We start from the raw sequence: 144,179 nt of genomic DNA on the forward strand, positions 1-144,179 counted from the left end.
ATTCCAAATAAAACAAAGTGTAAAGTCCACATTATGGGCGCTCTCATCAACAAGCAAATCAAGTTCACACTCCAGCTGGCTTCTTAGTGACACCCAACAGTTACTTAACTCTGAGTGCCTTAGTTTCCTGTTTTGTGAAACAAGGAAGTCAGCCTACTTATCTGTAGCTTCCTTCCAGCTTTAGAATACCACATAGGCCTCTAAAAAGTCATGGGAGATGAGACATGGGGTTGGACACAAGAAGTAGAAAAGGCCAGCTAATTTTATTTGTAGTCCCAGCCATCTGCTGCTATTAACGCTAACAAGCAGCTGTTTGCTCTTTAGTGATCAAGTCTCAAGACCCCATTTAAGAAATAAGTAAGTACTAATCTTGGTTTAACCACCAAGAGATACTCACATGTCCTTTTTCCTGAAATGAGACTGTTAATATCCACCCTTATCTCATTTAATTAAAAAAAAAATGTTTCTACTAAAATTAAGTGGCAAGAGTAGTGCAATTCAAGTTTTAGAACCCAAAATTTTTTTTCTCCTTAATTTTAACAATTTTTCCTTCCTTCTGTAATTGTCCCCAAATTACCCAAGTAGACGTAAAGAATTCGTAAATGGACAGTCAGTTGTCTGGAAAAATTAAAGAAAGGATTACTGTCTGAATTTAGATTTTAGCTTGCTTCAAAATGTTAAAAGAATTAAGTTGAAGCACCATCTAGTGGCTCTCCACTGTGTTTTGCTAAAGGTTGCTCCCAATTTCCCTCAATTTCAGATGACACTTAATTTATTGGGCATATATATGCATATATGTGCTTAGAAAAGAAAAAAAAATGTTTTTTATCTTTATGCAAGGGTGGATAAAGAGGTTGAGAGACAGTAGCTATAGCTTTTCACTCTTGCAGTCTGATATCGCATAGAAAACCATGGCAGTGAAGAAGCGTGAATTCAGATAAATCCCTTCCATGAATAATGGAGTCTTTTCATTTCAATAATGGCAGGAAAGGGATTAACACAATAAAGCCCCATAGATTTCAGTTCCTCTGTTTCTCCTGATCACATCTCTCTGAGTCCAAGACAGTGTCTTTATCTTCCCAATCCTGTAATGCAGACATCCTCACATGTCTAGGGATGGGCTATTAGATGATCTTTGCACATCTCCAGATTCCCAAGCCCTTTCCTATCAAACGCCCATAACATCCTTCAGGTTTACATAACCAGCAATTCTTCTGGAACTGTTATAGAGATGGCTCTCATACCTATCATTACTATCTTCTGAAGTTACATCTGTTGCATAATCTCTACGGGAAGAATGAAAATAGACCATGAAAAATGTGCGTGAATAGAGTATAACCTATTGCAAGACTGACCACAAACCTTGAAATTGGCAAACTAGGTATTTGCATTAACCAGGATTAAGTTCAACTGTGTATGGAGTAAAACTCAAAATAATAGTGGCATGAACAAAATAGCATATTTTCTCTCACACAAAAGAATTTCATGGTAGGTAGTCTAGGGTTGATAGGCAACTCCATGGTCATTAGGGCCCAGGATCTTTCTGTCTTTCTTTTCCACTCTCTTAGTGAGTGGCTTCCATCCTCAATGTCATCCATCCAATGTCAAGGCCCAAGTTGGCTGCTGGGCCTCCCATCATTATATCAGTGGTGTAGTCCAGGAGATAAGGGGGAAGAACAAAAGAGGATCTCTTCTTTCTTTCTAAAGAGCTTTCCAAAAAATATCACACAAGATTTATGTTTATACCTCATTTGTGAAAATTTTAATGGGTAGTCATACACAGTTGCAAGGGAAACTGAAAAATGTCTTTTATTTAAGTGTGTCTCCATACTAAATAAAATTGGAGTTATGTTATTAAACAATGTACCAGCGATACCACAATAATATCACAATAATGCTGTGCAACAATCACAAAACCTCTGTGACAACAATTGCTTAAATGTCTAGGATTATCTGAGGATCAGGTAGGCAGCTCTTCTGATTTTGAATGAGCTTCTCCCTTGCCTAAGAGATGATTAAATATCGGATTACCTAGACTGGCCTCAACTGAGGTGGGGAATGGGACTAGCATGAACCAGCTCTGCTCTACATGTTTCTCATACTCCAGCAGATTACCCCAGGCATGTTCTCATGGACTAGCAATAGAAACACACAGAACCTCTTGACACCTAGGCTCAACACCAGTACACTGACATTTCTGCCCTGATTTGATTGGCTTAAAGCAAATGATATGGGTCAGGGAAACATGCACTTTATGTTTCCAACTTTAAAGTCACTGACAAATTACATGGCTAGAGGGAGGGGCAAAGATTAAAAATCATGAATACAATCTTCACCAAAGAGAAAGGGAAGATGAGTATTGGATTAGGCAACTAGCAGTCTGTGCCACAGTGTTTTTGAGTCTGTGAAAGATTTATGGTACTAGACTTTTCCCCATTCTATGTCCTGTTGTAAATATGAGGGAATTATAATAAAAGCAAAGAGAGAAAAGAGCTAATATATGTTGTACGTGAAATTATTTACTTATCTATTTCTTGGCTCATGTTCGGTTACTAATAGAGTAGGTATTAATCTTAGCACTCATCCTATCCTCCACGGTAGACAGAGACTGGCCAAATGTACCCAAAACCTGACTTTATTTCTGCCAAGGCTGCTATGCTACATTTATCAACTTAGAAATTAGGGTGGCCACGTGACAAGTACTAGCCAATAGAATGTGAGCAGAAGTCATTACTACTCCAGGCCTGGTTCATAAAAACCTCCCACATGAATCCCCCATTCTCTCTCTCTTTCCCATTCACTGGATGAATGGAGGGTACTCTGACAAGGGCAGAACCATAGGATAAAATGTTAGCTTAGAGCAGAACCACTCCTGTTTCCTGCCCTAGAATCACCAGCCTGCCCCGGGATATGAAGTGAGTGAGAATTAAACCTTTGTGGTATGAATACACTGAGATTGAGAGGTTGTTTGTTTCAACAATCAGACTATCCTACTCATATATTATCTTCCAGATAGTAGTATGCATTCATTTTCTCTCTTCAAGCCTTGCTAAAAATAAAAGTAATAGCCTGAATCACCTGCCACCTTACAAAAGAAATTCTTCTATTAAATGAAAGGACACTTTTTACTATAAGATTACCATATATATCAGTGAAGATAGGGTTCCTGTTTACAGTGGCCCTAGCATAGGTTGGGGTTTCCCCAAGAACCCTTATTCTTCCACCATTAATCCATTCCAACCTGGATTGCTGACAAGAGAGAGAATTGAGACAATGGAGCTCCAAAAGGTGAGGTGATATTCAGCACTGTCTCCAGTGATTCTAACAACTCCTTATTTGGAACCAACTTATAATTTCTTCAAAAATAAAGGCGGTGCTAAAAATGACTCCTGGCCATTTATTCAATGATCAAGCCAAACATGCAATACATCTGTCCCACTACTTACTAGCAAGCAAGAAAAGGATGAGAGGTCAGCTACCGGTCGACTTGAAGGCAATGTTTGTAGTGGCTCCTGACATTGCAAAATTAGCATATTAAGAGGGCAGAGGAAAGGGGAAGCTAGGATGAAAGCACTAGCCAAAGAACGCAAGGGGTGTAGAAAAACAGCCCTGCATTGTTATTTGCCTTTTGCTGACTCATCTTCCTCTTAGGCTGAGAAGCAGGGCTATTTCTTGTTTGCAAGTAAGGACTCAGTAGGGCAAAGGGGAAAGTAGATGAGTCATCCTAGGCATTTGTGATGGCAGGCAGCAAGCTTTCACATGTGTGTAAATACACATATGCTAAGAGTTTGAAACAGAATTTGCCAACTATCACATGGATTCTCATAAACACAAAGATATCAAATAGTGACAAGAGTGGTTGAGTTTGACGTTGAAACCGAAGACTGATCATAGCTGGCTGCTTTTTTGTGATCTCATCAAATCTAAATCGACTTCCAGATTCTTCAATTTTCATGCTCTATGAAAGGAAAAAAACCATAAAATATATAATTAAGCATGGGGGGCCTGGATGGCTCAGTCAGTTAAGCCTCTGACTCTTGATTTCGGCTCAGATCACGCTCTCACATTTTGTGAGTTCAAGCCCTGCATTGGGCTCTGCGCTGACAGTGCGGAGCCTGCTTGAGATTCTCTCTCCTTCAATCTGACCCTCTCACACACGCTCTCTCTCTCTCTCTCTCTCTCTCTCTCAAAATAAATAAATAACCTTAAATAGAAAGTAAACATAGGGTCTGGGTGCCTGGGTAGCTCAGTCGGTTAAGGGTTCAACTTCAGCTCAGGTCATGATCTCGTGGTTCATGAGTTTGAGCCCTGCATCAGGACCTGTGCTGACAACTCAGAGCCTGGAGTCTGTTTCCGATTCTCTCTCTCTTTCTCTCTCTCTCTCTCTCTGTCACTCTCTTGCTCACACTCTGTCTCTCTCTCAAAAATAAATAAACATTAAAAATTTTTTTTAAGTAAAAATAAAATAAAAATATATAATTAAGTAGAAATGAATACAAGCCTTCAGAGGCATAGAAATGACAGAGTAAACACTTAAGAAACTCCAGTTGAACTTTATTTCCCTCCCAGAGAATTCTTGAAGGGTGGCCTGGGTCAGGTTATCTCTCAGTAGGCGGTGTAATGAATCAGAAGATTTTGTCCAGGGCTGCAGGCATCTCTTCCTGGGCTCTCAGGTGTTAACAAAGCTTGTACATCAAAGAAGGGGCTAAGGGAACAGACAGTATGCCAAAAAATATGTCCAGCTTTTCCCAGAACATTGTAGACTCAAAGTCTTACAATGATGTCATCTTTCTAATGAGTCTATATATTTTTTTAGTCTTTATTTCCTACCTGCAATCTTTTATTCTCTGGAAGTAGATGAATCCCACAATGACGAGGATAACCAGGAATAGAGAAAATTTCACATAGAGAACGATCAGTAAGGTTGATGGTGGAAATCCCAGGACTATGACACCTTTAAATACAGGCAACACAGGTGGGGTAAACAGTCATTTCAAGATTCCTCTAATGAACAAAATAGGGTCAATTGTTTAAAAGAGACTTCTAAAATATTCTTAAAAGTTCACAGACTGTCATAATCAAAAACATTTTCTAGACTACAATTCAAACGCTGCTAAGATATTCTTTCATGACAGAGTTTAGGAACTGTGTCTATATTTTATATACAGTCAACTTCCAATAAATATTTTCTGAATGAATAAATGTACAGTGAGTATTGTTAGTACTTTGCAATTTTATAAGAAAAAAGGAAATATACTTTCTAATTTCCTGTGTAAATGTTAGTCTTTGGGGTTATTAACGTTTTGAACACTATCTGATAATACTTTTCACACGGAGGAGAAATTTTGTCACTGAGTTGCTGGAACCCCTTTATTTAGTAGGATATTTTATGTCTTCCTACTTTCATTTATTTATCTATAAAATGGCCCCCAGAATTATGAATAAATTATAATTATGAATAAATTATAAATAAATGAAAAGATAAAATGAAACTAATTAGGACTATCATTCTGAAGTTTTTCTTCTGTGAAAATGGCAACCAAAGTAAATTATTCTGACTCTTGGCTCCAAAAGTGATGTCATCCTGTTAAATAACCTGCTCATATACTAAACTAGAAGAATGTCAGACAGTCTCCTTCTTTGGCACTTTCAGAGAAGAGGAAGACACAGTCTCAGCCCTCAAAAAGCTCACAATCCAATTAGAGAAGTCAGATCCATACAAATCAAAAGATCACTTATAAGAGGGCAAACAGTGCTAAGTGAGCATTACAGATCGTAAATCATCTAAGGAATAAGAAAACTGAATCAACTCCACCTGGGAGGTCAGAGCGAAGTGGAATTTGAACTGAGCCTTGCCAATAACAGGATTAAATAGGTTAAGAAAAGAAGGAAGAATTTGTAAAGGGAAAGAAATAATTTAAACAAAGACTTGAAGAATTCATTATCTTAATTCAAATGTAATGGAGCAGAGAGCGGGGTACATAGAGATGAAGTCTGGGATGGTCTGAACCTAATTCTGTAGTTATTTGTATGTGTCAGGCACTGTGCCAGACCCTGTGGATACAAAAATGAAGACTATGGTTCCTACTCTCTAGGAGTTTATGATGCACTGGGAATCAGAGAAGCGGACCATCAATTACAGGACTATGAAGTACTCAGAGGCATACATGGGGCATTACATGAGCACAGAGTAGGAACAGCTAACCAAACTGCAGGGCAAAAGAAAATTATCCCAGAGAAACCACATCAAACTAAGTTTTAAAACTTCAATAGAAATTGAACAAATGAAATGAAAGAAGAGAGTATGAGGAAAGAAGTGCATTGTGGAGAAGTAGCAATTGCATGTATGACGTACAATTGAGGGGCCCAAACAGCCCCACATGCATGGGTACAGACCAAAGATTAGCAAGACAGGAGGCTAAGGAGAGTGGGAGATCAAAGGGGTTTAGCTTTCCAAGAGACAAAGAGAGGCCACTGGGGCTAAAATGTTTTTCATTTCAGAAAAATCACTGTGGCAACACTGTAGGTGATAAATTGGAGGGAGGTAAGCTAGGGGTCAAAAGACCTGTTACAAGGATATTGTAATAATTCTGGTGAGGGATGATCATGTGCAAAGGAGAAAAAGAAAAAGGTCTAGATTTAAGAAAAAAATTTTAAGATAAAATCAGCATAACATAGTGACTGATTTTGAATATGGGAAATAAGGAAGAGCGATATTGTAGGATATCTTCAATTTTCTGGCTTGAGTCATTTATCAAGACAAACTATAAGTATGGAGCTTATGAAGGAGTACAGAAGAGGGATTCCTTTTCAGGGATATGCAAATTGAGGTGCCCTTGATGCACCATTTGAAGACATTCAATTGGAAATTGGTTTTGTTCATATAGCCAAGGAGTGAAATCCGGGCTAAATATATATATTTGACAGTCAAGAATCAGGTGGTAGTTGGAGCCACATGTATGGATGAGATCCTTCAAGGAATAGGGGTAAAGGTGAAAAGAGAATACAGTCAATGATGGAACTCTTAGAAATGCCTTCCTTCATGGAATGAGTAGATGGAAATCAATCTATTAAGAAAATTAAGAAGTTGACTAAAGAACCAAGTAATTATGGGAAGAAAATAGGTGAGAAGAGAGGAAAGGCCATATCAAATATCACAGAGAAGCTAATTAATAACTTAGAGTTAAAATTTTATATTTCGTTTGACATCTGAGAGATCTTTGGCTTTTTGTTAGAACATTTCCTGTGCAGAGAGATTCCAGGAGAGTTAAGGAGTAGATGTGAGGTAATTTAGAAGAGACAGTGAATATAGATGCCTCCTTTAAAAAATCTTGGATATGAGTGAAAGGCAAGAGCTAAGAGTTTGGGGAAGTCATAGCATCTACTTTTTTTTTTTAATGTTTATTTATTTTTGAGACAGAGAGACACAGAGCATGAACAGGGGAGGGTCAGAGAGAGAGGGAGACTCAGAATCTTAAGCAGGATCCAGGCTCCGAGCTGTCAGCACAGAGCCCGATGCGGGGCTCGAACTCACAGACCGCGAGATCATGACCTGAGCCGAAGTCAGACGCTCAACCGACTGAGCCACCCTGGGGCCCCCATAGCATCTACTTTTAAACCTGAGAGGAAAACAGGAAAGTTCATATAATCAGCCTTAAGGAAAGGATTTGTGGAACAAAAAAGACTGAACAAAAGAGAGCAAGGATAATTACTGAAGCAGAGTCTCTCAGGACTTGGAAGGGAAAAATGAGTGTAGAGTATAGGTTAAATATTTGCTCTATGGCAGAGAAAGTCAGACGGGACTGCAGATAAATGCATACACCTAGAGATAAGAAGTATTAAATAACAACCTAGAGTGGGTGGGATATTGAAAAAGGGAAATAAGGATGCCACAGCATGGATAGTGCATGAAAACATTATCCCAAGGGAAAAAAGCCAGCAATAAAAGGCACATATTATATGGCCCTGTTTATGTGAAATGTCCAAAATGGGAAAATCTATAGATATAGAAAGTAGGTTAGTGGTTGCCTACAGCTGGAGGATTTCTAGAATTAGAGAGTGACAGCCAAAGGATAGAGGTTTCTTTTTGGAGTGAGGAGTATGTTCTAAAATTGACTGTGGTGATGGATGCATAGCTGAATGCACTAGAGACCGCTGAATGGTACACTTTAAATGGGTCAATTGTATGGTACATAAATTAGGTCTCAATAAAACTATTGCAAAAATAATGAATAAGAGATGTTATGAGGAATAATTAAGAGTATGTGATGGCTTTTAATAGTATAATAATGAATACAATAGCTAATATGTATTGATATAATCAATCAGTGGCTAACACTTACTAATATAAACATAAGAGCTAACATTGTGTTAGTATGGTAAATACATTAGCTAAAATATATTGACTACCAACTATGTGATAGGCACCAGGTCAGGTAAATATATCATTGTTTTTAATCATCATGATAACTCTGTGAGGTGGGTTCTGTCATCCCATCTGCAGATGAAGAAAATATGAGATGTAACTAAACGAATTGGTGTGAACATCTTGCAATACACACAAATATCAAATCATTATGCTGTACACCTGAAATTAATTTACTGTGATATGTTAATTATATCTCCATTTTTTCAAAAGCCATGAGCAGAGAAATTAAATATTGTTTCAACTCACACAGCTGGTAAACAAGAAGCCATATTGTGCCAAAGGCTTTTCTTCTAACAACCAGGTTATACTTTCTGGAATAATATGAAGACATGGACCTTGTCTTTTCATCTTTATATGACAGCTTCAAACACATAAGAACATTCAATAAATATTTGGCAAATGAATTGATGTATAGGTTTCAGATGACAAGGAAGAGGAGGAAGGAAATCTTCTCTCTTACTCAGAGTAACAAAAAGTGGTGATTACAAGAAATAAAAAGAAGAAGGGATAATTATTGTTCTTATCTATCTACTAAATAAGTATTGTTAAATTATATAAAAGTTTTGCTATTTTATATGAATATTAATCACAAAGTAAAAGTCAACAGATACTAAGTTAAAAAAAATTTTATGGATTCCAGAACGAAAGATGTTTAGAGAATGTATTGATAAGAAGTTATTTAATTTATTCCTTCTATTTGACACAGAAATGGGAACTATTTCCCTGGCATACTAACACATTATTCAGTTACATTTTAGGGAATATCTTTAAATTAGGAACACAAGCTTTCTTACTTTCTTCTTGGTGACTCATAATCAATAGAGGAAAATGCTGAGCAACAAGTTCATTACTCTAAATAAAATAGGTGATTACCTTGATTCAATTCTATGGACAGACTCCTGTTGCCAGACAGATGGGACACAGAGCAGGACAACTTAGACACCCGGTGGTCCTCCCAGCGGCACGAACTCTGGACGGTCACTGTGTCATTGCCCAGTGGCTCTTCCACAGTGTGACAATCTCCCCCTGGGGTCCAGGAGATCTGCGCCGCTGGCTTCCCTGCAGCTGCCCTACACACGATAGTTCCATTCTCAAGTTGAAACAGGGTCACCTCGGGGGGCACTGCAGAGATGCAGGGGAAAATGCATCAGTTTTAACACGCGGATATGGAATAGAGAGAGACATCTGTTTCAGTCCAAATCTGGTTATCTGACATCCCACAATATACGATGCTCCTTACCTAACGCTGTCAGGTGATATCCATGATAGAAATGCCCATGAGTTGTGACCACTTCACACCTGTAATATCCATCATGAGTGATGGCCACTGGATCGATCTGAAGGGCGGGATTCCGATCAGGTCTGGGGTCCCAGGATATTGTCTCGTCACTACAGTTTATGGCCCTGGTCTCATTTGTATCTCTCCTGTAGGCTCTGGTGCAGGAAGGCTTGTCTCTGAGGATTATTTCCCATCTTATTGTTACCAGCACAGCTTTCTGGGTGATCGGAGGGCAAGAGAGCACAGCCTTTGTATCCACAGGTTTAGACAGGGAAGTGTTAGCTGAACACACACACAAAGTGAATGATGAAAGAAAAGGGTGATAAAGAAATCCATGTTAAATTTTCTACAACATATTCCATAAAGTATACTAGAACATGATTTTGCTAGGCACAAAATGTATATAACATTAAAAGTATTCCAAAGATAAACCCATTTTCTCCTATATTGTGTGTTTTTGGATAATCTATATTTATTATATGTGTTAGAAATATTTTAAGGCCTGGGGCCCCTGGTGGCTCAGTCAGCTGAGTGACTCTATTTCAGATCAGGTCAAGAGCTCACAGTTTGTGAGTTTGCACCCCACATCAGGCTCTGCACTGACAGCAGAGCCTGTTTGGGATTCTCTCTCCCTCTCTCTCTGCCCCTTCCCTGGTCTCTCTCTCTCCAAATAAATAAACGTAAAAAAAATTAAAGAAATTTTTAAGGGCTTAAATTTGATTCAGAAGTTTTGATATGTATGAAACAAACAAAAAACACAATATAAAATTAATGGACAAAATCATTATATCTAATATTTCAGCATAGAGACTATTAGATTTATCTAATAACTCAAGCTTCTTGGGATAAAAAGTGGAAAAGTTGACCCAAGAGAAAAATTTTCTCTCCTACATTTCAGTGAGAGACAATAAATCACTTAATATCAGAATGAAATGCCTATTCCCAAAGGTGGGAATTCAGACAAACATAAATATAAGAAGCATGTGGTACTTTCATTATAAATAGCATGGTATTCCGGTTGACTAAGCTGCACAGTTTTTGAGTTGTTTTTATTTGGAGAATCACACAGTCATAAAACCAACAAGATCTTCCATCCTTCTTCCCTTTGAATCACATGTATCCCACCAAACAGTTCGCCTGTGAACTTAGCTCACAGATTGTGTCTGACTTTCTCCCTAATTACGAGGAATAAATGGAGAAGTTCACTTCTTCTGTCCATCTTTTGAAGTAAAAATTAAGCCCTGCAACCTACAAGTATTCTGCAATATATAAGCTCTGGCTCTCCCACAAACCGACATAATGTGTCCATGGCTGGGAGGGGTTGGCTGAGAGCAGATTGGGGGCATCACTTGGGACGCACCAGTGACACAGGTGAGTGGCAGGGAGCTCATCACTCTCACATGAGCAAAACCAGCTGAGAGGGCAAAGCTGCTAACCAGATGCCACTTGTGAGTGCTAAACCCTGCAGTTGAAATCTCTCCTCTCCTCTTCTGGTGTCACTGGCTTCTTGCGTGACGGACTCACGCCCTTGCATTTCACAAACAAATCACAATCCCGTAACTATGTGAAGCAAGGGGGGGGGGGATTTGAAAGCAGATCTAAGAGTGCAGTTAAATACATGATTTAAGTGGCAACCCGCATGCACAGGGACAATGCACCTTCGCCAAGGTTATAAATAAGCACGAAGGTGACTGCTTGGAGAGCAGCTAGAGGTGGGTGTGGGTGAACATTCAGATGCTCAAGGGCAGGATGCTGAAGATGAAACCAAAAAGGGAAAAAAGGCTGAAGAACACGTTGTGAATTTTCTTTTGTGTTCTCAGGGGTTTGCACTTCTGCTTGTGAACAGTCTAAGGTTTTAATATTTTGCCTGCTATTTATTCTCAAGATGAGTCTCTTCTTTAAAAGGAAATTTACTAGCTAACTAAATAATCATATGCATTTTTAACAGGGGCGCCGTCTCCAGAGAAGTGGCTCCCAGGGTGAACATCCCAAGCACCATGGACAATCTCTGTTCTTTCACCTTCCTCTGCTCTAGGACCCTCCAGCAATCCCCCTTCACCTGTGATGGGACTTCTGTGATTCCTGTCAGTCACCCTTTCTTAATCCTTCTCTTTCTCTATTCACACCTGTTGTGATAATTTACTGGTGACCAGTCACTCCTCCGCACTCAGTGTGGTTGGCACCTGTCTAACAAATATAATCTCCTCACAGCCCTGTGATCAACTACCGTGATTTCACCTCCTGGTCACAGAGGGATAGCAGGTGGATTCTCCTTTTGGCTCCAGAACCAGCAGTCACCTTCCAGCTTCTCTGCATCCTGTGTCTATGACTCTCCTCCAGGCTCCTCCAGCCCTTCTGCACACAGACCAATTCCTCTGAGATTTGGGGCGTTTCCCTTCTGTCCTCACTGCCAGATCTTAGATTATGACCCCATCACCACACATCCGGATTCCTGCAGAAGTCTCCTGACGTCTGTGTCTGTCTCAAATCTCTCCCCTCTTCGGTTCACAGCTGACCTTGCAGCAGGTCCAGGATTCTGGGATACGAGTGTGATCCCCTCCATCTAACACCCCTCAGAGACCTCTCCCTGCCCAAAGACAGCACTTACATGTCCTTGCATTGCCTTTGAAAGCCCTGTTTTGCAGATGGACTCACCTTTGCCATCTTCTCACCCCTCAGCCGCCCCCACACTTCGCAAAGAAAACACCAAGCACCGCTGCATATCTGGGTCTTTCCTCACATCGTTCCTGCAGACTGGGGTGGCCTACAGACCACTCTTTGTCCACAAAAACGCTCCTCTTCCCCTAGGAGCCATTTCACACGCTGCACCTGCCGTGAAGCCTTCTCAGAGCCTTGCTGCTTCGCCTTCTCCTCTACACTCCCAGCACACTTGATGTGAGTGCTCATCTCCTCTGTCAAATGCCATCTGTGCTGACATCTGGGCTCCCCCGCGAAATGAGCCCCTTAGGGCGCTCTGGTGCTCTAGCTACTCTTGTTTGTCCCCGTGTTCCCCACATGGCCTAGCACAGTGCCTGACAAGGAGAGCTCCATAATCCTCAGGTGGAATGTGCACTGCCTGGGGGGAGGAGGCCCGGGGTCATTCAGGGTCCCTCACACCTCGGCACTCAGACCACCATACTCTTCAACCAGGCTCAGGACGGCCCCTTGACCAGCCCATCAACCGTGTTTCTAAGGAAGTTCAACACTTTTTCCCTTTAGTTCTGGCCTCTAGAAAAAAATTAAAAACATATTACCTTCCATAGGGAGTATGAAACTACTCTGTTGTCTGTCCATAAGTGAACTGTTTGTTGAAGCTAGAAAAGGTTGAGAGAAAAGTACATGAAAGCAATTTTAGAGACTTAAATGGAGTGCAAGCCACTGTTTACCCACATCTTACATATAACATGACAGAAAATTTGTTAACTGTAACCTAATTCCACAAAAAAGTTTTACAAAGAAGAAATTAGAAGTTATCCCATCATTATGTGTAAAAAATAAACCAAATCTCCACTGACAACTCCAAGTTCTCCCTCAAGGAAATAAATTTCCCATTTTATTTTTACCATAAATGGTATCTCTTTCCTTCTTTCCCTCTTGCCTTCCTTCCTTCCCATCATTCCTTCTTTCCTTCCTTTTTTGTTGCCTTAAGTGAAGTGTGACAAGTATTGACGGCAACTAATAGGACTGATAAGAATAAGAAATAAGAAATAGGAATAAGAAAACTGCAATGAGTGCCCCCCCCCCATCCCTAGCTAAAGGAACTGTCTGGGGATTAAGAGAGGCCACCATGATCGACCAAGGTTAGTTCAGTATATGAGAGATTTCTTTCGTGGGCATTTTGGCCTCTACAGCCCTGAGAACTTCTCCTATTTTAAAGATACAGACTGTTGTCTATGGAAAGTTCAAAGAATTTAGTCGTGATTGATACCTTTAAAGGGTTTTCTTGTATCCTTTGGATTTTACTTCATATGCCCCGTAGACATTGTTACTTTTAGTGGTAAAGTACATAATGTTCATGCTACAAACTGTTATCTTTTTACCATTTCACCGGCTTCTCATTTTAGCCATCTCATGTGGGAATATTAGCAAGTTAGTTCTTAGCAGATATAACTAAATCCATGTCTGGATCGTATGGGATTCTGTTAGAAGAGCCTGGTCTTGCATTAAGTGATGTTTTCATAACTGATTTGAGAGAAGTTTTCAAGCATTGTGTTGAATGATCTCCCAGTAGGCTGGAGTGTGAAAGAGACCTCTGCTGGGGCGCCTGGGTGGCTCAGTCAGTTGAGCATCTGACTCTCCGTTTCAGCTCAGGTCATGATCTCACGGTTCATGAGTTTGAGCCCCACAGCTGGCTCTGCACTGACAGTGTGGAGGCTGCTTGGTATTCTCTTTCTCCCTCTCTCTCTGTCCCTCCTTGCATCTCTCTCTCTGCCTCTTTCTCTCAAAATAAATAAAAAACTTAAAGTAAATTAAAAAAAAAAACAAGAAAAAAAAAAGACCTTCTGGTTAATAAAGGTATTCCAGTGAGTGGAGGTGCATGGAGAAATCTGCCTCTAGAATCAGATACCAAATTCTCCTACAATTGAGCAAAATATGCCTCCTTCCAAAGAATGCCCTAGGAAGAAATACCAGTCAATTACCCCTGAACTTCTCATACCAAAGATAAAACCCACAAGTTCTAAGGTACTCTTAAGTGTGCAAAATAATTATTTTCAGAAGAGGGAAAAAATACTTGTTTTCACAAATATTCCTGATTATTTTTATGATGTCAGAAATACTTTTTAAGTTTCATTAATTGTTGATATATGAATCCTTTAGTTTTATTATCTCGACTGGCAGCTAGTTGCCATAGAAGGCTGATTTCATATCAAGTATCACATCTTCACTGAAAATAGAAACCATTCTTACGCAGTCTTCCTTGAAGCTCTGTATACATCAAAGTAGCAAAATAAATGTGTCAAACTTCTGATCAGTGAATAGTCCTGTGATTTCTTTCTTTAATTTCTTTATCTGAAACCAAATTTTTCCTGGAAGTTCAGAAAGGTTATAGTTTTCAGGGCACCCGGGTGGCTCAGTTGGTTAAGTGTCCAACTTCGGCTCAGGTCATGATCTCACAGTTCATGAGTTCGAGCCCCACATCAGGCTCTATGCTGACAGCTCAGAACCTGGAACTTGCTTCTGATGATGCGTCTGCCTCTCTCTCTGCCCCTCCCCCTCCTCATGCTCTGTCTCTCTATCTCTCAAAAATAAATATACATTAAAAAAGATTATAAATTCACATTGTTAATGTCAGAAGTCCAATTTAACTCTTTCACAATGTGGTGTGTGTGTGTGTGTGTGTGTGTGAAGAGAGAGAGAGAGAGAGATGTGAATTGTGTTCTTTTAAATATATCTATAGTACAAAAGTAACTTAATTACTCATTATGTTAGTCCCTTCAGGCTGCCTTAACATATAATAACCAACGTGGTCACATAATACAATAGAAATGTTCCCCCTTATATTTCTGGAAGCCAGAAGTCTGATTCAAGGGGTCAGCAGAGCTGTGCTTCTTCCAACAGCTCTAGGGAAGAATCCTTTCTTGCTTCTTCCAGCTTTCGGTGGCTGCTAGCAATCCTTGGTGTTTGTTGGCTTGTAGATGTTATCATTTCAATCTCTGCCTCCCTCTTCACACTGCCTTCTTCCTGTGTCTTTTCTCTTCCCTTCTGAGGACTCTATTTTTTTTTTTAATTTTTTTTTTCAACGTTTATTTATTTTTTGGGACAGAGAGAGACAGAGCATGAACGGGGGAGGGGCAGAGAGAGAGGGAGACACAGAATCAGAAACAGGCTCCAGGCTCTGAGCCATCAGCCCAGAGCCTGACGCGGGGCTCGAACTCACGGACCGCGAGATCGTGACCTGGCTGAAGTCGGACGCTTAACCGACTGCGCCACCCAGGCGCCCCCCTTCTGAGGACTCTTGTCATGGCTTTAGGGCCCAACTCTCATCCAGGGTGATCTCATCTCAAGAGCTTTAGCTTAATAACATCTTCAAAGACCCTTTTTCCAAATACGGCCACACTCACAGGTGCTAACTGGATATTTCTTTGGGGGAAGAGGGACGCCATTCAACCTACCATTTTGGGGAGGAGGCACCATCTATGCATTGTCCCCAACCCTTAGATTTATAGTTTATAAAATTATTTTTCTTATTTTACTCTGTAGTTGACCTGAAACTGAATTTTTCTAGAGAGTGAGTAATTGAATTAAATTATAAAGTATATTTATAAGTCCAGGAATGCATTTTGGAAAGGCTGGAATTATTTTTCGATGAAGGAAGATATATAAAAAAATAAAATTTTAAAGTAAAAATAAGAAACTAACTGTAATGGCAACTTTGGGAGACAGTAGACCCGGGTGAGGAACACAGAAAATAAATTACTAATATCTACTAAGGCCTAATTTTTTAAATCCATGTTTGAAACATAATAACTTATGTTTTAAAAATTAAATGAAAAAATTTTTGATAAGCCATTGGTCCGCTTAGGGATCACATTCTTGACTAATAAAGCATATTCTGTATTAAAGAAGCACAGAAATAATTTTAGAATGAAAAATTTAGGAGCACTCTTAAATAATAAAATAAATATTTATTTAGACAATTTTAGACAATACAGTCGATAAATACCTATAAGACAATTCAAGATCCTAAAACATGAAAATTTTGCCGGCATCAAGCCCATGCCTAGTAGAATTGTCATTAAAAGATCCATTACCTGCACTGTCATTGTCCTTGCTCATTTTTGGCCTTAATCCATTGCTTGGTGTAACCAGAGTTCTCATTTCTGCATTTATGCATTCTGAAAGGACAAGATGGGGTGATCAGCGGAATACACATTAGTATTTCTGACTTCCACCTAAAATCACACTTTTTTTCACGTTCTTCAGGCCATGTTTGGATTGCAGTTACCAATAAAAACATAAATTATGACAGGCAAGCAAGTCTCAGAACGATTTGCTCCAGGATGAATTTTTGACCTGAACTTCCTACCTGTTTGGCATACCCCTACCTTAGATCCAGAGTGTCTGCACCCTCCTGTCTTTACATTCAAGTCAAAGTATTTTTTTTTATTTTGTTTAATGTTTATTTTACTTTCTGAGAGAGACAGGGAGGGAACAGGGGAGGGGCAGAGAGAGAGGGAGACACAAAATCCGAAGCAGGCTCCAGGCTCTGAGCTGTCAGCACAGAGCCTGATGTGGGGCTCGAACTCATGAACCATGAGATCATGATCTGAGCCGAAGTCAGATGCTCAACCGACTCAACCACCCAGGCACCCTTCCTTGATTTTTTTTTAAAGTATTGCATTACTAGTGTCTTCACACTTGAAGAAGCTATCACCTCCCCCAGTCTTTACTGACTGGCTTCTTCAGAAAAAGATATCCACCTGTCAACCAAGCTAGAGATTCTGGGATGTCTCTCAGACCTTTCCTAAGAAAGCACCTTCTCCATTCCCCAGGCTCATTCTTGAGGTGGAAGTCTTAGGATTCTGTATCTTCTCTCCATTCCACAAAACCAGACAGAATTCTGAAACCCTCTTATTTATTTACAAGAGTGAAGGGGCCTGAGGTGTTTTGGGGTGTGGGCCTCCTTCCAATCCAGCAGAATCAAGTGACTGCTGATATCCATGCACACTATTTACAGAGGTTCCCATCATCTGTGGGAAAGTATGGTGCAGGCCACAGAGAGGGTGATAGAATTCTGTAATGCCAAGACAAGTTGCTAGCACTTAGTAGTCAGGGACAATATAGATAATCATAAACAGTATCACGGCCATAATGACAACCAAGAGGCTCTGACCTGAAGAATTTGTGGCAAAAGCTAAATAAATCTTAATGTCCTTAGGGGTAAAATAAAAGGGAAGCCAAAGACAGTATGGTTTGGCCTATATGACCAGATCAAGGATAAATGAGTGTCTTACATCAGTGTTGCGTCCTACAACAAAAAAATAGAGTTGTTTAAATAACAAACACTTTATATCACAGTTCTAGAAGGTGGAAGTCTAAGATAAAGCACTAGCAGGCATGGTGTCCAGTGAAAACCCACTTCCTGACTTGTAGATAGCTGTCTTCTCACTGTATTCACACACGTAGTGGCAGAGAGAGAGAAAAAGAAAAAGCAGGGTCTCTTGGGTCTCTTCTTATAAAGGTACTAATCTGAGAGCTCCATCCTCATGACAAAGTTACTTCCCAAAGCCTCCATCTCCAAATGGCATCCCATTGGAGATTGGGTTTTGACATAGGAGTTTTGGAGGACACATTCAGTCCATAGCAGTGAGTAAAGACTCAGGTTATTTGCCATAATGGAAAATCATGGTACTTCACCAGGTTTTTGTATTCAAACCAGTTTTCAGACTCAAAGCCACACAATTATGAGCTCACATTTCAAAATTACAAAATGCAGGAAGAATCAAGGAACCATAAAGTCAGATAATATTATTTTCATTAGCTGCCATCTGTTATTCCTAGAGAGAATAAGATTCAGAATCTCATATATTAGAATTATGAAACATAGGGTATAAAAATAAATGTGTTGAGGATGTTTAAAGAAATAAAAAGAAAATTAAAAAAAAAAAGAAGAAATATGTGCTTCCCCTATACCTGACTCCCCAGAAAGTAAGTAGGCAGATTAGGAGAATACAACAGAATTCAATTTACTCATTGATTCTCTACTTACTCAACCTGGAAAACTATGGTGAAAAATACAAATGTACAGAATACAAAAAAGGGAGAATATCAGAAAGTCCTAAATGACATCTTCTTCTAATATAAGACAGTTTTGTCATGTTAAAAATCAATTCTTTAGTGTAGTCACTTTCATGCATTATTTTAGCTAGATCTCTTGGATAACTTACTGAAGCTTCAACATTAGCATTTGCTTCTTCAGCTTGCACTTTTTTTTTTTTAATAATTTATTGCCAAGTTAGCTCATATACTGTGTAGTCTTCTTGGCTTCAGGAGTAGATTCCAGTGATTCATCACTTACATACAACACCCATTGCTCATCCCAACAAATGCCCTCCTCAGTGCCCATCACCCATTTTCCCCGCCCCCTCAACCCCCAATCCCCATCAACTCTCAGTTTGTTCTCTATATTTCAGAGTCTGTTATGTTTTGCCTCCCTCTCTGTTTGTAACTTATTTTGCCTTCCCTTCCCCTGTGGTCTTCTGTTAAGTTTTTCAAATTCCACATATGAGTGAAAACATATATTTCTGTTTTTGTGACTGACTTACTTCACTCGGCATAATACCTTCCAGTTCCATGCGCGTTGCCGCAAATGGCATGATTTCATTCTTTTTCATTGCAAAGTAGTATTCCATTGAATATATAAACCACATCTTCTTTATCCATTCATCAGTTGATGGACATTTGGGCTCTTTCCATAATTTGACTATTGTTCATAGTGCTGCTATAAACATTGGGGTACACGGGCACCTACAAATCAGCACTTCTGTAACCTTTGGATAAATTTCTAGTAGTGCTATTACTAGGTCATAGGGTAATTCTATTTTTAATTACTGAGGAAAATTTCTCCACACTGTTGACCAGGGTGTCTGCTCCAATTTTAATTTCCATCAACATTGCAAAAGGGTTCCGCTTTCTCCACATCCTCACCAACATCCATTGTTTCCTCAGTTACTAATTTTAGTCACGCCTACTGGTGTGAGGTGGTATCTCAATGTGGTTTTGATTTGTATTTCCCTAGTGATAAGTGATGTTGAGCATCTTTTCATGTGTCTGTTGGCCACTGGATGTCTTCTTTGGAAAAGTATCTATTCATGTCTTCTGCCTGTTTAAGAGATTATTTGTTTTTTAGGTGTGGAGTTTGATAAGTTCTTTATAGATTTTGGATCCTAACCCTTTACCCAATATGTCATTTGCAAATATCTTCTCCCATTCTGTTGGTTGCCTTTTAGTTTTGTTGATTGCTTACTTTGCTGTGCAGAACTATTTTTATCTTGATAAGATCCCAGTAGTTCATTTTTGCTTATATTTCCCTTGCCTTCAGAGACACGTCAAGTAAGAAGTTGCTGTGGCCGAGGTCAAAGAGGTTTTTGCCTGCTTTCTCCTCTAGGATTTTGATGGCTCCCTGTCTTACATTTAGGTCTTTCATCCATTTTGAGTTTATTTTTGTGTATAGTGTAAGGAAGTAGTCCAGTTTCATTCTTCTGCATGTTGCTGTCCAGTTTTCCCAGCACCATTTGCTAAAGAGACTTTTTTTCCATTGGATACTCTTTTCTGCTTTGTCAAAGATTAGTTTGTCATACATTTGTGGGTCTATTTCTGGGTTCTCTATTCTATTCCACTGGACTATGTGTCTGTTTTTGTGCCAATACCATACTGTTTTGATGATTACAGCTTTGGGGTACAGGCTAAAGTCCAGGCCTGTGATGTCTCCAGCTTTGGTTTTCTTTTTCAATATTACTTTCACTATTCAGGGTCGGTTATAGTTCCAAATAAATTTTAGGATTGTTTTTTATAGCTCTGTGAAGAATGCTGGTGCTATTTTAATTGAGATTGCTTTGAATGTGTAGACTGCATTGGGTAGTATTGGGTAGTATCAACATTTTAATAATATTTGTTCTTCCAATCAATGAGTATGGAAGATTTTTCCATTTCTTTGTGTCTTCTTCAGTTTTGTTCATAAGCTTTCTATAGTTTTCAGCATACAGATAATTTACCTTTTAGGCTAGATTTATTTCTATGTATTTTATAGTTCCTGGTGCAGCTGTAAATGGGATCGATTCCTTGATACCTTTTTCTGTTGCTTTATTATTGGTGTATAGAAATGCAACTGATGTCTGTGCACTGATTTTATATCCTGTGACTGCTGATATCATGTATCAGTTCTAGCAGTTCTATCATGTATCAGTTCAGGTTTTCCATGTAGACTATCATATTATCTGCAAAAGTGAAGGTTTGACTTCTTTGCCAATTTGGATGACTTTTATTTCATTTTGTTGTCTGGTTGCTGAGGCTAAGACTTCCAACACTATGTTAAACAACAGTGGTGAGAGTGGACATTTCTGTTGTGTTCCTGATCTCAGGGGGAGAGCTCTTAGTTTTTCCCCATTGAGGCTGATATTACCTGTGGGCCTTTCATATATGGGTTTTATGATGGTAAGGTATGTTCCTTCTCTCCTGACTCTCTTGAGGGCTTTTATAAAGAAAGGATGCTGTACTTTGTCAAATGCTTTTTCTGCATCTATTGACAGGATCATATGGTTCTTATCTTTTCTTCTATTAATATGATGTATCATGTTGATTGATTTGTGAATAATGAACCAGCCCTGCAGCCCAGGAATGAATCCCACTTGATCATGGTGAATAATTCTTTTAATATACTGCTGAACTCAACTTGCTAGTGTCTTGTTGAGAATTTTTGCATTCTGTTCATCAGGGATATTGGCATGTAATTCTCCTTTTTAGTGGGGTCTTTGTCTGATTTGGAAATCAAGGTAATGCTGGCTTCATCAAATCAGTCTGGAATCTTTCCTTCCATTTATATTTTTTGGAACAGCTTGAGAATAAATATTAACTCTGCTTTAAGTGGCTTCTATAATTCCCCTGGGAAGCCATCTGACCCAGGACTCATTTGTTGGGAGAGTTTTGATAACGGATTCAACTTTTTCTGGTTATGGGTCTGTTCAAATTTTCTATTTCTTCCTGTTCGAGTTTTGGTAGTGTGTGGGTCCATTTCTTCCAGGTTTTGCAGTTTGTTCTCATATAACTTTTCATAGTATTCACTAATTTTTTTATTTCTGTGGTTTTGGTTTTGATCTCTCCTCTTTCGTTTGAGATTTTATCTATTTGGGTTTTCTCTCTCTCTCTCTCTCTCTTTGAGAAGTCTGGCTAGGGGTTTATCAATTTTGTTTATTCTTTCAAAAAACCAGCTCTTAGATTCATTGAACTTTCTACTGTATTTTTGGATTCTATATTGTTTATTTCTGCTCTAATCTTTATCATTTCTCTTCTTCTGCTGGTTTTGAGCTTTCTTTGCTGCAGTATTTCTAGTTCCTTTAGGTGTGAGGATAGGTTCTGTATTTGAAACCTTTCTTGCTTCTTGAGATAGACCTGGATTGCAATGTATTTTCCTCTTAGGACTGCATTTGCTGCATCCCAAAGGGTTTGGACTGTTGTGTTTTCATTTTCATTTGCTTCCATATATTTTTAAATTCCTTCTTTAATTTCTTGGTTGACCCATTCATTCTTTAGTAGAATGTTGTTTACCCTCCATGTGTTTGGAGGCTTTCCATTTTTTTTCTTTTAGATGATTTCAAGTTTCATAGCGTTGTGATCTGAATATATACATGGTATGATATAAATCCTTTTATATTTGTTAAGGGCTGTTTTGTGACCCAATATGTGATCTATTTTGAAGAATGTTCCGTGTGCACTTGAGAAGAATATGTATTCTGTTCCTTTTGGATGAAAAATTCTGAATATATCTGTTATGTCCATCTGGTCCAATGTTTCATTCAGAGCCATTGTTTCCTTACTGATTTTCTGCCTAGATGATCTCTCTATTGTTGTAAGTGGAGTGTTACAGTCCCCTACAATCACATTATTGTTATCTATACATTTATATATGTTTGTGATTAACTGATTTATATATTGCATTCTTCCATGTTTGGGAATGAACATTTATAATTGTTAGCTCTTCTTGATGGATAGGATCCCATAATTATGATATAATGCCCTTCTTCATCTCTTGGTACAGTCTGTTTTAAAATCTAGTTTGTCTGATATAAATATGGCTACTCTGGCTTTCTCTTGACACCCAGTAGCATGATAAATGGTTCTCCAACCCCTCACTTTCAATCTGCAGGTGCTCTCAGGTCTAAAATGAGTCTGTTGTAGGAAGAATATAAATGGGCCTTGTTTTTTATCCATTCTGATACCCATTGTCTTTTGATTGGGGCATTTAATCCATTTACATTTGGAGTGATTATTGAAAGATATGGATTTAGTCTCATTGTGTTATATTGAGGACTCATGCTTGTGGTTATGTCTCTGGTCCTTTGTAGACTTTGTTGCTTTCCACTCACAGAGTCCTCCGTACAATCTCCTGCAAGGCTGATTTTGTGGTCATAAACTCCTTTAGTTTTTATTTGTCTGGGAAAGACTTTATCTATCCGTCTATTCTGAATGACAGCCTTGCTGGATGAAGGATTCTTGGTTGCATATTTTTCCTATTTAGCATATTGAATATTTCCTGCCACTCCCTTCTGGCCTGCCAAGTTTCAGTGCATAAATCCGTTATTACCCTTTTGTATCTACCCTTCTAGGTTAAGGCCCATTTGTCCCTAGATGCTTTCAGAACTCTCTCTTTATCTTTCTATTTTGCCAGTTTTACTATGGTATGTCATGATGTTGACGTGTTTTGGTTGATTTTGAACGGAGTTATCTGTGACTCCTGGAGTTGGATGTTTGCATCCTTCCCCAGATTAGGGAAGTTCTCAGCCATAATTTGTTCAAATAAACCTTCTTCCCCTCTCTCTGTCTTCTTCTTCTGGAATTCTTATGCAACAGATATTGTTTCATCTCATTAAATCACTTAGGTCTCTAATTCTCCCCTCGTAATCAAGTAATGTCCTTTCTCTCCTTTTCTCAGATTCATTTTTTTCCATAATTTTATCTTCCATTTCACCTATTCTCTCCTCTCCTTCTCCCATCCTTGCTATCACTGTATCTAGTTTATTTTGCATCTCATTTACAACATTTCTTAATTCATCATAACTATTTCTCAGTCCCTGATCTCTGCAGCAGTAGATTCTCTGGTGTCTTCTATGCTTTTTCAAGCCCAGCTCTTAGTCTTATGACTATTATTCTAAATTATTGTTTGGATATATTGTTTATATCTGTTTTGAGCAATTCTCTGGCTGTCATTTCTTCCTGGAATTTCCTTTGAGGAGATTTCTTCCATTTCATCACTTTGGCTGGTTTCTGTCTTTTACATGCTTTTATAGTTTGTTATGTGTCCTACACCTGCAAGCAGTACTATATTAGAAAGAGGCCATACACTGTCCCAAATCTGACACTTCAGGAAGTGTTTTTGGAGTGTGTTGTGTGTACTCTGTTATTGCATCTTTGCTTGCTTTATCTCACTGCTCATAGTAGTGGATTAGACCTTCCACCAGATGTGCTTTGATTTGTTCATTGAAGTAACCCTGGAAAAAAGGAAAAATGGCAGGGGGGAGACTTATCCCATACAAAGAGAGAAATGAGGTGGGAGGCAGATAAAACACCAGGCAGAGAATCAAACTTAAGGTTTAATAAGGCTTAATCCAGAGAGAAAGAGAGAGGAAAATAACGAAGGAGATACAGAATAAGTATAAAAAGAATAGAGTGAAAATGCCTGATTAAACAAGCAACCAGAACAAAGAAAGGGAAACATAGTAAGTATAGTATATAGTACAGTATAGTAAGTAGAGTATAGTAAATACATATATATATATACATATACATATATACATATACATATACATATAGTAAGAATAGACTAAAAATCAAATCAGGAACTATGAGCCTGATCCCAAAGAAAAGAGGAAAAGAAAAAGGGGGGGGGGCACATAGAAGGAGAAAGAAGGGAAAAGAGAAGTAAAGAAAAGAGAAAAAAATAATAAAAGAAAAAAACAACTTTTAAAAGCCAGACTAACATACAAAACCACGGGACAGTTGTCTGTTGGTGCCTGGGACCGGTGGCTGTGCTGGTCTGGAGGACAGTCCCTCTGGTTCACTCAGTGTCAGTTCCATCCCAGTAGATAGCAGTTACCAGGCATGGAGGGGCGGGATTTGATGTAGACAGATCCCACCTCCACTTAGGCCTGCTGTCTTGTTCTTTGGTGCCCCACCCAGTTGGCATTGGAGAGAAAATGGTGACACCCCAATCTCTCCTCCCCAGACAGGTGTCTCGAACCATACTGTTCAGGCACCCCTCACAGAGCGGCTCTGGTGGCCTGTTCTGCTTCACAATCTCCTGGACCTCCTAGGCATTCCTCTGGGATCCAAAATCCAAGGTTGTAAAGGGTCCTGCACCACATGGATCCAGCTCTGCCGATAAAAGGCCTTTGGCTGGCATCTGAAGGGGTGGCAATAAGCCCTCTTCCCACAGTACTCCAAGGAAGGGAGTCTTCTCTCCCAGTGCACCCCCAAGATAGTCACCAAGCCTGGGGCTGGCTCCCCCCGCAGCAGGTGCATGCACACAGCAGGCTTCAGTCCAGAGAAAGTCGTGCAACCATGAAAACCCCAATAGTTACTCCTAAGGCTGTTTGCAAACTAGAAACTGGCTCTCTCTGTATTTTTTGTTCCTCATCCGTGGTCCGGAGAGGTTTTTCCCTTGTCTAAATACAATCCTACAGTTCTATAGCGTCTCTTCACTTCCTTTTGTCTCTGCATAGAAGGGCTGTCCTCCCCTCCATGCCTACACTGACAGTTTAACTCTCCCAATTTGCAAATACATACCTCTGTCACACCAAGCTGTCTCTTTCCACTTGTGGAAATCCTTCTGCCACTCCACAGATTGATTTCCTGGGTATTCCAAGTGTTCTGACCGCAATACTGCTGTGTTTGAGGGAGGAGGGAAATTCTGATCCCCCTACTTTTCCTCCATCTTGACTCCTCCCCCTCACTTTGCATTTTTACTATGAAGACAGTTTTTTCCTTAAACCTCATGAACCAACCTCTGCTAGCTTCCAACTTTTCTTTCACAGCTTCCTCACCTCCTTCAGCCTCCATAGAATCAAGGAGCGTTAGGGCCTTGCTCTGCACTAGGCTTTGACTTCAGGAAATGTTGTAGCTGTGTGGGTCTTCTTTCCAGATCACTGAAACTTTCTCCTTCTCAGCAATAAGGCTGTTTCACTTCCTTATCATTAGTGTGTTCACTAGAGTAGCACTTTCGTTTCCTTCAGGAACTTTTCCTTCACATTCATAACCTGGCTAACTGCTGGCACAAGAGGCCTAGCTTTTGACCTGTCTCAGCTTTCAACATGCCTTCCTGGCTAAGCTTATGAATCATTTCTAAGTTTTGATTTCAAGTGAGAAATATGCAACTCCTCCTTTCACTTGAGTACTTAGCGGCCATTGGGAGGTGATTAATTGGCTTAAATTCAATATTGTTGTGTCTCAGGGAAAAGGGAGGTCTGAAGAGAGGGAGATGGAGATGGGGAAATAGCCAGTGAGAGGTAGAGCCAGACCACACACACACACACACACACACACACACACACGTGTTCCACTTACATTCACCATCTCATGTGGACATAGTGACACCGCAAAACAATTGAGTAGTAACATCAGAGATCACTGATCACAGATCACCACAACAAATATAATGTAATCACAAAGCTTCAACTATTTCAAGAAATACCAAAATGTGACACAGAGACGCAAAGTGAGCAGATGCTGTTGGAAAAATGGTGCTGATAGAGTTACTTGATGCACACTTGCCACAAACCTTCAATTAGTAGAAAGCACAATATATGCAAAGTACCATAAAGTGACACACAATGAAACAAGATATGCTTGTATACCCAGTAAGAGCTTCAAAATACAGGAGGCAAAATTGACAAAATTAAATCAAAAACACTATAACAGAAATGAGGAAGGCCTTGATGACCTTATTAATAGACTGGATATAGCTGAAGAAAGATTATCTAAGCTAGAGAATATATCAATAGAAACCTCCAAAACTGAAAAACAAAGAAAACAAACACTTAAAAAAAACAGAACAGGGTATCAAAGGACTGTGGGACAACTCCCAAAATGTGTAAAACACGTGTAATGGAAAAATCAGGAGGGGAGGATGACAGAAAAGAACAGAGGAAATTTTTGAAACAATGACTGAGAATTTCCCCAAGTTCACTCCATACCAAACCAAAGATCTAGGAAACTTGGAAAGCACCAAGCAGGAAAAATGCCAAAGAAAAAACCCTAGACCTGGCATATCATATGAAAACTATAGAAAAATCAAAGATAAAAAGTTCTGAAAAAGGCCAGAGAAATAAAACACCTTAAAGAGAAACAAAGATGAGAATTATATACAACTTCTCCTAAGAAGCCATGCAAGGGAAAAAAAAGAACGAAGTAAAATATTTAAAATGTTAATAGAATAACAACCCACCACCCTAGAACTATGTATCCTACAAAGTTACCCTTCACAAGTGAAGGATACATAAAAGACTTTCTCAAACAAACAAAAATTGAGGGAAATTGTTTTCAGGGGAACTGCCTTGTAAGAAATGTTAAAAGTTCTTCAGGGAGAAGGAAATATGAAAGTCAGAAAATAACTTTACTCAGAATTGCCAACTCTTGGAAGTAACCAAGATGCCCTTCAGTAGGTAAATGGCTGAATAAATGGGGATACATGCAGACAACGGAATATTGTTCAGTGCTAAAAAGAATGACCTATAGAGCCATGAAAAGACAAAGAGGACACTGAAATACCTATTGCTAAGTCAAAAAAAAAGCCTATGAAAAGGCTACATACCATATAATTCCAACTATAAAATATTCAGAAAAAGGCAGAAACTGTGGAGACTCTAAAAAGATGAGCAATTGCCATGGTTTAGAGGGGAGGGAGGATAAATACAGGGGACACAGAGGACTTTTAGGGCAGTGAAACTACTCTGTATGATACTATAGTAATGGATACATGCCATTGTACCTTTGTTCAAACTTACAGAATGCACAAGACTGAGAATGAACCCTATGTAAACTATGGCCTTGGGGTGATTATTATGTGTCAGGGTAGGTTCATCACTTGTAACAAATGTAACACTCTGGAGGGGATGTTGATAATGAAATAGAAGCTGTGCCTAGGTGAGGTTAGGAGGTGAGGTATATGGGAAATCTCTGCCCCTTCCTCTCAATTTTGCTGTAAACTTAAAACTGCACTGAAAAAAATTAAGTCTTAAAACACAAAAAGCAAAACAAAACAAAACCTTTTTATAATAAGTGGATATTTAATTTTATCAAATACATATTGCAATCTTACGGTTTTTTCCCCTCAAATATGTAATGGAGTCAATTACATGAACAGGTTTAATCACTCTTTTCAATTACATCTTTTTGTCGCCATCTGTTTCCTGCCACATCTAAATATTTCTCTAGTGCTTTCACGAGTCAAATCTGCTATTCACTGTCTTCTGAGTTCTTCCCCAATTTTTCTACCTTCTTCTATCTTTCTACCTTCTTCTCAATTTCTTTCAACTTTTTATGGCCCTCGTCTCCCATCTTTCTTTCTCTTAAGAACTGGTTCTCCTCTCCCTTTACCAGACATATATGGAAATGTGGAAGCCAGTGTTGCTCAGAATGTTTTAGAATTTCTTTGGGATGATTATAAGGAAAGACAGGATGGATTCAAGGTTTTGTTTCCACCTGCCTAAGTCTGCTCTAATTTTAGCTCCTCCACTCATTCGCTCTACTGTTCATGCTTTGGGATAACATTCCATTTGTTCTGGTGTGAGCATGAAATCATTGACTTTGAATAATTACCTATCATTTCTATGTTCTTACGTTCTCTGATCCTTGTTTTCTGAATCAAATTTTACCTATATATACTTGTTGCCTCTATTTTAAAATTTAAAAACCCCAAATAGAAATTTAGGGTTTCTTTCTTAGCCTGTGAGCTAAAAATATTAGAAATATCAAAGGAAAAACAATAGTCATACATCAATACACATAAGGTCTAAGATACAAGAATTCCAAGAGACAAGAAAAATATAAACCAAAATACTGGAGGAAACACTACCTTTTTCCTTGTCACACAAGTTCAGTTTCACTCCATTCCAGGGCCCCCTTATTGCCCTGGACTCAGCCAGACAACTAGTCAGTGCACCATTGACATAAGAAAATCAGAAGGTTTGCTGGATAATAAACAAATTTATCACTGCTGCTAGGACAAATTATAAAACATTTTATGAATGGATCAAGGGCCTCCTTGTCACCACTGAAAATATCTTTACTTTTTTCTGAAAAATCATACTTACCAGACACTATAACATTGATGGAGATCAGTACACTCAAAGCTGACATTCTCCCCAGAGTATGTCTTTGGAGCGGTTAGCCACGGACTAGCCACGGATGGGAAATGTTGCTGAGTTTTGTTCAGTGATAAAAAAAAAAAAAAAAAAAGCCAATACCTACAATTCATTGGTTCTCCCACAGTACTGAAGTGACGAAATAAATTATGTAGCAATTCATTTAGAAAGTAGCATTTTGGGAAACATAAATTACTCAGGGTAAAATGCACAAATCTTTAGTGGATAGCTTCATGAATTTTTACATGTGTATGCACCCAGATAGTCACCTCCAAAACCAAGGTAAGACCATTTCCACTCTTCAAGAAGTTTCCTTCCTGCTCCTTCTCTGTTGATATCCCTTCCCCAGAAAGAAACACTCCTCTGACTTCTATCACCATTTTGCTAGTTTTTGAACTCCATATAAATGAAATTCTTTACATAGTTCAGTTTTGTAACACCGTGAAGAGGTTTTTTGGTTTGATCATGCCATATTTTATTCATCCATTTTGTTGTGTACTTGGATTTTCCATTTCAGGAATAACATAAATAAAGCTTCTATGAACATTTGTGTTTTGTACATATCTTTTGGTTTACTTAGACATTTAATATCTTGGGTATATACCAACATATTAAAATTGATGGCCATAGGATAGACATAATGTGTGGCTTTAATAAAGACTTTCTATTATGAGTTGAATTGTGTCCTATCAAAATTCATATGTTGAAATTCTAACCCTCAGTTCCTCAGATGTGACCTTATTTTGATCAGGGTCATTGCAGATGTAATTAGTTATGATGAGACCGCACTGGAATAGTTTGGGCTGTAGTCCAATAACTGGTGTCATATAAAAAGAGGGAGATGGGACACAGATACACACACATGGAGAATGCCATGTAGAGATAAAGGCAGAGATCAAGGCACACCCCCCACAAGCCGATGAACTCCCAAGATTTCCAGCACACCACCAGAAGCTAGGAGAGAAGCAAGGAATAGATTATTTTTTCTTGCTTTATAGCTTCAAGATTCTTTTGATGGTAGGACACAACACAAAGACATTTTAATAAATGAGAAGCATATCTGTTTGTTACTTATCTTTCCAAAAATGAGAAAGTTGCCATGGAGGGCCACATAGGCCTTGCCCTAACTCACAGGCTAAAACCAAGCTGAAATTATAGAATGAAGTGGATATATGGCAGGTGAGATCAGGTTAGGTTTGAAGGGCTCCAAGACAGGCTAACTTGAATAATTTCCCAGGCTCATGGGCATAGTTGTCTATGAGCCTGTTCCTAGTTGTCTGATACTTGGCCCTGGGGCCTGGAATGTGAAAGCCTGGGATAAGAAAAGTAATGGGGTATGGATTTAATCAGTTGCTCAAGAGGGGAACTGACCATCCTCTAGACAAAACCTCAAAAATGGACCAGGACAGCATTTTTTGAAAATTAAGAACTATAATAAAATTGACTCATTGATCTTCACATCAGTTTTCAGTTTGATCACTTGGGGTATTTGAATACATAAGTTGCTCTAAACAGAATACAAGCCATTCTATTAGGAGAGGAAAACAAGTATAGTCCTTGTAGGCCAGTTCATAGCCAAGGTCACCATTATATGGCATTAGCCTTGATAATATATGTGGAATTTTCAGGATCTCTAACAATACCCTGGTTGAGTTGTAAATTATGTTAAAATCATGAGTTGTACATGTTCATTCATTCATTCATTCATTCATTTATAATATAATTTATTGTCAAATTGGTTTACAAAAACACCCAGTGCTCATCCCAACAAGTGCCCTCCTCACTGACCATCACCCATTTTCTCTCTCCCCCACCCCTCCCCCCATCCACCCTCAATTTGTTCTCTGTATTTAAGAGTCTCTTGTGGTTTGCCTCCCTCCCTCTCTGTTTGTAACTATTTTTTCCCCTTCTCCTCCCCCATGGTCTTCTGTTAAGTTTCTTAAGATCCACATATGAGTGAAAACATATGTCCTTCCCTGACTGACTTATTTCACTCAGCATGATACCTTCCAGTTCCAACCACGTTGCTGCAAATGGCATGATTTCATTCCTTCTCGTTGCCAAGTAGTATTCCATTGTATATATAAACCACATCTTCTTTATTCATTTATCGGTTGATGATGTTTAGGCTTTTTCTATAATTTGGCTATTGTTGAAAGTGCTGCTATAAACATTGGGGTACATGTGCCCCTATGCATTAGCACTCCTGTATCCCTTAGATAAATTCCTAGTAGTACTATTGCTGGGTCGCAGGGTAGTTCTATTTTTAATTGTTTGAGGAACCTGCTCACTGTTTTCTAGGGGACTGAACCTGTTTGCATTCCCACCAACAGTGCAAGAGTGTTCCCGTTTCTTCACATCCTTGCCAGCACCTGTAATTTCTTGATTTGTTTGTTGTAGCCACTCTAACTCAGTTACTAATTTTAGCCACTCCTACTGATGTGAGGTGGTATCTCAGTGTGGTTTTGATTTGTATTTCCCTGATAAGTGACGTTGAGCATCTTTTCATGTGTCTGTTGGCCATCTGGATGTCTTCTTTGGAAAAGTATGTATTCATATCTTCTGCCCATTTGTTCACTGGATTATTTGTTTTTCGGGTGTTGAGTTTGGTAAGTTCTTTATAGATTTTGGATACTAACCCTTTATCTGATATGTCATTTGCAAATATCTTTTCCCATTTCATCAGTTGCCTTTTAGTTTTGTTGATTGTTTCCTTTGCAGGGTAGAAGCTTTTAATCTTGATGAGGTCCCAATTGTTCATTTTGCTTTTAGTTCCCTTGCCTTTGTAGATGTATTGAGCAAGAAATTGCAGCAGCTGAGGTCAAAAACGTTGTTGCCTGCCTTCTCCTCTAAGGTTTTTATGGTTTCCTGTCTCACATTTAGGTTTTTCATCCATTTTGAGTTTACTTTTGTATATGGTGTAAGAAAGTGGTCCAGTTTCAATCTTCTGCATGTTGCTGTGCAGTTCTCCTAGCAGCTTTGCTAAAGAGACTGTCTTTTTTCCATTGGATGCTCTTTCCTGCTTTGTCAAAGATTAGTTGGCCATACATTTGTGGGTCCAATTCTGGGTTCTCTATTGTATTCGATTGGTCTTTGTGTCTGTTTTGTGCCAGTACCATACTGTCTTGATGATTACAGCTTTGTAGTAGAGGCTAAAGTCTGGGATTGTGATGCCTCCTGCTTTGGTTTTCTTCTTCAATATTACTTTGGCTATTCGGGGTCTTTTGTGGTTCCATACAAATTTTAGGATTGTTTGTTCAATTGCATTGAATGTGCAGATTGCTTTGGGTAATATTGATATTTTAACAATATTTATTCTTCCAATCCATGAGCATGGAATGTTTTTCCATTTTTTGTGTCTTCTTCAATTTCCTTCGTAAGCTTTCTATAATTTTCAACATACAGATCTTTACATCTTTTATTAGGTTTATTCCTAGGTATTGTATGATTCTTGGTGCAATTGTAAATGGGATCAGTTTCTTTAATTATCTTTCTGTTGCTTCATTATTGGTGTATAAAAAAGCAACAGATGTGTGTACACTGATTTTGTACCCAGTTCTAGCAGTCTTTTGATGAAGTCTTTCGGGTTTTTCATGTAGAGTATCATGTTGTCTGCAAAAAGTGAAAGTTTGACTTTTTCCTTGCCGATTTTGATGCCTTTTATTTCATTTTGTTGTCTGATTCCTTATGCTTATGATTAATTGTTTTACATATTTTGGTGCTTCTGAATTTGTTGCGTAGACATGAACATTTATAATTGTTAGATCTTCTTGATGGATAGACCCCATAATTATGATATAACGTCCTTCTTCATCTCTTGCTGCAGACTTTAGTTTAAAATCTAGTTTGTCTGATATAAGCATGGCTACTCCAGCTTTCTTTTGACTTCCAGTAGCATGATAGATACTTCTCCATCCCCTCACTTTCAATCTGAAGGTGTCCTCAGGTCTAAAATGTGTCTCTTGTAGACAGCAAATAGATGGATCTTATTTTTTTTTATCCATTGTGATATCCTACGTCTTTTGATTGGAGCATTTAGTCCATTTACATTCAGTGTTAGTATTGAAAGATATGGGTTTAGAGTCATTATGTTATCTGTAGGTGTCATGCTTGTAGTGATGTCTCTGGTATTTTGTGGTTTTTGCCACATTTCACTCACAGAGTCCCCCTTAGGATCTCTTGTAGGGCTGGTTTAGTGGTGGTGAATTCCTTCAGTTTTTGTTTGGGAAAACCTTTATCTCTCCTTCTATTCTGAATGACAAGTTTGCTGGATAAAGGATTCTCGGCTGCATAATTTTTCTGTTCATCACATTGGAATTTCATGCCACTCCTTTCTGGCCTGCCAAGTTTCAGTAGATAGGTCTGCTACTACCCTTATGTACCCTTAACCCTAGGTTAAGTCCCGTTTATACCTAGCTGCTTTCAAAATTCTCTCTTTATCTTTGTATTTTGTCAGTTTTGCTGTAGTATGTCATGTAGAAGATGGATTCAAGTTATCTCTGAAGGGAGTTCTCTGTGCCTCCTGGATTTCAATGTCTGTTTCCTTCCCCAGATCAGGGAAGCTCTCAGCTATGATTTGTTCAAGTACAGCTTTGGCCCCTTTCTCTGTCTCTTCTTCTTCTGGAACTCCTATGATATGGATAGTATTCAATTCCATTGAATCACTTAGGTCTCTAATTCTCCCTTCATGACCCAGAATTTTTTTATCTCTCTTTTTCTCAGCTTCCTCTTTTTCCATAATTTTGTCTTCTATTTCACCCATTCCTCCTTCTTCCTCTTCAATTCTTGCTGTCACTGCCTGCAGTTTATTTTGCACCTCATTTACAACATTTTTAATTCATCATGACTATTTTTTAGTTCCTTGATCTCTGCAACAATAGATTCTCTGCTGTCTCCTTTGCTTTATTCAAGCCCAGCAATTAATCTTATGACTATTATTCTAAATTCTTGTTCAGTTATATTGTTTATATCTGTTTTGAGCAATTATTTAGCTGTCATTTCTTCCTGGAATTTCTTTTGAGGAGAATTCTTCCATTTCATCATTTTGCTAGTTTTCTGTCCCTTATAATTTAAATAGCTCATTATGTGCCCTGCTCCTGCGAGCACTACTATATTGAAAAGGGGTCATATACTGTCTAGGGCCTGGCCCTTCAGGAGGTGTTTTTTGGAGAGTGTTACTTGCTCTCTGTTGTGACTTTGGTTACTTTATCTCCCTATTCATAGTGATGTTTTGGACCCTCCACCAGGTGTGCTTTGATATGTTCCTTGAAGTAGTCTTGGAAAGGAAAACAAACATACAAACAAAAAACAAACAGAAAACAAAAACACACAAGCAAACAAACTCTCAGACAATAAGAATTGTCTGAGAATTAAACCAGGCAATGCAACAGCCTTGGTCTGGAGGAGAGCTGTCTGGTTCATCAGTGTCAATCCCGCTCCCATAGATACACAGTTACAAGGTGAAGAGGGGCGTGGTTTGCTATAGGCATGTCCCACCTCCACTGTGAGCCCTTGATCCGTTCCCTGAAGCCACCCCACCTATGGCTCATCAGGTTGTCCCAGTGGGTCCCTGGAAGCCACTCTGCCTCTTTTCCTTCAAGAGTCTTGGGGTTCAAAGTCCTTTGGCCTCAAGATGGCTTTGTTTGAGAGAGGAGGGAACTTCAGATCTCCCTACTTCTTCACCATGTTAGCCCCTCCCTCCACCATCCCCCCACCCCACTTCTGAGGAACTGTGGCTTTGACCTGCTCAGATTCTCTGGGGGAGGGTCTCACTGAGCAATGGCCAGTATGGCCCATCCCTAGGAACGTTCATGAGACTGTGCTGCTGCTTGTGTGAAGAGACTGTGGCTGGGTGCCAGCCTACTCCAGAAAAAGTTCACACAATCTTGTAAAAGCAGTGTTTTAGGGTTTATGGAAAGTCACAACACACATCCAGCACCAGGCTTCACCCTTAACATCCTTGTTCCAACACCAGAGAATGTGGTTGTTCTCTGGGGTCCATTGGAGCCTTTGCTTGTCGGGTGGCCACACAGCCTCTACTAAATGTCCTCCCCACAGTGGAACCACCATTCCCTGTGTGGCCATGGACCCCTTGGACCTCCCTCTCTGCTCCTGGGAATTCATCCTTCCCACCAGAACACCGCCAGGTATCAAGCTGCAGAGCCTCAGACTCTGTGCTCCCCCTGTTTATGAGTCTTGATGGAATTTAAAACCTCTTTTTTCTCCTTTCTCCCTTTTTTTGTTCAGTCCCTGTGGCTGTTTCTACTTTATCTCCAGCTGATTATGGGGGGGGGGTGCTTTTTCCATACTCTCCCCCTGTCTCCTTCCTCTTTCCTCAAGCAAAAACAGCTCCCTGCCCTCTGTGGCTTCTCTCTCCCCAACTTCATCTCTCTGCACTGTGTATCTGCCGAGTTCTGTGGTTCAGGTTGTGCAGGTTGTTGTACTAATCCTCAGAGCAGTTTTCTAGGTGTGCAAGATGGTTTAGTGTTGCTCTGGCTGCATTTCAGCAACGAGAGACGCAAAAAAAACTTCCATGCTGTTCCGCCATCTTGGCCCTTGCTCCCTGAGTTATACATTTTATGATAATATTTTGGTGAGTTACTTGGTTCAAGGTGGCAAGTCCAGCAGATACATTGCTGGAGGATATGAACTATATATAGTTCTGTAAGGAGCATGTAATGATTAGTGACATTTGTAACCAAGAGGAAGGGCAAGCTCTAACCAAGAGGAGATGCAATGTGGGAGGCTGTGATGACAAACTAGAGGTGGGAAGCAGGAGAAGGCACCAGGGAGTGGCTGCCTCTCCCCCCACCGCTGGGGGGGAGGGGGTGCAGGGTGGTGGGAATGGACCCGTATAAGGCAGTTGTTTCCTGGGGAAAGAAACAACATCCATTAACTTTTTAGAATGACACAGATGGTAATAACCTCTCCCAGATTTTCCTTAGACATGGGAGTGTAAGGATGAACATTTTGCCAGAGAACAGATTGTATATTAGGATTATGAACTAAACAAATGGGGAGGGGCAGGTTTTTGTGTCAGAAACTTGTGGGCTATTTATGGCCATCAGTCCAAAGATTCCAGGAGGTATGAAAAGAGGCAGCTAAAGACCGTACAGTGAATGAGTCTCTGAGACTACTCTTGGGAGGGCCTTTTGATTTTAATTCAGATTATGGTAGAACCTTTTGTTGGGGCTGGATGTCACTTAACATGACCTCATTTATAGGTAGCAGCTTCAGGGAGATTAAGTAAAATTAGTAAATGAGGAATATCTTGCCTCCAGAACCCAAAAGGTATTAAAAGACATTGGATTTATATGTCCTTACTGATTATGTTAAACAAAACTCCTTGGATGAGAATGTTATTAATGTCATGTCGTACTTGTGTTCATGAAGGAAGGTGGATACAGTTAAAATTCTGCCTGAATAAGTACCTAGTAGTGCAATTGCTGGGTCGTAGAATAGCTCTATTTTTTTTTTTAATTTTTTTTTCAACATTTATTTATTTTTGGGACAGAGAGAGACAGAGCGTGAACAGGGGAGGGGCAGAGAGAGAGGGAGACACAGAATCGGAAACAGGCTCCAGGCTCTGAGCCATCAGCCCAGAGCCCGACACGGGGCTCGAACTCACAGACCGCAAGATCGTGACCTGGCTGAAGTCGGACGCTTAACCGACTGCGCCACCCAGGCGCCCCAGAATAGCTCTATTTTTAATTTTTTGAGGAACCTCCACCCTGTTTTCCAGACTGGCTGTACTAAGTCAGTCAGAGAAAGACAAATATCATATGATTTCACTCATATGTGGACTTAAGAAACAAAACAAATGAACATAGGGGAAGAGAAGGAAAAAGGAGAGGGAGGTAAACTGTAAGAGACTCTTAAATACAGAAAACAAACTGAGGGTAACCAGAGGGGTGGGAGATGGGGGCTAAATGGATGATGGGCATTAAGGGCACTTGTTGAGATGACCATTGGGTGTTTTATGTAAGTGATGAATCACTCAGCTCTACTCCTGAAACCGATACTACACCATATGTTAACTAACTTGAATTTAAGTAAATAAATTATTTAAAGAGTCCTGCCTGCAAAACTTGTGTGTAATGGCAGAGCTGCTGAGGTACTCCATGGGCAGTCCAGTAAAGGTATATTGTGTTCCTTTGGAGCTGATGACAAACTGAGAAGCTGTTGAAATAAACACTGAATAAAACATATTAGATGACGTTACTATTTTTAATAATGTTCGATACTGAACATTGCTGTATTGAACACTGAACATTGCTGTAAGGGGGGCAGCAATGTCATTAAGATTGGAATAATCTAGCATGAGGCACCATTCATTCTTTGTGGATTTAAGAACAGGCCAAACTGAGCTGTCAAACGGGGAGTCAGTGGGAATAATGACCTTTTTATTGATTAGGTCCTATAGAATGTTTCAATCATTAAGGGACCTGTTTTAACTTACACTGAGCCATATTAACTATTTTACCTGAAGCTCAGGGTTCTGATTTTATCAATTTTATGAAATCATGTGTATATTTATGTATTTATTCATTTAATTTTAGTTGATTACTTATTGTGTCAGACAGAGTGTGTATGCCTACTATTTTAGTCTTTTCAGGCTACTACAACAAAACACTGCAGACGAGGTGACTTATAAACAGTAGAAATTTATTTCTCACAGTTCTGGGGGCTGGGAGGTTCAAGCACAAGGCACCAGCAAATCTGGTATCTGCTGAGAAGCTGATTTCTAGTTCATAGACCAATTTTTCACTGTGTCCTCACATGGTAGAAAGGATGAGCTAGCTCTCTGCGGTCTCTCCGGACGTTCCTCCCACTCATGAAGGCTATGTCCTTATGACCTAATTAGCTCCCAAAGTCCCTGCCTCCAAATGCCATCACATCAGAAAAATAGGTTTCAATACAAAAATCGGGGTGAGGGAGACACAAATATGCAGTCTATAGCAGACTGAAAACACAACTTATGGCTGCACCCTGGAAAGTGTGGCCCGTGTTTCCTATTGGTCCCATTGCCCTTAGGTGACAGTATCCAGGAAGTGGAGTCTAGCCATTTAGGACTGTTGTTTGTTTTTTCTTAATCTTCCAACACCAAGAAAATCTGGCTAAGGAAACACATGGAAACCATCAGCAGACACAGTAGCAAGCTGCAAGTTAAAGCACACACTTACCAACAGGCAACACTTCCTTCCCAAGCTGTTCTCCTGGTGGTTTGGAATAAATTAGTAAGGCAAAAGCAGACCCCCAAGAAGCTATGCAAGAGTAAGCAGTTGTGGCCATGCAATCTTGCCCACAGTGCCAATGTTTTACAAGATCAAAGATTTTTTTTTGATGATGGGACACAACACAATGACACTCAGATGAAAGGCAAACTGTCTATGATAATTCCAAATGAAAGACACCTGCCATGCTTGGCCATGCAGGGACGAACCAGGTTCAGGGTGACAGTGAGAACTGTAGGGAGAAGCTTACGTAAGGCAGAGTTTACTAGGTTTCCTGATTTCCCATGCATTGGCTAATTTGAATGATTTCATGGGATCCAGGGCACAAGTGCTATCTCTAGTTGTCTGGTGTTGGGTCCTGGGGCAATCAGGGTAGGTACATGTTGACCCAGAGTAGGAGCCACCATAAGGAAGTGGTTGAGACGTGACCTTAAGTGCTCAACAAGGGGAACTAACTGCCTCTAGCCAGGGCCTCAAAAATGAACAAAAACAGCACTGGGAAAACTATCTCAAATAGCGCTTAGAAAAAACCCGTGATCTGACACCGTGATCTTGGAATTCTAGCCTTCAGAGCTGTGACATGATCATTTCTGATGTTTCAGCCACTTTGTGGTAATTGATTGAGGCAGCCCTAGAAAACTAATACTCTTCCAAACTAATAGTGCCATTTTTCATTCCTACCATTGCAGATGGCCAGTTGCACATGTCCTTAGCACATCTCCCAAGACAGCTTGTCACATCTTACATCTCAACTGAGATTGACCCCATTTCAAGTAGTCACCAGCCCTTGTGGCTGACAAATAAGATATTGAATATGATATTCTAGAGCATTATTTGTTTTTATGGTCCTTATGATGCTCAAAACTTTTCTGGAGAACATTATTTCTTAAAAGAACAAATATATTTAATCCTTTCACAGAATGTGAGAATATTGTCAAAAATTATTCTGAACTATTCCTCAACATACAATTTTAAATGGTAGAGATACAGTTTATTTTTTTTTTAATTTTTTTTAATGTTTATTTATTTTTGGGACAGAGAGAGACAGAGCATGAACGGGGGGGGGGGGGGGCAGAGAGAGAGGGAGACACAGAATCGGAAGCAGGCTCCAGGCTCCGAGCCATCAGCCCAGAGCCCGACGCGGGGCTCAAACTCATGGACCGCGAGATCGTGACCTGAGCAGAAGTCGGACGCTCAACCGACTGAGCCACCCAGGCGCCCCAAGAGATACAGTTTATAATACAGCCATCAAAATATACATAAACTTTGAATTCTTCTGGAATTGTTTACTCAAATTTTGCAGTAGAATTTAAATGCATGATTTGGGTAACAACATAGGAATAAGAAGAAGAAGAGGAAAAAGGGAAGAAAGGGAAGAAGGAAAAGAAGGGGGAGGGGAGGAGGAGGAAGAGGAAAATAAGGAGAAGGGGAAGAAGGGGAAGAGGAAGGAGAACAAGAACAAGAACAAAAACAAAAAACGAAAAAAGAAAATTCCATTCTCTGTAAGTTTCCTTAAAGTTTCTTTTTTTTTTTCTCTTCCATGTGACAGGGAACTAAAGCACAGAAAAAGCACTTAACAAAATTCAACAACCAGTTGTATAAGTCCACTCTGGATGCTGTGGCGAAATATCACAAACTTAGTGACTTCAGAGAAATTTATTATCTCACAGCTCTGGAAGATAGATGTCTAAAATCAAGGTACCAGCAAGGTTCTGGGAAGTTTTCTCTTTCTAAGAGACAGCTTCTTTCTTGTATTGTTTTCAGATGGCTTTCTTCTGCCTAGGTGCTTGCATGAGAGACACCTCTGGTGTCTCTTCTTTCTTGAAAACTAATAGTTACATTAGATTAGGGCCCCACCCTGATGACCTCATTAAAGGCCCTACATCCTAATACCCTCACACTGGGCATTAGGGCTTCAACATATCTATTACCATAACACATATTGATGATAAAACCTCTCAAAGAAAAAGGAATAAAGGAAACTTCCCCATTTTGATGAAGAGCATCTATAAAAACCTACAGCTCACATATTAATTAATTGTGGAAAATTGAATGTTTTCCACCTAAAAGAGAGAATGAGGCAAGGATGCCTGCTCTTATAATTCTTATTCAATATAATTTTGAAAGTTCTAGCCAGTGTAATAAAGCAGTAAAACTAAATACAGGGCATACAGATGAGAAAAGAAAAAGAAATCTGTTCCTATTTGAAGATGACGTGATGGAACTGTTTTATATCTTGATCAATGTCAAAATCCTAGTTGTTTTTGTACTATAGCTTGCAAAATGCTACTACTGGAGGAAACTGGGTTAAAGGCACATAGGATTCCTCTAGATTATTTCTTACAACTACTTGTGAATCTACAATCATCTCAAAATAAAAATTGAATTAAAAAAATAAAAATTAAAAGAAAATTCCATTCTCTCTTTCATAATTATGCCTAAATAATTTCCCCTCGGGTGTTACAAGTAACTAAAACAAACTTTTTTTTATTGTGGCAATTAGGCATAACTCAAATTTTACCATTTTATCCATTTGAAAGTGTACAATTCAGTGCTATTTAGTAATTCCCAATTTAAAGAAATCATCACCACTACAAAGTTCCAGAGGATTTTCATCACCCTAAAAAGAAACTCTGCTGTCATGAATATTCACCCCACACACCCTGGCAATCATTAATCTGCTTTCTGTCTCAATGGATTTGCCTATTCTAGATATTTCAGATAAATGGCATCATACGATATTTGGTATTTTATGTCTGGCTTCTTTCATGTAGCATAGTATTTTAAAGGTTTATCCATGTTGTGGCATGTATCAGTACTTCTTTTCTTTCCATAACTTAATAACATTCCCTTGTATGGATATACCACCTTTGTGTATACATCCAACAACTGATGAGGTTTGGATTGATTCCTACTTGGACTATTGTGAACAGTGCTCCTATGAACATTAGCATACAAGTTTTTGTTTGAACACCTGTTTTCAACTCTCTTGGCTATGTACGTACAAGTGGAATTGCTAAACCATGTGTAATTCTATGTTTCAGTTATTACACACTCACCAAATTGTTGTTCATCATAGTAACACCATGGAGCTTTTCTACCAACAATACATGAGAATTCCAATTCCTCCAATCCTTGCCTACACTTGTTATTTTCAGAATGATTAGCCATCCTATTTGGTGTGAAGAGATCTCACTGTAGTTTTCATTTGCCTTTCCCTAGTAATGAATAACACTGACGATGTTATCATGTGTTATTAGCCAACTATCACTGACTATTTGTAAATGTTCCTTGGAAAAAAGCCTATTAAAGGTCTTCACCCAGTGTTTAATTAGGTTGTTTGATTTGAGCAGTAAAAAATTTTTTATATATTCTGGAATACTTAAATCTTATCAGATTTATTATTTGCAATTATTTTTTCACATTCTATGGGCTGTTTTTCATTCTTGATATGTATTCTGATACATAAAACTTTGTAGACAAGAACTGTTAATTTCGATAAACTGTAATTTCTCTATGTTTTCTTCGGATCCTTGGACTTTTGATGCCATATCTAAAAATCATTGCCAAATCTAGAGTTAATACCTTACACTTCTTAGATTTTGATCATTTTAGCAATCATACTTAAGACTTTGATACAATTGGGGTTAGTTTTTTAATATGGTGTCAGATAAAGATCAAATTTCATTCTTTGCAGGTGATGGTCCAAAGCATAAACTTTGGAGTGAAATCTCAAAAGAACAGAAATGTAGTGTATAATTTCTAGTACAATAAAAATGGAACTTTTAAAGCTCTGTAACATCTAAAAAGATGGGGGGGTGGAATATAAGCACAGAAAAATCAGGATAAAGATAAATACAGTATTATAAACATACAAATAAATAAAGAAGAAATAAATAAGAAGAAATAAATAAATAATTATAAATATAAATAAAGACCACATAAGAGGAAAATGATGATGGTATTAAAAAAGGAAAGTCAAGAATTAGAGATGGTTTCATGAGGAAGGAAAGACCAATTCAGTTTCTCTAAAGATTATAGTCTAAATGAGGCAAACATTCTGTGTTTTGTAAGATATAGTTCTTAAAATGAAAATATGGTTTAGGGTATGTATAAAGAGTACATGGCCGATAATTAACAAAATAAGTACACCTGAATATTAGCATTATAAAATTAGAATTTTCACTTTCTAATTAAAATACTAATATGAGGCAAATTAAAAATATAGCTATATTTTGACTTTACGGCTTAAATTTTTGCAAATATTCTTTTTAATGTTATCTTACCTCCTCAACAACTAAAGTTGCTTCTTTTTTTTTAACTAGCATTTTCTGCAAAACATAAAAATAAGCTGGAGTGAATGAAAGAAACATCAGTATTTAGTTAAAAATGGGAAAACAAAATAGTATACTATTGACAAGTGTGGTTCATTTTTTATAGAATCCATAGTAAATCAGAACTGAACTACCAGAAATAAGAATGATGCTTGCGGTTAATACACATAGACAAGATAATTCCAGATTTTGGAAAAGGAAGTGGAATTATGAAACAGAAGCCTAATATATGTTACACATGTAACACAAAATAAATTATCGTACTTCTTTCCGGGTATAGAAATTTAGCATACACAATCTCTCCCAAGATCCTGTCCTAAGTGGCATAATTCACTGTGCTTGCATGCCTAAGTAACCAAGCAAGTCCCTCTTGTCATTTGGAGTAGTCTAAATCTAACACATTTAGGATGTGCTTCTTGATTATGGGAAGTTGATGTTAGCATATTAATTTCATCTGTCGGTTCCCATTTTATGACTCCTTCTGGCCCAATAAAGGTGAGGGAGAAAAAAACAGTCAATACCTGCAAATTTTCAAAAGGCAAATGGATCCCACAATGACCAAGATAATAAAAACAGAGAAGGTGATATACACAATATTTAAGTTTAGTGGTGACTGGTCTGTAAATATAGACACAAAAAACATATGGTTTAACTATAGTCCATCTGGACAGTGGAATATTATTTAGCACTAATAAGAATTGAGCTGGCAAGCCATGAAAAGACACAGAAGAAATTAAATGGATATTACTAAGTGAAAGAAGCCAGTCTAAAAATGCTACATTATTTTTTCTTAGTGTTTATTTATTTTTGTGAGAGAGATTGAAGAGAGACAGAACTTGAGCAGGGGAGAGGCAGAGAGAGACAGAGATACAGTATCTGAAGCAGGTTCCAGGCTCCGAGCTGTCAGTACAGAGCCCGACATGGGGCTCAAATTCATGAGTCGTGAGATCATGACCTGAGGCAAATTCAGACACTTAACTAACTGAGCCACCCAGGCGTCCAAGAATGCCAAGTTCTATCTGATTCCAAGTACATGACATTCTGCAAAAGGCAAAACTATGGGGACAGTGAAAAGATCAGGGGTTGTTAGAGGTTAGGGTGGAGGGAGGGAGGAGTAGGTGAAGCCTGGAGGACTTTCAGGACAATGAAACTACTCTGTGTGAAACTACAATGGGGGATCCCTGCCATCTGCACAGTTACCAAAACTCACAGAATGTACACCTAGAGTAACCCTTAATTAAACTATGTACTTTGAGTGATAATGTTGTATTACCATTGGCTCATCGACTATCCCAGGTGTACCTGGGTGGCATAAGTGATGGAGGCAGGGGAGGAGGGGGTGCCTGTAGTAGGGCAGGAGTTGTTGGGAACTCTGGAATTTCTACTCATTTTGCTGTAAACCTAAACTGCTCTAAAAACTAAAGTTTATTGAAAATAAGTATAGATATATACATAAAAGTATAAAATCATGTATCTGTGTGTGTGTGTATATACATACATATATATATGTGTGTGTGTGTGTGTGTGTGTGTGTGTGTGTGTGGTTTAAGGATATCTCATAGCTCATGAAATTCACTTCTGTGACTTTATTTTAAACATTTCTTGGGGCACCTGGGTGGCTCAGTCGGTTAAGCATCCGACTTCAGCTCAGGTCATGATCTCACAGTTAGTGAGTTCGAGCCCCGCATCGGGCTCTGTGGTGACAGCTCAGAGCCTGGGAGCTGCTTTGGATTCCGTCTCTCTCTCTCTCTCTCTCTCTCTTCCCCTTCCCTGCTTGCACTCTTTCTCTCTCTCTCAAAAATAAATATGAAAAAATTTAAAAAGTATATATATATATATATATATATATATATATACTTTATCCTTCTCCTAAAACCATAAGAATTAATTTAAAAGTACACTACTCAAGCCAGCTTACTGCTTGTATAGAAGTGTACACTTAAATTATTAAATCATGTTTATTATAATTATTAAAAAGTAAACATAATTTAAAATATGGCTTCTTAAACCAAATTCTGCATTAGTCTTCTGGACATACTCATAATGGTGGAGAAGGACATAAAAGAGAAGCTGGGGAGATTATCCTTGAGTGAAATTCTCCATACACTCCTTTTTCATTCTTCCATAGCTTCTCTGATATAATGAAAACCTCATACAAAAGCTGAAATTACTAACAGAATTCTGCTCTATGGACAGATTCCTGTTGCCAGTCAGATGATACACAGAGCAGGACACATTAGATACCCAGTGGTCTTCCCAGCGGCACGAACTCTGGACGGTCACTGTGTCATTGCCCAGTGGCTCTTCCACAGTGTGACAATCTCCCCCTGGGGTCCAGGAGATCTGCGCCGCTGGCTTCCCTGCAGCTGCCCTACACACGATAGTTCCATTCTCAAGTTGAAACAGGGTCACCTCGGGGGGCACTGCAGAGATGCAGGGGAAAATGCGTCAGTCTTAACACACGGATATGGAATAGAGAGAGACATCTGTTTCAGTCCAAATCTGGCTATCTGACATCCCACAATACACGATGCTCATTACCTAACACTGTCAGGTGATATCCCATGAGTTGTGCCCACTCACACCTGTAATATCCATCATGAGTGATGGCCACTGGATCGATCTGAAGGACGGGATTCTGATCCGGTCTGGAGTCCCAGGATATTGTCTCATGACTACAGTTTATGGCCCTGGTCTCATTTGTATGTCTCCTGTAGGCTCTGGTGCAGGAAGGCTTGTCTCTGAGGATTATTTCCCATGTGGTTACCAGCACAGTTGTCAAGCTGATGCGAGGGCAAGAGAGGATGCCTTTGTATCCACAGACAGGGTACAGACAGGGAAGGGTGAGCTGAACACCTGCACAAAGAGAATAATGAAAGTACTTCATGTGTTTATTTTTCATAACATACTACGTAAAATTTTACTATAACAGGACTTTACTGGTGATCTTATTCCAGAAATATAAGGCTTACATAAAAAATTAAACATGCACAAAATGCATATAACATGTTAAAACTAATCTAAAGATGAACCCATTTTTCTCCTTTATACTGCGGTCTTAGATAAACTATACCTATTATCATTGTGAGAAATATTTAAGCATTTGTGCATTGATTCGCAGGTTTTGATATGTAAGAAACAAGAAAACACAGTATAAATTAATGGACAAAATCATCTAAATCTAATGTTTTGGTCAGAGAGACTATTAGATTTATCTTATAACTCATGCTTCTTAGTATAGAAAGTAGAAAGAAAAATTGGTGAGTTGATTTTCTCCTCCTATTAAGGAGAAAGAATAAGTCAGAATATCAGAACTGATAAGAAAGAATATCAGAACTAAATGCCTATCCTTACGGGTGGCACTTCAGACAAAAATAAATATAAAAAGCATAAAATGGCATTCATGTTGACCAGACTGAACGTTTTTTTAATGCTTATTTATTTTGAGAGAGATAATGAGTGGGGGAGGGGCAGAGAGAGGGAGACAGAGAATTCCAAGCAGGCTCCCTGCTGACAGCTCAGAGCCCAACACAGGGCTCCATCCCACAAACCATGAATGAGATCATGACCTGAGCCAAAACCAAGAGTCGGATGCTTAAATGACTGAGCCCCCCGGGCACCCCACCACCACCCAGGGTGGGCATTTTTAAAGCTTTTTTTTTTTTTGGAGAATCACAATCAGTAAAATCAACAGATCTTCCTTCCTGCCTTCCTATTGAGTCACACGTACACTGCCAAACAGTTCAACTGTGAACTCTGCTCACAGATTGCGTCTCTATATTCGAATTACAAGAATTACATAAATTCACTCCTTTTGTTCAACTTTAAAGTCAAAATTAAGCCCTGCGACATACAACATAATGGGTCCCTGACTGGGAGGGGTTTTCTGAGAGAGGATTAAGGAAGTCAGGATCCATGCACCTGTAACCCAGCTGACTGGCAAGGAGCTCATCGCTTTACATTGAGCAGAACTAGCGTGATGGGGCAAAATTGTTTTGTGCATGGAGCTTGTGGGTGCTAAACTCTCGTTTGAGATCCCTCCTCTCCTTTTTTGGTGTATCCTGCCTCTTCTGTGATGATGGACTCATGCCCTCGCATTTCACAGACCAATCAAGATCCCATAACTACAGGAAGCAAGGAGGATACTTCCTTACTTACTCCTTTTTGAGAGAGAGGCTGAGGGAGAGGGAGTGAGGGAAACTTACATAGGCTCCGAGACCAGCATGGAACCCAGATGGGGCTTGATCTCACGACCATAAGATCATGACCTGAGCCTAAATCAAGAGTCAGATGCTTAACTGACTGAGCCATCCATGTGCCCCATTGGGGTGGCAGGCAGATTTTACAGCAGATCTGAGAGGGGAGTGAAATCCATGAAGCATCTGCACAGGGAAAATGCACCTTGGCCAAGGTTGGAGGCAAGCAAGAAGTTAGCTGATTAGGAACAGCTAGAGGGGGGATGTGGGTGAACATCCCTGTGCCTCAAAACAAGATGCTGAAGATGAAACCACAAAGGGAAGAGGCTGGTGAATGTTCTTTTGCGTTCTCAGGGGTTTGCACTTCTGCTTCTGAACAGTCTAAGGTTTTAATATTTTGCCTGCTATTGAGCCTTAAGGCCTGATTCTATTCTTTTAAAAGAAATTACTAGCTAATCAAATCATCAGATGCATTTTAATAGGGGTGCCATCTCCAGAGAAGTGGCTCCCAGGGTGAGGATCCCAAGCACCATGGACAATCTCTGTTCTTTCACCTTCCTCTGCTCTAGGACCCTCCAGCAATCCCCCTTCACCTGTGATGGGACTTCTGTGATTCCTGTCAGTCACCCTTTCTTAATCCTTCTCTTTCTCTATTCACACCTGTTGTGATAATTTACTGGTGACCAGTCACTCCTCTGCACTCAGTGGGGTTGGCACCTGTCTAACAAATATAATCTCCTCACAGCCCTGTGATCAACTACCGTGATTTCACCTCCTGGTCACAGAGGGATAGCAGGTGGATCCTCCTATTGGCTCCAGAACCAGCAGTCACCTTCCAGCTTCTCTGCATCCTGTGTCTATGACTCTCCTCCAGGCTCCTCCAGCCCTTCTGCACACAGACCAATTCCTCTGAGATTTGGGGCTTTTCCTTTCTGTCCTTGCTGCCAGATCTTAGATTACGACCCCATCACCACACACCCGGATTCCTGAAGAAGTCTCCTGACATCTGTGTCCGTCTCAAATCTCTCCCCTCTTCGGTTCACACCTGACCTTGCAGCAGGTCCAGGATTCTGGGACACAGGTGTGATCCCCTCCATCTAACACCCCTCAAAGACCTCTCCCTGCCCGAAGACAGCACTTACATGTCCTTGCATTGCCTTTGAAAGCCCTGTTTTGCAGATGGACTCACCTTTGTCATCTTCTCACCCCTCAGCCGCCCCCACACTTCGCAAAGAAAACACCAAGCACCGCTGCATATCTGGGTCTTTCCTCACATCGTTCCTGCAGACTGGGGTGGCCTACAGACCACTCTTTGTCCACGAAAATGCTCCTCTTCCCCTAAGAGCCATTTCACACGCTGCACCTGCCATGAAGCCTTCTCAGAGCCTTGCTGCTTCGCCTTCTCCTCTACACTCCCAGCACACTTGATGTGAGTGCTCATCTCCTCTGTCAAATGCCATCTGTGCTGACATCTGGGCTCCCCCACGAAATGAGCCCCTTAGGGCGCTCTGGTGCTCTAGCTACTCTTGTTTGTCCCCGTGTTCCCCACATGGCCTAGCACAGTGCCTGACAGGGAGAGCTCCATAATCCTCAGGTGGAATGTGCACTGCCTGGGGGGAGGAGGCCCGGGGTCATTCAGGGTCCCTCACACCTCAGCACTCAGACCACCATACTCTTCAACCGGGCTCAGGCCGGCCCCCTGACCAGCCCATCAACCCTGTTTCTAAGGAAGTTCAACACTTTTTCCCTTTAGTACTGGCCTGTAGGAAAAAATTAAAAAACATATTACCTTCCACAGGAAGTATGAAACGTCTCTGCTTTCCATCCATGAATGTACTATTTGTTGAAGGTAGAAGATATTCAGAGAAAAGTAAATGAAATGAACCTCAGGGACTGAAATTGAGTGTCAGCCACTGTTTATTCATACATCTTACATACAACACGATAGAAAATCAGTTGTCACTAAATTCCACAAAAAGCTTTACAAAACAGAAATTAGAAGTGATTTCATCATTATGTGGAAAAAACAGGTTAACATTTAAAATTACATTGTACGGGATAGAAGGAACATACTTAAAGATCATAAAAGCCATTTATGAAAAGCCCACAGCTAACATCATCCTCAACGGGGAAAAACTGAGAGCTTTTTCCCTGAGATCAGGAACACGACAGGGATGCCCACTCTCACCGCTGCTGTTTAACATAGTGCTGCAAGTTCTAGCATCAGCAATCAGACAACAAAAGGAAATCAAAGGCATCAAAATTGGCAAAGACGAAGTCAAGCTTTCGCTTTTTGCAGATGACATGATATTATACATGGAAAATCCAATAGACTCCACCAAAAGTCTGCTAGAACTGATACAGGAATTCAGCAAAGTTGCAGGATACAAAATCAATGTACAGAAATCAGTTGCATTCTTATACACTAACAATGAAGCAACAGAAAGACAAATAAAGAAACTTATCCCATTCACAATTGCACCAAGAAGCATAAAATACCTAGGAATAAATCTAACCAAAGATGTAAAGGATCTGTATGCTGAAAACTATAGAAAGCTTATGATGGTAATTGAAGAAGATTTAAAGAAATGGAAAGACATTCCCTGCTCGTGGATTGGAAAAATAAATATTGTCAAAATGTCAATACTACCCAAAGCTATCTACACATTCAATGCAATCCCAATCAAAATTGCACCCGCATTCTTCTCGAAACTAGAACAAGCAATCCTAAAATTCATATGGAACCACAAAAGGCCCCGAATAGCCAAAGGAATTTTGAAGAAGAAGACCAAAGCAGGAGGCATCACAATCCCAGACTTTAGCCTCTACTACAAAGCTGTCATCATCAAGACAGCATGGTATTGGCACAAAAACAGACACATAGACCAATGGAATAGAATAGAAACCCCAGAACTAGACCCACAAATGTATGGCCAACTCATCTTTGACAAAGCAGGAAAGAACATCCAATGGAAAAAAGACAGCCTCTTTAACAAATGGTGCTGGGAGAACTGGACAGCAACATGCAGAAGGTTGAAACTAGACCACTTTCTCACACCATTCACAAAAATAAACTCAAAATGGATAAAGGACCTAAATGTGAGACAGGAAACCATCAAAACCTTAGAGGAGAAAGCAGGAAAAGACCTCTCTGACCTCAGCCGTAGCAATCTCTTACTCGACACATCCCCAAAGGCAAGGGAATTAAAAGCAAAAGTGAATTACTGGGACCTTATGAAGATAAAAAGCTTCTGCACAGTAAAGGAAACAACCAACAAAACTAAAAGGCAACCAACGGAATGGGAAAAGATATTCACAAATGACATATCGGACAAAGGGCTAGTATCCAAAATCTATAAAGAGCTCACCAAACTCCACACCCAAAAAACAAATAACCCAGTGAAGAAATGGGCAGAAAACATGAATAGACACTTCTCTAAAGAAGACATCTGGATGGCCAACAGGCACATGAAAAGATGTTCAGCGTCGCTCCTTATCAGGGAAATACAAATCAAAACCACACTCAGGTATCACCTCATGCCAGTCAGAGTGGCCAAAATGAACAAATCAGGAGACTATAGATGCTGGAGAGGATGTGGAGAAACGGGAACCCTCTTGCACTGTTGGTGGGAATGCAAATTGGTGCAGCCTCTCTGGAAAGCAGTGTGGAGGTTCCTCAGAAAATTAAAAATAGACCTACCCTATGACCCAGCAATAGCACTGCTAGGAATTTACCCAAGGGATACAGGAGTACTGATGCATAGGGCCACTTGTACCCCAATGTTCATAGCAGCACTCTCAACAATAGCCAAATTATGGAAAGAGCCTAAATGTCCATCAACTGATGAATGGATAAAGCAATTGTGGTTTATATACACAATGGAATATTACGTGGCAATGAGAAAAAATGAAATAGGGCCTTTTGTAGCAACGTGGATGGAACTGGAGAGTGTGATGCTAAGTGAAATAAGCCATACAGAGAAAGACAGATACCATATGGTTTCACTCTTATGTGGATCCTGAGAAACTTAACAGGAACCCATGGGGGAGGGGAAGGAGAAAAAAAAAAAGAGGTTAGAGTGGGAGAGAGCCAAAGCATAAGAGACTGTTAAAAACTGAGAACAAACTGAGGGTTGATGGGGGGTGGGAGGGAAGAGAGGGTGGGGGATGGGTATTGAGGAGGGCACCTTTTGGGATGAGCACTGGGTGTTGTATGGAAACCAATTTGTCAATAATTTTCATATAAAAAAATAAAATAAATAAAATATTTGTATCGAGAATAAAAAATAAATAAATAAATAAAATTACATTGTAGGCTTTTAATCAATAATTTCCCATTTTTGAGACACCTTGCTCTGTACTTGACAATAATTTTCTCCAGGGTAACCCTGCCTCCACTCCTCTCCTAGCCACAGTGGATTGTTCCATCATGGGTACCTCACATGATGGGGACTGAGTATAGTGTTTTCTCCAGATCCACCTCCTGATTAAAGTTGTTTGATCCACTGGTGGGCACCTCACCCAGCTGCGCAAATGAGAGTACTTTCACGAGAATTTTGGAACCAGATTGAGAATAGTCCATTTTTCTTTTCCTCCCCTTTTCTTACAGTGATCGCTAAATTTATGTGTCCATTTTATGTGTTCTCGATGTTTCTGTGAAAGTATTTTTTAAAATTTTTTTAATGTTTATTTATATTTGAGAGAGGGAGAGAGACAGAATGTGAGTGGGGGAGGAGCAGAGAGTGAGGGAGACACAGAATCTGAATCAGGTTCCAGGCTCTGAGCTGTCAGCACAGAGACTAATGTGGGGCTGGAACTCACAAAGCCGTGAGATCATGACCTTAGCCGAAGTCAGACACTTAACTGACTGAGCCACCTAGGCGCCCCAAAAGTATTTTTTTATAGATAAGATTAACATTAATATGAGTAGACTTTCAGTAAAGCAAATTACCTTCCATAATGTCAGGAGGCCATGTTCAAACAGTTGAAGGCCTTCTTTTAATAAAAGACTGACCTCTGGGAAAGGGAAGTTCTATAGCAGACTGCCTTCAGACTCACTACTCCTCTTCCCTGGGTCTCCAGCTGCTGGCCCAGCCTGCTGATTCTGGACTTGCCAAGCCTCTACACTCTTGTGAGCCAATTCTTTAAAATAAATCTCTCTCTTTTCCCTCCCTCTCTCCCTCCTTCCGTCTCTCCCTTCACTCTCTGTTATTCTGTTTCCCTGAGGACTGATGACTATCCTGGAAAGAATGAAGCAGAAGCAGAGAGAGAGAGAGAGAGAGAGAGACTCCTCACCTAGCTAAAGTTTCTAATTCCATCCTTCCTGAGACCCACATGCATTCCTTCCATTGGACTTCCTGACAATCAAAGACTTTTCTGATAACCAAAGTAGTCCTAATCTACTTCAAATCTGGGTTCTGAAAAGATCTGTATTGAAGTAAAACACAACAATTTTTTTTTCTAAATTATGATTTATCCTGGGAATATTCTGTGTGTGCTTGAGAAGACTGTATTCTGCTATTGTTGGAAAGAATGTTCTGTACATATCTGTTGGGCCATTTAGCCTACAGTGTTGTTCAAGTCCACTGTTTCCTTATTGGTCTTATGTTGGAATGATCTTTTCATTTTCCAATGAAAAGGTACAGTTACAGTTCCCTGAAAATGCTGTATTGTTTTCTATTTCTTCTTCAGGTCTGTCAATATCTGCTCTATATATTTAGATGCTCTGATGTTGGATGAATAAATATTTACATGTGTTTGGCGCCTGGGTTGCTCAATTGGTTAAGCATCCAACTTCAGCTCAGGTCACTCTCTCACGGCTAATGAGTTCCATCCCTGAGTCAGACTCTGTGCTAACAGCTCAGAGCCTGGAGTCTACTCTGGATTCTGTGTCTCTCTCTCTCTCTCTACCCCTCTCCTGCTAATGCTGTCTCTCAAAAATAAATAAACATTAAAAAAAAATTTTTAAATATTTTCAAATGTTAAATCCTCTTGATGAATTGGCTTTTTACCATTAGAGACTGAAATGCTCTGTCTTTAGTTACATTTTTTAACTTAAAGTCTATTTTCTCTAATATTAAATATAGCTATCCTTACTTTCTTTTGGTTTTTATTCCCTGGAACAGCTTTTTCCATTCATTCACTTTCAGCCTACATGTATCCTTGACTAAAGTCAGTCTCGTAGTAGCATATTGTTGAATCTTGGTTTTTTTTTTTTTTTATCTATTTGCCCAATATATACCATGTGATTGGAGAATTCAGTCCATTTAATTTTTTTAAATGTTCATGTATTTTTGAAAGAGAGAGACAGAGTACAAGCAGGGGAGGGGCAGAGAGAAGGGGACAGAGGACCCAAACAAGCCCCCAGTATGGGTTTTGAACTCCCAAACCACGAGATCATGACATAAGCTGAAGTCAGATGCTCAACCAACTAAGCCACCCAGGTGCCCCTAGTCCATTTACATTAAGACAACTGATAAGAAAGTAGGTACTTTACTATTGCTATTGTGTTCATTGTTTTCTGTTTTGAAGTTCCTTTATTCCTTTCTTCCTGTCTTACTGACTTCCTTTGTGATTTGATAATTTTTTTGTAGCAGTAGGATTTGATTTCTTATTCTATGTCTTCTGTGTATCTACTAAATGGTTTTCTTTGTAGTAACTATGAGTCATACGCCCAACACCTTATAGTTATTTCAAGCTGATTACAGTATAAATTCATTGCATACAATACTCGATATTTTTACATCTCCTCCCTCATTTTATGTTACTGATGTCACAATTTACATATTTAACTTGTGTACTGACAGATTTTTATAGCTATAATTATTTTTAATATTTTTTTGGCATTGGTACCAGCGTTAAAAGTAATTCACACACCATCATTACGGTATTACACTATTCTGAATTTAATTATATATTGGCCTTTACAGTATGTTTAATGTCCATATGTCACCATGTTGCTAGTTAACACCCTCTCTTTTCCATTTATTTATTTATTGATTTATTTATTTCTCTTACATGTATTGATTTTGAGAGAGAGCATGAGCACGTGTGCGGCAGAGTTAGAGGGAGAGAAAGAATCCCAACCTGGCTCCTCACTGTCACCACAGAGTCCAATCTGGGCTCGACCCCGCGACCAAGAGATCATGACCTGAGACAAACTCAAGGGTCGTACACCTAACCGACTGAGCCACCCAAGTGCCATACCATCCTGTTATTTCAATTTGAAGAGCTCCCTTTAGAATATCTTGTGAGCAGGTTTAGAACTGATGAAGTTTGTCAGTTTCTGGTTTTTTCTAGGAAAGTCTTTACCTCACCTTTATTTCGGTTTTCCAAGTGAAGGATTTCCGTGGCTGGATTTTTCTTTCAGCACTTTGAAGGTATCATCCCACTCTCTGGGTCTGCAAGGTCTGTGCTGAGAAATCTGGGCATCCTTTATATACGACCACTCACTTTTCCTCTGCTGCTTTCAAAAGTTTCTCTTTTCTATTTGATTGTAATGTGTCTTAGTGCAGATTTCTTTAGTCAGTCAAGTTCTGTGGTCTTCGTGGATCTGGATGTTCATTCCCCACAGATTTAGGAGATTGCCTCTCATTATTACTTTGCATAAGCTTTCTGCCCCTTTCTTTTATGCTTATCTGGGGCTCCAGTAATGCCTATATTACTTGGGTTGTTGGTGTTTCATAACATCCCGAGACTTTCTTCCCTCACTTCCATTCTTTCTATTGGTTTGCTTTTTATCTCTGACTAGATGATTTCAAATTATGTCTTTGTGTTCACTAATCATTTCTTCTGCTTGATGACTCTGCTGTTGGAACTCTTGATTGAATTTTTCAGTGTAGTCTCTGCATAAAATTTGCCGTTGTGTCCTTTACATGATTTGTACCTCTTTTTTTGAACACTCCCTTTGCTCATAGATTGTTTTCTAGATTTTATTTAGGGGTCAAACTGTGTTCTCCTGTAGCTCACTGAGCTTCCTTAAGTAGACTATTTTTGAATTCTTTGTCAGGCATGCAGAGCTCCATTGCTTTGAGATCAGCCACTGGGGCTTGATATTGTTCTTTTAGTGATGTCATGTTTCCTTGAATGTTTTGGAAGCTTTGCATCGCTCGTGTCTTCACACTTGAAGGAGCTGTCACCACCACCCACCCCTCCCACCCACCCCCCACCAGTCTTTACTGCCTGGTTTCTTCAGAAAAAGATATTCACCTGTCAGCCCAGCTGGAGATTCTGGGAGGTCTCTCAGACCTTTCCTAAGGAGGTACCTTCTCCATTCCCGAGGTTCCTTTTGAGGTGGAAGTCTTAGCATTCTGTGTCTTCTCTCCATCTCACAAAAGCAGACAGAATTCTGAAACCCTCCTTTTTATTTACACGAGGGACATTCCCTGAAGTGCTCAGGGTTGTGGGCCTTCTCCCAAATCACCAGACTGCTGATATCCATGCACACTATCTAGGGAGGTTCCCATCATCTGTGGGAAAGTGTGGGGCTGGCCACAGAGAGGGTGATAGGATTCTGCAATACCAAGACAAGGTGACAGCACTTAATAGTCAGGGGCAAAGTACATAATCATAAACAGTAGCAAGGCCAGAATGACAACCAAGAGGCTCTGACCTGAAAGATCTGTGGCAAAAGCCAGATAAATCTTAGTGTTCTTAAGGGTAAGAGAGAAGGGCAGCCAAAGACGGTATGGTTTGCCTTATATGGCCAGATCAAGGATAAATGGGTGTCTTACAACAGTTTTGCTTCCTGCAACAAAAATACCAAAGAGTGGCGTAATAACAAACACTTTATCTCACAGTTCTAGAAGCTGGAAGTCTAAGATCAAAGTACTAGCAGACATGATGTCCAATGAAAGCCCACTCCCTGGCTTGTAGACAGCTGTCTTCTCACTGTATTCTCACATGGAGTGGCAGAGGGAGAGAGAAAGAGAAAAAGCAGGCTCTCTTGGGTCTCTTCTTATAAAGGTACTAATCTGAGAGCTCTATCCTCATGACAAAGTTTCCTCCGAAAGGCTCCCTCTCCAAAGGACATCCCATTGGAGATTGGGTTTTGACATAAGAGTTTTGGAGGACACATTCAGTCCATAGCATTGAGTAAAGACCCAGATTATTTGCTATAATGGAAAATCATTGTCCTTCGCCAGGTTTTTATATTCAAACCAATTCTCATACTCAAAGCCACACAATTTTGGGCTCACATTCCAAGATTACAAAACATAGGAAAAAACAAGCCACCATAAATTCAGAAAATATTCTCTTTATTGGCTGCCCTCTGTTATTCCTAGAGAGAAGACTAAGATTCAGAACTTCAGATAGTAGAATTATGAAGCATAAGAATTATGAAGGCATAAAATAAATGTGGTGAGGATGTTTAAAGAAATAAAAGGAGAATAAAACACAAACAAGAAATATATGCTTCCCCCACACCCCACTCCTCCAAAACTAACTAGGCAGATTAGGATAATACAAAAGAGTTCAATTTACTCATTGATTCACTGCTAATTAAAACTGGAAAACTATAGCAAAAAATAAACATACAGGATACGAGAAAGGGAGAATTTCAGAAAGTCCTAAAGGGCATTTTCCAATATAAGACAGTTTCGTTGTGTTAAAAATCTGTTCTTCAGCTTAGTCACTTTATGTATTACCTTAGCTAGATCTTCCAGATAACTCACTGCAGCATCTACATCCGCATTTGTTGCCTCACTGTGCACTTTTGTTATGGAGAGAGTTTCTTTTCTTTTTTTTTTTTTTAATTTTTTTTTTTCAACGTTTATTTATTTTTGGGACAGGGAGAGACAGAGCATGAACGGGGGAGGGGCAGAGAGAGAGGGAGACACAGAATCGGAAACAGGCTCCAGGCTCTGAGCTGTCAGCACAGAGCCCGATGCGGGGCTCGAACTCCCGGACCGCGAGATCGTGACCTGGCTGAAGTCGGACGCTTAACCGACTGCGCCACCCAGGCGCCCCGAGAGTTTCTTTTCTTAAACCTCTTGAACCACCCTCTGCCAGCTTTCAACTTTTCTTCTGCAGCTTCCTCAAATCCCTCAGCCTCCATAGAATCAAGGAGAGTTAGGGCCTTGCTCTTCATTAGGCTTTGGCTTCAGGAAAGGCTGTAGCTCTTTGGTCTTCTTTCCAGATCACTGAAACTTTCCCCTTATCAGCAATAATTTCACTTCCTTATTTTTAGTGTGTTCAGGAGAGTAACACTTTTGTTTCCTTCAGGAATTTTTCCCTCACGCTCACAACTTGGCTAACTGCTGGCACAAGAGGCCTAGCTTTTGACCTGTCTCAGTTTTCAACATGACTTCCTTGCTAAGTTTAAGAATCATTTCTACCGGGCGCCTGGGTGGCGCAGTCGGTTGAGCGTCCGACTTCAGCCAGGTCACGATCTCGCGGTCCGTGAGTTCGAGCCCCGCGTCGGGCTCTGGGCTGATGGCTCAGAGCCTGGAGCGCCTGGAGCCTGTTTCCGATTCTGCGTCTCCCTCTCTCTCTGCCCCTCCCCCATTCATGCTCTGTCTGTCCCAAAAATAAATAAACGTTGAAAAAAAAAATTAAAAAAAAAAAAAAGAACCATTTCTAAGTTTTGATTTCAAGTGAGAAATATGCAACTCCTCCTTTCACTTGAACACTTAGAGGTCACTGGGAGGTTATTAATTAGCCTAATATCAATATTGTTGTGTCTCAGGGAAGAGGAAGGACTGATGGGAGGAAGACAGAGATGGGGGAAGAGCCAAAACACACACACACACACACACACACACACACACATCACTTACATCCACCATCTCATATGGACATGGTTAGTGACACCACAAAACAATTACATAATAACATCAGAGATCACTGATCACAGATCACCACAACAAATATAATGTAATCACAAAGCTTCAAATATTTCAAGAATTACCAAAATATGACACAGAGACGCAAAGTGAGCAAATGCTGTTGGAAAAATGGTGCTGATAGATGTACTCAATGCATGTTTGGCATACCTTCAACTTGTAAAAACCATGATACCTTCAAGGTACAATAAAGTAAAACAATGGTACAATGAAACAAGATATGCCTCTATACCTAGTAACAGCTTCAAAATATATGAGGCAAAATTGGCAAAATTAAATCAAAAACATTAACAGAAATGAAGAATGGCTTTGATGACCTTATTAATAGTCTGGATATGGCTAAGGAAGGAATCTCTAAGCTAGAGAATATATCAATATAAACCTCCAAAACTGAAAAACAAAGAGAATAAACACTTTAAAAAAAACACAGGATATCCACAGAATGTGAGACAACTACCAAAACATGTAAAACGTGTGTAATGGAAAAATCAGAAGAAAGAAGAATGAGAGAAAGGAATAGAGGAAATTTCTGAAACAAGGACTGAGAATTTCTCCAAGTTACTATCAGATACCAAACCAAAGTTCCAGGAAGTTTGGCAACACCAATCAGGAAAAATTCTGAGGAAAATAACCTAGACTTGGCATATCATATTCAAACTATAGAAAATCAAAGATAAAAAATTCTGAGAAAAGTCAAAGAAACAAAACACCTTACAGAAAAATAAAGATGAGAATTATATCCAACTTCTCCTTAGAAACCATGCAAAGAATGAATGAAGTAAAATACTCAAAATGTTAATAGAAAAAAAAAACACACCACCCTAGAATTCTGTATCCTACAAAATTACCCCTCAAAAGTGAAAGAGAAATAAAAGACTTTCTCAAACAAAAGTTGTAGGAAGTTGTTTCCAGTGGACCTGGCATATAAGAAATGTTAAAGAGTCCTTCAAGGAGAAGGAAATAATATAAGTCAGAAATTCAGAACTACATAAATGAAGAAAGACATTTGGAGAATGAATAAGTGAATGTAAAATAAAATGATGTATTCTTTGAATATATATTTATATGTTTTACATAGTATGTAAATCTTTAATATATAAATATATAAAATAATTTATATATGTTTAATTGGATAGAGTATATTTATATAGAAGTGAAATGAGTGACAGTAATTCACAAGGAATGGCCAAAATCTACACCACTAATAATACCGAATGCTGGCAAGGATAGGAAGCAACATGGACTCCCTGATTGCTGGTGGGAATGCAAAATGCTACAGCAACTTTGGAATATAGTTTGACAAGTTCTGAAAAAACTGAACATACTCTTACAAAACGATCCAGCAAAAGCACTCCTTGGTATTTACCCAGTTAGGTTGAAAATTATGTCTCACAAAGTCCCCCACACAGATGTTAATAACAACTTTATTCTTAGTTGCCAACACTTGGAAACAACCAAGATGCCCTTCAGTAGGTAAATGGCTTTAATAAATTAGGATTATGCAGACGACAGAATATTGTTCAGGGCTAAAAAGAATGACCTACAGAGCCATGAAAAGACAAAGAGGAAACTGAAATACCTATTACTAAGTGAAAAAAAGCCTATGAAAAGGCTACATACCATGTAATTCCAACTATAAAATATTCAGAAAAAGGCAGAAACCGTGGAGACACTAAAAAGATGAGCAGTTGCCATGGTTTAGAGGGGAGGGAGGATAAATACAGGGAACACAGAGGACTTTTAGGGCAGTGAAACTACTCTGTATGATACTATAGTAATGGATACAGGCCATTGTACTTTTGTTCAAACCCATAGAATGCCCAAGACCGAGAAATGAACCCTATGTAAACTATGGCCTTGGGGTGATGATTATGTGTCAGGGTAGGTTCATCACTTGTAACAAATGTAACACTCCGGAGGGGATGTTGATAATGAAATAGAAGCTGTGCCTAGGTGGGGTTAGGAGGTGAGGTATATGGGAAATCTCTGCCCCTTCCTCTCAATTTTGCTGTAAACATAAAATTGCACTGAAAAAAATTAAGTCTTAAAATACAAACAGCAAAAAACAAACAAACAAACAAACAAACAAACACCTTTTTATACTAAATGGATGTTTAATTTTATCAAATACATATTGCAATCTTACAGTTTTTCCCCTTCAAATATGTAATGGAGTCAATTACATGAATAGGTTAATCACTCTTTTCAATTACATCTTTTTGTTGCCATCTGTTTCCTGCCACATCTAAATATTTCTCAAGTGCTTTCATGAGTCAAATCTGCTATTCACTGTGTTTTGAATTCTTCCCAAATGTTCCTCCCTCCGTCCCAATTTCTTTCATCTTTTCCTGGCCTTAGGTTCCCATCTTTCTATCTCTTAAGAGCTGGTTTTCTTCAGTGTGGAGTTATGTTTACAGAGTGTATTTGTAAGTCCTGAAGGGTGAATGAGGTAATTGCTGAAACATCAGCTATGTTCTGGTCTCAAGGCTGTGGAATGAGATAGCACTATGAGAACAGAGTCCCATGATCCCCTAAAGGATACTTTAGATACAACACCTGCTGTACCTCCCTGACATTCCTTGAAACCATAAGCACTCCCTCATGCCTTCATGTAGCCACCAGATATGTGTCTGGCTAATGTCTAAAGACCCTTTGTGCTCTCGTTCCTTGCTTTGATACTCTTTGATACTTCTATCTAAATGAAAACTGTGTGCAATCTGCTGCGGCTGCTGCTGTTCTTGCTGGCAGAGAGAGCACTGCACGTACGCTCAACCTAAGTATCTGAGAATTTTTTCTTCAGAGTGCAGCAACAAGTAGCGCCTGAAAGGGACCAAGAGAATCTACTGGCTCCAGGCTGTGTACCTCACCTCTCAAGCCCAAAAACAGGAAAGGATATCTGCGCATTCAGGTAGGAACGACTGGCACTTGATGTCCACGAGGAGACTAGAAAAACATGCCTAATCTTTTCTGTTCCAATCAGGCGTGCAGAATCCCTTGTCTTCAGGTTTCTTTTGCTCTCACTGTTCCTCCTTCCTAATACACTCCGGTTACTCTAGCTGTATGTGTGGCTTCTCCCTCATTCATTTCCTGAGTTAATGACTATGATGATTAGGACCAACTGTCTCTGGTCAGTCTACCTCGGGAAGGAGACTTAAGGAATATTCCAAAGCAGCTGTCGAAATTCCTTTTGTTTCAGGGAAATTCAGTCTTCTCTGACCGACAAGGACTGCCCATTTCCACTTGTTGGTGGGAAAAAAAAAAAAAAAAAAAATCTGCCGTCTCTTCATCTGTCCAAACTGACAGGCTTTAAAACTGGGAGACCTCCTTCTCTGTCCTCTGGGCTTTTATCCACCACCAGCCTTCCTGGCTGCACCTCACCTCTTCTCCTTTCCCCTCCCCCTCCTCCCATTTCTGTACCACTTTCGGTGCAGGCAGTGTTTTCCATGTCCCTGGCTCAGCTCCTCCTCCTCCCCTCACTGTCAAGGAGCAAAGAGCACCCCCTTAGACTTACATGGCCCAATTCAGATTTCCTCACTGATACCCTAGGTAGAAATTGACAATGGTGAACAGATTGCTTAACTTTTAAATGGACCCAGACAAAATATATTTGGTATTTAAAATAATTTTAAGTTTATTGGTTTAATCAAGATAAACATGTCTTTAAAGTTATCAACATCAAATATAAAACTTTTCTAACTAAGTTTACTAAAGGTCAAATAAGCTCACGTTATGTCTGTTGCAATTTGTTAACAAAAAGACAACTCAAAATAATGGCTACTTCTGTCTCAAAAGTTTTCATGGGTAATTGTTAAGATAGCTTTCAAGTTTTGGTAACCTAAAACTTTAAAGTTTTGTCTGGATAATAAATTAAAATTAAAATAATTGGACATTTAGGCCATTTCCAAATCACATGGAATGCTAAAGAATTGCTTACTAAAAACAGGCTTGTGCTTTTGGCTTCTTATTACAAAAAAACTAAGGATATTTAAATCTGTCAAAAAAACCATACTTCATGCTTAATTAATTCATAAATTTGCCACCTTAAATTTTCTGATATAACAGGGGTGCCTGGGTGGCTCAGTCGTTTAAGCATCCTATTTTGTCTCAGGTCATGATCACATGGCTCATGGGTTTGAGCCCCCTTTGGGCTCTGTGCTGACAGCTCAGAGCCTGGAGCCTGCTTTGGATTCTGTGTCTCTCTCTCTCTCTGCCCCTCTCCTGCTCACTCTCTCTCTCTCTCTCTCCAAAAATAAATAAACATTAAAAAATTCTGATATAGCAGACAGTTCACAGTTAATTACTACTTAATTTTCACTGGAGACTAAAGTTTTTAAGATTTAAAATTCTGCTAACTATAATTAAAACTGATGAAAATAAAAAAAAGTAACTCTATGTACAAAAGTAGGAGATATATAAAAAAAAGATATGAAGAATGGGAATACATTTTTGGTAAAGGTAAAAAAAAATAATAATTTTGTCCTAAATGAGACTGGTTGTTTGGAAAAAAATGGCTTGGGACAAAATCTAAATGCAAAGGAAAGTTATAAAAGGTTCACAAAGGGAAATCTTTGAAAAAAAATTTTATGTGTGGTTAGGACAGAGTAAGGTTAAAATAAATAGATTGTTAAAATACACCGATAAAAGATTAAAATTCTACTTTTCTCTCTATTCAAAAAACAGTTTTCTTGGATTATGGACCTGCTCTTGAGGGAAAAAAAAAATTGTAAACATAGGTCTTTTGTCTCTTTTGTCTGTCAAAAAAAACAAAGAAAGAAAGAAAGAAGCCAAAGCTTTATGTTTTGTCCTTATCAATCAGGTCTTTGATTACTTAGTCAAAACTTCTCAATGTTAAAAAAGACGGGTTTTGCTAATAACTATATAAACCTACATATTTGCCTTTAAAATCTCTTATTGCCACCTTGATTAAATAAATAATTATAATTTATAATAATTTAAGGGGCACCTGGGTGGCTCAGTTGGTTGGACAGCTGACTTCGGCTCAGGTCATAATCTCACAGCTCGTGATTTCAAGCCCCACGTCAGGCTCTGTGCTGACAGCTCGGAGCCTGGAGCCTGCTTCAGATTCTGTGTCTCCCTCTCTCTCTGCCCCTAACCCACTCTCATTATGTCTCCCTCTCTCTCAAAAATAAATAAACATTTTTTAAAATATTAAAATTTATAATAATTTTAATATAATATATAATATATTTAATATAATATATAACTCGATTTAATTTTATATAATAATATTATATATATAACACATAATATAATATAATTTAGGATATGCTTCATAACTGTCTATAATTTTAACAAACTTCCCAAAATTTAAATTGTAAATAAAATATTTTTGAACAATTGGGCCTTTTTATTTAATATGTTACTTAAAAAACCCTGTCAAACAAATAGTAATAGGTTGTATTACTTAGGTAAATACTATGACTGCTCAAACATATATATAAAATTCATAAAATATTTAGATATTTTAATACAAAGTCATCACTTAATATTCTGATTATCAAAATGTTATATGTTACAAAAATAACTAAATTTCCTTGTCAATTACATCATAATAAACTCTCATATCACATTATTAACCATGTCCATTTTTAAATCTCTTGTCAGTTATAATTATTGTTCTGATGCTCTTACAAAATATGTTTCATCTTCAAAAAAATTTATAAAAAAACTTTTAAGACAAATACAGGTATTTGGCATCTTTAAAATCATAAAAAAATAAATAAAATTTACAAAATAAAAAAACTACATTTAAACTAAACAAAAATAATAACATTAATAACATTTATAAATAAACAAAATAAGATTATAATTTTTATAACTCTTGTTAAAAATATTGCTTGTTCTCTAGTGTTTGCTCTTCCAAATTAAAAAAAATTATCTTAAGATATCTATGATATTATAAAAGTATAACAAAATATTCATTTATATACAAATTAAAACATTTAACTTGTCTCTTTACTTAAACCTTCTAAAATTCAAAAACTCTCAATAAATGTTCTTTCTTTCCTGACAAGTACAATTGTTTACATAAATCCAATAAGAATCTGTTTTCCTCATAATGAAACACCATTAAAAATACTCATTATTTTACCAAGGCTTTAACTAAAATATCATATTTAAAAATGATATGCAGAAACTCAAATATAACCAAAAAATTTAAAAAAACAAAAGTTAACTTTATAAAACATAAAGCCAATAAAGCCCCTTAAAAATCTTAGCTTAATACCTTACTTAAAAATTTGCAACAACCTTACCAGGTAACTAAACAATGTCACTTCTCATTCCTTTTATCACCAAAACACACACTCTCTATCCAAACAATTTTCTATTTCTCTCTCTCAGACAAAAAATGTCATTCGTTCCTGCCCAAAATATCAACGATTCTCTCCTACCTACTTGCCCCATGGAGTAAGTCCTCGGGACCTGACAGCCAATCAATTTTGGCAAGTGAATTTTACACACATACCATCTTTTGGTAAAACTCAATGGGTACATGTGTCTTATAGACACTTTTTCAAAATATATATGGGCTTCTGCCCAAAGAGAAAAACACACCTCACATGTTATTTCTCGTTTATTAAAATGTTTTGCAATGATGGATATACCTAAAAAGATCAAAACTAATAATACCCCAGCTTACACCTCACAACAATTACAACTCTTCTTACAACAATAAAATAAATACCACTCCACTAAAATTCCTTATAACCCACAAAATCAAGCCATCCTAAAACTTGCAAATGGCCTCCTAAAATTATTTTTATTAAAACAAAAAGGGGAAAATACCACCCCTAGGGACAAATTAATGAAAGCCCTATTCCCATTAAATCATTTACAATTAGGCAGAAATTTTCTCTCTGCAATGCTCATTTTCAAATGGAACAGGAACTCCCAAAACCCAAAGTATGGTATAGATGGGCCAACCTGGAAAGGTCCAATACAATTGTTAACCTGGGAGAGAGGTTGTGCTGCTGGGCCCTCTCCTCAGGGCCCTTTGTGGGTACCTACTCGGTTAATAAAACCACGAGGGACTCAGGAATCCAATACTAAACTTCAAACTGATGACAATGACCCCTCCCAGCGGGATGTCAAATCCAAAGAAGAGGAAAATTGATCATTCAGCCAACTGAGACATCTCTTGAGGGATGTTAAAAAATTAACCTCACAGCCTAAAGAGGTTCTAATCAACACGGGCATGCCTGTGATCCCTGAAAATACGTTCCTATCAGTCATCTCTGGCCTAATTGCCAACTCAGCTAAAGGAATACTCCTGCTAATGTGTCTGAATTCTTTACCTGTTGCTTCTACTCACCCACACTCTACTTTTACCTGCTGGGCTCATCTTCTTAGCCCTCCTATGTTTGATTTAGTCTCTTGGGAAGATCCTGAAATTCCTATCTCATCTAATGAGTCCTCTATTACCGTAGGATACTGGGTTCCCATTAACGCTGATGTTTCATCTAACTATCCAGCCCATAGGCTCCCAATAAATTGGGCTTTTTCTCACTTGGGCATCCCTCTATGTTTATTTTAGAATCCTAACACTCAAAATACTAACCAAAGTCGCTGTGTCCCTCTTCACAAACAATGGTATATGAACAGCATACTTAAAACACCAGAAGATGAATCTCAGGTAAGTACTATCAAATATCAGCATTTTGTTCTCACGATAGGAATAGAAGGAAACCTAACTGATGGAAAACAACAACCAAAACCTCTAATGCCAGTATGTACAAGACCCTGGCTAGAGATGGGGTCCTATGATGGCTTCTCATGGGACCTCTGCCGTTCTCGTAATTTTACCCAAATATCCCTATTGAACAATACAATCCTTAAAGACTGGGGACCCCATGAACTGATGGTGATAAAAAGTAGTAAAACTTGGGAAGGACATACCTGAAATTGGTCACTTCCTTTCCATTATGATACCTCTAAACCCATATGGAATCCTGGATTTGTGAGTCTGATACTTAGATACTCCACTAATGCCTATACCTCTATTAAAACTTTTTCTTGGAGGGTTGGCCTACCATTTATTCAAATAAAATTTAGACATGGTCCCATGACACTTATACACAGCAAATTTAACTGGTCCTATACCAGTAAAATCAATACTACTCTTTTTTTTTTTTTTCAACGTTTATTTATTTTTTGGGACAGAGAGAGACAGAGCATGAACGGGGGAGGGGCAGAGAGAGAGGGAGACACAGAATCGGAAACAGGCTCCAGGCTCTGAGCCATCAGCCCAGAGCCTGACGCGGGGCTCGAACTCACGGACCGCGAGATCGTGACCGGGCTGAAGTCGGACGCTTAACCGACTGCGCCACCCAGGCGCCCCAATACTACTCTTATATGTACCATAAGGCCATATGTTTTCTTACTTGCATCTATAGGTCCAAATCTTAATGAGACACACACTATTTTCATAGGAAACAAAACATGGGCAACCCCCTGTTGCTCTACTACAAACACATCACATTTACATACAACTTTTGTCTATACAGCCAAACGAAAGGCACAGCTCAGGTTGCCAGTCTAATTAAATCAGCCCTGGCAAGGGGGTCCCCATTGCAACAGCTTGTCCCTGCATTAAAAGAAAGAATGAGAAGCCAAAAGGTTTCTAGGCATTTTCTTGGCGGCTATTTTACCCATTACAGCACTTGCAGCAACAGCAGCTACAGTAGCCACCTCCTTAGCTATCTCCTTACAGACCACACCAAATAAATCAATATATGCAAAATACTACTTTAGATTTAGAAAATCAAGTAAGAATTGATCAACAAATCCTTGCCCAACCTCAGGCATTAGCAGCCTAGGTGTCCAGCCAGGAGAACATCAACAGGCATTATGAACCCAATCACAACTTGTATGTGACTCAGGTTTCACAACCTACTGTATCACTCCCACTTACTACAATGAGTCCTGGGATCAAATGCATAGACCTCTTGATCAGGCATTCGACTCACCCTTGAACTTCTCCATTAAAAACTTAAAAATCAGATTGCAAAACAGTTACAAGAGCTTCAATGAAAAAAGCCAATATGCCACAATTAACAGTCTCAATAATATTTCTCTTTTTTAAAAATTATTTTAATGTTCATTTATTTTTGTCAGAGAGAGAGAGAGAGAGACAGAGCATGAGTGGGGGAGGGGCAGAGAGAGAGGGAGACACAGAATCCGAAGCAGGCTCCAGGCTCTGAACTGTCAGCACAGAGCCCAACGCGGGACTCAAACTCACAGACCACGAGATCATGACCTGAGCCAAAGTCAAACGCTCAACTGACTGAGCCACCCAGGCACCCCTCTCAATGGTATTTCTAACTGCATCAACCCAAAAAACTGGTTCTCCTCGTTCAATCTACACTCCTGGTTTAACACTATTATAATATTGCTAATCATCTTGGTTCTCATTGCAGTCATCAACATGATGGTGTCTCTTTGCTCCCGTAACAAGTCACCCAAGGTATTCTTCACCAATACCCAGATGCTCACCGCTTCTGTGACAACGCCTTTTCCTGCTAATAAAAAGATAGAAGGGGGTAGATGGTGAGTTATTTTTAGAGAGTGTATTTGTAAGTCCTGAAGGGTGAATGAGGTAATTGCTGAAACATCAGCTATGTTCTGGTCTCAAGGCTGTCGAATGAGATAGCACTATGAGGACAGAGTCCCCTGATCCCCTGAAAGATACTTTAGATACAACACCTGCTGTACCTCCCTGACATTCCTTGAAACCACAAGCACTCCCTTCATGCCTTCGTGTAGCCACCAGATGTATGTCTGGCTAATGTCTAAAGACCCTTTGTGCTCTCTTTCCTTGCTTTGATATTCTTTGATACTTCTATCTAAATAAAAACTGTGTGCAGTCTGCTGTGGCTGCTGCTGTTCTCGCTGGCAGAGACAACCTTGTATGTCTGCTCACTCTAAGTGTCTGAGAACTTTTTCTTCAGTGTGTGTCTACCTTCACCCTTAACTAGACATATATGGAAATATGGAAGCCAGTGTTGCTCAGAATGTTTTGGAACTTCTTTGGGAGGATTGCAAGGAAAGACAGGGTGGATTCAAAAGTTTGCTTCCATCTGCTTAAGCCTGCCCTGATTTTAGCTACTTCCCTCATTTGTTCTACCTGTTCACACTTTGGGATAAGATTCCATTTCTTCTGAGGTGAGCTTGAAATCATTGACTTCAAATAGATAATGATTACTATATTCTTATGTTCTCTGATGCTCATTTTCTGAAACAAAATTTTCCCATATACTTTTCGCCTCTATTTTAAAATTTAAAAACCCCAAATAGAAAGTTAGGGTTTCCTTCTTAGCCTGTGAGCTAGAAATATTAGAAATATCAAAGGAGCAACAATAATCACACATTAATAAACATAGGGATCAAAAAATAAGAATTCAAGGAGACAATAAAGGTACAGACCAAAACACTGAAGGATTTGTCCTGTCACACAAGCTTAGTTTCACTCCATTCCAGGGCCCCCTGTGTTACCCTGGACTCGGCTGGACAACTAATCAGTGCACTATTGACATAGGGTAGATCAGAAGGTTTGCTGGATAATAAACAAATTTATCACTGCCACAAGGCAAAGCATTTTATGAGTGGATAAAGAGCGTCCTTATCACTTCTGAAAATATCTTTACTTTTTGCTAAAAATGTCACAGCATCAGACTTACCAGATACCACGGTATTGACAGAGATCAGTACCCTCAAAGCTGATATCCTCCCCAGAGTATGCATTTGGAGTGGTCAGCCACGGAGGAGCCACTGACAGGAAATATTGCTGAGTTTTGTTGAGTGATACAGAAAAAAAACCAACGCCTACAATTCATTGGTTCTTGCAGAGTGCTGAAGTGACAACATAAATTTTGTAGCAACTCATTTAGAAAGTAGTATTTGGGGAAGCATAAATTACACCTGGTAAAATGCACAAATCTTTAGTGGACAGCTTGATGAATTTTTACATGTGTATACACTCAGATGATCGCCTACAAAACCAAGGTAAGACCATTTCACTATTAAGAAGTTTCCTTCCTGTTCCTTCTCTGTCAATATCCCTTCCCCAGAAAGAAACACAATTCTGACTTCTATCACCACTTTGCCAGTTTTTGAACTCCATATAAATGAAATTCCACCATGTGAGGAATTCAACTCTACCTGCCATACATAAGCTTCTCAATACGGTTGTCACTGTCACCCTGAACCTGATTCTTCCCCAGGTGGCCAAGTATGACAGCCATCTTTCATTTCAAATTGTCACAGACAGTCTGCCTTTCCTCTCATCTATCTGAGTGTCATTGTGTTGTGTCCCACCATCAAAAAAAACCTTTCAATCTTATAAAACATTGGCACTTTGGGCAAGATTGCATGGCCACAACTGCTTACTCTTGCATAGCTTCTTGGGGGTCTGCTCTTGCCTTACTAATTTATTCCAAACCACCAGGAGAACAGCTTGGGAAGGAAGTGTTGCCTGTTGGTAAGCTTGTGCTTTAACTTGCAGCTTGTTGCTGTGTCTGCTGGTAGTTTCCATGTGTCTCCTTACCCAAATCTTCTTGGTGTTGGAAGATTAAGAAATAAAGAACGTTATTTCATAATAATAAAAGAGTAAGTTCATAAAGAAGACATAACATTCCTAAAAGTTTGTGCCCTTTATAACTGACCTTCAAAACTATACCTCCTCAACAATAGAAGTTGACAGAAAATCAACAAGTACATAGAAGATTTAAACACTATCAATCAACTCGAACTCATTAACGTTTGTTGAGCACTCCAAAAACAACAGAATATGCACTATTTTCAAGTACGTATGAAATATTTATGAAGTTAGTCCTCTACTAGAGTCACATATCATGTCTCAATACATTTAAAATATCTCAACTCATACACAATATGTTCTCTGACCACAGAGAGGTGAAATTAGAAATAAATTATGGAAATATATCTGGAAAATCCTCAAATATTTGGAAACTGAATAGCACTTTTCTAAATAATCCACAGGTCAAGAAGCAATCTAAAAAAGTTTATTAAGTATTTTGAACTAAATGGAAATGAAAAGCTTCACAAAAGAAAATTCTAAGCACATACAACCCCCTTAAACCAAGCATTTCAAAAAATATTCCCAATTATACACAAGTTTTTCTAAAATAATGAAAACAGAGGGATTACATCCTATCTTAGTCAGCTCAGGATACAATTACAAAATACCATAGATTGGATGGCTTAAGCAAGAGACATTTATTTCTCACAGTTGTAGAGGCTGGGAGGTCCAACATCAAGATGTTGGCCAATTTGGTTCTTGGTAAGATTGCCTCTTTCCTGACTTGTAGACAGCTACCTTTTCACTGTGTCCTTAGTGGTAGGGAGAGAGTTCTCTCTCTTCCTTTTTTTTTTTTAATAAGAACACTATTCATATCATGGAACCCTCAGAATCTCATCTAAACTTAATTACCACTCCAAACCCTGACCTCCTGATGCATCACATTGGGAGTTGAACTGAATTTCGAAAGGACACAAACATCAGTCCATAACCCTGTGCCAACTCATTCAATACCATTAGCATGACCCTGATACCCCATAAAGCAAGGGAAAATATTACTAGAGAACTACAGATCAGTATCTCTCACGAACATAGATGCAAAAATTCTAAGGAAAATTGTAGTAAATAGAATCTAACAATATATATTAAGGATGATACATTATGTCCAAGTGGGTTTTAATCAAGAATGCCAGCTGAATTTAATATTCAGAAAAAAATATTACCATGTCAAAAGCTAAAAAAGAAGAAAATTCTGATCATCTCAATTGGCACACAAAATATTTTTACAAAATCAAACATCTATTCCTATGTAAAACTCTGAGACCCTGATGAACATGAATACAAAAATTCTCAACAAAATACAAGCCAACTGGATCCAAGAATACATTAAAATAATTATTCACCACGATCAAGTGGGATTTATACCCGGGATGCAGGGCTGGTTCAATATCCACAAATCAATGTGCTACATCATGTTAATAAAAGAAAGAACCATATGATCCTCTCAATAGATGCAGAGAAAGCATTTGACAAAATACAGCATTCTTTCTTGAAAAAACCCTCAAAAAGAGTTATAAGGATTATACCTCAAGATCATAAAAGCCATATACGAAAGACCCACCACTAATACCTCACCCTCAATGGGGAGAAACTGAAAGCTTACCCCCTAAGGCCAGGAACACAACAAGATGTCCACTCTCACCACTGTGATTCAACATAGTGTTGGAAGTCTTAGCCTCAGCAATCAGACAATGGAAAGAAATAAAAGGCATCCAAATTGGCAAGGAGGAAGTCAAATCCACTCTTTGCAGATGATATGATACTCTAGGTATAAAACCCAAAAGATTTCACCAAAAAACTGCCAGAATTGATCCATGAATTCAGCAAAACCTCAGGATATAAAATTAATGCATAGATCAGTTGCATTTATGTACACTAATAATAAAGCAGCAGAAAGAGAAATCAAGGAATCGATTCCATTTACAATTGCACCAAAACCCATAAAATACCTAGGAATGAACCTAACCAAGAAAGCAAAATATCTACACACGGAAAACTATAGAAAATTTATGATGGAAATTGAATGACACAAAGAAATGGAAAAACATTCCATGCTCATGGTTAGGAAGAATAAATATTGTTAGAATGTTGGGGCACCTGGGTGGCGCAGTCGGTTAAGCGTCCGACTTCAGCCAGGTCACGATTTCACGGTCCATGAGTTCGAGCCCCGCATCGGGCTCTGGGCTGACGGCTCAGAGCCTGGAGCCTGTTTCCGATTCTGTGTCTCCCTCTCTCTCTGCCCCTCCCCCGTTCATGCTCTGTCTCACGCTGTCCCCAAAATAAATAAACGTTGAAAAAAAATATTAAAAAAAAAATATTGTTAGAATGTTGATACTACCCAAAGCAATCTACATATTCAATGCAATCCCTATCAAAATAACACCAGCATTTTTCACAGAGCTACAATGCATTTTTCATGTAGCTAGAACTTCTAATGCTAGAAGATGCATTACAATGCTGTAATCATCAAGACAGTATGGTACTGGCACAAAAACAGACACTTAGATCAATGGAACAGAATAGGAAACCCAGAAATGGACCCACAAACGTATGGCCAACTAATCTTTGGCAAAGCAGGAAAGAATATCCAATGGAATAAAGACAGTCTCTTCAGCAAATGGTGTTAGGAAAACTGGACAGCAACATGCAGAAGCATGAACCTGGACCACTTCCTTACACCATACACAAAAATAAGCTCAAAATGGATGAAATACCTAAACATAAGACAGGAAGCTATCAAAATCCTAGAGGAGAAAGCAGGCAAAAAGCTCTTTGACCTCAGCCACAACAACTTCTTACTCAACATGTCTCTGGAGGCAAGGGAAACAAAAGCAAAAATGAAGTATTGGGACCTCATCAAAATAAAAAAGCTTCTGGGGTGCCTGGGTGGCGCAGTCGGTTAAGCGTCTGACTTCAGCCAGGTCACGATCTCACGGTCCGTGAGTTCGAGCCCCGCGTCAGGCTCTGGGCTGATGGCTGGGAGCCTGGAGCCTGTTTCCGATTCTGTGTCTCCCTCTCTCTCTGCCCCTCCCCCGTTCATGCTCTGTCTCTCTCTGTCCCAAAAATAAATAAAAACATGGAAAAAAATTAAAAAATAAAATAAAATTTAAAAAAATTAAAAAAAATAAAAAAGCTTCTGCATAGCAAAGGAAACAATCAGCAAAACTAAAAGCAACTGACAGAATGAGAAGACATTTGCAAATGACATATCAGATAAAGGCTTAGGATCCAAAATCTATAAAGAACTTATCAAACTCAACACCCAAAACCCAAATAATCCAGTGAAGAAATGGGTAAAAGACACGAATAGACATTTTCCCACAGAAGGCATCCAGATGGCTAACAGACACATAAAAAAATGCTCAACATCACTCATCATCATGGAAATACAAAGCAAAACCATAATGAGATACCACCTCACACCTGTCAGAATGGCTAAAATCAACAATGCAGGAAACAACAGATGATGGCAAATCAGACGCGGAGAACGAGGAACACTTTTGCACTGATGGTAGGATAGAAACTGGTGCAGCCATTTGGGAAAACAGTGTGGAGATTCCTCAAAAAACTAAAATTAGAACTACCTTCGACCCAGAAATTGCACTACTAGGTATTTATCCAAAGGATACAGGAGTGCTGTTTCAAAGGGGCACATGCACCCCAATGATTATAGCAGCGCTATTGACAATAGCCAAAGTGTGGACAGAGCCCAAATGTCCATCGGTGGATGAATGGATAAAGAAGATGTGGTATATATGTACAATGGAGTATTACTTGGCAATCAAAAAGAATGAAATCTTGCCATTTGCAACTACGTGGATGGAACTAGAGGGTATTATGCTAAGCGAAATTAGTCAGTCGGAGAAAGACAAATATCATATGACTTCACTCATGTGGAATTTAAGGTACAAAACAGATGAACATAAGGGAAGGAAGGCAAAAATAATATTAAAACAGGAAGAGGGACAAAACATAAGAGACTCTTAAATACAGAGAACAAACTGAGGGTTGTCGGAGGGGTTTGGGGTTGGGGGGGGGCGTGCGCTAAATGGACAAGGGGCATTAAGGAGGACACTTGTTGGGATGAGCACTGGGTGTTATATGTAGGTGATGAATCACTGGATTCTACTGAAATCATTATTGCACAATATGCTAACTAACTTGGATGTACATTTAAAAAAATAAAATAAAATAAAATAAAACTCTGAGAAAGTAGGGATAGAAGAAACATTCTTCTACCCAATAAAGAGCACCTATAAAACAAACAGAACCCAGCAGCCAACATTGTATTCATGGTGAAAGTCAGCTTGCTTTCCCCTAAGACTAGAAGTAATACCAGGATGTCCACTTTCATTACTTCTAATGAGCCTTTCACTAAAGGGTTTAGCCAGTGCAATAAGTAAGCATGATCTTGGGTTATAATAAGAAATATATTTTGATTGCTTGCACAGAACTCCTAAAATCCTTGTAATTTCCTGAGTGATAGAGATGAGAGGAGTGCCTTTTGTTATTCATAACAAGTCCCTTTCTTTAAAAATTTTGTTTTAATTTATTTATTTTTGAAGAGAGAGACAGAAAGACCTAGCAGGGGAGGGGCAGAGAGTGAGAGAGAGAGAATCCTGAGCAGACTCTGCACTGTCAGCATGGAGCCCGATTTGGGGCTTAAACTCACTAACCGTGAGCTGAAACCGAGAGTTGGATGCTTAGCTGACTGAGCCACCCAGATGCCTCCATAACAAGCCCCTTTCAACCATACCTGAGTTTATACTAATGAGGTGAACTTGACATGCCTCTGGATAGCTTCAGGATGGTGGCTGGTTTCAGGGGAAGCAACCACATCTCTAAGGGTTGGCAACTTCAGGCCTATCGCATGACCTCCAGAGCCAAAGATTTAATCATCATGCCTACGTAATGGAAACTATATGAAAATCCTAAACAAAAGGGTTCAGAAGGCTTCTGCTTTGGTGAATGCATCCAAAACTCTGTGGGGACAACAGAGCCCCTATGCTTGAGAGCTTTTCAGATCTGACCTATATACATCTTCATCTGGCTGTTTCTTTGTATCTTTTTAAATATTTTTTTATAATAAACCAGTGTTTATTGCCATTATAGCAAATTATCAAACCTGGGGGAAGGGGTCTCATGGGAGCTCTCAATTTGTAGCCAAGTTGGACAGTAATGTGAGTAACCTGGAGACCCACCACTTGCAACTGGCATCTGAAGTAGAGGGCTGTCTTTTGGCACTGAGCCTGTATCTGTGGGGTCTGTGCTAATTCTGGATAATTAGTGTCAAAATTGAATGAAATCGTACATCATGCAGTTGGTGTGTACAGACAATTGGAGAATTGCTCGGTGTCGAAACTTTTGATGTCAGAAATTTCATTGTGAAAATTTCGATGTCAGAAATTTCATGAGTAGATAAACAGTTATTATTCAATAAGTGAAAATAAATAAAAGTCATACAGATTGGAAAGGAAGAAAGGAAGATGTCTTAATTTACATACATCATGATCATCTCTATTGTAAATCTGACAGAATCTTCAAAAAAACTATTCAAACCACTAAGTATAATTATCTAGGTTGCAGAATATAAGGTCAATATACAAAACTCAGTTGTATTTTAATATAATATCAAGGAACAATTAGAAATTGAAATTTGAAAAATAATACCCTTGGCGCGCTTGGGTGGCTCAGTCTGTTGAGCATCTGACTTCAGCTCAGGTCATGATCTCACGGTTCCTGAGTTTGAGCCCTGTAACAGGCGCCCTGCTGTCAGTGTGAAACCCTCTTCAGGTCCTCTGCCCCCCTCTCTCCCTGCCCCACCTCTGCTCATGTTCTCTCTCTCAAAAATAAACATAAAAAATAACAATATCCTTTACAGTAGCATCCAAAAGTATGAAATGTAGTATTTAGGGACAAGCCTCGGCAAGATGTGTAAAGCTATACACTGAAATGTATAAAATATTGCAGAGAGAAATAAAAGTAGGCCTAAATAAATGAGAGATCTAAGACGCTTATGGATTGGAAGACTCATTATCACTAAGATATTAATTCTCCTCAAACTGATATATACTTCAACATAATCTGGTTAAAATCCAAAAAGTGTTCTTTGCAGAAATTGACAAAGTCTAAAATGTATATGGAAATGCAAAGTACCTAGGATAGCCAAAACCACTTTGCAAAAGAACAGTCATAGAGCTAATGCTAACGGATTTCAAGACTTATAAAGCTACAAACAGTGTGATATTGGCACAACAATAGACACAAGATTCAATAAACAGCATAGAGAGTCCATAAATAGACTCTTACACATGAGTGCAAATGATTTTCAACAAAGACAAAAGGTAATTTAGTGGTTTTGGGATATGCACATGAATATCAGTGTGCAAAAAAGAAAAAAAAAAGAACCTAGGTCTATATCTCCACCAAATACAAAATTCCATCAAAAGAGGTTATAAATATAAATGTATAACCTAATTCTAGAAATGTTCTATAACAAAACACTAGGAAATCTTTGTTTTAGAAAAAAAAATTCTTAGGGGCCTCTGGGTGCTGGGTGGCTCAATCAGTTGAGCATCTGACTTTGGCTCGGGTCATGATCTCTCTCTCCATGAGTTCAAGGCTCTGTGCTGACAGCTCAGACCCTGGAGCCTGCTCCGGATTCTGTGTCTCCCACACTCTCTGCCCCTTCCCCACTCATGCTCTTTCTCTCTCACTCTCAAAAACAAATAAATATTAAAAAATAATAAAAGGAAAAAATTCTTAGATGCAACCAAAAGCATAGTCAAGCAAAGGAATAAGTCGATAAATTATTCATCAAATAAAAAAAGTCGTCTCTTAAAAACAAACAAACAAACAACAACTACCAAAAACCATCTCTTCAAAAGACAGTGAATGTTGTAAAGAGAATGAAAGGACTTGTATTCAGAAAATAGAAAGAATTCTGAATAAAGAATGAAGAAACAAACTACTGAATTTTTTTAAATGAGAAAAGCATTTCAGCACTTACCAAAGAAAATATATGAGTGATAAATAAATTTATGATAAGACAGCCATCATTAGTCTTAGAGAGATATACATTAAAACCATGATGAGAGATTAATATAACATTGTATGTCTTTGATAACTTTGATAATAAAACTTTAATAAAACCATTAGAGAGAAATACACATCTACTGTGATGTCTAAAAAATCTGATCATACCTGGGTGCTGAGTGGCTCAGTTGGTTAAGCATCTGACTCTTGATTTTTAGCTCAGGTCTTGATCTCACTGTTTGTGAATTTGAGCCCCATTCTGGGCTCCATGCTGGCAGTGCAGAGCCTGCTTGGGATTCTCTCTCCCTCTCTCTCTGCCCTCCCATAAACTTAAGAAAAGAAAATACTGACCATACCATGAATTGACAAAAATAGGGAAAAACTGGAAATTTGGACATTGGTGGGAGGAAAGTAAAATAGTATGACCACTTAGCAAAAAGTTTGGCAAAATTACTTTAAGTTAAAAATCCACACGCCGTATTATACAGCTAAACCTTTGACAGCTTTTTACTGAGGAAAATAGAAGCACATGTCCACAAAAATACTTGCATAGGAATGTTTGCAGCTTTATTTGCAATAGCCTAAAACTGGAAACAACCCAGGTGTCCATCAATAGGTAAATGGATAAACAGACTGTGGTATATTCACAAAATGAAATACTATTTAGCAATAAAAATAATGAACTTTAATGTGTGACCTTATATTAAATCATTATGTTCAGGAAAGGAAACCAGATTCCCCCCCCCCCCCAAAAAGGAGTACATATTGTATGATCACCTTTATATAAAAATCTAGAAAATGTAAATTGATATATAATGACAGAAAGCAGATCAGTGGCTCCTTGAAGGAGAACGAGAGTTTGAGGGTAGGATTACAAAGAAAAACAAGAAAATGTGGGGTGATGGATAAGTTAATTATCTTTTTAACAATTATTTATTTATTTATTTATATTCATTTATTGTTGAAAGAGAGACAGAACGCGATCAGGGAGGGGCAGAGAGAGAGAGAGGGACACAGAATCCGAAGGCTCCAGGCTCTGAGCTGTCATCACAGAGCCAGACACGGGGCTTGAACCCACCAACTGTGAGATCATGACCTGAGCCAAAGTTGGATGCTCAGCCCACTGAGCCATGCAGGTGCCCCAAGTTCATTATCTTGACTGTGCTGATGGCTCACAAATGTAAAACTATGTCAAAATGTAACAAATTGTACCCTTGAAATATGCACAAAATGTAACAAATAGTTATATCAATTAAACTACAATAAAACTGTCTTGGGGTGCCTGGGTGGCTCAGTCGGTTGAGCATCCGGCTTCAGCTCAGGTCATGATCTCATGGTTTGTGAGTTCGAGCCCCGTGTCGGGCTCTGTGCTGACATCTCGGAGCCTGGAGCCTGTTTCGGATTCTGTGTCTCCCTCTCTCTCTGCTCCTCCCCTGCTCGTGCTCTGTCTTTCTCTCTCTCAAAAATAAATAAATAAACATTCAAAAAAAAATAAAAAAACAAACAAACCTGTCTTTAGGTGTTTGGAAATAAAACATAACCACTAATAGATGTAGATTACAATGGCTATCTTTTAAACTACTAAGGGAAAAGAAAGAAAAGAGGAAAAATATTAGCCAATCCAGCAAGGCAGACCAAGAGAAAAAAATAAAACAAGGCAGGGGGAAAAACATACTAAATAAGACATATAAGATTGTAGAAATACGACCAAATATGTAAGTAACTACAACAAATATGTGTGGTTTAAATTCTTGTCTTGAAAGTTAAAATTTTCAAAGAGTTAATAAAAAGCAGCCATATCTGCTTTATTAAAAAGCTGTAGCTCTTTGTAACAGGTATACCTAAAATAAAATGTCACAGAGAAGTTGAAGATACAGAGTCAATGGCATACCAGGCAAATACGAACCAGTGAAAGCTGGAAAAGATGGACTGGGCAGCCAGGGAGGTAAGTGGTTCACATTTTCCATCAATAGAGAACTCACCATTCAAACACAAGGAATGCAATGAGCTGATGGTCTCTAGCGGTTAATGGCTTCAGGATCCATTTCAGCTTTTTTTTTTTAATGTTTTAATTTATTTTTGAGAAAGAGAGAGACAGCGTATGAGTGGGGGAGGGTCAGATAGAGAGGGAGACATAGAATCCAAAGCAGGCTCCAGCCTCTGAGCCATCAGCACAGAGCCTGATGCAGGTCTGGAACTCGTGAACTAGGAGATGATGACCTGAGCTGAAGTCCGATGCTCAACTGACTGAGCCACCCAGGCGCTCCTCCATTTCAACTTTTGAGTTGAGGCCATATTCTTCCCAGACAATGACTATGCATGAAGGCACATTAGGGTTTGGCCATTCCTGCTCTTTTAAGATACTTCATACAAGTCGTCTTTGCTCCAGGGCTTCTTATGGGTTTGGCGAACAATTTGGCAGTTCTGTATGTGATCTGAGGCCCTTGTATCCTGCTCCCTCTCCTTTTCCTTTCACAGGTTTGATTCAGATCAGCAGCAGGGGCTGAAGGCTTTGCCTCCCCTCTCCTACTTCCTGCCCCTTTCATCTTTCACAGGTATAAGCCCTCTCTCCCAATTAACCTTTACTGCTCCTAACTCCATCTCAGCCTCTGCTTCCTGGAGAGCCTGTTTTAGTTTCCATGTTTTTCTGATTCAGCGGATCTAAACTGCATTTGGGTGATCTATATAATTTTGTATTTCCTCACATGATTCTGATGTTCAACCACATTTAGCACCCCTGTAGTGGAAGATTTTAATACATTTATTTCCTGTGCCACATAATTTAGCACTTATAAACTATCTTGAAGTCTTTTAAGTGCCATTTACATGGCTGTTTTGACATTAGCAAGTTAAGATATAAATACAATTTTGCTTTGCTTTGTTTTGAACCCATTTAACTGTGAGTCTCCTCCCAAGCAAGGATGGATGGAGAATTAAGAATGTCAAGGACAGGGTCATGGTGTCTGTTGTGTGCATTACTCGATAAACTTATGTGGAGAAACTTAATGGATTGTTTTTTTGTTTTAGCAAATGGTGTGAAAATGGTTTGGTGAAAATCATGTGCCAAATGTCATTACATTAGTTTTACCTCCAAAATGAATGAAAAATATTTTAAAGATAAAGCCTAGTGTAGCCAAAATGGCTGGAGGGAGAACAGTGACAGAAGAACTGTCTTAAGTGTTTCAAATGGCATAATTGAAAAATGAATGGATTTCGTTTTAATTTCTACCATGATGAAAAAAGTTTATCCATTTATTCTGAGAGAGAAAGAGAAAGAGAGAGTGTAGGTACACATGTAGGGGGAAGGACAGAGGGAAGGGGAGAGAGAATCCCAAGCAGGATCTGCGGTGACAGTGCATGAGGCTTGATCCCACAAACCGTGAGATCATGATCTGAGCAAAAGTCAAGAGTTGGATGCTTAATCGACCGAGCCAACCAGGAGCCCCTACCATGGTGAAAATGTTTAATGTTTTTCCTGCCATGGAGAAGCAGACTTATTTTTTTCATAAATTTTCAAAATTAAAATTTTTTTGAAAATATTATAAACAATGTACACATGATTAATACTGTATTCCACCTAAATAATAGGGCAAGGTCATGTCATCCATTAGCTATCCTCTTATCACATGCACCATATTTTATGGATACCCAAATTCTTCATAATGCATATTTAGCTGCTTATGTAGTCAATGAAAATCTGTTACTTGCTCAATACCTTACAATAAAATGTACACCATAAAAATACACATTTTCAATTTATCACATCTGCAAAAATGTTAGGTATTAGTTACCAATATCTCTATAGCCATAGAATGCATTCAGAATACTAATTGCTCACGTGTGTTCCCTCTCTCATTCCTGCTCTTTCCCACAAAAATGACAAAAACATAAATCCAGTTTTGTTAAATAGTGTGATTCTTATTATACTCTGACATCATATTTATTAACTGGTTGATTAAAAACAAAAAGTGGCAATCTTGCAGATATAAAAGTAATGGTATAGGAAAAGACAGAATCAAATACAGTTGAAAGGAATGTAAGTTGATACAACTTGACATATCATATATTATTGTACAAATATACTCAAGCAAATGCAAAGAGATATATCTATGTGGTATTGTTTATAATAGCAAAACAAACAAAATTTAAATCATCTAAATGTCCATAGTTAGGTCTATGGTTAACTAAATTTTCACATAACCATAAAATGGAATTTTTGTAACCATTCAAATGAATGCAATAGCTCTGCCTGTGTTGTTTTAAAAGATCTCAAAGACTGATTATATTTTCCATTCTAGAATTCTAAGAAAATCAAAAGAGTAGCTTTACTGTTTCTTTATTCATTTGTTCTGGTGCTAGATTCAAGTAACTTATGAAGTATGGAGACACAGCCCATCAACTTCGTTTTGTAACACCTGAGACCTCCTCACTCTGCTCACAGTGTCATAGATTGCTCTTCTCTGTGTAGCTGGCATAGGATTGCATTTCATCCTAAGAAAGAACTCAAAGTCAAAATCCATTCACAAAAGCCAGAAGCCACTAATTACCTACGTTTTCCTAACTGGTGTCCACAGCTTTAGTTTCTACCTATAGTGCTTGTATTTGCATCTCTAGGCTTACATGGACATAAGAGAAAGACTCTTTTCTATTATTTTATCAAAAAAATTGTTGATTATGTAGGTCTCTGTCAAATGAAAAAGATTGTGTGAAAGTGGAAATGGAGAAGAAATGAAGTAATATGAAAGGTATTTCAAAGGAGAGGGTCAAAGACTTGGTAAGCTACTAGTTATGCGATTTGGAGCAGGATAAGATTTAAGCCCAGGTAAGAGGAAAATGATGATAGTATTGAGAAAGGGAAGTCAAGGATTAGAGATGGTTTCATAGGGAAGGAAAAACCAAATCATTTTCTCCAAAGATTATAGTCTAAATGAGGCAAACGTTCTGTGTTTTGTAACATACAGTTCTTGAAATGAAAATATGGTTTAGGGTACATATAAATAGTACATGGTAGATAATTAACAAAATAAGTATGCCTGACTATGAGCATTATAAAATTAGAATTTTTACTTTCCAATTAAAATACTAATATAATGCAAATTAAAAATTATGTAGCTATATTTTGACTTTATGGCTTAAAAGTTTGCAAATATTCTTTTTAATGTTATCTTACCTCCTCAACAACTGAAGTAACTTCTGTTTAATTAGTATTTTCTTCAAAATATAAAAATACGCTGGAGTGAATGAAGGAAACATCATTATTTAGTTAAAAATGGGAAAACAAAAAAATATACTATTGACAAGTGTGATTCATGTTTGATAGAATACATAAAATCAGACCTGAACTACCAGAAATAAGAATGATGCTTTTGGTTAATACATGTAGACAAGATAATTTCAGATTTTGGAAAAGGAAGTGGAATTATGAAACAGAAGCCTAATATATGGAAAATATGTGACATAAAATGAATTACTATTTACTGGTTTAGAAATTTAGTATACACTATCTCTCCCAAGATCCTGTCTTAAATAGACTAATTCACTGTGCTTGCACGCCTAAGTGACCAAGCAAAATCCCTCCTGTCATTTAGAGTAGTCCAAATCTAAGACATTTAGGACATGCTTTTTGATTATGGGAAGTTGATGTTAGCATATTAATTTCACCTGTCAGTTCTCTATTTCTGACCCCTTCTGGTTTAATAAAGCTGTGGAAGAAAAAACATTAGTCAATACCTGCAGGCATCGATTTTCAAAAGGCAAATGGATCCCACAATGACCAAAGTAATCAAAATAAAGAAGGTGATACATACAACAAATTCTTGTGGTAACTGGTCTCCTGTAAATATAGACACAAAAAAATACATGGTTTAACTGTGGTGCATCCGGACAAGGGAATATTATTTAGCACTACCAAGAAATGAACTGCCAAGACATGAAAAGACACAGAAGAAATTAAATGCATCTTACTAAGTGAAAGAAGCCAGTCTGAGAATACTACGTTCTGTATGATTCCATGTACGTGACACTCTGGAAAAGGCAAAACTATGGAGACAGTGAAAAGATCAGGGGGTGTTAGGGGTTAGGGTGAAGGGAGGGAGGAATAGGTGAAGCCTGGAGGACTTTTAGGACAGTGAAACTACTCTGTGTGAAACTACAATGGGGGATCCCTGCCATGTGCATAGTTGCTAAAACTCACAGAAGGTACACCTAGGGTGACCCTTAATTAAACTATGTACTTTGAGTGATAATGTTGTGTTAACGTTGGCTCATCGACTATTCCAAATGTACCCGGGTGGCATAAGTGATGGAGGCAGGGGAGGAGGGTGTGAATGTAGGGGGGCAGAGGTTATATGGGAACTCTGTGATTTCCACTCAATTTTGCTGTGAACCTAAAACTTCTCTAAAAACTAAAGTTTATTGAAAATAAATATATACTCATAAAATTATAATATATATGTATAAATATACACACACATACACACACACACATGTGTGTGTGTATATATATATATAATGTTTCAAGGATGTCTCATAGTTCATGAAATTCAATTCTGTGATTTTATTGTAAACATTTCTGAGCCATTAAGAGTCCAAATAATGGTTATAATAAAGTTGCTTTATCTGTTCTGATCCTAAGGTTTCTGGCAAGACATCATCCTAAGTCAGGATTTTGTGGCTTTAAGGATTCATGACTGATGAATTCATACAGGACAGATATGGAAAGTAGATTTCTTGGCAAGAGTAATAGCAGGGTGTTTCTCGTCTCCACAATTCAGAAATAAATGGGGAGTTGGAATGGAGGTAGTTGGAAAAATAACCTAATTCTGAGGTCACTGTTCTTCCAGGGCCTTGAAACTGACTGAAGGCATGGAGGCAAATTTCCATCATGTATTAAACGCTGTCAGCCATATAAAACTCAGTCTGACAACAGAAGAAGTCACCAAAGGAATTGCCAGCTCTGAGAGGCAGTGATTTTAAGACCTGGCTCCTGCTGTTCCCTGAATGGGTCCCCCAGCAGAGGGAGGTGAGAGGAGACTAAGCAGCCTGCCGTCCAGTCCCTCTGCCTTCCTTCAACAGTTTGTTTTGACACATTGCATGTCTCTGTATTTTATTTGAAAATAAACATCTCTTTGCAGTTAAAATCAACAACACCATTTTGAAACCCCCTCTTGAAAACTAACGCACCGTCTTTCATTAGAAGTGTAACCTCAGAGGCTGAAGATCCGCCCTCCAAGTGAGACAGGAAGGAGACCCTGCACTGGCTGGGAGTGGACCAGACAGTCCTTCAACCCTGAGGTTCTATAGGTAGGACAGCATATGGTATCACCAGGTGGTCAAATTTCATACACAACCAGGGCACAGTTACTCTTCTCAGGAAATGCTGCTAAAATCCTTTTTTAAATCACTTTACGAATGGATATTGGAAAGTGGTGGCTTAAAGACATGGGTTCTTCTCTTCTTCCTTCTTAAAACTGACTAAAATATCAGTAGGTAATTTTTTTTAAGTATAGACTCGCCAAGACAAAGAGAACATGGAGGAAGACAAGCAGATGAAATATTTCAACTTGTTTTAAGGTGAAAAATGAACAGAAGAAGGCAAGTCCTTTACGGTGGAATAACAGAAGGATCTTAGTGCCCACAGAACATCTAGAAGACTCCAGAACAGGAAGGGCTAAATGTATAAGAAGGGGTACGTGGGGGGTGAAGTGTGAGCTAACAGTTGGAAGCTTCTTTGAAGGTCTGTATTGAGAAGAGGTAGGCTGCCCAGTCCACTCGCACCCTGTGCACCTTCCGCAACCAGCAGGGAACAGGAAGTGTGACCCAGAAAAAAGTGAACTGGAGAGAATCCAGAGTCAAGGATCCAGACAGTGGAGGGTGAAGATGAAGTGCCAGACTAAAGAGAGATGCTAAAGAAAAGGCTGAGTTCTGAACAGTCTCTCTTTCTCTCTCTGTCTCTGTCTCTGTCTCTGTCTCTCTCTCTCTCTCTCTCTCACACACACACACACACACGCACACAACTTCCTTCTATTTCCCTGCTTCCATAACACTAACAGTCAGCCTTATACCACTAAGACAATAGACTGGAGACTTATTTTCTGCAGAACACGAACAGACTCGGAGATAAGACCTTCAGGTAATTAAAGAATCCGTCATTAGAAAAGAGAAGTTCATTTTCCCTCTTTCTGCCTATTGATGCCAACTGGTTGGCAGGACCACCCACAGACAGCATAGCTTCCAATCAGCTCAGTTTTGAATGTTCACTCTGAAATGATTGGAGAACCAAGGATTACCAGAGTAAAGAAAAGCTTCATACCTAAAACAAAGACATTAAAACTAGCAAATGTCAGGAAGGCAGAAGAAACTCAATTAAACAGACATGGAATCAAGCAGAGGACGGACCGAGGGAAGGAAAGTGTCCAGGACAATATCTCTGCAGCAGGTCGACTGACCCAGCAGGCCAGATTGGAACAAGAGTGTGTAAAAACTCAAGAAGGGATGTCTTCAAAAAAAAAAAAAAAAAAGGAACAGTTGGATTATCTACACATTTGACCATGTGAAAATAGCATTAAGAGGAGTTTCCTAATTTTGTCAGTGAGTTTAGTGACAATTAAGAAGTACCTAGAGTAAATTTTAAATTGATCATTGAGGTTATTATACTATAGCTAAGAAATCATAGAAGAACCTGGAAAATGAAATCCTACCAAAAAAAATTGTGAAGAAAACTTATGAGTGACTGGATCCTTCTTAAAAAGCATAAATATTCACTTAAAAATACACTTTATTCTTCTCCTAAAACCATAAGTATTATTTTCATAGTACATTCACTACTCAAGGCAAGTTATTACTTGCACAGAACAGAAATAATTACATTTAATAATTTAAATTATTAAATTATTTTTATTATAATTATTAAAAAGTAAACATCAGTTAAAATATGGCTTCTTAAACCAAATTCTGCATTAGTCTTCTGGACATAATTCTGAATGGTGGAGAAGAAGGACATAAAAGAGGGGCTGGAGAAATTATCCTTGAGTGAAATTGACCATACACTCCTTTTTCATTCTTCCATAGCTTCTCTGAAGGAATGAAATCATCATACAAAAGCTGGAATTACTAACCTGAATTCCTCTCAATGGACAGACTCCTGTTGCCAGTCTGATGGGACACAGAGCAGGACACATTAGATACCCGGTGGTCCTCCCAGCGGCACGAACTCTGGACGGTCACTGTGTCATTGCCCAGTGGCTCTTCCACAGTGTGACAATCTCCCCCTGGGGTCCAGGAGATCTGCGCCGCTGGCTTCCCTGCAGCTGCCCTACACACGATAGTTCCATTCTCAAGTTGAAACAGGGTCACCTCGGGGGGCACTGCAGAGATGCAGGGGAAAATGCGTCAGTCTTAACACACAGATATGGAACAGAGAGAGACATCTGTTTCAGTCCAAATCTGGTTATCTGACATCCCACAATATACGATGCTCCTTACCTAACACTGTCAGGTGATATCCATGATAGAAATGCCCATGAGTTGTGACCACTTCACACCTGTAATATCCATCATGAGTGATGGCCACTGGATCGATCTGAAGGGCGGGATTCCGATCAGGTCTGGGGTCCCAGGATATTGTCTCGTCACTACAGTTTATGGCCCTGGTCTCATTTGTATCTCTCCTGTAGGCTCTGGTGCAGGAAGGCTTGTCTCTGAGGATTATTTCCCATCTTATTGTTACCAGCACAGCTTTCTGGGTGATCGGAGGGCAAGAGAGCACAGCCTTTGTATCCACAGGCTTAGACAGGGAAGTGTTAGCTGAACACACACACAAAGCAAATGATGAAGAAAAAGTTGAAAAAGAAATCCATGTTAAATTTTCTATGACATAATATTTAAAGTATACTAGAACATGACTTTGCTGGTAACCTTATTCCAAAAATATTAGGCTTACATAAAAAATTAAACATGTGCAAAACGCATACAACACATTAAAACAAATCCAAAGATGAACCCATTTTTCTCCTTTATACTGTGGTCTTAGATAAACTATACCTATTTTCAGTGTGAGTAATATTTTAAGCATTTGTACATTGATTCACAGGCTTTGATATGTAAGAAACAAACAAGAAAACACAATATGAATTAACAGACAAAATCATGTAAATCTAATCTTTTTGTCATAGAGACTATTAGATTTATCTTGTAACTCATGCTTACTAGGATAGAAACTAGAAAAACTGATGATTTGGTTTTCTCCACCTAGAATTTTTTAAAAAAATTTTTTAATGTTTATTTTTGAGAGAGAGTGTGAGTGGGGGGAGGGGCAGGGAGAAAATATGAAGCAGACTACAAGCTCTGAGCTGTCAGCACAGAGCCTGATGCAGGGCTTGAACTCACGAACCACAAGATCATGACCTGACCTGAAGTCAGATGCTTAACCAAGTGAGCCACCCACCCAGCCCTCTCCTCCTAAGTATTAATGAGAGAATAAGTCTGTAATATCAGAACTAAATGCTTACCCCTAAGAGTGGCAATTTGGACAAACATACTCATTAAAAACATAAGATGGGATTCATGTTGACCCATCTGGACATTTTCAAAGCTAATTTTATTTTTGGAGAATCACAATCAGTAAAATCAACAGATCTTCCTTCCTTCCTTCCTTCCTTCCTATTGAGTCACACGTACACTGCCAAACAGTTCAACTGTGAACTCTGCTCACAGATTGCGTCTCTATATTCGAATTACAAGAATTACATAAATTCACTCCTTTTGTCCAACTTTAAAGTCAAAATTAAGCCCTGCGACATACAACATAATGGGTCCCTGACTGGGAGAGTTTGCTAAGAGAGGATTAAGGAAGTCAGGGTCCATGCACCTGTAACCCAGCTGACTGGCAAGGAGCTCATCCCTTTACATTGAGCAGAACTAGCGTGATGGGGCAAAATTGTTTTGTGCATGGAGCTTGTGGGTGCTAAACTCTCGTTTGAGATCCCTCCTCTCCTTTTTTGGTGTACCCTGCCTCTTCTGTGATGATGGACTCATGCCCTCGCATTTCACAAACCAATCAAGATCCCATAACTACAGGAAGCAAGAGAGGATATTTACTTACTTACATATTTTATTTATGTATTTATTTATTTATTTACTTACTTACTTATTTACTTATTTACTTATTTATTTTTGAGAGAGTGGCTGAGGGAAAGAAAGGGAGAGAAACTTAAGTAGGCTCCACACCCAGCCCAGCATGGAACCCAGACGGGGCTTGACTCACGACCATAAAATCATGACCTGAGCCTAAATCAAGAGTCAGATGCATAACTGACTGAGCCACCCATGTACCTCAATGGGGGGTGGTGGGCAGATTTTAAAGCAGAGCTGAGAGGGCAGTGAAACCCATGATCCATTCACCACTACAAGTGGCACCCTGTGTACACAGTGAAAATGAACCTTGGCCAAGGTTGGAGACAAGCAAAAAGTTAGCTGCTTAGAGAACAGCTAGAGGGGGTGTGGGTGAACATCCATGTGCCCAAAAACAAGATACTGAAGATGAAATCAAATAGGGAAGAGGGTGGTGAAGAACACGCTGTGAATGTTCTTTTGTGTTCTCAGGGGTTTGCACTTCTGCTTGTGAACAGTCTAAGGTTTTAATATTTTGCCTGCTATTTATTCTCAAGATGAGTCTCTTCTTTAAAAGGAAATTTACTAGCTAACTAAATAATCATATGCATTTTTAACAGGGGCGCCGTCTCCAGAGAAGTGGCTCCCAGGGTGAACATCCCAAGCACCATGGACAATCTCTGTTCTTTCACCTTCCTCTGCTCTAGGACCCTCCAGCAATCCCCCTTCACCTGTGATGGGACTTCTGTGATTCCTGTTAGTCACACTTTCTTTGCCCTCCTCTTTCTCTATTCACACCTGTTGCGATAATTTGCCAGTGACCAGTCACTCCCCCAAACTCAGTGGGGTTGGCACCTGTCTAACAAATATGATCTCACAGCCCTGTGATCAGCTACCGTCATTTCACCTCCTGCGTCACAGGGGGATAGCGGGTGGATTCTCCTATTGGCTCCAGATCCAGCAGTCACCTTCCAGCTTCTCTGCATCCTGTGTCTATGACTCTCCTCCAGGCTCCTCCAGCCCTTCTGCACACAGACCAATCCCTATGAGATTTGGGGCTTTTCCTTTCTGTCCTCACTGCCAGATCTTAGATTACAACCCCATCACCACACACCCGGATTCCTGCAGAAGTCTCCTGACATCTGTGTCCGTCTCAAATCTCTTCCCTCTTCGGTTCACACCTGACCTTGCAGCAGGTCCAGGATTCTGGGACACGGGTGTGATCCCCTCCATCTAACACCCCTCAGAGACCTCTCCCTGCCCAAAGACAGCACTTACATGTCCTTGTGTTGCCTTTGAAAGCCCTGTTTTGCAGATGGACTCACCTTTGCCATCTTCTCACCCCTCAGCCGCCCACACACTTCGCAAAGAAAACACCAAGCACCGCTGCATATCTGGGTCTTTCCTCACATCGTTCCTGCAGACTGGGGTGACCTACAGACCACTCTTTGTCCACGAAAACGCTCCTCTTCCCCTAGGAGCCATTTCACACGCTGCACCTGCCGTGAAGCCTTCTCAGAGCCTTGCTGCTTCGCCTTCTCCTCTACACTCCCAGCACACTTGATGTGAGTGCTCATCTCCTCTGTCAAATGCCATCTGTGCTGACATCTGGGCTCCCCCGCGAAATGAGCCCCTTAGGGCGCTCTGGTGCTCTAGCTACTCTTGTTTGTCCCCGTGTTCCCCACATGGCCTAGCACAGTGCCTGACAGGGAGAGCTCCATAATCCTCGGACGGAATGTGCACTGCCTGGGGGGAGGAGGCCCGGGGTCATTCAGGGTCCCTCACACCTCAGCACTCAGACCACCATACTCTTCAACCGGGCTCAGGCCGGCCCCCTGACCAGCCCATCAACCTTGTTTCTAAGGAAGTTCAACACTTTTTCCCTTTAGTACTGGCCTGTAGGAAAAAATTAAAAAACATATTACCTTCCACAGGAAGTATGAAACTACTCTGTTGTCTGTCCATAAGTGAACTGTTTGTTGAAGCTAGAAAAGGTTGAGAGAAAAGTACATGAAAGCAATTTTAGAGACTTAAATGGAGTGCAAGCCACTGTTTATCCACATCTTACATACACTATGATAGACAATCAGTTATTTGTAATTAAATGCCACAAAAAGATTTACAAAACAGGAACTAGAAGTTATTCCGTCATTATGTTGAAAACCATGTTAACATTTAAAAATTATGCCATAAGCTCTTCATCAATGATTTCCCATTTATGAGACACCTTGCTCTGTACTTGACAATAATTTTCTCCAGGGTAACCCTGCCTCCACTCCTCTCCTAGCCACAGTGGATTGTTCCATCATGTGTACCTCACATGAAGGGGACTGAGTATAGTGTTTTCTCCAGATCCACCCCCTGATTAAAGTTGTTCAATACACTGGTGGGCACCTCACCCAGCTGCACAAATGAGAGTACTTTCACGAGAATTTTGGAACCAGATTGAGAATAGTCCATTCTTCTTTTCCTCCCCTTTTCTTACAGCGATCGCTAAATTTATGTGTCTACTTGGTGAGGCCATGGTTCCTAGATATATTTAGTTAAACACAATTCTCGATGTTTCTGTGAAGGTATTTTTTTAGATAAGATTCTAACATTTAAATGGATAGGCTTTCAGTAAAGGAAATTACCTTCCATAATGTGCGTGGGCCTTGTCCAAAGAGTTGAAGGTCTTATTTTAAAAAAGACTGACCTGCTGGGAAAGGGAAATTCTATAGCAGTCTGCTTTCAGACTCAAACTGCTCCTCTTCCTGGCTGTCCAGCCGCTTGCCCAGCCTGCTGATTCTGGACTTGCCAAGCCTCTACAATCATGTGAACCAATTCATTAAAAAGTGTCTCTCTTTCCCCTCCCTTCCTCTCTCCTTCTGTCTTTCCTTTCTCTCGCCATTATTCTGTTTCCCTGAGGACTGCTGACTAATGCATCTATCCTGGGAAGAAGGAAGCAGAAGAGAGAGAGAGAGAGAGAAAGAAACTAGCTAAAGTTTCTAATTCCATCCTTCCTGAGACCCGCATGCATTCTTTCCCTTAGATTTTCTGACAATCAAAGACTTTTCTGACAATCAGATTAGTCCTAATCTACTTCAAATCTGGGTTCTGAAAAGATCTGTACGAAGTAAAACACAACAATTTTTTTAAATTATGATTTATCCTGTGGAATATTCTGTGTGTGCTCGAGAAGAATGTATTCTGCTATTGTTGGAAAGAATGTTCTATACATGTCTGTTAGGCCATTTGGCCTACAGTGTTGTTCAAGTCCATTGTTTCCTTATTGGTTTTATTTGGAATCATCTGTTCATTTCTCAGTGTGGGTTGTTACAGTTCCCTGTAAATGCTGCATTGTTTTCTATTTCTTCTTCAGGTCTGTTAATACCTGCTCTATATATTTAGTGCTCTGATGTTGGATGCATAAATATTTACAAATGTTAAATTCTTTTGATGAAATGACTTCTTTACCTTTAGAGAGTGAAGATCTCTGTCTTTGTTTACAGTTTTTGACTTAAAGTCTCTTTTCTCTAATATTAAATATAGCTATCCTTACCTTCTTTTGGTTTTTATATCCCTGGAACACCTTTTTCCATCCATTCACTTTCAGCCTGCGTATATTCTTGGCTAAAGTCAGTCTCTTGTAGGTGGCATATTGTTGAATCTTGGTTTCTTATCCATTTGCCCGCTATATACCATGTCATTGGAGAATTGAGTCCATTTAATTTTTTAAATGTTTATTTTTGAAAGAGAGAGAGAGAGAGAGGGAGAACAAGCAGGGGAGGGGCAGAGAGAGGAGGACAGAGGATCCAAACAGGCTCCCAATATGGGGTTCCAACTCCCAAACCACAATATCATGGCCTGAGCTAAAGTCAGATGCTCAACCAACTAAGCCACCCAGGTGCCCCTATATTTCTATTAAGACAACTGATAGGAGAATATGTACATACTATTGCTATTGTGTTCATTGTTTTCTGACTGTTTTGAAGTTCCGTTATTCCTTTCTTCCTCTCTTGCTGGCTTCCTTTGTGATTTGATGATTTTTTTTTGCAGTATGATTTGATTTCTTTTTCTATATCTTTTTGTATCTACAAAATGTTTTTCTTTGCGGTAGCTATGAGGCATATGTACAACACCTTATACTTACTTTAAGCTGATTACAGTGTAATTTTATTGCATACAATACTCAATATTTTTACATCTCCTCCCTCATTTTATTTTACCGATGTCACAATTTACATAGTTTTAACTTGTGTATTCACTAACAGATTATTATAGCTATAATTATTTTTAGAAGTTTTTTTAAGCATGTGTACTAGTGTTAAAAGTAATTCACACACCACCACTGTGGGATTACATTATTCTGAATTTAATTATATATTGGCCTTTACCAATGTGTTTTACACTACATATGTCACCATGTTGCTGGTTAGCACCCTCTCGTTTCATTTTATTTATTTATTTATTTTCACTTTATTTGTTTTTGGGAGAGTTCGATTGGGGTGGTGCAGAGTGAGAGGAATAGAGAGAGAATCCCAACCTGGCTCCACACTGTCACCACAGAGTCCAATCTGGGTTCGACCCCACGACCAAGAGATCATGACCCGAGACAAACGCAAGGGTCATACACCTAACCGACTGAGCCACCTAAGTGGCCCAGCGTCCTCTTATTTCAATTTGAAGGGCTCCCTTTAGAATTTCTTGTAAGCTAGGTTTAGTACTGATGAAGTCTGTCAGCTTCTTGTTTTTTTCTAGGAAAGTCTTTACCTCACCTTTATTTCTGGTGTGCCAAGTGAAGGATTTCCATGGCTGGATTTTCTTTCAGCACTTTGAAGGCATCATCCCACTCTCTGGGTCTGCAAGGTCTGTGCTGAGAAATCTGGGCATCCTTTATATACGACCACTCACTTTTGCTCTGCTGCTTTCAAAAGTTTCTCTTTTCTATTTGATTGTAATGTGTCTTAGTGCAGATTTCTTTACAGTCAATCAAGTTCTGTGGTCTTCATGGATCTGGATGTTCATTCCCCACAGATTTAGGAGATTGCCTCTCATTATTACTTTGCATAAGCTTTCTGCCCCTTTCTTTTATGCTTATCTGGAGCTCCAGTAATGCCTATATTACTTGGGTTGTTGGTGTTTCATAACATCCTGAGACTTTCTTCCCTCACTTCCATTCTTTCTGTTGATTTGCTTTTTATCTCTGACTAGATGATTTCAAATTATGTCTTTGTGTTCACTAATTATTTCTTCTGCTTGATGACTCTGCTGTTGGAACTCTTGATTGAATTTTTCAGTGTAGTCTTTGCATAAAATTTGCTGTTGTGTCCTTTACATGATTTCTACCTCTTTTTTTGAACACTCCCTTTGCTCATAGATTGTTTTCTAGATTTTATTTAGGGGTCAAACTGTGTTCACCTGTAGCTCACTGAGCTTCCTTAAGTAGACTATTTTTGAATTCTTTGTCAGGCATGCAGAGCTCCATTGCTTTGAGATCAGCCACTAGGGCTTGATATTGTTCTTTTAGTGATGTCATGTTTCCTTGAATGTTTTGGAAGCTTTGCATCGCTCGTGTCTTCACACTTGAAGGAGCTGTCACCACCACCCACCCCTCCCACCCACCCCCCACCAGTCTTTACTGCCTGGTTTCTTCAGAAAAAGATATTCACCTGTCAGCCCAGCTGGAGATTCTGGGAGGTCTCTCAGACCTTTCCTAAGGAGGTACCTTCTCCATTCCCGAGGTTCCTTTTGAGGTGGAAGTCTTAGCATTCTGTGTCTTGTCTCCATCCCACAAAAGCAGACAGAATTCTGAAACCCTCCTTTTTATTTACACGAGGGACATTCCCTGAAGTGTTCAGGGTTGTGGGCCTTCTCCCAAATCACCAGACTGCTGATATCCATGCACACTATCTAGGGAGGTTCCCATCATCTGTGGGAAAGTGTGGGGCTGGCCACAGAGAGGGTGATAGGATTCTGCAATACCAAGACAAGGTGACAGCACTTAATAGGCAGGGGCAAAGTACATAATCATAAACAGTAGCGAGGCCAGAATGACAACCAAGAGGCTCTGACCTGAAAGATCTGGGGCAAAAGCCAGATAAATCTTAGTGTTCTTAAGGGTAAGAGAGAAGGGCAGCCAAAGACGGTATGGTTTGCCTTATATGGCCAGATCAAGGATAAATGGGTGTCTTACATCAGTTTTGCTTCCTGCAACAAAAATACCAAAGAGTGGCATAATAACAAACACTTTATCTCACAGTTCTAGAAGCTGGAAGTCTAAGATCAAAGTACTAGCAGACATGATGTCCAATGAAAGCCCACTCCCTGGCTTGTAGACAGCTGTCTTCTCACTGTATTCTCACATGGAGTGGCAGAGGGAGAGAGAAAGAGAAAAAGCAGGCTCTCTTGGGTCTCTTCTTATAAAGGTACTAATCTGAGAGCTCTATCCTCATGACAAAGTTTCCTCCGAAACGCTCCCTCTCCAAAGGACATCCCATTGGAGATTGGGTTTTGACATAAGAGTTTTGGAGGACACATTCAGTCCAGAGCAGTGAGTAAGAACTGGGGTCAGCTGTGATAATGGAAAATCATGGTCCTTCACCAGGTTTCTATATTCAAACCAGTTTTCAGACTCAAAGCCACACAATTTTGAGCTGACATTTCAAAATTACAAAACACAGGAAGAAACAAGGAACCATAAAGTAAAATAATATTATTTTTATTAGCTGCCATCTGTTATTCCTAGAGAGAAGAATAAGATTCAGAACTTCAGATAGTAGAATTATGAAACACCAGGCATAAAATAAATGTGGTGAGGATGTTTAAAGAAATAAAAGGAGAATTAAAACACAAACAAGAAATATATGCTTCCCCCACACCCCACTCCTCCAAAAATAACTAGGCAGATTAGGATAATACAAAAGAGTTCAATTTACTCATTGATTCACTGCTTATTGAAACTGGAAAACTATAGCAAAAAAACAAATATACAGGATACGAGAAAGAGAGAATTTCAGAAAGTCATGACATCTTATAATATAAGACCATTTTGTCTCTTTAAAAATCTGTTCTCTAGTGTAGTCACTTTTTTTTTTAACACTTATTCATTTTTGAGAGACAGAGCACAAACAGGGGTGGGCAGACAGAGAGGGAGACACAGAATCTGAAGCAGGCTCCGGGCTCTGAGCTGTCAGCACATGCCCAACACGGGGCTCGAACTCACAAACCATGAGATCATGATCTGAGCCAACATCGGATGCTTAACCCACTGAGCAACTCAGGTGCCCCTAGTGTAGTCACCTTCATGCATTATCTCAGCTACATCTTCCGGATAACTTGCTGCAGCTTCTACAACAGCACCTGCTGCTTCATCTTGCTCTTTTGTGTTATGGAGACAGTTTCTTTCCTTAAACCTCATGAACCAACCTCTGCTAGCTTCCAACTTTTCTTTCACAGCTTCCTCACCTCCTTCAGTCTCCATAGAATCAAGGAGAGTTAGGGCCTTTCTCTGCATTAGGCTTTGGCTTCAGGAAATGTTGTAGCTGTGTGGGTCTTCTTTCAAGATCACTGAAACTCTCTCCTTATCAGCAATAAGGTTGTTTCACTTCCTTATCATTGGTGCGTTCATGAGAATAGCACTTTCATTTCCTTCAGGAACTTTTCCTTCACATTCATAACCTGGCTAACTGCTGGCACAAGAGGCCTAGCTTTTGACCTGTCTCAGCTTTCAACATGCCTTCCTCGCTAAGCTTATGAATTATTTCTAAGTTTTGATTTCAAGTGAGAAATATGCAACTCCTCCTTTCACTTGAGTACTTAGAGGTCATTGGGAGGTTATTAATTAGCCTAATATCAATATTGTTGTGTCTTATGGAGACCTATCAATATTGTTGTGTGAGGGAGGCTAGATGAGAGGGAGACAGAGATGGGGGAAGAGCCAAAACACACACACACACACACACACACACACACACACACACATCACTTACATCCACCATCTCATATGGACATGGTTAGTGACACCACAAAACAATTACATAATAACATCAGAGATCACTGATCACAGATCACCACAACAAATATAATGTAATCACAAAGCTTCAAATATTTCAAGAATTACCAAAATGTGACACAGAGACGCAAAGTGAGCAAATGCTGTTGGAAAAATGGTGCTGATAGATGTACTCAATGCATGTTTGGCATACCTTCAACTTGTAAAAACCATGATACCTTCAAGGTACAATAAAGTAAAACAATGGTACAATGAAACAAGATATGCCTCTATACCTAGTAACAGCTTCAAAATACATGAGGCAAAATTGGCAAAATTAAATCAAAAACATTAACAGAAATGAAGAATGGCTTTGATGACCTTATTAATAGTCTGGATATGGCTAAGGAAGGAATCTCTAAGCTAGAGAATATATCAATAGAAACCTCCGAAACTGAAAAAAGAGAGCATAAACAATTAAAAAAAAAACACAACAGGTATCCAAGGACTGTGGGACAACTACCAAAATGTGTAAAACATGTGTAATGGAAAAATCAGAAGAAAGAAGAATGAGAGAAAAAGAACAGAGGAAATTTTTGAAACAATGACTTAGAGTTTCTCCAAGTTACTATAAGATACCGAACAAAGTTCCAGGAAGCTTGGAAAATACAAAGCAAGAAAAAAATCTGAGGGAAATAAACTTGACCTGGCATATCATATTCAAACTATACAAAATCAAAGATTAAAAAAATCTGAGAAAACTCCAGAGAAATAAAACACCTAATAGAAAAATAAAGATAAGAATTGTATCCAACTTCTAAGAAACCATGCAAAGAGAGAATGAAATAAAATATTAAAAATGTTAATAAAAAAAACCCACTACCCTAGAATTCTGTATCCTACAAAGTTACCCTTCAAAAGTGAAAGAGAAATAAAAGACTTTCTCAAACAAACAAAAATTGGGGGAAGTTGCTTCCAGTAGACTTGCCTTGTAAGAAATGTTGAGTCCTTCAAGGAGAAGGAAATAATATAAGTCAGAAATTCAGAACTACATAAATGAAGAAAGACAATTGGAGAATGAATAAGAGAATGTAAAATAAAAGCTTTCTTTTTTTTTTTTCTTAATTGATCCAACAGACAACATTTTATTCAAAATAATAAGAGGGGCGCCTGGGTGGCGCAGTCGGTTAAGCGTCCGACTTCAGCCAGGTCACGATCTTGCAGTCCGTGAGTTCGAGCCCCGCGTCGGGCTCTGGGCTGATGGCTGGGAGCCTGGAGCCTGTTTCCGATTCTGTGTCTCCCTCTCTCTCTGCCCCTCCCCCGTTCATGCTCTGTCTCTCTCTGTCCCAAAAATAAAAATGAAAAAACGTTGAAAAAAAAGAAAAGAAAAAAAAAGAAAAAGAAAAAAAATTCAAAATAATAAGAGCAATAATGTATTCTTTGAATATATATTTATGTTGTATATAGTATATAGATATTTAATATGCAACTATATAAATATATTTATATATGTTTAATTGGATAGAGTATATTTATATAGAAGTGAAATGAGTGACAGTAAGTACACAAGGAATGGACAAAATCTACACCACCAATAATACCAAATGCTGGCAAGGACAGGAAGCAACATGGACTCCCTGATTGCTGGTGGGAATGCAAAATGCTACAGCAACTTTGGAATACAGTTTGACAAGTTCTGAAAAAACTGAACACACTCTTACAAAACGATCCAGCAAAAGCACTCCTTGGTATTTACCCAGTTAGTTTGAAAATTATGTCTCCACAAAGTCCCCCACACAGATGTTAATAACAACTTTATTCTTAGTTGCCAACACTTGGAAACAACCAAGATGCCCTTCAGTAGGTAAATGGCTTTAATAAATTAGGATTATGCAGACGACAGAATATTGTTCAGGGCTAAAAAGAATGACCTACAGAGCCATGAAAAGACAAAGAGGAAACTGAAATACCTATTACTAAGTGAAAAAAAGCCTATGAAAAGGCTACATACCATATAATTCCAACTATAAAATATTCAGAAAAAGGCAGAAACTGTGGAGGCACTAAAAGGATGAGCAGTTTCCATGGTTTAGAGGGGAGGGAGGATAAATACAGGGAACACAGATGACTTTTAGGGCAGTGAAACTACTCTGTATGATACTATAGTAATGGATACATGCCATTGTACCTTTGTTCAAACTTACAGAATGCACAAGACTGAGAATGAACCCTATGTAAACTATGGCCTTGGGGTGATGATTATGTGTCAGGGTAGGTTCATCACTTGTAACAGATGTAACACTCTGGAGGGGATGTTGATAATGAAATAGAAGCTGTGCCTAGGTGGGGTTAGGAGGTGAGGTATATGGGAAATCTCTGCCCCTTCCTCTCAATTTTGCTGTAAACATAAAATTGCACTGAAAAAAAATTAAGTCTTAAAATACAAACAGCAAAAAACAAACAAACAAACACCTTTTTATACTAAATGGATGTTTAATTTTATCAAATACATGTTTCAATTTTACGGTTTTTCCCCTCCAAATATGTAATGGAGTCAATTACATGAACAGGTTTAATTACTCTTTTCAATTACATCTTTTTGTTGCCATCTGTTTCCTGCCACATGTAAGTATTTCTCTAGTGATTTTTCATGAGTCAAATCTGCTATTCACTGTCTTCTGAGTTCTTCCCAAATGTTCCTCCCTCCCTCCCAATTTCTTTCATCTTTCCTGGCCCTAGATTCCCATCTTTCTTTCTCTAAAGAACTGGTTTTCCTCACACTTAACTGGACATATAAGGAAATGTGGAAGCCAGTGTTGCTCAGAATGTTTTGGAACTTCTTTCAGATGATTGGAAGGAAAGACAGGATGGATTCAAAAGTTTGTTTCCACCTGCACTGAGTCTGCTCTAATTTTAGCTCCTCCACTTATTTGTTCTACTGTTCATGCTTTGGGCTAACATTCCATTTGTTCTGGTGTGAGGTTGAAATCAGAGACTTTGAATAGATAATCATTACTATATTCTTATGTTCTCTGATCCTTGTCTTCTGAAACAAATTTTCCCCATATACTTTTTGCCTCTATTTTAAAATTTAAAAACCCCAAATAGAAAGTTAGGGTTTCCTTCTTAGCCTGTGAGCTGGAAATACTAGAAATATCAAAGGAGAAACAATAATCACACAAACAAACATAAGGTCCAAAAAACGAGAATTCAGAGACAATAAAAGTGCACACCGAAACACTGGAGGAAACACTACATTTTATCTAGTCACACAAGTTCAGTTTCACTCCATTTCAGGGGCCTCCACATTACTCTGGACTCAGCCGGACAACTAGTCAGTGCACCACTGACATAGGGTAGATCAGAAGGTTTCCTGGATAATAAACAAATTTATCACTGCCACTAGGACAAATTACAAACCATTTTATGAGTGGATAAAGGGCCTCCTTGTCACTACTGAAAATATCTTTACTTTTTGCAAAAAAATGTCACAGCATAAGACTTACCAGACACCATGATATTGATGGAGATCAGTACCCTCAAAGCTGACATTCTCCCCAGAGTATGCATTTGGAGCGGTTAGCCACGGACTAGCCACGAACGGGAAATGTTGCTGAGTTTTGTTGAGTGATAAAGAAAAAAACCCAACACCTATAATTCATTGGTTCTTGCAAAGTACTGAAGTGACAAAATTAATTATGTAGCAATTCATTTAGAAAGTAGCATTTTGGGAAGCATAAATTACACATGGTAAAATGCACAAATCTTTAGTGGACAGCTTCATGAATTTTTACGTGTATGCACCTAGATAGTCACCTCCAAAACCAAGGTAAGACCATTTCCACTCTTCAAGAAGTTTCCTTCCTGTTCCTTCTCTGTCAATATCCCTTCCCGAGAGAGAAACTCTACTCTGACTTCTATCACCATTTTGCCAGTTTTTGAACTCCATAAAAATGAAATTTTTTCCATGGTTCATTTTTATAATGCCACGTAGTTGTTCTTTGGTCTGACCATGCCATAATTTATTCATCTATTTTGCTGTGTACTTGGATTTTCCATTTCAAGAATAATACAATTAAAGCTTCTGTGAATATTTGTGTTTTGTACATATCTTTTGCTTTTCTTAGGCCTTTATTTTGATGGCCACAGATAGGATAGAGATAATGTGTGGATTAATGAAGCCTTCCTATTATGTTGAATTGTGTTCTGTTGAAATTCTAACCCTCATTTCCTCAAATGTGACCTTATTTTGATCAGGGTCATTGCAGATCTAATTAGTTACGATGAGGCCACAGGATTAGGTTAAACCCTAATCCAATGACTGGTGTCGTTACAAAAAGGGGGAAATTGGACACATACACACATGGAGAATGCCATGTAGAAATGAAGGCAGAGATCAAGGCACACCCTCCACAAGCCAATGAACTCCAAAGATTTCCAGCACACCACCAGAAGCTAAGAGAGAAGCAAGGAACACATTCTTTCTTCTTGCTCTAGAAGATTTCAAGATTCATTTGATGGTGAGACACAACACAAAAAACATTTGAATAGATGAGAAGCAGAACTCTTTCTTACTTACAGCTCCAAAAAAGAGAAGACTGCCACAGAGGACCACACAGGGCCCTCATAGACAGTGTAACGCCGAGCTAGAGCTGTAGAATGCAGCAAATGCATGGCAAGTGGGGTGGAGTTAGGTTTGAAGGACTCCCAGAAAGGCTAACTTGAATACTTTTCCAGGTTCCTGTGCATAACTGTATATGGGCCTGTTCCTAGTTGTCTGGTACTTAGTCCTGGGGCCTGAAGTGGGAAAGCCCAGATAAGGGAAATTGGGGTGGGAAATGATTTAATCAGTTGCTCAAGAAGGGGAACTGACTCCTCTAGACAGAGCCTTAAAAATGGGTCTAGACAATATTTTTTTAATTAAGAACTGTATTAAAATTGACCCATTGATCTCTACGTCAGTTTTAATCTTGATTATTTGGGGTATTTGAGTACATAAGTTGCCCTAAACAGTTGCCTTTTATTGGGGATGAGTGTTAATGTAAGGTCATTTGTTTTTAGCAGCATCAGGGAGATTAAGTAAAATTAGTAAATGAGAATCTGTTGCCTCCAGAACCCAAAAGGGATTAAAAGTTGTTGGACTTGTATGTCCTTAGTGAGTATGGTAAACAAAACTCCTTGGATGAAAATGTTATTAATGTAATATCGTACTTGTGTGTGTGGGGAAAGGTGGATGCAGTTAAAATCCTGCCTGCAAAGCATGAGTGTGACAGCAGGGCTGCTGAGATCATCCAAGGGCAGTCCAGTAGAGGTGTATTGTGCCCCTTTAGAGATGACGGCAAACTCAAAGACTGCTGAAATACGCACTGAATAAAACGTATCAGATGTCATTACTAATTTTAATAATGTTGTATTTGGGGCATGTGGGTTTTAATGGATGCAGCACTGGCACTAAGGTTGCAATAAGCTACCCTGAGGCACCATTTATTCTTTGCATGTTTTAGAACAGGTGCAATTGAGGTGTCAAATGGGGACCCAGTGGGAATAATCACGTAATTATTGATTAGGTCTTATAGAATGTTTCAATCATTAAAGGACCTATTTTAACCTACATTGAGCCATATTAACTGTTTTAATTAACGGCCACAGCATCCTGTTTTGTCTACCTTAATTTGTGACATACTTAATTTATTTACTTATTAATTAATTAATTAATTTAAACTGATTGCTTATTGCATCAGAGTGTGTATTCCCCTATTTTAGTCTCTTCAGGCTACTACAACAAAACACCATAGACTGGGTGACTTATAAACAATAGAAATTTATTTCTTGCAATTCTAGAGTTGGGAAGTCTAAGAACAAGACGCCAAACACATTTGGTGTCTGCTGAGAATCTGCTTGCTAGTTCGTAGACCAATTTTTCATTATGTCCTCATATGGTAGAAAGGATGAGCTAGCTCTCTGCAGTTTCTCTGGACGTTCCTCCCACTCATGAAGGCTATGTCCTTATAACCTAATCAGCTCCCAAAGTCTCCACCTCCAAATGCCATCACACTGGAAAAACAGGCTTCAATACAAAAATTGGGGTGAGGGAGACACAAATACACAGTCTACAGCAGAATGAAAACACAACTTAAGGTTGGACCTGGAAAGTGTGACCCATGTGGCCTATTGCTCCTATTGTCCTAATTGTATCCAGGAAGTGGAGTCTAGCCATTTAGGACTGTTGTTTGTTTTTTCTTAATCTTCCAACACCAAGAAGATTTGGGTAAGGAGACACATGGAAACCACCAGCAGACACAGCAGCAGGCTGCAAGTTAAAGCACAAGCTTACCAATAGGCAACACTTCCCAAGCTGTTCTCCTGGTGGTTTGGAATAAATCAGTAAGGCAAGAGCAGACCCCCAAGAAGCTATGCAAGAGTAAGCAGTTGTGGCCATGCAATCTTGCCCATAGTGTCAATGTTTTATAAGATCGAAAGATTTTTTTTTGATGGTGGACACAACACAATGACACTCAGATAGATGAAAGGCAAACTGTCTATAATTCCAAATGAAAGATGGCTGCCATGCTTGGCCACACAGGGGATGAACCAGGTTCTGTTCTGGCAATAGTGAGAACTGTAGGGAGAAGGTTTTGTATGGCAGACGGAGTGGAGTTCACTTGGTGTCCTGGGTTCCCATGCATTGGCTAATTGGAATGATTTCATGGGATCCAGAGCACAAAGACTCTCCCTAGTGGTCTAGGTTTGGGTCCTGGGGCTATCAGGGTAGGTGCATGTTGGATAGCACTCTGGAGTGGGATCCCTCATAAGGAAGTGGTTGGGATGGGGACTTAATCAAGTGCTCCACAGGGGGAACTAACTGCCTCTAGCCAGGGCCTCAAAACTGAACAAAGACAGCACGGAAAAATCTGTCTCGAATAGCTCTCAGAAAGAACCCACCCTGCTGACACCATGATCTTGGAATTCTAGCCTTCAGAACTGTGACACAGTCATTTCTGTTGTTTCAGCCACTTAGATTCTGGTCCTTTATTGAGGCAGCCCTACAAAACTAATACTCTTCCCAACTAATAGTGCCATTTTTCATTCCTACCATTGCAGGAATATGTGCAGGCCAGTTGTACACATCCTCAGCACATCTCCCAAGACAGTTTGTCACATCTTACATCTCAACTGATTGGCCACGTTTCAAGTAGACACCATCCCTTCTGGGTGACAAATAAGATATTGGATGTCATCATTTTAGAGCATTATTTGTTTTTATGGACGTTATGATGCTCAAAACTTTTCTGATAGCATTCTTCCCTTGTTTTAAAATTTTATCTTTTTAAAAATGTATCTTATGTTTTTAAAGTGTGTGTGTGTGTGTGTGTGTGTGTGTGTGTGTGTGAGCGGCTAAGGGAGAAAGAGAATATTAAGCAGGCTCCATGCTTAGCACGGAGCCCAGTGTGGGGCTTGATCCCATGACCCTGGGATCCTGACCTGAGCTGAAATAAACGGTTGGACACTCAACCAACTGAGCCACCAAGATGCCTCAATAACATTATTTCTTAAAGGAACAAATATACTTAATCTTTTCACAGCACATGAGAATATTGCCAAAAAATTATTCTGAACTATTCTTCAATATACAACTTTAAATGGTAGAGATACAGTTTATAATACAGTCTCAAAAAAATACATAAACTTTGAATTCTTTTAGAATGGTTTAGTCAAATTTTGCAGAACTTAAATGAACTGATGATGTATGACTTTGATGACAACACACTCAGGAGGAGGAGGAGGTTAACTTGGGGTTATTTTTTGAATATGGGGCCAGAGCTTCATTCTTTTGCAGGTGGTGATCCAGTTTGTTTACTTGTTGGAGAGATTATTCTTACCTCCATTTATCTTGGCACTTTTGTTGAAAATTAATGAGCCATAAAAGGATGGTTTTATCTGTGGACTCTAAATTATTTTCCATTGATCTGCATGCCTATACTGTGGGCAATACCAAATGGTTTAGATCATTAAAGCTTTGTAGGAAGGTTTTTTTTTTTTAATGTTTGTTTATTTTTGCAAGAGAGAGAGCTCCCGGCGAGTGGGGGAGGGGCAGAGAGAGAGGGAGACACAGAATCAGAAGCAGGCTCCAGGCTCTGAGCTGTCAGCAGAGACCCTGATGCCAGGCTCAAACTCATGAACACTGAGATCATGACCTGAGCTGAAGTTGGACCCTTAACCGTCTGAGCCCCCAAGGCGCCCCTGCTTTGTAGGAAGTTTTAAAATTGTGAATGTCAGTTATTCTCATATTTCAATATTGGTTTTATTATTTAGGGTCTCTTGAAATTCCACATGAATTAGAGGATTTTCCATTTCTGCCAGGAAAGGCCATTGGGATTTTGATAGTGATTGCATTAAATATGTAAATCTCTTTGAGGAGTATTGTTGTTTTATCAATATTGTCTCTAATCCATGAATATAAGAAATCTTTCCATTTATTGATATCTTTTTTTTACTTCCTTTCAGCAATGTTTTACAGTTTTCAGTGTATACATCTTGCAACTCCTTGGCTAAATTTATTCCTCAATATCTTATTCTTTTTGATGCTATTGTAAATGGAACTGTTTTCTTAATTTCCTTTTCAGGTTGTTCATTGCTAACGTATAGAAATACAACTAATTTCTGTATGTTGCTTTTGATTTTGTATTCTGCAACTTAGCTGAATTTGTTTATCAGCCCTAATTGTATTGGGGGTGGGGCTTGGTAGTATGCTTAGGAATTTCCATATATAACATCATGTCTTAGGTGAACAGATAGTTCTGTGTCTTCCTCTGCAATTTGGATATGTTTTATTTCTTTTCTTTGCTTAATTGTCCTGGTAGAACTTCTGGTACGATGTTAAATAGAAGTAGCAAAAGTGGGCATTCTTGTCTTCCTCCTGATCTTAGGGGAAAGTTTGCAGCTTTTCACCAGTGAATACGATGGTTATTGTTTTCTCTCTTCCCTTTTGGAACTTCTTTTGCTGCTCCTTATGAGTCTTGGTACATTGTGTTTCCATTTTCACTTGCTTCAATATACCTTTTTATTTCCCTTTTGATTTCTTCTTTTACATATTATTGGTTCTGGAGTGTGCATTTAATTTCCAGATATTTGTGAGTTTTCCAATTTTCCTCTTGTTATCAATTTCTAGTCTCATACCACCATGTTGGAAAAGACAGTTGATATGATCAAACTTCTTAAGTTTGACAAGACTTGTTTTTGCCTTAACTTGTGATCTATCCTGGATAATACTCCGTGTACATTTGAAAAGAATGTGTATGCTGCTGCTGGATGTAATGTTCTGTATATGTCTGTAAGGTCCATTTAGGCCACAATGTAGTTCCGGTTCAGTGTTTCCTTTTAATTTCCTAAGGGTATTACAATACCCTAAGTTGGGTATTGAGGTCTCTTATAATTATTGTATTGCTGTATTTCAGATATGTTAGTATTGGCTTAATATATTTAGGGGCATACATATTTATAATTGTTATATCCTCTTAAGAACTGACCCCTTTATCATGAAATAATGACCTTCTTTGTCTCTTATTAAGATTTTTATCTTAAAATCTATTTATCTGATATAAGCATAGTCACCCCTGCCCTCCTTTGGTTTCCATTTGTGTGGAATATCTTTTCCCATCTCATCACATTCAGCCTATGTGTATCCTGAAAGCTGAAGTGAGTCTCACAGGCAGCATGCAGTTGGATTTTGTTTTTTTTAATCCATTCAGCCACTCTCTGTCTTTAGATTGAAGAACTTGATCCATTTGCATTTAAAGTAATCATTAAAAAGTAAGGACTTAAAACTGTACTTTTATTGTTTTCTAGTTGTTTTGTGGATCCTTTGTACCTTTCTGCCTCTCTTGCAGTTTTGCTTTGTGATTTGATGAGCGTCCATATTGTTATTCTTTCATTACTTTCTCTTTATGTTTCATGTATCTACTAGAGGTTTTCCCTTTGTGGTTACATGTGGTTTATATAAAACATATTTATAGCAGTCTATTTTAAGCTGATGACAATTTAACTTTACTTACATAAAACCTCTACTCTTTTACTGCTTCCCAAACATTTTAAGTATTTGATGTCACAAGTTACATCTCTTTATAGTGTGTATCCATTACCATATTATCACAGCTAAAGTAACTTTGAATGCTTTTTTCTGTTCATCTCTATACTAGAGTTACATGATTTACATACCAGCATTAACAGTGTTAGAGTAGTCTGAATTTGACTATATGTTTATCATTGTCAGTATATTTCATGCTTTTATATATCTTCATGTTACTAACAACTGATTGCTGAAAAATTAGATCTAATGTAGGAAATACACTTAAATAAGGATCTGATTTTAGTTCTATTTAGGACTCTATTTCTGGAAATATTGTTAATTATGTACTCTGAAAAAAATCTATAATTAAAAACACCAAAATGAGGGCTGAAATTTGAATAAGTTTTTAATGTTTAACTAAGCTCACAAGTAATAAAGGAGAACTTCTGGAATCAACATTGAAAGTCAGCAAATATGGAGTGGAAAGATTGAGATAACCCAAAAACTGTCAAGAGTGGTATTAGGAACCTAGAGGCTAGGGTTTTAAGAGCCATTTAGAGAGCAGAACACTGGGCCCATGAAAAGTAAGTAGAAACTGAGAGTTCCCTCCACTAAATAAAGAGAGGATAAAGTTTAAATAAGTTATTATTTGAAAAAAAGGAGAAATTACTTGTCATACTCTTATGTCTTACAAAGACAATAGAAAGCTTTCCACCATGAATGTGTTACTACACTGCCTTCACATGGGTCTAGGGATTAAATTTGTGTTATCTAACTTGTGTTATCTAAGAAACTGTAATCTAGAAATTGCAATACACTATTCCCATCTTCATAGCAATCCCAAGACAGTAAATCCTCTTTGGAAGAAACCCCTCCCCCAAGATTCTAGATTCCACATGATACCCACAGATATAGGTTAGTTAAATATGAGTTTGCAATCCAAAATTATAAAAACAAAAAGAACATCAAGACAAATAGCCATAGTAGAAGACGACAAAAGAAAGTAAAAAGACATACAAAAAGATGTATTATAACAGTCAAATAAATTTATAGAATATATGAAACATATTTACAGAATAATTATTTTAACATGTTTATACAAGTTCCAAATGATATTCAAACATAAAAAGAGATTTAAAGAAGCTGAATAGAACTTAAAGAATGAAATTTAATTTTGATAAATGTTAAAATGCCATGAACAGACCAAATAGTAGATTAGACAGAAGTGAGGAAAAATTTGTGGTCTCTAAGAGACATATGAAAAAAAAAATACATAAACTACTACACGGAGAGACAAAAATATAGAAAATATGAAATATATGTTGAGTCATGGAAGATAGAAAAGACTTCATTAGATTTCCAGAAGAAAATAATAGCTAAAAATGATGAGACTTAATGTTGAAAGAAATAATAACTAAGAGCTTTCTAGTATTGAATTTAAAAAAAAAAGCAGAATCCTGAAATACAGAGCAGATCCTAAGCCAGAATAATAAAAAGTAATCCATATTTAGATGCACAACAGTGAAACTACAACACACTGATGACAAAGAGATGTCTTAAGAACTGTTAGGAAGACAAGACAGATTACTTACCAGGGAATAACACTTGTACCAACAATAGAATTCTTCCTCCCTCCCTCCGTCCCTCTCTCCCTCCCTCTTTCTTTTCTTTCTTTCTTTCTTTCTTTCTTTCTTTCTTTCTTTCTTTCTCTTTCTTTCCTAGAAATAAAGAGAGATGGAGAGAGGAACAGATGGAGAGAGGGAGAGAGAGAACCTCAAGCATAGCACAGAGCCCAACATGGGGCTCAATCCCACAATGCTGTGATCATGACCCTAGCCAAAATCAAAAGTCAGACACTCAACCGAATGAGCCACCCAAGCATCAAGAGTAGAATCCTTAACGACAATAATGAAGGTCAAAATAAATAGAATATCTTCAAAGTGCTGAGGGAAAATAACTGTTTAGGTTTAGTTACCTTTAGTTACATTTAGTTATATGTATATATGTATGTATTTGGAATAACCAAAGGACTGAAGAGAGAAAAGGAGACAGAAAATTTTTAGGGAAATAATAGCAAAACAAATGTTTCTAGTTTGTTAAAAAGTACAAACTTACAGATGCGAGAAGCTTAAAGAATCCCAGGCACAAAGAAGTATGAAGAAAACTACACCAAAGCACATTGTAATCAAATTGCTTAAAACCAGGGGCACAAAAAATTCCAAAAAGCAGCCAGAGAAAAAAGACACACAGGAAGTATGTCAAAAACAATCACAGATTTCTCGTAGGAAGCAATGAAAGTGAGGAGAAAATGGAGCAACAAAACCTGGTTTTGTTTAGGTGCCCCTAAAAAACCTGGGGCACCTAAGTGGTTCAGTGGCTAAGCATCCAACTCTTGATTTTGACTCAGGTCACGATCTCGTGGTTCCTGAGTTCAGCCCCACATCTGGCTCCCTGCTGACTGCACAGAGCCTGCTTGGGATTCTCCCACCCACTCCCTCTGCCCCTCCTCCAAATTCGCACACATGCTCACACTCTCTCTCTCAAAATAAACAAATAAACTCAAAAAAAAGTAAAAAACCTGATATCTAGGATGCTATGAGCAGCAAATATAACTTAAAACAGGGGGGAAAAAGCTTTAGGGGGCATAGGAACTCTGAAATAATTTATCACCTGATGACCACACTACAAGAAATGTTCAAGAGGAGAAGGAGCCAAGATGGCAGAACAGCATGGAAGTTTTTTGTGTGTCTCACATCCATGAAATACATCCAGACCAAGACTAAACCATCCTGCACACCTAGAAAACTGATTGGAGGATTAACACAACAATCTGCACGACCTGAACCACAGAATTCAGCAGGTACGCAACACAGAACGGTGAACTTGGGGAGCAAGAAGCCGTGGGAAGGGAGGTGCTTTTGCGGGCAGGGAGAGGATGGAGATTGGGGGGGAGAATAGGGGAAAAGCACCCCTCCCCAAAAGCAGCTGGAGAGAAAGTGGAAAATTGGAAACAGCCACAGGGACTAAACTAAAAAGGGAGAAAAGAGAAAGGAGAGGGTTTAAATTCCATTAAGACTGTAAACAAGGGGAGTGCAAAGTCTGCAACTCTGCAGCTCAATACCTGGTGGTGCTCTGGTGGGAAGGGTGAATCCCCAGGAACAGAGTGGAGTTTGGGAGGTTCTTGGGCCACACAGGGAAAAGTGGCTCCACTGCTGGAAGGACATTTGGTTGTTGAAGCCACCTGGTCCCGGCAGACCCCAGAAAACGGCCACCTTTGCTGGTGCTGGAACAAGGTCATTAAGGGTGAAGCCTGGTGCCAGATGTGTGTTGTCATTTTCCATAATCCCTAAAATGCTGCTGCTACACTATCTCATGAATTTTTTCTGGGGCGGACTGGCACCTGGCTGCAGTCTCCAGGCACCAGCAGCAGCAGGGTCAAGCAAGTGTTCCTGGGTACAGCTGACATTTGGCCATTGCTCCTTCGGCCATTGCTCAGTAAGACCCTCCCACAGAGGGGTGGAATAGGTCAAAGCCGCAGTCCTTCAGAAGTAAGGGGCCGGGGAAAACAGCCGCATCTCAGACAAAACTTGGGAGAGAGGTACTGCCTGGGGCCTGGTCACAGACAGTGACAAAGTGGGGAGTGGATGAAAGCTGAAAGCAGAGGATGGGTGTACAATTGCTGATCGGGGAGAACAGAGTTCCGATACTGGAGACTGGGTAGCTGGGTGACACCATGTTCACCACTCCCGCGCATGTTCATACGCACCTACGAACGCCACAACACTCCACCCCAGTAGGCTAGCAGCGCCACCTGGTGTAGAACAGAGTTGTTACACTGAGCCCCGCCCAACTGGGCCAACCTCACTCTTCAAGAACACAAGTCTCAATGCCTATTTAGTTTATGGACTATAAAGTGCTTCATAGTCTGACTTCTACAGGAAAACGAAGTAACTTCAGTCCTATTTCAATCTGTTAGAGGGTCCATCTATTCAATTTTCTTTTTTTTTTCTTTTCTTTTTCACTTCTTTTCTTTTTCTTGAATACAGAAAGAGAAAAAATTCATTTTTATTTTCAATTTTTATTAAAAATATTTTTCTTTAATTTTGCTACTATATTTTTTACTTTTGTGTAAATTTTTCAAATTATATTTTACTTCTATCATTTTATCCTAGTCTACTTCAGTGTATTCACTTTTTCAAATTTTCAAATGATCTTTTTCTTTTTCTTTTTTCTCTTTTTCTTTTCTTTTTTTCTTGAATGCAGAAAGAGAAAAACTTCATTTTTACCTTAAATTTCTATTAAAAATATTTTTCTTCATTTTTTTTACTATATTTTTGGCTTTTATGTAAACTTTTTCAAATTCTATTTTACTTCCATCATTTTATTTTAGTCTACTATGTATATTCACTTTATCAATTTTTCAAATGATTTCCTTTTCTTTTCTTTTTCTATTCTTTCTCTTTTTTTTCTTTTTCTTGAACAGAAAGAGAAAAAATTCATTTTTATATTTAATTGTTATTAAAAATATTTTTCTTTAACTTTTTTCTACTATATTCTTTACTTTTGTGTAAATTTTTTTCAAATTCTATTTGACTCCCATCATCTCATTTTAGTCTACTTCAGTGTACTCATCTTCTCAAAATCTCGAACGATTTCCTTCCCCCCCTTATTTCTCTGATCTGTCAAACCAATTTCAACACCCAAACCAAAATACACCTAGGAACTAGCATCATTTATTCTATTTTTGAGTGTGTGTGTTTTTAATTTTAATATTTTTCTTAATTTTAAGTTTTTAATTTTAATTTTTCTACCTCATTAATGCCTTTTCTCCCTTCAAAATGATAAAACGAAGGAATTCACCTCAAAAGAAAGAGCACGAAGAAACAACAGCCAGGGATTTAACCAACACAGATACAAGCAAGACTTCTGAACCAGAATTTAGAATCATGATAATAAAAATACTAGCTGGAGTAAAAAATAGATTAGAATCCCTTTCTACAGAGATAAAAGAAGTAAAAAATAGTCATAATGAAATTAAAAATGTATAACTGAGTTGCAATCATGGATGGATGCCGCGGCAGCAAGGATGGATAAAGCAGAACAGAGAATCAGCAATATAGAGGACAAACTTGTAGAGAATAATGAAGCAGAAAAAAAGAGGGAGATGGAGGCAAAAGAGCACGATTTAAGAATTAGAGAAATCAGTGACTCATTAAAAAGGAACAACATCAGAATCATAGGGGTCCCAGAAGAGGAAGAGAGAGAAATAGCCGTAGAAGGGTTACATGAGCAAATCATAGCAGAAAACTTTCTTAACCTGGGAAAGACACAGACATCAAAATCCAGGAAGCACAGAGGACTCCCATTAGATTCAACAAAAACTGACCATCAACAAGGCATATCATAGTCAAATTCACAAAATACTTAGGCAAGGAGAGAACCATGAAAGCAGCAAGGGAAAAAAGTCCCTAACTTACAAGGGAAGGAAGATAAGGTTTACAGCAGACCTATCCACAAAAACTTGGCAGGCCAGAAAGGAGTGGCAGGATATATTCAGTGTGCTGAATCAGAAAAATATGCAGTCAAGAATTCTTTATCCAGCAAGGTTGTCATTCAAAATAGAAGGAGAGATAAAAAGTTTCCCAGACAAACAAAAATTAAAGGAGTTTGTGACCACTAAACCAGCCCTGCAAGAAATTTTAAGGGGGACTCTCTGAGGGGAGAAAAAATGAAAAAAAAAATATATATATATACACACAACTACATATACATATGTATATATACAAATGTATATATATACAAATATATATATACAAATACATATACATATACATATGTGTATATATATATATATACACAAATGTATATGTATATATACAAATATATAGATACACAAACACATGCATATATACATATGTATATATATATGTATACAAATAAATACCAAAAGCAACAAAAGATTAGAAAAGATCAGAGAACACCACCAGAAACTGCAACTTTACAAGCATCATAATGGCAATAAATTCATATCTTTCAGTATTCACTCTAAACATCAATGAAATCAAGGTCCAATCAAAAGACATAGGGTAACAGAATGGATAAGAAAACAAGATCCATCTATATGCTGTTTACAAGAGACCCACTTTAGACCTAAAGACACCATCACATTGAAAATAAGGGGATGGAGAACCATCTATCATGCTAATGGTCAACAAAAGAAAGCCAGAGTAGCCATACTTACATCGGATAATCTAGACTTTAAAATAAAGACTGTATCAAAAGATGCAGAAGGGCATTATATCATAATCAAGGGGTCTATCCACCAAGAATACATAACAATTATAAACATTTATGCTCCAAATGTGAGAACAACCACATATGTAAACCAATTAATTGCAAACATAAACTCATCAATAGTAATGCCATAATTGTAGGAGACTTCAACACCCCACTCACAGCAATGGACATATCATCTAATCAAAAAATCAACAAGGAAACAATGGACTTGAATGACACACTGGACCAGATGGACTTACCAGATATATTCAGAACATTTCATCCTAAAGCAGCAGAATATACATTCTTCTCCAGTGCACATGATATGTTCTCCAGGATAGATCATATACTGGGACACAAATCAGCCCTAAGTAACTACAAAAAGATCAAGATCATACCGTGCATATTTTCAGACCACAATGCTATGAAACTCGAAATCAATCACAGGAAAAAATTTGGAAAGGTAACAAATAACTTGGAGACTGAAGAACATCCTACTAAAGAATGAATGGGCTAACCAAGCAGTTAAAGGGGAAATTAAAAAGTATATGGAAGTCAATGAAAATGATAACACAACCCAAACCTCTGGGACACAGCAAAGGCAGTCATTAGAGGAAAGTATATAGCAATCCAGGCCTTCCTAAAGAAGGAAGAAAGATCTCAGATACACAACCTAAACTTACGCTTTAAAGAGCTGGAAAAAGAACAGCAAATAAAACCCAAAACCAGAAGAAGACAGGAAATAATAAAGATTAGAGCAGAAATTAATGCTATCAAAACCAAAAAAAAAAAAAAAAAAACAAGAAACAAGAAACAGTAGAACAGATCAATGAAACCAGAAGCTGGTTCTTTGAAAGAATTAATAAAATTGATAAACCACTAGCCAGTTCAATCAAAAAGGGAAAGGAAAGGACCCAAATAAATAAAATCAAGAATGAAAGAGGAGAGATCACAGCCAACACAGCAGAAACAAAAACAATAATAAGAGAATATTATGAGTAATTATATGCCAATAAAATGGGCAATCGGGAAAACATGAACAAATTCCTAGAAACATATACACTACCAAACTGAAACAGGAAGAGATAGAACATTTGAACAGACCCATAACCAGTAAAGAAATCAAATTAGTAATCAAAAATCTGCCAAAACACAAGAGTCAAGGGCCAGGGGCGCCTGGGTGGCGCAGTCGGTTAAGCATCTGACTTCAGCCAGGTCACGATCTCACGGTCCGTGAGTTCGAGCCCCGCGTCAGGTTCTGGGCTGATGGCTCGGAGCCTGGAGCCTGTTTCCGATTCTGTGTCTCCCTCTCTCTCTGCCCCTCCCCTGTTCATGCTCTGTCTCTCTCTGTCCCAAAAATAAATAAACGTTGAAAAAAAAAATTTTTAAAAGAGTCAAGGGCCAGATGGCTTTCCAGGGGAATTCTAACAAACATTTAAGGAAGAGTTAACACCTATTCTCTTGAAGCTGTTCCAAAAAATAGAACTGGGAGGAAAACTTCCAAACTCATTCTATGAAACCAGCATCACCTTGATTCCAAAACCAAATAGAGACTCCACTAAAAAGGAGAACTACAGACCAATTTCCCTGATGAACATGGATGCAAAATCCTCAACAAGATATTAGCCAACCGGATCCAACAATACATTAAAAAATTATTCACCACGACCAAGTGGGATTTATACCTGGGATGAAGGGCTGGTTCAATATCTGCAAAACAATTAATGTTGACTCATCACATCAATAAAAGAAAGGACAAGAACCATATGATCCCCCCAATAGATGCAGAGAAAGCACTTGACAAAATACAGCATCCTTTCTTGGTAAAAACCCTCAAGAAAGTAGGGATACAAGGAGCATATCTCAAGCTCATAAAAGCCATATATGAACGACCCAACGCTAATATCATCCTCAATGGGGAAAAACTGAGAGCTTCCCCCCTAAGGTCAGGAACAAGACAGGGATGTCCACTCTCACCACTATTATTCAACATAGTATTGGAAGTCAGCTTCTGCAATCACACAACACAAAGAAATAAAAGGCATCCAAATTGGCCAAGAGGAGGTCAAACTTTCACTCTTCGCAGATGACATGATTCTCTATATGGAAAACCCAAAAGATTCCACCAAAAACTGCTAGAACTGATCCATGAATTCAGCAAACTTGCAGGATATAAAATCAACACACAGAAATAGGTTGCATTCCTATACACCAACAATGAAGCGACAGAAAGAGAAATCAAGGAATCGATCCCATTTACATTTGCACCAAAACCCATAAAATACCTAGGAATAAATCTAACCAAAGAGGTGAAAAATCTATACACTGAAAACTATAGAAACCTTATGAAAGAAATTGAAGAAGACAAAAAAAAAAATGGAAAAAGATTCCATGCTCCTGGATAGGAAGAAAAAATATTGTTAAAGTGTTGATACTACCCAAAACAATCTACATATTCAATGCTATCCCTATCAAAGTAACACCAGCATTCTTCACAGAGCTAGAACAAATAATCCTAAAATTTGTATGGAACCAGAAAAGAACCCGAATAGTCAAAGAAATCTTGAAAAATGAAACCTAAGCTGGAGGCGTCACACTCCTGGACTTCAAGACATACTACAAAGATGTAATCATCAAGATAGTATGGTATTGGCATAAGAACAGACACTCAGATCAATGGAATAGAATAGAGAACCCAGAAATGGACCCACAAACTTCTAATCTTTGACAAAACAGGAAAGAATATCCAATGGAATAAAGACACTCTCTTCAACAAATGCTGCTGGGAAACTGGACAGCAACATGCAGAAGAATGAACCTGGACCACTTTCTTACACCATACCCAAAAATAAACTCAAAATGGATGAAAGACCTCAATGTAAGACAGGAAGCCATCAAAATCCTCAAGGAGAAAGCAGGCAAAAACCTCTTTGATCTTGCCCACAGCAACTTCTTACTCAATACGACTCCGGAGGCAAGGGAAACAAAAGCAAAAATGAACTACTGAGACATCATCAAAATAAAAACCTTCTGCACAGCAAAGGAAACAATCAGCAAAACTAAAAGGCAACTGACAGAATGGGAGAAGATATTTGCAAATGACACATCAGATAAAGGGTTAGTATCCAAAATCTATAAAGAACTTATCAAGCTCAACACCCAAAAAACAAACAATCCAGTGAAGAAATGGCAAAAGACATGAATAGACACTTCTCCAAAGAAGATATCCAGATGGCCAACCAACACATGAAAAATGCTCAACATCACTCATCATCAAGGAAATACAAATCAAAGCCACAATGAGATACCACCTTATACCTGTCAGAATGGCTAACATTAAGAACTCAGGCAACAACAGATGTTGGCAAGGATGTGGAGAAAGAGGATCTCTTTTGAATTGTTGGTGAGAATGCAAGCTGGTGCAGCCACTCTGGAAAACAGTATGAAGGGTCCTCAAAAAACTAAAAATAGAACTACCCTACGACCCAGCAATTGCACTACTAGGCATTTATCCAAGGGACACAGGTGTGCTGTTTCAAAGGGACACATGCACCCCCATGTTTATAGCAGCACTATCAACCATAGCCAAAGTAAGGAAAGAGCCCAAATGTCTCTCGATGGATGAATAGATAAAGAAGATGTGGTGTATATATATATATATATATATATATATATATATATATATATACATATATATATATATATAATGGAGTATTACTCGGCAATCAAAAAGAATGAAATCTTGCCATTTGCAACTATGTGGATGGAACTGGAGGAAATTATGCTAAGTGAAATTAGTCAGAGAAAGACAAAAATCACATGACATCACTCATATGAGGACTTTAAGAGACAAAACAGATGAACATAAGGGAAGGGAAACAAAAATAATATAAAAACAGGGAGGGGGACAAAACAGAAGAGACTCATAAATATGGAGAACAAACTGAGGGTTACTGGAGGGATTGTGGGAGGGGGGATGGGCTAAATGGGTAAAGGGCATTAAGGAATCTACTCCTCAAATCATTGTTGCACTATACACTAACTAATTTGGATGCAAATTAAAAAAAAAAAGTAAAAATTAAATTAAAAAAAAAAACAAAAAAAGTTACCACATATAGAACAAAAGACTTACTTCCAAAGGATTCCCCACAGTCAACTTCAACAATACTATCAGTAAAGTACAATGACCCCCCCCCCGAAACCAATATTTCAAAAAATATTCCCAATTATCCACAAATTCTTCTAAAATAATTAAAATACATGGATTACTTCTGATAATAATCAACTCAGGCTACTATAACAAAATACCATATACTGGATGGCTTAGGCAACAGTTATTTATTTCTCACAATTATAGAGGCTGGGAGGTCGTACATCAAGATGCTGGCCAATTTGGTTCCTGGTAAGATCTCTCCTCCTGGCTTGTAGACAGCTACCTTTTTACTGTGTCCTTAGTGGTAGAGAGAGTGCTCATCTCTCTCCTCCTTTTTTTATAAGGACACTTTTCCCATCATGGAACCCTCAGAATCTCATCTAAATTTAATTACAACCCCAAACCCTAACTTCCTATACATTACATTGGGGGCTTGAATTGAATTTCAAAAGGACACAAACATCAGCCCATATCCCTATGCCAACTCACTCAATACCACCAGCATGACCCTGGGACCAGATAAAACAAGGGAAAATATTACTAGAAAACTACAAATTAGTATCTCTCATGAACATAGATGCAAAAATACTAGAGAAAATTGTAGTACATAGAATCTAACAATATATAAATCAAGGATGATACATATATCCGAGTGGGGTTTATCCAAAAATGCCAGCTGAATTTAACGTTCAAAAAAATCAATATTACCATATTAAAAGCTAAAAAAAAAACTTATCATCTCAATTGGCACACACACAAAAGAGCTTTTTTACAAAATCAAACATCTATTCCTATTTAAAACTCTGAGAAACTAGGAATAGAAGAAAGACTCTTCTACCCAATAAAGGGCATCTACAAAACAAAATCCAGCAGCTAACATTGTATCTCATGGTGAAAGTCTGCATGATTTCCCCTAAGACCATGAATAAGAAAAGGATGTCCACTTTCACTACTCCTAACCAACCTTCCACTAAAGGGTTTAGCCAGTGCAATAGGTAAGCACGATCTTGGGTGATAATAAGAAATATACAATTGGTTGCTTGCACAGAGCTCCTAAAACCCTTGCAACTTCCTGAATGATGGAGGTGAGAGGAGTGCCTTTCATTATTCATAACAAGTCCCTTTCAAACATACCTGAGTTTATGCTACTGAAGTGACTTTGACATGCCTCTGAATAGCTTCAGGATGGTGGCTGCTTGCCAGGGGAAGCAACCACATGATTACTGGGTTGGCAACATCAGGCCTATCCCATGACCTCCAGAGCCAATGATTTAATTACCATGCCTACACAATAGAACCTGTATAAAAATCCTAAACAAAAGGGTTCAGAAGGCTTCTGCTTTGGTGAATGCACCCCAGACATCGTGGGGACAACAGAGCCCCTATGCTTGGGAACTTTTCAGATCCAGACTGTATACATCTTCATCTGGCCTTTCCTTTGTATCCTTTTTAATATTCTTTATAATAAACCAGTAATAATTATAAAGTGTTGCCTTGAGTTCTGTGAGCCATTATAGCAAATTATCAAACTTGGAGGAAGGGGCCTCATGGGAACCCTCAATTTGTAGCCATGTTGGAGAGAAGTGTGAGTAACCTGGAGACCCACCACTTGCAATTGGTATCTGAAGTAGGGGAATGTCTTTTGGTACCGAGCCTGTATCTATGGGGTCTGGGCTAATTCTAGACAATTAGTGTCAAAATTGAATGGAATTGTAGATCACCCATTTGGCGTCCACAGAGAACTGGAGAATTACTTGGTATAGAAAATCCACATATTTTGTATCAGAAATGTCATGAGTAAAGAAACAGTTCTTATTCAGTAAGTGAAAACAAATAAAAGTCATCCCGATGAGAAAGGAAGAAATGAAACTGTCTGCATTTACATAAGTCGTGATCATGATCATCTCTGCAGTAAATCTGATAGAACCTTCAAAAACTATTGGAACCACTAAGTATATTTATCTAGGTTGTAGAATATATAAGGCCAATATACAAAACTCAATTGTATTTTTATATAATATCGAGGAACAATCAGAAATTGTCATTTAAAAACTAGTACCCTGTACAGTAGCATCCAAGGGTATGAAATACAGTATTTAGGGATAAGCCTGACCAAGATGTATAAAAGCTCTGAAGTATGAAACATTGCAGAGAGAAATGAAAGAAGGTCTAAAGAAATGGGAGTTCTACAATGTTTGCAGATTGGAAGACTCATTATTGCGAACACATCAATTCTCCTCAAAATGACGTTTACTTCAACATAATCCAGTGAAAATCCAAAAAGTCTTTTCTTGCAGAAATTTACAAACAAAAGTACCTAGTATAGCCAAAACAGTTTTGCAAAAGAACAAAGTCAGAGAGCTAACACTACCTGATTTTAAGACCTACAAAGCTAGAAGACAGTGTGATGTTGGCACAACAATAAACACACTATTCAACAAAACAGAATAAAAAGTCCATAAATAGAGACACATTTATGGGCACAAATGATTTTGACAAAGATAAAATGTAATTTGGTGGTGCTGGAATATGCACATGAATATCACTATGCAAAAAAACAAAACAAAACAAAAACTCCAGCCTGTATCTCACACCATATATAAAAATTCCATTAAAATAGATTATAGACCTAAATGTATAATGTAAGACTGCAAAACTTCTAGAATATAATACTTTTAACCTATGAATTAGAAAAAAAAATTCTTAAATGCAATACCAAAACTATATTCCATAAAGGAAAAACTCAATAAATTATTCAGCAAAACGTCTTCTCTTAAAAACAAAACAAATAAACAACAACAAAAACATCTCTTCAAAAGACAGTGAACACTGCAAAGAGAATGAAAGGACTTTTACTCAGAAAATACAAAGAAATATCAATAAACAAACTACTCTGTTTTTTTAAATGAGAAAAACATTTCAGCACTTACAAAATAAAATATATGAGTGATACATAGGTGTATGGTAAGACAGTCATCATTAGTGTTTAGGGATATATACATTAAAACCACAGATTAAAATAACATTGCATGTCAACTATACTTTGATAATAAATCTTTTCTTTCTTTCTTTTTTTAATTTTTAAGTTTTTTTAATGTTTATTTATTTTTGCGAGAAAGAGAGACATAACAAGAGCAGGGAAGGGGCGGAGAGAGAGGGAGACACAGAATCTGAAGCAGGCTCCAGGCTCTGAGCTGTCAGCATAGAGCTAGATGTGGGGCTTGAACTCATGAACTTCGAGAGCATGACCTGAGCCGAAGTCAAATGCTTAATTGATTGAGTTGCCCAGGCGCCCCATTTTTTTTTTGAGAGAGAGCATGAGAAGGGGAGGGGGCAGAGGGGGAGACAATCTTAAGCAGGCTTCACACTCAGCATGAGCCCAACAAGGGTTCCATCTCACAACAGTGAGATCATGACATGAGCCGAAATCAAGATTCAGACACTTAACCAACTGAGCCATGCAGGCACCCCATTAATAAAACATTTTTAAAGTCATGAGAGAGAAATACACATGTACTATCATGTCTAAAGTTAAAATGACTGACCATACCATGTATTGATAAAATATGCAAGAACTAGAAATCTCGGACATTGGTGCATGGATTGTAAAATCGTATGATCATTTTGAAAACAGTTTGGTTATTTATTTATTTATTTATTTGGTTAGTTTATTTACTTTGAGAGAGAGAAAGAATGCATGAGTAGGGGAAGGGCAGAGGGGGGAGGAAGACCAAGAGGGCTCTGCACTGTGAGCACAGAGCCTAATGAGGGGCTCATACTCACAAACCATGAGATCATGACCTATGCTGAAACTAAGAGTCGGATGCTTAACCAACTGAACCATCCAGATGCCCCAATTTGGTAATTTCCTTAAAAGTTAAACATCTACATACTGTATGATAAAACTAAACCCTTCACAGCTTTTTACCCAGGAAAATAGAAGTACAGGTCCACAAAAATACTTGCACAAGAATGTTTGCAGCTTTATTTGTAATAGCCTAAAACTGGAAAAAACTCAAATGCCCATCAACAGGTAAATGGATAAACTGTGGTATGTCCAGACAATGAAATAGTAATAAACATATATTTTAGTAATAAAAAAAGAATTATTAATGTGTGAACTTCTCTCAAATAATTATGATAAGTGAAAGAAGCCAGGACTGTCCCCCCAAAAAGGAGTACACATTGTATGATCACATTTATATAAAATTCAAACTAATATATAGTTATAGAAAGCAGGTCTGTGGTTGTTTGGGAAGGAAAGAGGGAAATAGTATGGGTAGGATTACAAAGAATAAGAAAACTCAGGGGTGATGGATACGTTATCTTGATTGTGCTGATGGCTCACAAATGTAAAACTATGTCAAAATTTAACAAACTGTACCCTTGAAAGATGTGCAGAATTTAACAAATTGTTATATCAATTATACCACAATAAAGCTGTTTTTAGATGTTCTGAAATAAAGCAAAAACACTAATACATATACTACAATGGATATCTTTTAAACTACCAAGGGAAAAGAATGAAAGGAGGAAAAATATTAGCCAATCCAGCAAGGCAGAGTAAGAGAAAAAAATAAAACAAGGCAGGGGGAAAAACATACTAAATAAGACATATAAGATTGTAGAAATACGACCAAATATGTAAGTAACTACAACAAATGTGTATGGTTTAAATTCTTGTCTTAAAAGTTAAAATTTCGGAGTTAATAAAAAGCAGCCATATCTGCTTTATTAAAAAGCTGTAGCTCTTTGTAACAGGTATACCTAAAATAAAATGTCACAGAGAAGTTGAAGATACAGAGTCAATGGCATACCAGGCAAATACGAACCAGTGAAAGCTGGAAAAGATGGACTGGGCAGCCAGGGAGGTAAGTGGTTCACATTTCCCATCAATAGAGAACTCACCATTCAAACACAAGGAATGCAATGAGCTGATGGTCTCCAGCGGTTAATGGCTTCAGGATCCATTTCAGCTTTTTTTTTTTAATGTTTTAATTTATTTTTGAGAAAGAGAGAGACAGCGTATGAGTGGGGGAGGGTCAGATAGAGAGGGAGACATAGAATCCGAAGCAGGCTCCAGCCTCTGAGCCATCAGCACAGAGCCTGATGCAGGTCTGGAACTCCTGAACCAGGAACTGAAGTCCGATGCTCAACTGACTGAGCCACCCAGGCGCTCCTCCATTTCAACTTTTGAGTTGAGGCCATATTCTTCCCAGACAATGACTATGCATGAAGGCACATTAGGGTTTGGCCATTCCTGCTCTTTTAAGATACTTCATACAAGTTATCTTTGCTCCAGGGCTTCTCATGGGTTTGGCGAAGAATTTGGCAGTTCTGTATGTGATCTGAGGCCCTTGTATCCTGCTCCCTCTCCTTTCCTTTCACAGGTTTGATTCAGATCAGCAGCAGGGGCTGAAGGCTTTGCCTCCCCTCTCCTACTTCCTGCCCCTTTCATCTTTCACAGGTATAAGCCCTCTCTCCCAATTAACCTTTACTGCTCCTAACTCCATCTCAGCCTCTGCTTCCTGGAGAGCCTGTTTTAGTTTCCATGTTTTTCTGATTCAGCGGATCTAAACTGCATTTGGGTGATCTATATAATTTTGTATTTCCTCACATGATTCTGATGTTAACCGCATTTAGCACCCCTGTAATGGAAGACTTTAATACAATCATTTCCTATACAATGTAATTTAGCATTATACACTATCTTGAAGTCTTTAAAGTGTCATTTACATGACTGTTTTGACATTAGCAAGTTAAGATGTAAATGCAATTTTGCTTTGCTTTGTTTTTTAGTAATTTTAAAAGAGATATTTTTGAACCCATTTAACTGTGAGTCTCCTCCCAACCAGGGATGGATGAAGAATTAAGAAAAGGTCAAGGACAGGGTCATGGTGTCTGTTGTGTGCACTACTTGGTAATACTTATATGGGGAAACTTAATGGACTGGTTTTGTTTTTGTTTTTGGCATAGTCAAATGGTGTCAAAATGGTTTGGTCAAAATCATGTGACAAATGTCGTTACATTAGTTTTACCTCCAAAATAAAGTAAAAATCTTTTTAAGTATAAAGCCTAGTATAGCCAAAATGTCTGGAGGGAGAAAAACAGTGACAGAAGAGCTGTTATAAGTGTTTCAAATAGCATAACTGAAGAACGGATGAATTTTGTTTCAGTTTTTACCATGATGAAAATTTTTAATGTTTTTCCTACTATGGAGAAGCAGACTGATTTTTTCATAAATTTTCATAAGTAAAAAATGTTTTTTGTAATATTAAAAACAATAAATATATACATTCTTAATACTATGTTCCACAGAAAAATTGAGGGGAAGGGTCATGTCATCCATTAGGTATTCTCTTAGCATATGAACCAATATTATGGATACCTAAGTTCTTCAAAATGTAAATTTAGCTGCTTATATAATCAATGAACATCCGTTATTTGCTAAATACTTCACAATAAAATGTACTTCATTAAACTAGTAAATTTAGATTTACTACATCTGCAAAACTATTGGGCATTAGCTATCAAAATCTCTATTGACGTCAAATGAGTTCAGAAAGCTAATTCATCATGTGTTCGCTCTCATTCATGCTCTTTCTCATAAACATGACAGAAAAACATAAATCCAGTTTTGTTAAATAGTGTAATTTTTATTATAATCTTACATCACATTAGTTAACTGGTTGATTGAAAACAAGAAGTGGTAATCTTGCATACTTGGAAATGACAGTATATGGAAAGACACATTCAAACACGGTTGAGGGGAAAGTAAATTGATACAATTTAACGTATCAGTCAATAAAAAATGCACAAACCGGTTTTTTTTTGGTTTGTTTTATTTTGTTTTGTTTTGAGTTGTATTTAATTTATTTTTTAATTTACATCCAAGTTAGTTAGCATATAGTGCAACAATGATTTCAGGAATAGATTCCTTAATGCCCCTTACCCATTTAGCCCACCCCCCTCCCACAGCCCCTCCAGTAACCCTCAGTTTGTTCTCCATATTTACGAGTCTCTTATGTTTTCGTCCCCGTCCCTGTTTTTATATTATTTTGCCTTCTTTCCCTTATGTTCATGTGTTTTGTATCTTAAAGTCCTCATATGAGTGAAGTCACATGATATTTGTCTTTCTCTGACTAACTTCACTTAGCATAATACCTTCCCGTTCCATCCACGTAGTTGCAAATGGCAAGATTTCATTCTTTTTGATTGCCGAGTAATACTCCATTGTATATATACATACACCACGTCTTCTTTATCTATTCATCCATCGATGGACATTTGGGCTCTTTCCATACCTTGGCTAGATGGCCAACCGACACATGAAAAAATGCTTAACATCACTCATCATCAGGGAAATACAAATCAAAACCACAATGAGATACCACCTCACACCTGTCAGAATGGCTAAGGTTAACAACTCAGGCAACAACAGATGTTGGCGAGGATGTGAAGAAAGAGGATCTCTTTTGTACTGCTGGTGGGAATACAGGCTGGTGCAGCCACTCTGGAAAACAGTAGGGAGGTTCCTCAAAAAATTGAAAACAAAACTACCCTACGACCCAGCAATTGCACTACTAGGTATTTATCCATGGGATACAGGTATGCTATTTTGAAGGGGCACATGCACCCCAATGTTTATAGCACAAACCCTTTTGACCTGGTAATTCCACTGAGAGAAATTACTCTATAAATATACTGAAACAAATATAAAGAGATATATCCATAAGAAACATTCTATGTGGTATTGGTTATAACAGCAAAACATACAAACAAAGCTTAAAGCAATCTAAATGTCTATCACTAGGGCTGTGGCTATTTAAATTATGACATAACCATACAATGGAATGTTTTATAGCTATTAAAAAGAATGAGGTAGCTCTGCTTGTATTCATGGAAAAGATCTCCAAGACCTATTATATTATAGCTTTCTATCAGTACAGAAGAGCATCACGGTATGTTCCCATATGTATCTTGACAAGGATATGGGTACATATGTAAAGTCTTATAAATGTACACACATACATACCTTCAGCATATGTATGTACACAAAATTTTCTGGAGGACACATAAAAGCTGTTGATGGTTGTTCCTTCTGCAGAGTTCTTTCTTGAGGAAACTCAGTTTTCATTATCTACTGTACTAAGCAATTAGAATATTTTATCATGAGCATTTGCTTTCTTTGTAATGATATCAGTTCTTGAAAGGACTAGTTAATAGCAGCTCACATTCTAAAATATCAATTGTATAAGTAAGGATATGGAAGCACACACTTTAAAAGTCTCTATCTTCTCAGAATCTTTGAAAAGCTAATCTCAAAATAGGTTTTGCATTGTAGAACACCAAGAAAATAAACATGGTAGCTGTACTGTATCTTTCTTCATTTGACCTAGTGCTAGATTCCAGTAATGTATGAAGTATGGAGACACAGCCCATCAGCTTCATTTTGTAACACCTCAGACCTCTTCACCTGGCTCACAGTATCATAAAGTGGATTGTTCTTCTCTGTGTAGCTGGCATAGGGCTGCATTTCATCCTAAGAAAGAACTCAAAGTCAAAATCAATTCAAAAAAGCCAGAATCATTTCCTAACTGCTCCCCACAGCTTTACTTTCTACCAATAGTGCTTGTATTTGTATCTCTGGGCTTACATGGACATAAGAGAAAGACTTTTTTCTATTATTTTATCAAAAACTGTGTTGATTATGTAGGTCTCAGTGTCAGATGAAAAAGATTGCGTGAAAGTAGGAACGGAGAGAAATTGAAGTAATACAAGAGATATTTCAAAGGTGAAGGTCAAAGACTTGGTAAACTACTAGTTGTGAAATCTGGAGCAGGATAGGATTTAAGACCAGGTAAGAGGAAAATGATGATGGTATTGAGAAAGGGAAGTCAAGGATTAGAGATGGTTTCATGGGGGAGGAAAGAACGATTCAGTTTTTCTAGGATTACAGGCTAAATGCGGAAAACGTTCTGTGTTTTATAAGATATAGTTCTTGAAATGAAAAAATGGTTTAGGGTGCATATAAATAGTAACATGGTAGATAATTAACGAAATAAGTATGCCTGACTATTAGCATCATAAACTTAGAATTTTTACTTTCCAATTAAAATACTAATGATACAAATTACAAACTATGTGGCTATATTTTCAGACCATGTGATGTACAAGTTTGAAAATATTCTTTTAATATTATCTTACCTCCTCAGCAACTGAATTAGCTTCTCTTTTTTTTAATTTGCATTTTCTATAAAAAATAATAAGCTGGAGTCAGTGAAGGAAACATCATTATTTAGATTGAAAATGGGAAAACAAAAAAGTATACTATTGACAAGTGTGATTCATTTTTTGATAGAATTCAAAATAAATCAGAACTGAACTACCAGAAATAAGAATGCTGCTTTTAGTTAATACATGTAGACAAGATAATTCTGGATGCTGGGATGAGGATGAAATTATGCAGCAGAGCTGGATATACTGGAATAAATGTGATACCTCCATTTTATTACATATATTATTATAATCCTTTACTGATGTAAAAATTTAGCATATGCTATCTCTCCCAAGATCCTGTCCTAAAGGGCCTAATTCACTGTGCTTGCATGCCTAAGTGACCAAGCAAAATCCCCCCTGTCATTTAGAGTAGTCCAAATCTAACATATTTAGGATGTGCTTCTTGATTATGGGAGGTTGGTGTTAGCATATTAATCTCACCTATCAGTTCCCAATCTCTGACCCCTTCTAGCCCAATAAAGCCGAGGAAGAAAAAACATCAGTCAATACCTGCAGACACCGATTTTACAAAGGCAAATGGATACCACAATGACCAAGATAATCAAAACAGGCAAGATGATATATACAGTTTTAACGTACACTGCTGACTGGACTCCTGTAAAAATAGACACAAAAAATATATGGTTTATCTGTGGTGCATCCAGACAAGGGAATATTATTTAGCACTACCAAGAAATGAACTGCCAAGACATGAAAAGACACAGAAGAAATTAAATGCATCTTACTAAGTGAAAGAAGCCAGTCTGAGAATGCTACATTCTGTATGATTCTAAGTACATGACATTCTGGAAAAGGCAAAACTATGGGGACAGTGAAAAGATCAGGGGTTGTTAGAGGTTAGGGTGGAGAGAGGGAGGAATAGGTGAAGCCTGGAGGACTTTTAGGACAATGAAACTACTCTGTGTGAAACTACAATGGGGGGATCCCTGCCATCTGCACAGTTACCAAAACTCACAGAATGTACACCTAGAGTGACCCTTAATTAAACTAGGTACTTTGAGTGATAATGTTGTATTACCATTGGCTCATTAACTATCCCAGGTGTACCTGGGTGGCATAAGTGATGGAGGCAGGGGAGGAGGGTGTGAATGTAGTGGGGCAGAGGTTATATGGGAACTCTGTGATTTCCATTCAATTTTGCTATGAACCTAATACTGCACTAAAAACTAAAGTTTATTGAAAATAAATATATATATATACATAAAAGTATAATATATATGTGTATATATATATATATACACATATATATGTACACATATAATGTTTCAAAGATGTCTCATAGTTCATGAAATTCACTTCTGTGATTTTATTGTAAACATTTCTGAGCCATTAAGAGTCCAAATAATGGTTATAATAAAGTTGCTTTATCTGTTCTGATCCTAAGGTTTCTGGCAAGACATCATCCTAAGTCAGGATTTTGTGGCTTTAAGGATTCATGACTGATGAATTCATACAGGACAGATATGGAAAGTAGATTTCTTGGCAAGAGTAATAGCAGGGTGTTTCTCGTCTCCACAATTCAGAAATAAATGGGGAGTTGGAATGGAAGTAGTTGGAAAAATAACCTAATTCTGAGGTCACTGTTCTTCCAGGGCCTTGAAACTGACTGAAGGCATGGAGGCAAATTTCCATCATGTATTAAACGCTGTCAGCCATATAAAACTCAGTCTGACAACAGAAGAAGTCACCAAAGGAATTGCCAGCTCTGAGAGGCAGTGATTTTAAGACCTGGCTCCTGCTGTTCCCTGAATGGGTCCCCCAGCAGAGGGAGGTGAGAGGAGACTAAGCAGCCTGCCATATGAGTGACTGGATCCTTCTTAAAAAGCATAAATATTCATTTAAAAATACACTTTATTCTTCTCCTAAAACCGTACGTATTATTTTAATAGTACATTCACTACTCAAGGCAAGTTATTACTTGCACAGAACAGAAATAATTACATTTAATAATTTAAATTATTAAATTATTTTTATTATACTTATTAAAAAGTAAACATCATTTAAAATATGGCTTCTTAAACCAAATTCTGCATTAGTCTTCTGGACATAATTCTGAATGGTGGAGAAGAAGGACATAAAAGAGGGGCTGGAGAAATTATCCTTGAGTGAAATTGACCATACACTCCTTTTTTATTCTTCCATAGCTTCTCTGAAGGAATGAAATCATCATACAAAAGCTGGAATTACTAACCTGAATTCCTCTCAATGGACAGACTCCTGTTGCCAGTCAGATGGGACACAGAGCAGGACACATTAGACACCCGGTGGTCCTCCCAGCAGCACGAACTCTGGATGGTCACTGTGTCATTGCCCAGTGGCTCTTCCACAGTGTGACAATCTCCCCCTGGAGTCCAGGAGATCTGCGCCGCTGGCTTCCCTGCAGCTGCCCTACACACGATAGTTCCATTCTCAAGTTGAAACAGGGTCACCTCGGGGGGCACTGCAGAGATGCAGGGGAAAATGCGTCAGTCTTAACACACGGATATAGAATAGAGAGAGACATCTGTTTCAGTCCAAATCTGGTTATCTGACATCCCACAATATACGATGCTCCTTACCTAACACTTTCAGGTGATATCCATGATAGAAATGCCCATGAGTTGTGACCACTTCACACCTGTAATATCCATCATGAGTGATGGCCACTGGATAGATCTGAAGGGCGGGATTCCGATCAGGTCTGGGGTCCCAGGATATTGTCTCGTCACTACAATTTATGGCCCTGGTCTCATTTGTATCTCTCCTGTAGGCTCTGGTGCAGGAAGGCTTGTCTCTGAGGATTATTTCCCATCTTATTGTTACCAGCACAGCTTTCTGGGTGATCGGAGGGCAAGAGAGCACAGCCTTTGTATCCACAGGCTTAGACAGGGAATAGTTAGCTGAACACACACACAAAGCGAATGATGAAAGAAAAGTTGATAAAGAAATCCATGTTAAGTTTTCTACAACATATTCCATAAAGTATACTAGAACATGATTTTGCTACGCACAAAATGTATATAACATATTAAAAGTATTCCAAAGATAAACCCATTTTCTCCTATATTGTGTGTTTTTAGATAATCTATATTTATTATATGTGTTAGAAATATTTTAAGGCCTGGAGCCCCTGGTGGCTCAGTCAGCTGAGTGACTCTATTTCAGATCAGGTCAAGAGCTCACAGTTTGTGAGTTTGCACCCCACATCAGGCTCTGCACTCACAGCACAGAGCCTGTTTGGGATTCTCTCTCCCTCTCTCTCTGCCCCTTCCCTGGTCTCTCTCTCTCCAAATAAATAAACATAAAAAAAAATTAAAGAAATTTTTAAGGGCTTAAATTTGATTCAGAAGTTTTGATATGTATGAAACAAACAAAAAACACAATATAAAATTAATGGACAAAATCATTATATCTAATATTTCGGCCATAGAGACTATTAGATTTATCTAATAACTCAAGCTTCTTGGGATAAAAAGTGGAAAAGTTGACCCAAGAGAAAAATTTTCTCTCCTACGTTTCAGTGTGAGACAATAAATCACTTAATATCAGAATGAAATGCCTATCCCCAAAGGTGGGAATTCAGACAAACATAAATATAAGAAGCATGTGGTACTTTCATTATAAATAGCATGGTATTCCGGTTGACCAAGCTGCACAGTTTTTGAGTTGTTTTTATTTGGAGAATCACACAGTCATAAAATCAACAAGATCTTCCATCCTTCCTTCCCTTTGAATCACATGTATCCCACCAAACAGTTCGCCTGTGAACTTAGCTCACAGATTCTGTGTCTGACTTTCTCCCTAATTACGAGGAATAAATGGAGAAGTTCACTCCTTCTGTCCATCTTTTGAAGTAAAAATTAAGCCCTGCAACCTACAAGTATTCTGCAACATATAAGCTCTGGCTCTCCCACAAACCGACATAATGTGTCCATGGCTGGGAGGGGTTTGCTGAGAGCAGATTGGGGGGCATCGCTTGGGATGCACCAGTGATGCAGGTGAGTGGCAGGGAGCTCATCACTCTCACATGAGCAAAACGAGCTGAGAGGGCAAAGCTATCCAGATGGCGCTTGTGAGTGCTAAACCCTGCAGTTGAAATCTCTCCTCTCCTTTTCTGGTATCACTTGCTTCTTGTGTGACGGACTCATGCCCTTGCATTTCGCAAACAAATCACAATCCCATAACTATGTGAAGCAAGGGGGAGGATTTGAAAGCAGGTCTAAGAGAGCAGTTAAATCCATGATTTAAGTGGCAACCCGCATGCACAGGGAAAATGCACCTTTGCCAAGGTTATAAATAAGCACGAAGGTGGCTGCTTGGAGAGCAGCTAGAGGTGGGTGTGGGTGAACATTCAGGTGCTCAAGGGCAGGATGCTGAAGATGAAACCAGAAAGGGAAAAGGCTGAAGAACACGTTGTGAATTTTCTTTTGTGTTCTCAGGGGTTTGCACTTCTGCTTGTGAACAGTCTAAGGTTTTAATATTTTGCCCGCTATTGAGCCTCACGATCAGACTCTATTCTTTTAAAGGAAATTACTAGATAATCAAATAATCATACGCGTTTTAACAGGGGCGCTGTCTCCGGAGAAGTAGTCCCAGGATGAGCATCCCAAGCACCATGGACAATCTCTGTTCTTTCACCTTCCTCTGCTCTAGGACCCTCCAGCAATCCCCCTTCACCTGTGATGGGACTTCTGTGATTCCTGTTAGTCACACTTTCTTTGCCCTCCTCTTTCTCTATTCACACCTGTTGCGATAATTTGCCAGTGACCAGTCACTCCCCCAAACTCAGTGGGGTTGGCACCTGTCTAACAAATATGATCTCACAGCCCTGTGATCAGCTACCGTCATTTCACCTCCTGCGTCACAGGGGGATAGCGGGTGGATTCTCCTATTGGCTCCAGATCCAGCAGTCACCTTCCAGCTTCTCTGCATCCTGTGTCTATGACTCTCCTCCAGGCTCCTCCAGCCCTTCTGCACACAGACCAATCCCTATGAGATTTGGGGCTGTTCCTTGGTGTCCTCACTGCCAGATCTTAGATTACAACCCCATCACCACACAGCCGGATTCCTGCAGAAGTCTCCTGACATCTGTGTCCGTCTCAAATCTCTCCCCTCTTCGGTTCACACCTGACCTTGCAGCAGGTCCAGGATTCTGGGACACGGGTGTGATCCCCTCCACCTAACACCCCTCAGAGACCTCTCCCTGCCCGAAGACAACACTTACATGTCCTTGTGTTGCCTTTGAAAGCCCTGTTTTGCAGATGGACTCACCTTTGCCATCTTCTCACCCCTCAGCTGCCCACACACTTCGCAAAGAAAACACCAAGCACCGCTGCATATCTGGGTCTTTCCTCACATCGTTCCTGCAGACTGGGGTGGCCTACAGACCACTCTTTGTCCACGAAAACGCTCCTCTTCCCCTAAGAGCCATTTCACACGCTGCACCTGCCATGAAGCCTTCTCAGAGCCTTGCTGCTTCGCCTTCTCCTCTACACTCCCAGCACACTTGATGTGAGTGCTCATCTCCTCTGTCAAATGCCATCTGTGCTGACATCTGGGCTCCCCGCAAAATGAGCCCCTTAGGGGCGCTCTGGTGCTCTAGCTACTCTTGTTTGTCCCCGTGTTCCCCACATGGCCTAGCACAGTGCCTGACAAGGAGAGCTCCATAATCCTCGGACGGAATGTGCACTGCCTGGGGGGAGGAGGCCCGGGGTCATTCAGGGTCCCTCACACCTCGGCACTCAGACCACCATACTCTTCAACCGGGCTCAGGATGGCCCCTTGACCAGCCCACCAACCCTGTTTCTAAGGAAGTTCAACAGTTTTTCCCTTTAGTTCTGGCCTCTAGAAAAAAATTAAAAACATATTACCTTCCACAGGAAGTATGAAACTACTCTGTTGTCTGTCCATAAGTGAACTGTTTGTTGAAGCTAGAAAAGGTTGAGAGAAAAGTACATGAAAGCAATTTTAGAGACTTAAATGGAGTGCAAGCCACTGTTTACCCACATCTTACATATAACATGACAGAAAATTTGTTAACTGTAACCTAACTCCACAAAAAAGCTTTACAAAGAAGAAATTAGAAGTTATCCCATCATTATGTGTAAAAAATAAACCAAATCTCCACTGACAACTCCAAGTTCTCCCTCAAGGAAATAAATTGCCCATTTTATTTTTACCATAAATGGTATCTCTTTCCTTCTTTCCCTCTTGCCTTCCTTCCTTCCTTCCCATCATTCCTTCTTTCCTTCCTTCTCATCCTTTCCTTCTTTCCTTCCTTTTTCCTTGCCTTAAGGGAAGTGTGACAAGTATTGAGGGCAATTAATAGGACTGATAAGAATAAGAAAACTGCAATGAGTGCCCCCCCCCCCCATCCCTAGCTAAGGGAACTGTCTGGTGATTAAGGCCACCATGACAGACAAAGGTTAGTTCAGTATACGAGGGATTTCTCTCATGGGCGTTTTGGCCTCTACAGCCCTGAGAACTGCTCCTATTTTAAAGATACAGACTGTTGTCTATGGAAAGTTCAAAGAATTTCGTCGTGATTGATACCTTTAAAGGGTTTTCTTGTATCCTTTGGATTTTACTTCATATGCCCTGTAGACATTGTTACTTTTAGTGGTAAAGTACATAATGTTCATGCTACAAACTGTTATCTTTTTACCATTTCACCGGCTTCTCATTTTAGCCATCTCATGTGGGAATATTAGCAAGTTAGTTCTTAGCAGATATAACTAAATCCATGTCTGGATCGTATGGGATTCTGTTAGAAGAGCCTGGTCTTGCATTAAGTGATGTTTTCATAACTGATTTGAGAGAAGTTTTCAAGCATTGTGTTGAATGATCTCCCAGTAGGCTGGAGTGTGAAAGAGACCTCTGCTGGGGCGCCTGGGTGGCTCAGTCAGTTGAGCATCTGACTCTCCGTTTCAGCTCAGGTCATGATCTCACGGTTCATGAGTTTGAGCCCCACAGCTGGCTCTGCACTGACAGTGTGGAGGCTGCTTGGTATTCTCTTTCTCCCTCTCTCTCTGTCCCTCTTGCATCTCACTCTCTGCCTCTTTCTCTCAAAATAAATAAAAAAACTTAAAGTAAATTAAAAGAAAACAAGAAAGAGAGAGACCTTCTGGTTAATAAAGGTATTCCAGTGAGTGGAGGTGCATGGAGAAATCTGCCTCTAGAATCAGATACCAAATTCTCCTACAATTGAGCAAAATATGCCTCCTTCCAAAGAATGCCCTGAGAAGAAATACCAGTCAATTACCCCTGAAGCTTCTCATACCAAAGATAAAACCCACAAGTTCTAAGGTACTCTTAAGTGTGCAAAATAATTATTTTCAGAAGAGGGAAAAAATACTTATTTTCACAAATATTTCTGATTATTTTTATGATGTCAGAAATACTTTTTAAGTTTCATTAATTGTTGATATATGAATCCTTTAGTTTTATTATCTCGACTGGCAGCTAGTTGCCATAGAAGGCTGATTTCATATCAAGTATCACATCTTCACTGAAAATAGAAACCATTCTTACGCAGTCTTCCTTGAAGCTCTGTGTACATCAAAGTAGCAAAATAAATGTGTCAAACTTCTGATCAATGAATAGTCCTGTGATTTCTTTCTTTAATTTCTTTATCTGAAACCAAATTTTTCCTGGAAGTTCAGAAAGGTTATAGTTTTCAGGGCACCCGGGTGGCTCAATTGGTTAAGTGTCCAACTTCGGCTCAGGTCATGATCTCATAGTTCATGAGTTCGAGCCCCACATCAGGCTCTGTGCTGACAGCTCAGAACCTGGAACTTGCTTCTGATGATGCGTCTGCTTCTCTCTCTGCCCCTCCCCTTCCTCATGCTCTGTCTCTCTATCTCTCAAAAATAAATATACATTAAAAAAGATTATAAATTCACATTGTTAATGTCAGAAGTCCAATTTAACTCTTTCACAATGTGGTGTGTGTGTGTGTGTGTGTGTGTGTGTGTGTGTGTATGTGAAGAGAGAGAGAGAGAAATGTGAATTGTGTTCTTTTAAATATATCTATAGTACAAAAGTAACTTAATTACTCATTATGTTAGTCCCTTCAGGCCGCCTTAACATATAATAACCAACGTGGTCACATAATACAATAGAAATGTTCCCCCTTATATTTCTGGAAGCCAGAAGTCTGATTCAAGGGGTCAGCAGAGCTGTGTTTCTTCCAGCACCTTTAGGGAAGAATCCTTTCTTGCTTCTTCCAGCTTTTGGTGGCTGCTAGCAATCCTTGGTGTTTGTTGGCTTGTAGATGTATCATTTCAATCTCTGCCTCCTTCTTCACACTGCCTTCTTCCTATGTCTTTTCTCTTCCCTTCTGAGGACTCTTGTCATGGCTTTAGGGCCCAGCTCTCATCCAGGGTGATCTCATCTCAAGAGCTTTAGCTTAATAACATCTTCAAAGACCCTTTTTCCAAATATGGCCACACTCACAGGTGCTAACTGGATATTTCTTTGGGGGAAGAGGGACGCCATTCAACCTACCATTTTGGGGAGGGGGCACTATCTATGCATTGTCCCCAACCCTTAGATTTATACTTTATAGAATTATTTTACTTATACTTTTTTAAATATATTTTACTCTGTAGTTGACCTGAAACTGAAATTTTCTAGATAATGAGTAATTGAATGAAATTAGAAAGTATATTTATAAGTCCAGGAATGCATTTCCAGGAAAGGCTGGCATTATTTTTCAATGAAGTAAGATATATAACAAAAATAAAATTTTAAAGTAAAAATTAAAAAACTAACTGTAATGGCAACTTTGGGAGACAGTAGACCCGGGTGAGGAACACAGAAAATAAATTACTAATATCTGCTAAGACCTAATTTTTTAAATCCATGTTTGAAACATAATAACTTATGTTTTAAAAATGAAATGAAAAAAATTTTGATATGCCATTGGTCCGTTTAGGGATCACATTCTTGACTAATAAAGCATATTCTGTATTAAAGAAGCACAGAAGTAATTTTAGGATGAAAAATTTAGGAGCACTCTTAAATAATAAAATAAATATTTTATTTAGACAGTTTTAGACAATACAGTCCATAAATATGTATAAGAATTCAAGATCCTAAAACATTAAAATTATGCCAGCATCAAGCTCATGTCTAGTAGAATTGTCATTAAAAGATGATCATTACCTGCACTGTCATTGTCCTTGCTCATTTTTGGCCTTAATCCGTTGCTTGGTGTAACCAGAGTTCTCGTTTCTGCAATTACACATTCCAAAAGGACAGATGGGGTAATCAGAGGAATACACATTAGTATTTCTGACTCCTACTTAAAATCACACTTTTTTTCACGTTCTTCAGGCCATGTTTGGATTGCAGTTACCAATAAAAACATAAATTATGACAGGCAAACAAGTCTCAGAACGATTTGCTCCAGGATGAATTTTTGACCTGAACTTCCTACCTGTTTGGCATACCCCTACTTTAGATCCAGAGTGTCTGCACCCTCCTGTCTTTACATTCAAGTCAATGTATTTCTTTTTTTTTTTAATTTTGTTTAATGTTTATTTTACTTTCTGAGAGAGACAGAGAGAGAACAGGGGAGGGGCAGAGAGAGAGGGAGACACAAAATCCGAAGCAGGCTCCAGACTCCGAGCTGTCAGCACAGATCCTGATGTGGGGCTCGAACTCATGAACCATGAGATCATGATCTGAGCCGAAGTCAGTCACTTAACTGACTGAGCCACCCAGGCACCCCTCAAGTCAAAGTATTTCTTCATTCTGGCTTATGTGCATTTAGTCTACCTCCAATTGTGAAGAAAAGGGGTGGGGGAGGGTACTATGTATTACAGACTGTTTAGGCACCATTGAGTAGTTCAAGAAAGTTTACTAGTGATATATTCATTGGGTTCTAGTATGGAACAAAAAAGGATTTTTCTAAGCATTGTTGAAATTACATCATAAAGACAACTGACTGTTAAGTTCAAATTTTGCAAGGCAAGCTCTAAGTGGGAATTGCCAATAAACATTTTTTTGAGTGGCAACTCCTGGCAAATTATTCACCAGGCATAGAGACATCATAGTAAACAATGCCCTCTACTCTCCAAGAGCTTAAGATCCAGATGAGGAAGCAGCTATGTACATAATTATAAGGTAAAGTTTTCAGAGTGGTGACAGAAGTATACATAACATCCAGGAGTTAAAAAGAAGAAATGTTTAAGAGAGCAAGGGTAGGAGATTAGGGAAGACTCCCTACAACAGATGATATTTGAACTGCATCTCAGTAGATGAAGAGTTATGGAGGAAGATAAAAGGAAGTCTTTTTGCACACAGAAAGAAAGTCATTTAGAAGAAGATATGAAGCCACATGGGATTTTCAAGGAATTACAAATAGTTCAGAATTGCCATTAAGTGAGAAAAAAACAGATGTATAATTAGAGTTGAGGTTAGATAGTGGCAGGTTCTCACTGTGGAAGGCACAAAATGCCTAGAAAGTGTTCACAAGGAAATGATACACTTCTAGTACATCTACAGTAAATGTACCTGATCGGCAAAGAGACACATTTTAGAGTAAAATTTAATGCACAGTGTTTTTCTGGAGAAATTTTGAATCCACTGCTCCCATTAACGACCATTTTCTTCAATAAAACATTGTTTTAAAATAACAATTTTTGAACACTTACACTAGGAAGAAACTTGGGATAACTAGCAGATGTTATTTATTACAGCCTCTCCATGCTGACAGGTATTTGTAACCTCAGATAAAGAAATGCAGACTCAACAGTAATGAAGCAGTTTGGCCAAGGCCACCCACCCAGCTTGTCAGCTGCTCTAATTGCCCAATTATTCTTATGCAACCAGGTCCTACCTCAGTGTATAGAAAGCAAAGGTTGGATCCTAAGAAATGTGCTAGGATAAATACACTACCCAAATCAATCCAAATTAAGAGAGTTGAAGAAGCAAGCCCAAATCATGTTGTGGGGGAAACACTGAGAGAGAAAGATCAGAAAGAGCACATCAAATGACAAGTCCATGGAATTAAGATTATAATGGCCTATGAACACAACCATTATGAATTCTGGATCTGAATGGAAATCATTCAGGAGGGTCGAAATTCGTGGGCCATCACTCCCTCAGTAGACTGTAAGCTCCATGAAGGTAGGGAGTTTCATCTATGTTTTTCTTTCCACATGCTTAGATGAGTGCTTTGCACAGCTACCTGGCATGTAGCTAGCTCAAGCTGCATTAAAAAGATAAAAGTCAACACAACTTTGTAGCAAACTGTAACAAGATATGGACAGTTAGTTTGCAGAAAGAAGTACAAAAGTCTCTTAGTCATACAGAAAGATACTAAACATTATTCATAGCAAAAGAAATGCAAATTAAAACTATACAGAAATACCATTTCTCGCCTATTATGCTGCCAAAGTCTAAAAATTTGACAATGCTTTGGAGCTATAGTGAGATAGGCATGTTGATAGGCTCATGGGAATGTAAAATGTTACAACTTCAACAGAGGAAAATTTGGAAAAATATAGCAAAATTACATATGAATTTTTCTTTTAACCCAGCAATACCAATTGTCAGGATCTATCCTAAAGATACACAGACAAAAGTATGAAAAGAATATATGCACAAGACTCTTCATTACAACATTGTAATTGGAAGATTTTTAGAAGTAACTCAATGGCTATTCATTGGGGATTAGTGTTCTAAACTATGGTACATCCAGAAAATGAAGCATAATGAAAGTTTTAAAAAGAATGAGGGGTAGCTAGGGGCTCATGGATGGTTCAGTCAGTTAGGCATCTGACTCTTGATTTCAGCTCAGGTCATGATCTCATAGTTAATTGGGCTCCATGCTGATGCTCATGGAGCATCAGGCTCCATGCTGATCAATGTGGAGCCTGCTTGGGATTCTCTCTTTCCCAGTTTCTCTGTCCCTTCCCCACTCACACACCCTCTCTCTCTCAAAAATAAGCAAATAAACTTTTTCTTAAGTTTCAAAAAAAAGAACAAAAGAAAGCTCTATAAACTATTATGGCATGATCTCCAAGAAGTATTGTTAAGTGAGAAAAGCAGGATACATAAAATTGTGTATATTACACTACCATAAATTGTGTATATTACACTACCATGGGAGGGATACATGTGTGTTCTTTCTTTCCTTGCTTATAATTTCAAAACTAAATGGATAAAATGGGAACAGGAATAGAAATAATATGTCTCTGAATATACCTGGTTTAATAGATTTGACTTTGGAATCAGATAGCCATTTTACATAATTAGAAAGCATAACCAAATATTTGGGGCATCTGGGTGGCTCAGTCAGTTAAGCATCTGACTTTGGTTCAGGTCATGATCTCCCAGTTCATGGGTTTGAGCCCTGCGTTGGGCTTTGTGCTGACAGCTCAGAGCCTGGAGCCTACTTTAGATTCTGTGTCTTCCTCTCTCTCTGACCCTCTCCCATTCACACTCTGTCTCTCTCTTTCTCTCTCTCTTTCAAAAATAAATCAACATTAAAAAAACTTTTTTAAAGAAAGCATAACCAAGCTATTTGTAAGCACTAAGATTATAAAGCAAAGTGAAACAAATGTACCCAACTGCATTTGTTAGAATTGGTTGCATGACCACATAGAGAGCAGCTATTCCAACTGACTTTCAAAACACAGCAATTTGACTGTGTGCCTCTAGTAGATTTTAACTTAAGGATAAATTGCAAAAAAAAAAAAAATCTTTAATTATCTCCAATAATCATATTGTTGGTGATAGTAGAAACTACACTGGAAAATATCTGGCAGTTTTTTGAAAAGTCAAACACGTGCCCACCATATAACCTGACCATTTCAATCCTAGATATTTAGTCAAAAGAAACGAAAATATATGTCCCCACAAAGACTTGTGCATGAATGTTCATAGCACCTTCAATCATAATAGCCAAACCTGGACACGACCTAAATACCAATCAACATGTATATGGATAAATTGTCCATACACTGGAATAGTACTCAGTAACAAAAGGAACACACGACATTGATGATTCTGAAACTCATTCTGTTGAATGAAACAAGCAGACACAAAGAGAATACAGTATACACCACACGAAAGAATGCTACTAACATAAAATGCTAACTCATCTGTGGTGCCAAACAACACATCAGTGGTTGCCTGCAGATGAAGACAAAGGCAAGGATGAACTGCAAACATACATGGAAGAACATTTGGGGAACAATGAAAATGTTCTGTATCTTGTTTGTGATGGCTCACAAACTGTAACTTTTGAATAGATGCACTTAATTGTACACAAATTGCCCCTCAGTTTAATTAAATACAGTATCAGAAACATGAGATTTTAACACATGTAACATTAGAAGATGCATCCACACAAACAAACACAAAACAAAATGCAGGTGGAAAAACCCTTGACACTGAAAACAATGTTTAAAAAAAAAACAAAACTTTTCCATCTAAGTCAAAAGCATCAGTAGAAATAAGATTGTTTTGTGATTTTAGTACAAATGAAACCTCTTACTCACTTTGAGCACCAGAAGTTTCCTTTCCCAAATCGTCATTGTCATATGCCTGAGAAAGCATGCACCATCCACCCACATACCAGACATTGTATGGGCATGACTGTGCAAAGCCATACTCTAAAGGCTTCCTCCAGTGAGGGGGGGCGGGGAAAGGCTCTCAGGGGGAAAAAGAAAAAAGCTCTCAGAAAGAGCACAGGTTTTTTTTGTGTGAGGTTAAACAGTTTTTAACTATTCTAAAATCCTGTTGGTTGGCTGTGTTCTCCTGACTAAAAAAGTGAGAGATAGGCATTGTTGATAAATCTCCACTCCCAATAAAAACTCCTGTGTGAGTAACTGTTAGTAACCTAAATAGAACGTGGACTGTGTGATACTCAAAAAGTTTCTACAGTTGCTAAGATTCGTGTATTATCTCTAAGGTGTGGAAATGGGAAACAAAAAAAGTTAAAGATTTCTTGCCTTTTCATTCATTTGGAGGTTTTTCAGGGAGAATGCAAACAAAGCAGTGAGGAGGCTAATACAATGAGTTTTAAGCTAAAAGAATGCTTTAATGAGGGCAAAAATGGAGTCTAAAATATTTGGCTATGCTCTAATAAGATACTCATATCTGTGCAAAAAGAATCGTGTGGTATAGTTTTATTTTTACATTTCTTTTGACATTTCTTTCTAGGACTTGGGGCCTCAAAGCCAGTACTAACTAATTAGAAGTCATTCTTACTGCTTATTATGGTCTTTGTAAATTTTATTGATATTAATATTTAATTAATTTACTACTTTAAAAAATATAACACAGAATACATTGAAATATATTTCAATACAATGAAATCTGTGGGAATATTCTGATATCTTACTCAAGGAAAACCAAATAATAGAGTTACTTCATTCTTCATTTGATGTTTCAAGCTTTCAAACTTCAAAACTCTGCAAGTTATTATAACAAATACAGTGCTGGACCATCGTGGGTCAAGCATTGGTTGCAAAACAGGAAGGACATGAGTTTTACTTCTTACTCTGCTTTCCTGAATCATTTTAGGTAATTGAATAAATGCATATGCTCTAGTTTTCCCTTCCACAAAACAGACTATCATTCTTAATTAATAAGTAAAGAATAACTGATGAAAGGGATTCAAAGCACATTGCAAACAGGTATTAAATCCTCAGGGTATTAAACCCTGAGTATACTTCACCAAAGATTCAAGGTTTCATTTAAAATAAATGCAACTTTGAAAAAATAAGATAAAAAGAGACTGGGAGGTAAACCATAAGAGACTCTTAAATACAGAGAACAAACTGAGGGTTGCTGGAGGGGTATTGGGTGGGGGGATGGGCTAAACAGGTGATGGGCATTAAGGAGGGCACCTGCTGGGAGAAGCACTGGGTGTTGTATGTAAGTGATGAATCACTAAATTCTATTCCCGAAATCACTATATGTTAGCTAACTTGGATCTAAATAAAATTTAAAAATTTTTAAAAAGAGAAAAAATTAAACATTACAGGAGTTTTCAAGGGAAAAAATAATAAACAAATAAATAAATGCATAAATAAATATTTTCATTACTGAGCCTGAAAAATAAAATAAGATAAACTAAAATAAATACAACTTTGAGGCTGAGACCTTAATCATACAAAGACTCAGAAATTCAAATTACATTGCCAGAACAACCTTTATTTAGCTACACTAAGCACATAACTTTTTCTAATCAGCAGTACAGTAAAGTCAGTACAATACAGAAACCTTAACTTTCAATCTTCTGGCTCCAGAAAGCTTAAAATAGCAACCTTAACATTTTAGTTAGTAAATGTTTGTGTTGTATTTTATAAAAATGCATATTGTGGATGTAGGTTAGACCTAAAAGTATTATTTCCCAACAGTTACAAATGGATTCAATGAGAAGTTGTGGAATTAAATTGTGTCCTTTCTCAGAGGTCCTGAGAATGAATTGTCACCCAAATAGGCTAACTGTATTTCTGCTCTGATGAAGTGGTTTTCACATTGTGATCTAGGAACTAGGGAAAGTCCATGATATTCAACAAAAAAATCCATGAACTTCATAATTTTTGGAGAAGGGAGCCTAAATTATAATTTTATTTCCAATATATAATTAAAAAGCAGTATCATCCTGTAGGAATAATTGCAAGCATCACCAATTTTCCCCAAAATTCTGTTATTTATAAATAGCAAACAAGGAACGCTTGGAATAAAAGCTCATGTGAACCTTTTCTCTACTAATAGTACCTGAAGACAAATGTGTTAATGTTATGATAAATTTTGGAAATAAAGGAAATGTTTTCTTTTCTGCCTACTAAGATAAGGATCAGATTATGATCACAGTAGTTTTCGTTCAAATGGCACCTGAGTGAACCCCTATATTAGAGCTTTTGGACTGGTAGAGGGAAATTGGAAGCTACAATAATATTCCTTAATTATTTATTCAATTACAATGGTTAGGCACTTGATAAATCCCTATTTATCATGGAATTTCAATCTGCTGGGGACAATAGACATCAACCAAATAAATAATTATGTGAAATTGCAATAGCGATAAATGAAGTGTGAAAAATGTATCATGAGCAACTTATCCTAGTATTGAGGTGGTGGGCGGCGCCCAAGATGGTTCCCAGTGTTCTCTCTTCTTAGTGTTCATGTCTGTAAAACTTTCTCCTTGAAAACAACAAGAAAGTTCTTGACTGTGGATTAGACTCACTCATTCACTTAACAAATAGAATATAGCAAAGTGATAGATGTCACTGTTGAGAGTTACTTATAAAAAGACTGGTTTCTGTCCTGATGTGCTCTTTCTTTCTCCCTCTCTCTCTCTCTCTCTCTCTCTCTCTCACATTCTTGGGTTTCTGTGAGAAAATAAATATTTGTTTGGGGATAATTTATAATGGAACAATAGGTAATTAATACAAGATCCAATAGACAAGAAGCCGATTGAAAGAGAGAAAGAGACAGAGACAGAGAAAGAAGAATACCCTAAATAAAAGTACTATTATGTGCAGACAACATGTGCCTGGACGGCCTGTAGACAACTAGGATCTGAAGAAAGACGAGGGTCAAAAAAAGGGAATCTCATCTTTTGCTATTATGCTATTTCATATCATGATTTCTGAACTTTTTTTCTTGGGACAAATGTATCTTCCTGCGGAAAGAGAACAGAAAAGAAAAACAGAAGTTTGCCATTTTAGCAATGTGAAATGTAACATGTTTTTAAAATGAAAACTTTCTTCTTCATTTGTATTAAAGCTTAATATTTCAATGATCGTGAATCCTTCCTTCTGAAAAAGAAAGAAACTGAAATGCAAAATAAGAGATTTCTTATTTTAAACTCATATTTGTTATTTCTGCACTTCGAGTTTTTCCAAGGAAAAAAACTATTTTGAAAGCATTTGAAATTTTAGGATAGGGGCACCTGGGTGGCTCAGTCAGTTAAGCGGCGGACTTCAGCTCAAGTCATGATCTCGCGGTCCGTGAGTTCGAGCCCCCCGTTGGGCTCTGTGCTGACAGCTCAGAGCCTGGAGCCTGTTTCAGATTCTGTCTCTCCCTCTCTCTCTGACCCTCCCCTGTTCATGTTCTGTCTCTCTCTGTCTCAAAAATAAATAAATGTTAAAAAAAAAAAAGAAATTTTAGGATAAAAATTGTTTATGTTAATGTGCTATAACTACAAACTTAAACATGAGTTGAGTAAATCTCAAACATAATATTCAGCAAATGAAAGCAGCTATAAAATAATATACACAGTATGATATCATCTATGACAATACAAAAAAAAGCAAAATAGATGTCATTGTTTGGGGCCAGATATATATATATGGCAAAATATAAAGAAAGGCAGGGAATGATCATTCCAAAAAATATGGCTACCCTTACAGCAAAGGTTGAGGGGTATAATTGGGAAAGAACAGGCAATAGTCTATTTCTTAACTTACGTTAACATTCACCGTACAACTGTTCTTTGAAATGCACGTATGTAATGCACTCTGCAATATATACATTAATATAAAAGAAAATTAAAATAGTAAGTTCAAAAAACACAAAAAGTATAATTAGTACTTACATTTTTTTTGACATAACAATGTGAGCAATTGATCCTTGTATCATAGCGTCAAGGATGCTGTGTTCTTATGCTTTAATTTATGAAAGTGATTTACATTTTCAAAGGTATTAATGTGGTAGCAGACAACACCTAATTAGGTGTTCAATAAACAAAATAATGTGTGGAAACCCAAAGTTCTAACAAAGACAAATTCAGAAAAGCACCAAAATTAGAGTAAGAAAATCAACTAATATTTTGGTTCTTCCATTTATTACCTCTGCAGTCTTGCACAGATTACTCCCTGAACCTCAGTGCTTCATCTATACATATAAGAATGTAGTATCTGATAACAGTAGTCATTCAATTCATAAAGGGAAGGATAATTATTTATATCATTGATAAATGGTATTAGGAAAACTAGCTTTTCATTTAGAAAAAAACAGATTCCTATCTCACTTCTCACACAAATATAAATAGAACCAAAGATTTAAATAATAGATAATAGATAGAAGATAGATATATAGATAGATAGATAGATAGACTAGAAGAAAACACAGATAATATATTTTTTTTATCTTAAATGGGACATGGAGTGAGTAACATCTCGGTTTGCCAGGGAATGAGGGGTTTCCTGGGACAAAGGACATTCAGTGCTAAAACCAGGAAAGTTCCAGGCAGACTGGGACAGTTGTCGCTGTAAGTAAAGAAACCTTTTTTAACCCTGGTACAAAATAGAAACTATAAAAGAAAATATTGAGAAAGATGACTATAGAAATAATTTAAAACTTCTATATGGCAAAAAAGAAAAACAATGTGTAAGCTAACATTAACAAACACCTATGGAATATTGTGAACATTGATGTTAAAAAAGGCTAATATCCTCAAAAAAATATACAGAAAACACATAAACCAATAAAAAAAGAGATGGACATCCCAAATGAAAAATGAGCAAAAGATATGAACAGGACAACAAAAGATAAAGTTAAGTCATATGTTGAAAATTGGCTTAGCTGGTAACTATAATTATGCTCTTCAGATACAATAGAGAGAGAGAAATACAACACCCAGATGGTTTACAAAAAGGAAGAGTGAGAAAAGTTTAAGTAACAAGCTCTAAAACATAAGAATTCAATAATGAATTCAATGGATAAATAAAATTTAGAAAGAAAAAAGAATTGTGGTAAATAATAAATTTGACCCTAGTTTCCACAATGATATCATCACAAAGCCTGTATCAGTGGGTTAGGACATCATGCTAATAAATCGCATATTGTTGGGGTAATTTTTTTTCCAGCAGTTACCATCACATAGCCTTAAACCAGTTAATAGAAACAGATTTGGTCCCTGCCCCAGGGCAGATGTTGTACAAATGTGTATTAGTGATCACAAGGGACAATGTGCTGAGTGGATAGTGAATATCCGTGCATATTGATATACAGAGATATATTTACTAGGATATTAATTCCAGCATAGTTCTTAATTCCAAAAAAAAAAAAAAAACTGAAAACAACAAGAAAGTTGTTGATCTGTAAGGCCTAATTAAATAAGTTTCAAAAATAGTATCTATGAAAGATACTTGAAAACTGCAAAATTATAATTAAGATACCATCTATTGAATATAAAATTCAGACCCAGGTTTAAGTGCTTTATATACAAAATTTAACTTAATCCTCACAACAACCCTAGACACTAGGTCAGGGGTATTGGGTAAAATCTCCCAATTTTAAAGTATTGGCAACTAAT

General features: G+C 38.4%; 4 protein-coding genes and 1 long non-coding RNA gene across 8 annotated transcripts in view; 1 reads left to right on the plus strand and 4 right to left on the minus strand.

The window, feature by feature from the left end:
* Nucleotides 1-1,793: 1,793 nt before the first annotated feature.
* LOC101096593 (cell surface glycoprotein CD200 receptor 1-like) lies at nt 1,794-28,851 on the minus strand. 3 transcript variants are annotated; one of them, XM_019839721.2, is made up of 7 exons: nt 28,730-28,851; nt 16,460-16,543; nt 12,962-13,021; nt 9,669-9,989; nt 9,302-9,550; nt 4,831-4,954; nt 1,794-3,958 (listed from the first exon to the last, which is right to left on the minus strand). In XM_019839721.2, the coding sequence occupies exons 1-7, from the start codon at nt 28,773-28,775 to the stop codon at nt 3,952-3,954; spliced, it is 891 nt and encodes a 296-aa protein (XP_019695280.2). In that variant the 5' UTR covers nt 28,776-28,851; the 3' UTR covers nt 1,794-3,951. The 3 variants fall into 3 exon arrangements, with proteins under 3 accessions (XP_019695280.2, XP_023115904.2, XP_023115905.2); XM_023260136.2 differs by lacking the exon at nt 1,794-3,958 and adding an exon at nt 4,534-4,705; XM_023260137.2 differs by lacking the exons at nt 1,794-3,958; nt 28,730-28,851 and adding exons at nt 4,534-4,705; nt 25,206-25,544.
* A 15,552-nt stretch (nt 28,852-44,403) lies between these two features.
* Nucleotides 44,404-47,984, minus strand: LOC111562227 (cell surface glycoprotein CD200 receptor 1-like). Its single transcript, XM_023260165.2, has 3 exons — nt 47,846-47,984; nt 44,889-45,203; nt 44,404-44,770 (listed from the first exon to the last, which is right to left on the minus strand). The coding sequence occupies exons 1-3, from the start codon at nt 47,982-47,984 to the stop codon at nt 44,427-44,429; spliced, it is 798 nt and encodes a 265-aa protein (XP_023115933.2). The 3' UTR covers nt 44,404-44,426.
* Nucleotides 47,985-59,958: 11,974 nt separating this feature from the next.
* On the plus strand, nt 59,959-83,182 carry LOC109503442. The gene is made up of 3 exons (XR_002162413.3): nt 59,959-60,295; nt 66,825-66,954; nt 82,882-83,182. It is a non-coding gene; the product is annotated as an uncharacterized LOC109503442 (long non-coding RNA).
* LOC101095726 (cell surface glycoprotein CD200 receptor 1-like) lies at nt 79,637-98,720 on the minus strand. The gene is made up of 7 exons (XM_023260138.2): nt 98,627-98,720; nt 89,074-89,133; nt 85,523-85,843; nt 85,156-85,404; nt 81,770-81,872; nt 81,210-81,270; nt 79,637-80,530 (listed from the first exon to the last, which is right to left on the minus strand). Exons 1-6 carry the CDS (start codon nt 98,688-98,690, stop codon nt 81,237-81,239), a joined length of 831 nt encoding a protein of 276 aa, XP_023115906.2. The 5' UTR covers nt 98,691-98,720; the 3' UTR covers nt 79,637-80,530; nt 81,210-81,236.
* Nucleotides 98,721-123,068: 24,348 nt separating this feature from the next.
* The window catches only part of LOC101097085 (cell surface glycoprotein CD200 receptor 1-like), a 27,334-nt gene continuing 6,223 nt past the window's right edge, over nt 123,069-144,179 (minus strand). Inside the window, exons 2-9 of one of the 2 annotated variants that reach the window (XR_006585060.1) lie at nt 134,060-134,128; nt 130,765-130,824; nt 127,474-127,794; nt 127,107-127,355; nt 125,405-125,510; nt 124,823-124,868; nt 123,651-124,157; nt 123,069-123,128 (exon numbers count right to left, since the gene is read on the minus strand). Coding sequence is in view for 1 of the 2 variants with exons in the window: in XM_011285955.4 (XP_011284257.3) it covers nt 124,017-124,157; nt 124,823-124,868; nt 125,405-125,510; nt 127,107-127,355; nt 127,474-127,794; nt 130,765-130,824; nt 134,060-134,128 (992 nt within the window). In the remaining variant the exon portion in view is untranslated. The other variant, XM_011285955.4, reaches the window with a different exon arrangement.

Source organism: Felis catus, chromosome C2, assembly GCF_018350175.1.
Source record: "Felis catus isolate Fca126 chromosome C2, F.catus_Fca126_mat1.0, whole genome shotgun sequence".
Taxonomy (NCBI): domain Eukaryota; kingdom Metazoa; phylum Chordata; class Mammalia; order Carnivora; family Felidae; genus Felis; species Felis catus.

Excerpts from the sequence above, each read along its gene's own strand:
- LOC101096593 (XM_023260136.2), bottom strand. The coding sequence starts at position 28,775 with ATGTCAGCTTTGAGTGTACTGATCTCCATCAATGTTATAGTGTCTG. Across the intron at positions 13,022-16,459 it reads CAAGGACAATGACAGTGCAG|CTTCAACAAACAGTTCACTT; the intron begins GTAATGGATCTT and ends AACCTTTTCTAG. Across the intron at positions 4,955-9,301 it reads GTCCATAGAATTGAATCAAG|GTGTCATAGTCCTGGGATTT; the intron begins GTAATCACCTAT and ends CTGTATTTAAAG.
- LOC111562227 (XM_023260165.2), bottom strand. The coding sequence starts at position 47,984 with ATGAGCACTCACATCAAGTGTGCTGGGAGTGTAGAGGAGAAGGCGAAG. Across the intron at positions 45,204-47,845 it reads TCGTGGACAAAGAGTGGTCT|GTGTTCAGCTCACCCTTCCC; the intron begins GTAGGCCACCCC and ends CTCTTTGTGCAG. Across the intron at positions 44,771-44,888 it reads ATATCACCTGACAGTGTTAG|TGCCCCCCGAGGTGACCCTG; the intron begins GTAATGAGCATC and ends GCATCTCTGCAG.
- LOC101095726 (XM_023260138.2), bottom strand. The coding sequence starts at position 98,690 with ATGCATACTCTGGGGAGAATGTCAGCTTTGAGGGTACTGATCTCCATC. Across the intron at positions 85,844-89,073 it reads TTTCATACTTCCTGTGGAAG|CTAACACTTCCCTGTCTAAG; the intron begins GTAATATGTTTT and ends GTGTGTGTTCAG. Across the intron at positions 81,873-85,155 it reads GTCCATTGAGAGGAATTCAG|GAGACCAGTTACCACAAGAA; the intron begins GTTAGTAATTCC and ends CTATATTTACAG.